Source organism: Salmo salar, chromosome 20 (assembly GCF_965601325.2).
Source record: "Salmo salar chromosome 20, fSalSal1, whole genome shotgun sequence".
Lineage (NCBI taxonomy): Eukaryota > Metazoa > Chordata > Actinopteri > Salmoniformes > Salmonidae > Salmo > Salmo salar.
Window position 1 is genome coordinate 19,011,979 of NC_138310.1, and position 117,690 is coordinate 19,129,668.

Consider the following 117,690-nt stretch of genomic DNA (forward strand, 5'->3'; position numbering starts at 1 on the left):
CGATGTTACCAAGGCCCTGGCCTTCAATGTCTGTTGCTTATCCGGAGCCTGACGACAGCGAACTGAAGAAATCAGCCTTCTGCGGACATGTCTGTCAGTCCTAGTCCTCAGCTCCCAGATATCAGCAAGTTTGATACATGGAAAGACCTCATGAAGGCAACAACTAGATCCCTATACGGCACGGCCAATCCACTCTCCAGTTCACCTAGCGAAGCAGCAGACTACATGGGGAACCTCCCCCTGAAGCAAGCTCAGATGGAATCGTTTCCTGAAGAGGTCAAGGCCAACATGTCAAACCGTTTTTCTAACAGTCATCTGGGTCCCTTGTCTCCTGAGTATGATAAGGATTCAGGACTCCTTAGAGTTGGCGGTAGACTATGAAGAGCAGAGCACCTGGAGATGGATGCTATGCACCCCATCGTCTTGGATCCGCTGACCAAGCTACTCATTCAAGATTTCGACAAGACTCTCCTCCATCCCGGCCCAGAGAGGGTTCTGGCGGAACTGCATCATAGATACTGGATTCTGCGGGGAAGGGAAGCCATCTGGGAGTTTCAGCACACCTGTTTGCAATGCCAAAGATAGCGTGTAAAACCTGAAGTTCCACTTAGTGTGTTGTGAATTTTGTTACGAATGTATTGTAATGTTTTTAAAATTCTATGACTGCCTTAATTTTGGCAAAACACAGGAAGAATAGCTGCTGCCTTGGCTAATGGAGATCCATAATAAATACAAATACAAATGGCAGACCTACCTCCTGCTTGTCTGCGACTGTACAAGCCACCCTTCTACTGTCCCGGAGTGGATTGTTTCGGACCATTCAACATAAAAATCGGACGTCGCAACGAAAACTGATGGGGCATCGTCTACAAATGCATGACCAGCCGCTGCACCTACCTGGACCTCCTGGAGAGCCAGGATGCCAAGGCCTACCTGATGTCTCAAAGACGCTTCATCGCACTTCGAGGCAAGCCTTTTGAGCTTCTATCGGACAATGGTATGAACTTCGTTGAAAGAGACCGAGAACTGCAAGAGGCCTTCAAAGTGATGGCCCCCCTCCTGAAGGAACATCTCCGATGTCGCGGAACCAGATCCCGTCACATCGAGCCTCCTACTCATGGGACGCTATGACGCATCTCTTCCTCAGGTTTTGTATGACTCCAGTAACATCCTAGTGAAACGCCGCTGGAGGTATAGCCAAGTCCTTGCCGATCACTTTTGGTCCCAGTTCGTTCTCTATTACTTGCCAAGTCTACAGGAAAGACAGAAGTGGAGTAAGGATGGAAGGGAACTTACTGTGGATCAAGTGGTTCTCATCATGAACACTCAGCTCCCTCGAGCTCTCTGGTCTGTCGGGAAGGTGACTCAAACTTACCCTGGAGCTGATGGACGTATTTGGACTGCTGCTATCCAGGTCAAGGGTTAGACTTACCTACGACCAGTGGCCCGGCTGGTGCAGCTCCCAGCCATCCTCGATTACAATGCAGAAGAACGTGGTCACCTAGAACAGACTTTCTATCTGGTTACAATGTTGTAGCAGACATTCGGGGCAGCTGTGTAAGAAAGCCTGTCCCTTTAAGAACTCAGTGATGACGTCACAGCTATCACAAGCTGACAGAGTGTTTAGGTCATTACCAAGTGCAGCTCGCCACCTACTGCTGTGAACACAAATCTCCATTTTGGACATCATTTCCTTTCTGACCAATTTATTAATCACTGTGCGTGAATACAAAACTGTAAGTAAGGTATATGTTTGAATGACAAAGTTGTCAATAACGTTAGTTTAAGTATATTTGCATCATTATTTCAGCATTATGTATCTCATTTTTATGCAGCTATCTTGCATTATTAGCTGGTTAGTCTGATGTTGCTAGCTACTTGTATTTTCGTTTCAGTCATTGGATTATTTTAACAGATTAGAGCTATATATCTTCTTTGTTATTGCTAAATGAATGTGCCTTGTCTTAGTATTGATGCCATTGTATTCATGTTTATTATTGTCAGACCACTTCTTGTATGGAAAACTGGACAGTTAATTGGATAATCAAAGCTGAGTGACATGGCACAGAATTGCAAACATTGTTCATCTCAAATCAATATTAAAGAACCCTAAACAAAGGGACTGTCTCTCTCACCTTCTCTCTAACAGGAGTACAATCTCCATAACTTATCCCTACTCAATCAGTGTATAAATTCCAGATGCATCATCCTCTAATTCAAAGTGTGTGTGTGTGTGTGTGTGAACAAACGAAAGCTTTCAGTCCAAGATGGCGTAGCAGTTGGATGTGTGTTTTTGTCTAGTCCTGTCCCATCCCATGTATATATCGTCTTCTCATATATATTTCATATGTATTTTAATCTCACTTTCCATCTACAGACTGAATATACTCTCCTGCAAACCCACCTCACCCAATGTGGTACGGATCTGCTATTTTTATACTTTAGAACAGGAACCCCCATCAGAAGCTAGCCAACTAACTAGCTAGTAGTCAGTAAGCCACTGCTAGCGGTCCTCACCGTTAACTCGGACATCAACCAGCCTCAACCTGGTCAATTCCTGCCAGTCTGGACAGCGCGATATCAACCCAGAGCATATCGGACTGCTTTTTCTCTACCACATGTCCGGATTCCTACCGCAAGCTCTGAACCTTTACACCGGATCATAGCAGCTAGCTACTCCTGGCTAACGTCTCTGTCCCGAAGCAAGCACCAGTTAGCCTGGAGCTAGCGTGGAGCTAGCCAAAGAGGTCCACCAGCCAATTCTTGGGCTACAATACCTCTTTTGCCAATTGGCCTGGACCCTTTACTGCCGACACGGAGCCCCGCCGATCCATCACGACTGGTCTGCCAACGTAACCGTCCGAGGTGGTTTCAACAGGCTCCTCCATTGTGACGTCGCTGGATGCCCATCTGCTAGCCCCGGCCCACTAGCTGTCTGAATCGCCGTGTCTCCAGCTCGCCTAGCATAGCAGCGACTACGGAATTGGCTCCCTGACTCATCTAGTGCTACTCATTGGACCCTATGATCACTCGGCTACACATGCCTCTCCCTAATGTCAATATACCTTGTCTATTGCTGTTTTGGTTAGTGATTATTGTCTTATTTCACTGTAGAGCCACTAGCCCTGCCCAATATGCCTTAGATAGCCCTTTTGTTCCACCCCCCACACATGCGGTGACCTCACCTGGCTTAACTGGTGCCTCTAGAGACAAAACCTCTCTCATCGTCACTCAATGCCTAAGTTTACCTCCACTGTACTCACATCCTACCCTACCTTTGTCTGTACATTATGCCTTGAATCTATTCTTCCGTGCCCAGAAATCTGCTCCTTTTTTACTCTCTGTTCCGAACGCACTAGACAACCAGTTCTTATAGCCTTTAGCTGTACCCTTATCCTACTCCCCCTCTGTTCCTCTGGTGATGTAGAGGTTAACCCAGGCCCTGCAGCCCCCAGCACCACTCTCAACTGTAAAAGCCTTGGTTTCATGCATGTTAACATTAGAAGCCTCCTCCCTAAGTTTGTTTTATTCACTGCTTTAGCACACTCAGGCTTACGAAGGCCACCAAAATCCTGAAATTTCCATCCCTAACTATAACATCTTCCAACAGCATATAACTGCCAAAGAGGGCGGAGTTGCAATCTACTGCAGAGATATCCTGCAGAGTTCTGTCACACTATCCAGGTCTGTGCCCAAACAATTCAAGCTTCTACTTTTAAAAATCCACCTTTCCAGAAACAAGTCTCTCACCGTTGCCGTTTGCTATAGACCCCCTTCAGCCTCCAGCTGTGCTCTGGACACCATATGTGAATTGATTGCCCTAAATTTATCTTCAGAGTTCGTACTGTTAGGTGACCTAAACTGGGACATGCTTAACACCCCGGTCGTCTTACAATCTAAGCTAGATGCCCTCAATCTCACACAAATTATTAAGGAACCTACCAGGTACAACCCTAAAACCGTAACCATTGGTACCCTCTTAGATATCATCCTGACCAACTTGCCCTCTAAATACACATCTGCTGTCTTCAACCAGGATCTCAGCGATCACTGCCTCATTGCCTGAGTATGTAATGGGTCTGCGGTCAAACGACCACCCCTCATCGCTGTCAAACGCTCCCTAAAACACTTCTGCGAGCAGGCCTTTCTAATCGACCTGGCCCGGGTATCCTGGAAGGATATTTACCTCATCCCGTCAGAAGAGGATGCCTGGTTGCTCTTTAAAAGTGCTTTCCTCGCCATCTTAAATAAGCATGCCCCATTCAAAAAATGTAGAACTAAGAACAGATATAGTCCTTGGTTCACTCCAGACCTGACTGCCCTTGACCAGCACAAAAACATCCTGTGGCGTTCTGCATTAGCATCGAATAGCCCCCACGATATGCAACTTTTCAGGGAAGTCAGGAACCAATATACTCAGTCAGTTAGGAAAGCTAAGGCTAGCTTTTTCAAACAGAAATTTGGATCCTTGTAACACTAATTCCAAAAAGTTTTGGGACACTGTAAAGTCTATAGAGAATAAGAGCACCTCCTCCCAGCTGCCCACTGCACTGATGCTAGGAAACATTGTCGCCACCGATAAATCTACAATAATCAATCATTTCAATAAGCATTTTTCTACGGCTGGCCATGCTTTCCACCTGGCTACCCCAAACCCGACCAAATCACCTGGGCTAGACAATCTGGACCCTCTCTTTCTAAAATGATCTGCTGAAATTGTTGCAACCCCTATTACTAGCCTGTTCAACCTCTCTTTCGTATCGTCTGAGATCCCCAAAGGGGGAGACAATCTAGAGCCAAACTGTTATAGACCTATATCCATCCTGCCCTGCCTTTCTAAAATCTTGGAAGCCAAGTTAACAAACAAATAACCGACCGTTTCAAATCCCACCGTACCTTCTCTACTATGCAATCTGGTTTCCAAGCTGGTCATGGGTGCACCTCAGCCACGCTTAAGGTCCTAAACGATATCATAACCACCATCAATAAAAGACAGTACTGTGCAGCCGTCTTCATCGACCTGGCCAAGGCTTTGGACTCTGTCAATCACTGCATTCTTATCAGCATTTGGTTTCTCAAATGACTGCCTTGTCTGGTTCACCAACTACTTCTCAGATAGAGTTCAGTATGTCAAACCAGAGGGACTGCTGTCCAGACCTCTGGCAGTCTCTATGGGGGTTCCACAGGGTTCAATTATCGGGCCGACTCTTTTCTCTGTATATATCAATGATGTCGCTCTTGCTGCTGGTGATTCTCTGATCCACCTCTACTCAGACGACACCATTCTGTATACATCTGGCCCTTCTTTGGACACTGTGTTAACTAACCTCCAAACAAGCTTCAATGCCATACAACACTCCTTTCGTGACCTCCAACTGCTTTTAAAACTAAATGCATGCTCTTCAACTGATTGTTGCCCTCACCCGCCCGCCTGACTAGCATCACTACTCTGGACAGTTCTGACTTAGAATATGTGGACAACTACAAATACCTAGGTGTCTGGTTAGACTTTAAACTCTCCTTCCAGACTCGCATTAAGCATCTCCAATCCAAAATTAAATCTAGAATCGGCTTCCTATTTCGCAACAAAGCCTCTTTCACTCATGCTGCCAAACATACCCTCGTAAAACTGACCATCCTACCGATCCTCGACTTCGGCGATGTCATTTACAAAATAGCCTCCAATACCCTACTCAATAAATTGGATGCAGTCTATCACAGTGCCATCCATTTTGTCACCAAAGCTCCATATACTACCCACCACTGCGACCTGTACGCTCTCGTTGGCTGGCCCTCACTTCATACTCGTCGCCAAACCCACCTGCTCCAGGTCATCTACAAGACCCTGCTAGGTAAAGTTCCCCCTTATCTCAGCTCGCTGGTCACCATAGCAGCACCCACCTGTAGCACTCGCACCAGCAGGTATATCTCTCTGGTCACCCCCAAAGCCAATTCCTCCTTCGGCCGCCTCTCCTTTCCAGTTCTCTGCTGCCAATGATTGGAATGAACTACAAAAATCTCTAAAACTGGAAACACTTATCTCCCTCACTAGCTTTAAGCACCAACTGTCAGAGCAGCTTACAGATTACTGCACCTGTACATAGCCCATATATAATTTAGCCCAAACAACTACCCCTTCCCCTACTGTATTTATTTATTTATTTTTGCTCCTTTGCACCCCATTATTTATATTTCTACTTTGCACTTTCTTCCACTGCAAATCTACCATTCCAGTGTTTTACTTGTTATATTGTATTTACTTCGCCACCATGGCCTTTTTTTCCCTTATCTATTGTAAAGTGGTTGTTCCACTGGATATCATAAGGTGAATGCACCAATTTGTAAGTCGCTCTGGATAAGAGCGTCTGCTAAATGATGTAAATGTAAATGTACCTCCCTTATCTCACCTCATTTGCTCACTTTGTATATAGACTTATTTTTCTGCTATATTATTGACTGTATGTTTGTTTTACTCCATGTGTAAATCTGTGTTGTTGTATGTGTCAAACTGCTTGCTTTATCTTGGCCAGGTCGCAATTGTAAATGAGAACTTGTTCTCAACTTGCCTACCTGGTTAAACGAGGTGAAATTAATAAAATAAATAAAATCTTGGCCATGTCGCAGTTGTAAATGAGAACTTGTTCCCAACTGGCCTACCTGGTTAAATAAAGGTGAAATAAAAATAAATAAAAAACTGAAAATAAAAAATATATTTTCTGCAATAGCAGTAGCCTACCTTCCCTTTGTAGCAGGGTAGGGTTGAGAAGGAAAATGCTATACAGCAAGTAAATAACTATATATTTAAAAGAGAAGAAACTGTTAGCTGTGATCATGTAAAAATGATTATGTAAATACATACAAAATGTTACAAAGATGTTTATGTTTTTTTCAACAAAATCCCGCCTTTTTTTAGTGAGTGGGTGGATTCGATTATGCTGAGCTGCGGGGCAGCGGTTTATGGCCCGCGCCTTGAACGGGAAAAAACGGTGAGGGAGAAGCGGCTTTCTCAAAAAGAACAGTAATCTGCGCCGCTCGGTCATGTTGTCAACAAGGCAGTTTGTTGCATCGTCCAGACACATACATGTATTTTACATTAAATATGTTTGCATTTTCAAACTAGTTTTCATTGGGAAGGTAGATAAAGCCTTATCAAAAGCAATCACTTTTGCATGTGAAAACAGAATCCTATTATTTACGTCACTTTTGTTTTGAGCCGACCTCGCCTGGGCTTTGAACTCGATGCCTGGTTCCAAAACGAATGCAATCAATTTTCACCCGGTGTAAAACACATCTGCTCGGGTCAGATTAATCGAATCCCCTTAGTATATGCCAGCCCTGTGTGCGACCTCGCCTATCAGAAAGCAACACTAGAATCGAGCAAGTAGATTCGTCCTCGAGAGGCGGAGCCGGGTTGGTTCCATTTGCTGAGGCGCGTTCGTAGTGAAAGGGAGCGCGTGAGTGGGCTTGCCTTGAGCTTCGTGGTGTCTGACTTACTCGCTTTTTATTGTGTAGAGGAGGTCTGCACACGTTGTAACGGTACACCGAAATCGTAGGTAGAAATAATCATCTCCTGTTCGGAGAGAACAGAAAAAAACGAATTCAGTGTTCTTTTCCGAAGTCTGTTATTCACAGCCTTCGAAAAACATGTCGGCATCGGCGGCAAAAGTGAGTAAAAAGGAGCTGAACTCAAACTATGACGGCGCGGACGAGACCTCCGGTAAGGAATGGCGGCCTCCAGTTAACCGCCATTTTCACTTTCTTTATTAGTTCTATTGAAATGTACAACTTGAATGCAAATGAGTTAACAGCCAGTAATGTGTTGTCCTTGTGCTTTTCCATATGAATATGCCCGGTTCTGGGTGCAGTCTGTATTGTCTGCCGTGAGTGCGTAGTTCTAGGTTCTACTACGTTAGACCGGTGATGGAGGCCATGTTAGCTAACTACGTTAGCAACATTTGATAGCTAGCTAATTGTTTAATCAATGAATGTCCTGTTCAGTATTTTAATTTGCAAGTCTAGTCCTTGGTACTGTAAAAGCAATTGTACAGCCATTTTTCTAATAGACAGTGCATTTTTGATTGAGAAGTCATGTTTTCTATGTTGAATGAAACCACCGTGGCCTTGTTACTTTGTTGTTGTGCATATCCGCCATGAAGCTAACCAGAGAGTGATATTTGAAACATGGCTAACTAGCTTAACTTATAGTTAGTGAGCCGTCATTTTCGAGAAGTATGCCATTGGAAGCATTATATGCGTTGATTCAACAATGCAGGGTTAGTTATAAACAAATAACTTGTGCATAGTTTCGATGCAATGCAGCTAACGTTAGTTAGCTAGCTGTAAGTCAGTGTTGGGGAAAGGAGGCACAGTGTGCGGACTCCCACATTCAAACCACGCGGCCCTCGCTGTAGCCAGCAGGAAGAACCGCCGTTTACAAGCTGCTCTGAAATCGCTAGTTGCAGAGGTGTTGCTAACACTTACAGTCATGCATGGCAAAAATCATTTGTTGATTAAGATGGATGTTTTCGCCCATTTTGCACCCCTTTATTCAGACTACAAATCGTTACTAGCACACTCCTGCAACGCGTTTCCATCCATGGACCTGAGTGAAGCTTGTGAGTTCAGGGTCAATTTCAAAACAAGAACATTAGCTCGTAACTTTCTTTGTTGGATATAGCTACATCGTTGACTATTGGCTGGTAAATGTGCAGTAACTTGGTCGTTACTATTTAATGTTGATGTATATCACCAATGCACTGGACCGAGTCACTACAATATTTTCTGACATTATTGCATTTCTCATTACAGAAAAAGAGCAACAGGAAGCTATTGAACACATTGATGAAGTTCAAAACGAAATTGACAGGTAAGCCACTCAAGTTAGTGTATATGTATCAGTATTAAACAAATTCGTGTTTAACGGTGTAACAATGTGATTGATATGCAGGGTTTTCTGTCATAAAAACCCTTGGGTGGGCAGCCTAAGAGTTTTTTTTTTTGGGTGCTGATGTCCAAACTGTAATTTTAGTGTATATATTAGAGGTTGGTATGGTTTTTCAACGCAGATACCGATTATTGGAGGACCAAAAAAAGATGATACTGATTTAATCAGCTGAATTGTATATTTTTGTAATAATGACAATTACAACAATACTGAATGAACACTTATTTTAACTTAATATAATACATAAAATCTATTTAGTCTGAAATAAATAATGAAACATGTTCAATTTGGTTTAAATAATGCAAAAATAGTGATGGAGAAGAAAGTAAAAGTGCAATATGTGCCATGTAAAAAAGCTACTGCTGCCATCCACCGCTCAGTCAGACTGCTATATCAAATCACAGACTTAATTATAATATAATAAACACACAGAAATACAAGCTGTAGGTCATTAATATGGTAAAATCCGGAAACTATCATTTCGAAAATAAACCGTTTTATTATTTCAGTGAAATATGGAACCGTTTTGTATTTTATCAAACGGGTGGCAAGTCTAAATATTGCTGTTACATTGCACAACCTTCAATGCTATGTCATAATTTGAAAATTAATTACTTTCTTTTTTAGGAAGAAATTGTCACACATACCCTGACTTTGCTTGCACTGAACGCAAGAGAAGTGACATAATTTCCCTAGTTAATATTGCCTGCTAACATGAATTTCTTAACTTAATATGCAGGTTTTAAAAAAATATACTACTGTGTATTGCTTTTAAGAAAGGCATTGACGTTTATGGTTAGGTACATTTGTGCAAAGATTGTGCTTTTTTTCCGGCAATGTGCTTTTGTTAAATCATCACCTGTTTGGCGAAGTTGAGGCTGTGATTCGATGATACAGGCACCGCATTGATTATATGCAACGCAGGACAAGCTAGTTAACTATACATGGTTGATTATATTACTAGGTTAACTAGTGATTGTGTGAAGAATGAAGAAAGATACGTTTAATGCTAGCTAGCAACTTAACTTGGCTCCTTGCGGCCACAAGGTCCTTTTGATGCTGCACTCACGTAACAGGTGGTCAGCCTGCCACGCAGTCTCCTCTTGGATTGCAATGTAATCGGCCATGATCAGTGTCCAAAAAGGCCCTAATTAATCAGCCATGCCGATTTAAATAAACTCTTTCGGTGTAAACTTAAATCACTGAAAACCAAATATAAAGTTTGTAGAAAAGAGAATAGACCTATAATTCATTTAACACTATTGATTTTGTTATGTTTGAGCAAAAACATTAGCCATGGTAAAATGCATAGAATTGCAGGAAATTATCTTTAAAATGACTTCGCTCAGCTACATGACAGAACATGTACAATTCTGTTTACATTAGCTTTAAAACTACACAATTTTCTCTCAGCTCCATGGTAGTGTGTAGAATTTCAGGAAATTCACATTAAAACGGCAAACATTTCTCGGCTCCATAGAGTAATTTCAGGAAATTTACCTAAAATGCTAAAAATGTATACATCACTTTCGGGAAGAAAAACACCACCTAAGCCCTTTTTGATCCAGGAAAAACCCTGATATGCAACCTCTTCTCCACAGACTGAATGAGCAGGCGAGTGAGGAGATATTGAAGGTAGAACAAAAATACAACAAACTCCGTCAGCCATTCTTTCAGAAGAGGTCAGAACTGATCGCCAAAATCCCCAACTTCTGGGTCACAACATTCGTCAACCATCCGCAAGGTGAGTTTCTTTAGCAGGCTCTCACAGGATTTTACCACTGGAACCTAGAATGCTCAGACTGTTTTAATGTTTCCCCCTACAGTTTCTGCCCTTCTTGGTGAGGAAGATGAGGAGGCACTTCACTATCTGACCAGGGTGGAGGTTACAGAGTTTGAAGATATCAAGTCAGGCTACAGAATAGATTTTGTAAGTGAAGGTTACCATCATATTGCATTCATAGGATATTGCATTAATGGCAGCAATATGTCATTTATTGGCTTAATTAAATTGATTTATTTTGTCTTCCAGTATTTTGATGAAAACCCATACTTTGAAAACAAAGTGCTTTCCAAAGAGTTCCACCTGAATGAGAGTGGAGACCCATCATCAAAGTCAACAGAAATCAAATGGAAATCAGGAAAGGTATTTCACATCACCTCTTTTCACATGCATGAAAATATTGGAGATTCTCTGAAGGTGCAATATGCAGAAATCGCTCTGCTATTTCCTGGTTGTTAAATCATTTCAGTTTGACAAAACAAGCAATGTGTAGAGAATCATTGTACCATCTAAACCGATGTGAAATATATATTCAGTAACCCAACATTGTATTTTCAGCTGGATTATTTTTTTTTTAACTACAAAGTAAGACGTAAAAACTAAACTTAAGAATGGGAAGCATAGAAATGGCTCACAGAACAGATCTACTGCTTTTTAGACTAGCTTTCAATGAGAATGACAGATCAATAACTCACATTTCTATGTGAAATTGGTCTGGTTGCCCAAATAGTTACATATTGCTGCTTTAAAAGCACAGCAATATGCTTGGAACATCAAATCGCAATAATAACGCAGTATTTATTCGCAATAAATTTAGTTTCAAAATACATATCGTATCATGAAGTCCCTGGAAATTCCCAGCCCTAACCTGAATGTTGTACCTCAGTGTTCTTAGATCATTTTGGTTTTCATGCCTGGTTGTTGTGGTCAGGCTATTTTGCTAGACAATTTAAAAAAAATATATATATATATTTTTTTAATACTAACACACAAGCTCAAATTGTATTTGTCACATGCATGTGTTAAGCAGTTATTGCGAGTGTAGTGAAATGCTTGTGCTTCTAGTTCCAACAATGCAGCAATATCTAACAAGTAATATCTAACAATTTCACAACAAATACCTAAGTTGGTTTGTTTACCCCTGTGACGTCTCTGAAGGACCTGACAAAGCGCTCCAGCCAGACGCAGAATAAAGCCGGCAAGAAGAGGCAGCATGAAGAGCCAGAGAGCTTCTTCACCTGGTTCACTGATCACTCAGATGCTGGGGCAGATGAGCTGGGAGAGGTCATCAAGGATGACATCTGGCCAAACCCCCTGCAGTACTACCTGGTAAGTCTCCAACAGTGGTGTAAAATACTTTAAAGTACTACTTACTGTTGTTTTTTGTTGTTGTGGTATCTGTACATTCCTTTACTATTTATAATTTTGACAACTTTTACTTCACTACATTCTTAAAAAAAATTATGTACTTTTTATTCCATACATTTTCCCTGACACCCAATGCTTAGCAGGACAGACATGGTCCAATTTACACACTTATCAAGAGAACCTGCCTGGTCATCCCTACTGCCTCTGATCTGGTGGACTCACTAAACACATGCTTAGTTTGTGTGTGAGGGTTGGACTGTGCCCCTGGCTATCCGTACATTTTAAAAACAACAATCGTGCTGTTTAGTTTGTTTGTTTTTATTTATTTATATATATATATATATATATATATATATATATATATATATATATATATATATATATATATATATATATATATATAATTTGAAAAGGTTCATACTTAAGTATATTTTAGTCATTACATTTACTTTTGATACTTAAGTAGATTTAAAACCAAATACTTTTATGCTTTTACTCAAGTAGTATTTTACTAGGTGACTTTTACTTGAGTCATTTGTTAAGAAGATATCTTTACTTTTACTCAAGTATGACAGTTGGATTCTTTTTCCAACACTGGTCTCCAAGGCCTATAGCACACCCTGTTATCGATGTTCTCTTGACTTTGAATAGGACTTGTTACCAGCTCTTTGACTTTTATGTCCATTTTGCAGCTTTATTATTTCTTCTCTGGATGTCACCCAGGAGATTAAGTCTCCTGTGTAGATGAAGAATTTATAGTTAAAACATTGGTTTATTTGATTGGCAGGTTCCTGACATGGATGATGAGGAGGCAGAAGGTGAAGATGATGATGACGAGGAAGGTCTTGAGGACATTGATGAGGAGGGCGATGAAGATGATGGAGAGGAAGATGAGGATGACGGAGACGATGGGGAGGTATGCCCTATATAATTGCTTAATTTCCTCTTAATTGGCTATATTGAATAGTGAGGTTTGTATTTATGGTGTTGATTTTTCCTTTATTTTGTTTAGGACGAAGAAGGAGAAGATGACTAAACCGAAAAATGACATCTACCAATACCCTTTCCTGTTATCCACCCATATTTGGGAGCAAGATTTTGTATTTTTATTTTGTGCTTCGTTGTCTCATTCTGAAGCCTCACTCCTGTCTGTGCCATGTTAAGTTTCTTTGTCTCATCTAAAAACCAATGGCAAATTCCTGCCTTGAATTGTATGTACCACCCCAATTCCCAAATTCATCTGAAGAAAAATAAAAACGTACAAAAAAATAGAATCAGCATGCCATCTTGAGTAGAATTAAATAGCAATTTATATATATAATTTTCTTGCTGTTAAAGGTTGTGATAAATGAACAAAAGCCATGGTGCAGTGACCTAGCGCTAGCAGACCCCTCTATAGTTTTTATAATTTTGTTCAGTTGGCGAGTAGATCCCTGCAAATAATGTCCCCCCCCCCATGTGGTTAAAAGTTAACAGAAAATACCAGCTTATTCCCATCACTTGTAATGTTTGGGGTCAATGCTGGGGTAGGGTAAAGGGATATCTTGGGGTGCTGGGGAGGGTGGGCATTTTGACACCATTACTATATCTTTTTTTTTTTTATTGTTTTACAGACATCTATGAGATGTGAAATTACATTTTTAATAAACAAAACAAAACTTTAAAAAAAATGCTTGTAAATTTGGGCCCCCCACTGCTTCATGGGAAAACAACCTGTTATCTCATGGAATTTACATCTAATCAACGTTTTATTTTCCGCTGGGGGGGAAATAATCATCTGTTTTAAACTTAAAGGTGTACAAGTTGTTTTGTTACAATAAAACTTAATGTGTACACAAATGTGTGTGACTCTTCTAACCAACCATTGTAGTAAGTTGTTGCGATTTATCTAGAGCCAGCAAACTACATGGATGTTAAATGTCTGGCGGTTATGGCTAAAGTAGTGTACTTGTGATACTGGACTAGTATATTAGTGTTACTGATAGTTTATTTTATATTTCAGAAGTGTATACAATGACAAGAAATACTACATGCTGTGTTGGCGCCACTTTTTAATATGAAATGCAAAGTTTATTGGTAGAGCCAGGTATCTGTTTAACTTTGAATGCAGGAGTTGTCAACCTCAATGTTTGGAGTCATAGGAAGTGTTGATGGTACAATCATTTAGCAATCGGTTAGTTATCAAAGCCCCAAATGTCTGCTCCGATTCCTCAAATTGCTTTTGGTTCGACTTTGGCACTTACAAAACAAACAGCGTAAGGTAGAAATGTGTATGACATTGGTGCCTTCAATTTAGAAAACCCCCACTTGGTTGCCAGACACGTTTGATGGATGAGACTAGACGCACCACAATCAAAATCATATGCCGAAATCCATTTGAACTCCCAACCCACCAAGGTGCGTGTGACCACTGTCCAGTATACCAGGTGAAATGTCTCCGCCGAAAGTCATGTCTGTTAGCCCTGCGGGGGTTCGAAACGCTCGACGGGCACTCTTAGTTTCCCTATAACGGTATCATGTGAGGGCGCAAGTCGACAGCGGATAAAGTTGTCATCTTTCTCAAAAGCCATTTCTTGTCCGCTGGACCTGCAGAACAAGTTTATTTTTTATTAACCCTTTAAGTAGAACAAGTCACCGAATCCCTCGGCAACACAGGCTTCGACGAGCATTATCACACACAAATACAGTGAAACAAGTGTTTGCAGCCGAAGTTCCGACGGTTTTCTCTGCCCGCCAACGTATGCAATGATACTAGTTACTCTTTCATGTGTGCAGTCATGCAGATCAGGAACGAGCGAGTTCGGACGAAACAGTTAATAAAATAAATGGTGCTTGCTTAGGACGTTTACAACCAATTCATATAATATTCGAAATGTATCCCTCAAATTTGGTTCGTTTGAGCACCCCATGGCCTGGAAAACTACGTCATGTTTACAAGGATGGTCGAATGAGTTATCGCATGTCGCCGTCTACAGGCAGGAGATATTTTGCGGTAATTTTACGTGTTGCAGAGGATTTCCCGTTGGTAATGGAAACGCGAATTAGAACGTGGGTCCCAACGAATGATCTCCAATCACCAGACCGATATCTTTAGAGATGACCGGATCCGATCCCGTCGGTAGAGATTTAGCAGGTAAACAAATCACTCACTTTTGCCAAACCAGTTTTTTTATTCATAATCCGGTTATGAATAAAGAACATCTGTTGAGCTTCAGTTTGCTGGACATGCATGGAGTGATCATGAACATGCTCCCGGGTAATGTTCTTATCGTGGTATGATTATCTCAGGTTGTCTTGTGTGACTTTCTAGCAGCTAGTTGGCCTACTAGTGCAAATTATGCTCTATCGTGTGCTCCAATTCTAGATTAAATTATTGGTTGAAAACGCGTGATTCTTCACCACCATTGGCATTGCATGTTCACGTGCTCGAGACCACACCTGTACATGTACACCTGAAGATGTGTCAGAAGAGCTGCGTTGAAAAGACCCCACAGGTTAGTAAACGTTTAGTCAATAGAGTTATAAACACTGATTCAACCTTTGAAATGAAGTGGGCCTATAACAGTTAAGCCATGACTGCCAATCAAAGAGGTACACATCAAAGGCGATATTGGGCACCTGTGTGCCATGGTCCCCTGGGCGCTGGACCCAGGAAGAACCTTCACTCGGGATGACACAAGTGGGAGGTCCTGCAAGTAATTGATTTGCTCCTCACAGATACATTTTCACCCAGTGCAATGGACATTTATAAACATACATTATTGCTCACTATTCCCAAATGTATATCACGCATGATATCATTAGATATACTACCAATATTGATTTTCATGTTTCTCAGGGGCCTTCATACTGTCTGGAGCAGTTGGCTGACCTGTCTCACGAGGATGAACAAGAGCAGAGGATGCATGGCCAGTGTAACAAATATGGAAAAAAGATTGATAGACTCATGATGGATGTTTGATCTCTGAAGAATGAGGTATGCCAGTTGATAATGTATAGTGTGTACAATTCAATGTTTGCCCCTTACCCAACAAACCCTAGAAGAGGCTATCCCACTATCACAACTCACAGAGCAAAGATCTCACTGGCAATCAGCAATATCCAGTGCCTTCTTGTTTGTTGCATAAATGTGTCCTGTAAACAGAGAAACTATGGGTGTGTGTGTTTCTGTCTGCGATTGATGATCAGATTTGGCTGCGGAAGAAGAAGCGTCTGCTGACACACCAGTCTGAGTATCTGAGTGCATGCCAGCATGTCATCGACGAGCAGGAGGAGGATCTGCTGGATTCCACCAAAGACCTGGACCTTGGAAAACGAGAGAACGTCTCCCTCCAACACTCCCAAAGGAAGAGGTGGGAGACTGGCCACAACAGGTGTGGAGTAATATCATGACATGAGCACATTTAGTCATCATGCAAACGTTTACAAACATTCACAAGACAATGTAAAAATGTGTGAGGCAGTTTAGGACTAGCTTGGTCTTAATCTTTCCATTTCGTGCAGGGCTGAGTCGGGGACTCTACATGGGGAAAGAGACATGCTACTGAGGAAGCTGGTAGAAACAGAGATTGATGGGGTGGCAGTGGCCACACAGTTGACAGCCCTGAATGAGGCTATGGGTGCCGTGAAAAAGGTGAGCTGCACTCTCCGAGAATTCTTCAGGGAGTGCCATGAACAAGAGGTACTCTCCCCAATACATGGACTTGCTTAGATTGACAAGGACAGTGTCTTTGCAGGAAAATGGGAAATGACAATAAGAATTGTGGTCTTATATTTTGATTGGAAGAACAAAAATGTTTTAATATTGCAGATAGATTGTAGGTTCTATCATTTTAATTGTTTGCATAATTTCCAACCCCTTATTTTAAATGTTTTCCCTTTATACTATCCCCCCCTTCTCTACCATCCCTACCCTAATTGGAGTAAACTAACTGACAACAATACTTTTACTGCTACTTACAGCTATTTCGGTCACATCTACGGTATATGTAGTTAAATCATTAAATATTCAGAATTTCCTCTCTCTTCATGCAGCCAATCCACCATTCATTCAGATCTTAACTCCAACCCACCGATGTCCACAGATTAACCCATCTTTCCCAGTATAATGCCATTTTGCTATTTCCTATTGCAATACATCCCTCCATTTTACTATGATGTCTTACTGGGGTTCCTGAATCTTCCTATTTGTAAAAATGTATACCGATATTGCCCTAAAAATAAATGTTTTACCTAAGAGTATAATGATATTTTCCATTGACTGATCGTGGTTTTTCAGATCCCATAACAATGCAGTTTGCAGGTCAATCTGAACTCTGATATTATGACATAACAACCATTCCTGGACCTGACTCAAAAAGCGAGCCACCGATGGACAGTACCAGAAAATATGTTCTATTGCTTCTGTTTCCTCGTGGCAGAGTCTGCACAAGATTGACTGTTCAATGCCCCATATATTGAGCATTCTTAAAACATTTTTTTGTTGTATTAATTGATAGACAGAATCATTGAGGACATCAAAGCAGAGGCAAGGCACACTGGAGAGACCGGCAGGCAAAGAAGCAGAAAAAGTGGTGTGTATCCATCACTGAATTTTCCTTTCACTCTGTGTGGTGCATATCCATTGTCATAGATGACATTTCAAATGTTGTTTCTGCTTTTCTGGCGTTTAGCATCTTGCTGCAAAACTCAACAACAAAGGAGATATAGCAGGAGGAGATACAGGCCCTGCTGGAGCAGCAGGAGGAGATACAGGCCTGCTGGACCAGCTGGAGGAGCTGAAGCAGCAGAGTGAAGAGGACAAAGAGAGTCTGAAGCAGGCAGACCAGACATAGTGGCAGAGAGCAGAGCACAGCGAGGATTCAAGACAGCTCTCTGCAAAGCTGCTGGAGAAGGTCTGACACTCACAGGTCCTCAGGCTGCTCTCACGGGTTAACATGTGGTGTTTGGATGGCAACAAGGTGGTTGGGTGTGATCCTGTGAATTATATTAAATGCGAGGAACACATGTAGATACATTACCAAGCGATCCAAGTGTCACACTATTAACAAGCGGTCCAAGTGTCACACTGCCCTATGTATTTGTGTGCCATCATTCAGGAGGCTAAGGTGGCAGAGGCCCTTTTTTCACCTGAGAGCTGGTGTACCCACCACTCCAAAGAGGTGACTGCAAAGAGGCAGCTTGAAGTGGAAATCACTGTTCTCAAGAAGTGAGTAATTGTGACTACCATGAGGCATTCAAGACATGTTTCATATGAATGATTCATAGTGGTTTGTCTTTGGCAAATGACCTTGTAAAAAAAAGTTGTGCAAAACCTTGAAATAAGTGTATTTTGCAGGCATTTCTTCCTTTCTGATTACTGCATTATGTGCTTTGTTGTCTGTCTGTGCAGCCAGGTGACTGAGATGACTGCACAGATCCACACTGTGGTGGAGAAAGGCCGTGCTGAGACGGGTGGGCTACTGATCCGGCTGCACCGCTTCACCTCTGACAACTCCGTCAACAAACTAGAGAACCAGACACTGAAGGTAAACATGTTTCTCTTCACTTTCAGTCATCAAGTGTAATAAACTATAGAATATCAAACCTTGATAAGGACTGAAGATGACAAAACATTCTGTAACTTTGAATGTCAGTTTATTTGTGGATCTTCTTTTTGAGACCACCCTGTCTGCTGCAGAGGAGAACACAGACACAGTCCCAGTCTGAAGCACAGCAGCTGACGAGTTCAGTCAAGAAGCTACAGAGCCAGGTGGAAAACTATAAGAGCAAGGTACAGTTGATCAGGCTATCGGAGTGTCGGCTGTACTTCAATCAAGGTGTTATAATCCAGCTATAATGCTGCATGCTATCCAGTCTTTAGCATAGATTTTGAATTGATTTTATTTTAGCGTTTTTTTATTTTTATGTTCTAAGTGTCAACTTGATAATTTTGGTTGGGCTTCTTAAACTTTTAGGTGGATCAGAGCCTACAGCAGGCTTTATTCAAAGAGGTTCAGCCAGGCCAAGGCTCTGGACCTGGAGAGCCAGCTGGGACTCAGTAGGACAGAGCTCAGTCAGTTACGCAGAAGCAAAGAGGATGTGAGTGAGACATTTTAACCCAAAGTCCTGGTTTTCTAGAGAGTTATCTATATGTGTTAAACATTATACATCCAATATCTAGTAAAATATTTGTTACAACTTTGCAAACAATTGCAATGGACAGGAATACTATTTATACAAACTATAAAATCTGAACACCATAATAAGGAATGATACAACAACTATGATAACTTTGTCAAACTGAACTGATATGGAATTCTTTCTTTCCGGAATCAGTTGAGGAACCTGAAGGAGAGACTGGAACAATCTGACTCCACAAACTGCAGCCTGCAGAATTATGTTCAGTTTCTCAAAGCTTCATATAGTAATGTGTTTGGTGACTCTGTGCTATCAAGCTCTCGACACACACTCACCAATCGGATTGAATATTCTTAGAATTATATTGTATGAGTTCTATTTTTTATATTCAGTTGAAATGTACTGTACTGTACTGTTTAACAAAACAATAACAAAAGCTTAAAATGAGAATGGACAGTCTGGTGTGTTTCACAAACAAACTCAGAAAATGAAGGAATAAATCTAGATAGTTATCCAGCTTTTACCCCCAGTATTTAGATGAACGTTGTTCACAATATGTTACGATTTTACCCATTATGAAGGCAAAGTAGCTTTGAGGATAAACAGCCTTGACTCGGAACCATAGATATATCAGAGCCGGAAATGGACCACGTCGGAGTTTGACTTTCAGTGGCACTTATACCGCAATCAGCAGCTAGCCTAATAATCACCTGTCTCTTAAAGTGTTTTTCGTGTGTTTATTTACACGCCAAAATGCCTGCTGAAAGTTTACGATGGGATACGTTGGAGGCCTTGAAAAACTCACAAAAGGGAAGACTGAAATACAACCCAGACTGGCTCGAAAAGGGGGAGGTAATGAACGTCAACGTTAGCATGCTAGCTAACGGCTTCACATATATAATGTTAGCTCAAAGGTTCCGTTATTTCGCATGTTCTGCATTCGCTAACTGTCAAAAACAAAGTTACAGCATCACCAATATAATTATTAGCCTGCTACCTAGCTGGACCATGGTATATCTACGATTTCAGTATTCTAGCCAACATTGGACACGTTTTAAATAAGCATTTCATTGGATTAGATATGTGATATAGCCTAACGTTACTGGTATGATCCTTTCTCGTCCCCTGCAGGATATTTTGTCAGGTTGTAATGAAGCTCCTAGCTTGTCCCCACTCTCTGGGCTCATCTTGAAGAGGCTTAACATGAGCCCTCGAGCGCTTCAGAAGACCTGCTCTTTGGGCTCTGCTTCTCGTGACCCAGGCCTGTCTGAGGAAGCCCCAGTCTCCTCAACCAGCCCCTTCCCTTCAGCCAATACTCAGCCCACTCCCCTCTCTTCTCCACTACTGGTCCCCAGGTTGAAGAAAGACACAGAGCAGGCAAGTCTCTTTCCTGCTCTATTTATAACATTTTGTAACTCCCTCTGCACACAATTTATTTTTTTACATTCGTATGAACTCACCACATTTGTCTTCATATCGATCCACAGCAGATTGTTGGTGATGAGGACAGTGCCCCAGATGCCAGCGACGATCTCAGTCCAGCCACCAACCCCATTCCTCCCCCCACCATCTCCCTTCTGTCTCCCAGGGCAACTCAAATGGAAGGATGTATACGCATTTGTGAGGAGAAACATCGTGCCAAAGCTAAGGTTGCAATAGCTTTTTTTTTCTTCTTTTTTCTTAGTTAACTTGTTCATGCATCAACATGGCATAATAATATATTGAATGCATTAACAGCAATTACCGTAACCAAACAAACATTGTAGATTAGAATGGTAAATGTGATACTGGTGTGCCATCCCCGCGGCCTCCACAATGTATTAGTCCACTCAGACAGGCGTGCATCAGACAGGTGTCTCGTGTACCATAACAACAAAATATATACAGTACCAGTCAAAAGTTTGGACACACCTACTCCTTCCAGGGTTTTTCTTTATTTTTACAATTTTCTACATTGTGGAATAATAGTGAAGACATCAAAACTATGAAATAGCACATATGGAATCATGTAGTATCCAAAAAATTGTTAAACAAATCAAAATAGATTTTAGATCATTCTAAGTAGCCACCATTTGCCTTGATGACAGCTTTACACACTCTTGGCATTCTCTCAACTAGCTTCATGAGGTAGTCACCTGGAATGCATTTCAATTAACAGGTGTGCCTTCTTAAAATTTAATTTGTGGATTTTCTTTCCTTAATGCGTTTGAGCCAATCAGTTGTGTTGTGACAAGGTAGGGGTGGTATACAGAAGATAGCCCTATTTTGTAAAAGACCAAGTCCATATTATGGCAAGAACGGCTCAAATAAGAAAAGAGAAATGACAGTCCATCATTACTTTAAGACATGAAGGTCAGTCAATACGGAACATTTCAAGAACTTTGAAAGTTTCTTCAAATGCAGTCGCAAAAACCATTAAGCACTATGATGAAACTGGCTGTCATGAGGACCGCCACAAGAAGGAAAGACCCAGAGTTAACTCTGCTGCAGAGGATACGTTCATTACAGTTACCAGCCTCAGAAATTGCAGCCCAAATAAGTGCTTCACAGAGTTCAAGTAACAGACACTTCTCAAGATCAATTGTTCAGAGGAGACTGCTTGAATCAGGCCTTCATGGTCAAATTGCTGCAAAGAAACCACTACTAAAGGGAACCAATAAGAAGAAGAGACTTGCTTGGGCCAAGAAACACGAGCAATATCCTTTGGTCTGATGAGTCCAAATTTGAGAATTCTGGTTCCAACCGCTGTGTCTTTGTGAGACGCAGAGTAGGTGAAGGGATAATCTCCGCATGTGTGGTTCCCATTGTGAAGCATGGAGGAGGAGGTGTGGGAGTGCTTTTCTGGTGACACTGTCAGTGATTTTATTTAGAATTCAAGGCACACATAACCAGCATGGTTACCACAGTATTCTGCAGCGATACGCCATCCCATCTGGTTTGCGCTTAGTGGGACTGTCATTTATTTTTCAACAGGACAATGACCCAAAACGCACCTTCAGGCCGTGTAAGGGCTATTTGACCAAGAAGAAGACTGATGGAGTGCTGTATCGGATGACCTGTCCTGCACAATCACCCAAACTCAACACAATTGAGATGGTTTGGGATGAGTTGGAACGCAGAGTGAAGGAAAGGCAGTCAGCAAGTGCTCAGCATATGTGGAAACTACTTCAAGACTGTTGAAGAAGCATTCCAGGTGAAGCTGGTTGAGAGAATGCCAAGAGTGTGCAAAGCTGTCATCAAGGCAAAGGGTGGCTACTTTGAAGAGTTCCCACATGTTTAACACTTTTTGGGGGTTACTACATGATACCATATGTGTTATTTCATAGTTTTGATGTCTTGACTATTATTATACAATGTAGAAAATAGTACAAATAAAGAAAAACCCTTGAATGAGGTGTGTCCAATCTTTTGACTGGTACTGTATATGTGAGAACCATGGCATTATGTTAAGCTAGCATTTCATACCTAATCTAGACCCTTGAATGTCTTGGTGCAGATGGAGCTGAGTCTGAGGCAGGAGCTGCAGGAGAAGCTGGTGGCCTCAGTTGCGAGCCGTGAGTCGGAGCAGCTCAAACGCTTTGAGGAGTTGATGGAGCTGAAGCAGAGACAGGAGTACCAGAGTATGAGGGACATGATGGACAGAGAGTACGCCCTGCTTGTTTTTATCTCCAAAGCATAATTGTCTCCTTTTCACCCACCAATATGCTGCTGTCCCTGTGACAGAATTGAAAATGTGTTAAATGTCAAGAATCTTCATTTGCTGCTTGTCTTTCTCTTGTTTAAAAGAACACAAGAAAGTATTGGGCGCCAAGAAAAGTTGAAAGAAGAGCACAAAAACAGAATAAAGGTATTGAAAGTTTAACCACTGGAACTTCAGAAAGCAAAATGCAAAACAGTCATATTCCGATACAGGTTGAAAAACCTCCTCCGCCCCTCACAGATCCTGAACCTGCGCCTGCGGGAAGCGGAGCAACAGCGTTTGCGGGAGGTGGAATTTGAGAGGCAGAGACAGGTGGAGGGTAGGGAGAGACTGCGTGCTCTCAACGCCATCCAGGAAGAGATACTTCAACTCAATCAGCTGCTGGAGCCAGCCGCACCCACCCAGTCGGGCCCCTCCCCTGATCTCACATCCTATAGCACCCGTGCCAACCAGCTATGCTCCCAGGTGTCAGAGGTGGTGCGCATGACAGCGGAGGTCAGTGTGATTCTCTTTATCCCTCATCTATGGTTGTATGTGTCTTTGTTGAAGTAGACCCATGCTATGGGGGAGCGGGGAATAACATCTATTGTTTTCATCCTGTTTATGTCCTTGCTCTGGTCAATATGGGTAAGTGGTTGTGATTGTGATTGTGTAGGGGGAGTTCCCCAGTGTGGAGGACATGACGGTGGCGGAGCGGGCACTGCATGAGATGAGGTCACTGATCCGGGTGATGCAGGAGGCGGCTGCCCAGGCCCAGGAGAAGAGGAAGAAGGAGCAGGAGGAGGAAGAGGAGCGCAGGAAGATGGCAATGCTGCAGGCCCAGCAGGAAGAGCAGAAGAAGAGTGCAGCTCTGTCAGCCAAAGAGAAGGCACGGAAAAAGGGTAAGGAGAGGGGGGATAAATGGATGGATAAAAGGAATGTCTTTGTTTGGTTACGTAGGGTATGTACGAATGAGTGAAAGGTTAGGTAGTGAACAAGGGGTTTAAAAAGCACTCTTCTTTCCAAAGGCCTGCAGACTAAAGCTGAGCAGAGCACTCTGAAGTGGTACCAAGAGCTGCAGGACTCCGCTAACCAGTGTGCACAGTCTTTTGAAGGCTTGAACAACACTAAGGATATCCAGGTTGGTTGAAACTGTGCATGGGTGAGGAATGAACTGTGCCATTATAGGAAAATGCAGTTCCCACATTATGATACACCTTCACATTAAAAACTCAATTTCAAACGATTGGCAACATTACCTTTTTGTTCCTATCACCTTTTACATTTGTTTTTCAGACAAAGAAACTAAGAATGGAGCTCCAGAAGGCAGCCACAATCCCTGTCAGCCAGATCTCCAGTATCTCAGGTGCGTCTGGGTAATGGAGAGGGCTCAGAGGCTTATAATGACACTCTATCTATGGTAAAGTGAAAGAAGGTGAACATTGCTATAATAATTGTGAGATTGAAATTGTCTGCGCCATGTTTGTCAATACCCAGGTTCCAAGCTCAGGGAAATATTTGACAAGATTGACAAGCTGTTGTCTGGGAGATCAGTGGTATCCGGAGGGAAGTCTGTCTCCACCTCCCAGCATCCCAACGGCCTGGACTTTGTCAGCTACAAACTGGCAGAGAAGTTTGTGGTGAGTTCACATGACCTTAGCTTGAACTGCTGGAGACACAGGACTATTGGTCTGTATGGTCTCTTTACAATTCTATACGTCTTCCATACATTGCTGAATTTCTCTGTTACGTTTTATACTCCCATAGTCATACAAATAAAAGACTAGTGTCTTGTTTTCATAGAGCTCTTAAATGCTTCCTAGTCAATGTGTTTCTCTAGAAACAAGGAGAAGAGGAGGTGGCGTCCCACCACGAGGCAGCCTTCCCCATCGCTGTGGTGGCCTCCGGGGTGTGGGAGCTTCATCCCAAAGTCGGAGACCTCATCCTCGCCCACCTTCATAAGAAATGCCCCTACGCCGTGCCCCACTACCCACCTATGAAGGATGGCACGTCTGTAGAGGAATATCAGAAGTCAGTGAGGCATCACACTGTTTTGCAATGCATCTGGAACAAACTGTAATGAAACAGAAATTGATGTAATTACATGACTTTGGGTTGAAAACACCTATGCTGCATTTCAAGTGAGTTGCTTACACGATCTAAGCAAATGAGGTTAGTTGCTCTGGCTGAAGTGTTGTTCTGTGTCCCACCAGAATCTTAGGCTACCGTGTGGAAGATGGAGGAGTGGAGGCTCAGGACAGCTTTTTGAAGAGGATGTCAGGAATGATCCGCCTCTATGCTGCTATCATTCAGCTCAGATGGCCTTATGGCTCCAAGCAGGGGGTATCGACAATCCTACATTGTTTACATAACGAATACTAATATCACTAACTATGTCAAAACACTTCACTGACCCCCCCCCAATTGTATACTGTTATTAGGCTGACCTTTATTATCATTATGTGTCCACCCCTCCAGCCTGACCCACATGGGCTGAACAACGGCTGGCGCTGGCTGGCTCAGATGCTGAACATGGAGCCCCTGGCAGACGTCACGGCAACACTCCTTTTTGACTTCCTAGAGGTGATGAGTCATGTCTCTGACACCTGTCTCCAAAGACGGTCTCTGGACTAGACATTTTATGCAGGTCACTGACGTCCCGTTCTCGGTCTTCCCTTAGGTCTGTGGCAACGCCCTGATGAAGCAGTATCAGGTTCAGTTTTGGAAGCTCATTCTGCTCATCCAAGAGGAATACTTGCCACGGTACAATCACCACTCTCAGCAGTTCAGTTTTACATCAGAACAAAATAGTCTGCTGTAACTTTGTGGTACACACTACCTTGGCCGCTCTTTCAATGCTAAGACTTCATGTTGTCATTTGTCCTCTCTTAGGATTGAAGCCGTCACCAGCCAAGGCCAGGCGGGCTCAGTCACGAGGCTCAAGCAGTTCCTGGAGGTAAGTGCTGCAAGGCCAAGCTGCACGGCCCAGTATAGCACAGTATTATAGGCACCGTTGTTTAACTGACACTGATGCACTGTCTTTAAAACCTACTGAACTCTTAAAATTGGTCAAATGATCCTGTGTTTTCTTTTTTTGTCTCCCTATCAGAGTTCATTAAGAAGCAGGCAGATCCCTCCCCCTAAAGGCCAGCTGAGCTCCCACTTCTGGAGATCCTGAGTGTGGGACGGAAGGATGGGAAAGAAGGTTTTGAACATGATGCATCAGTTGGATTCAAGGCTGCATCACCTCAGTCTACAACTCATAGAATGCACTAGGTAGAGAAGCTCTGTCTTGATGTGGAAGTTGTTTGCAATGATGCACTATATCCTGATCAATTTGCTTAATAGTATGTATACTTAGTATAGTTGGCTAAAACCAAATTATAACTGGCTTGTATCGTGACTGCAACATGAACCATTTTATCCAATCTTCGTGCTAATTCTACTGCATAGTCATATCCGTTCTTTTTCTCCTTACTCTTGTTGAGAACATTATACTATTAAGGTAGTTATGTAGCGTCTTGCTGTACAGTTCAAGGCTTTTTTTCCCTGATTCAATGCGACTATTTTGCTTTACCAAATTCATATGGTATTACTTATTTTAAACTGAGGGATTTCTTTCCCTTTTTTGTTCTATTTGTATTTTTTTTTTTTGTTGACTGCTTTTAGATCTGAGTACTCAATCATGGCATCCTCTATTCAAGTCATATTGCCAGTGGTCATAATGGAATCCACCAACATGTTTATTTTGTACATTGACATCTAATTCGTTTTTAGTGTGAGGATTTGAGGTTTGCATTTACCACTGTTGGTGCTGAGCTTGTACCAAACCGTTACAAGGCTGCATTCACAGGCAGCCCAATATTGGTATTTTGACCAATCACAGATCTTTTTCGTCAAAAGACCAATTAGTGAAAAAAAATCATAATTGGGCTGCCTGTCTAAATGCAGTCTTAGAGTGAAATGAATAATACAGGTGTAAAATAACAATGTACAGTGTTACTTATTTTTAACCTTTTTTACAGTCAATACAGAACATTTCAAGAACTTACATAACAATTTCAACCAGTTTGTCCAATGGTCGCTCCCAAATTATTATACCCATTTCACTTTGCACACGAACGCTCAGATAATTCAATCTGGCTGGAACCCTCGAACAACCATCTGAGGTAGAATACGCAGTTAACAGGTTAAAGAAAATCCTGAAACAGGTAGCCATAATAAGATTGAGTATACTTTCCATCAAAGCATTAAGTGTATTTCCTACTTTCAGAACTTATGAAAGATCAAACCTAGAGTGAAAAGCATGAGTCATCAGATGTAATGAACAGTCATGTTAGCTTGTTAAATTTAAACCTTTGAATAAATGGAAAACAAGACAGGGGCAGAAAAAAATGGAACCCAAAATGCAAAGACTGGAGGTAATGTTTTGCACTCAGACGCAATGTAAATTTAAAACTGCCAATTTGGTTTTACCCATGTCATACACATTGTTCAAGTCTGCAGCTTTGACACTGGGGGACACCAGGTAGACAGAAACCCACAGTAACCAAGTATCTAAACAGCTAATTGCTGGCAGTTTATTAAAGCAAATCAACAGGTGCATTTTCACAGACATATCAAGGTTGAAAGTAGATTTCTGTGAATTGCAGCAGGTGGAAAAGGTCCTTAGGACAGAATGTTATTGCATTTTTCCACCTATCATGCTGTCTTTAACGCAATCCCTTTTCCCATCTCATGACATCTACAGATTTAGTCTGAGGGCTGGAAGTGCTATTGAATTCAAGTCTCCTAGCGCTGGTCAATGTTTTGAGCAGGATCAGTTGTGGTCCTCATGGCTTTCTGTATGCGTCTATACCAGCTCTTCACCTTAGTGTTCCCCATCATGTTGTTCCAGGCCTCAAGACCCTCCATCACTCTCAGGATCCCATACACTGCCTGCAGAGAGGAGAGTCAAGGACAATCAGCAAAACACACTTTGGCTATTGTAAACAAATAGTCTCATCAGGAAATCTGCATCTGAGACAAAGTAGACAATACAAGTTCTAGAAGTCTAAGATAATACTTCACATGACAGATGTGATGCTCTTACCAGGTCAGCCAGATTGGGCTGGTCTCCACCCATGAACAACTTCCTGCCAATGGCCTCCACCCACTCATTGACTGCCTTGTACAGATCCTGTCTCACATCATCCTGCAAGTTGTGTCTGCAGGATAGAGGCATTCAATTTAAACAGAGCTCATCACTAAGCATTATTGGCTAGTTATATATCAGACAATCACACAAAAAATGGTTTTGTCACCCACCTACTTTTCAGTCGTTTTGAGATGACAAACATGGCAGCTGCTCCAACATACTTTGCAAAGAAGCCCTCATAAGTGCCAAACTTGCCCTCACGGACAATATAGTCAAAGGAGGCCAGGGCCTCTCCAGTGGTCCGGTACACGTTGGGCGAGAGCAGGTGAACCAGCCAATCATCTGCCCACGTACGCCATTTGATCTCCTCTCTGAAGAAGATGGACAGTGAAGAGAAAGGGACATTTAACCCCAGATGATGCTTGACAATCTATCAAGAGTAGTGATGCACAGTATGTCTTTAGAGAGGTTTGGACAGATACATTAATTTTCATTAGTAACCCATGCACTGAGAATTGTCATTATGGGCAGCAGTAATTTGTCATCCAATGTGTTCACCTACTTTCTGGAGTCTTTCTCTGGGTACATCGTCTGACCTTCAGCTTCATTCACCATTACACAGTACTTGTTGTTGAACTCTGTCACCTCCTTCCCCTTCTCATTGACGGCTTTCATCTCTGGGTAACAGCGCAGAATCTCTGAGATGGTTTTATCTCTGGAGGAAGAGAGAGAATTCAGAATGCTTAGCTATCATGATCAAGAAGGACCACTTTATGTAAAAAACCAACTAGAACACTTCTCGGGAGGTAGCTACTTACTCACCAACTGTGTCTTCAAAGCGCTGATTATTACTGAGGAATCGTTCAGTTGCTGATAGGTCAAGAGCACAGAAGGAGAGCGATCACATGACAAGTTCTCCATCATCCCATACACACCTGTAACTAATACCAAGCCTAGCCAGCAGATCCGACCCACTTGCTTACAGGTGCACTATGGTCGGACAGGCTTCCTGTGTAGATTAAGACACTGTAGAGCCGGTGCGAGATATGTACTCCGAATTGTCCCATTATCCCCACGGTTACACAGAAGACTGAGCAACTGCTAAAAAAATAGCAGTCATTCAATCTTCTCTTTGTAACAGTTAGGATAATGGGACTATTCAGAGAACGCACTTCTTATCCCTGGAATGAGGTACGTTTTCCGAGCCATATATATATATATACAGGAAGCCTGTCTGACCCCAGTGCAGCTGTAAATAAGCGGGTCGGATCTGTTAGCTAATACCAAGCCATGCAGTGACTCTGTCCCCCCCTTACCACATCATTGTTCACCATTAGGATTGGCATTTTTCTGTAAGTCGACCACTTGATTTCCTTCCTCATGACGGGGTTGACCTCCACAATCTCATATGGAAGCCGATGGTAGTCCAGAAAAGCTCTCACTTTACTGCAGAACGGGCAGGTCTTGTACTGGTGCAGGGTTTACTTCAGGCCACCATCAGAATAAGCTTGTGGAAGTCATACAAGTCAGAAAAATTTTATTAACTGCAAATATATTTTAAAAGGCAACATTTGGTTGAACTCGGATCTAACATTGGGCAAACTACATGACAAAAGCACACCAGCCAGTAGTCCCGAATGTGGCGATGCGTTTCATCGTGTACATGTCTGATTTATTAGTCAAACCACAGACAGGTTGTCAGCTGACACAATCCACCTGACATGCTTTGCTTCAGGTAGACTATATGGACATCAATGAAAATAGATTTCATAGCTAATATTATTGCCTATTACCTTGGCTTCTTCTTCTTCAGCAAGGTGGTGTTGGACAGACAACTGTATTGTTTTATACAAGCCAAGTCCCCCTCCAAGCAGGAACGCACACCCCAGGACACGGCCACCGCGCAGAGGGGTGAAGGGCAGTCTGGATCGGAATCCTGAACCGCCCGTTCCGTATGCCCTGCTTGATCTATGCAGAGAGACCGTTGGAACCAGAGGGGCAATATTCCCAACAAGACATACTGGACACTCCAAAATGTGCCAGCTGATCTTACCGACAGTTCTCGCACAAGAAGCTGCCATCTTGAGTTTACATAAATTCCCACAATGCAGTGCGTAGGGACTTGTTCAAGAACATAGTATCAATTTGCGATTTGGTGGGGTGTTCAAGAGCATCAATGTTTTAGTTTAAGGTCGGGCATACTGTAAAAAAAAATTTCTGCGTCTGGCTGCTACCTAAGAGCCGGACAGAAGGCAGTAAATAGATATTTGACATAGGTAGGCCAGTTGTTCTTTTTGCCAGTCTCAGTACACAGCTGTAAATCATTTCCTCAAAAAGTTTATTTTGAGCATAAGTGGACAGAATAAGTTACTGCGTGATGCTGCTATGTACACCAAAGCAAAAGGATAGGATCAGGCATTATATGACCCGTAATTTGTATTTTTTGTTTATTTATTTAAAACTTCATTTGTATGACTATTTGGGGGGGGGGGGGGGGGGTTAAATTAACATTTGGAAATAAAGAAATCGCATGAAATTGTTCAAATCAGACCAATGCGCATTGCATGCAGGAGGGCATAATGAAGATAGAGGATGAAGCTAGAAATTAAATGCACGAATGCTGCAATTTACTGTGGAGTTTAGACTAATAGCTGAATAGACTAGTACAGTAACGGTTGTCCTACTACAGTACATGTCATCTCAAGGTGGTGCTGGACTCACTGGACATTTCCACAAGGATAAACATACACGCTGATTTGATGCACGAGCATCACTGTGGATAATATCGTTATCAAAATGCTGGATGCTGGTGCAGAAGAAAATAGAATATATCCTGAACATGCACGAGAAGAGATTTTAAGGTCATGAATCTGAGAGGATGATAATGCTGGAAAAACAGGTACGCTACAGTTACAGTCACCTGGGAAACATTTAGTATGTGACATGCACCTGTCCTGTCACTCTGTTGTAGTGTGACATAGACCCACAGAATAAATAATACACCATCATATTATTATATTATATTTTTAACTTTGGTAGATTATTTTAACCTGAAACCTCACTGGATAAATCCCTGACCTAAATGCATGTGAATAGTAATTTGTCAGCATGCCCATAACCCCCAATATGTTTATGACTTTCTTGGATGTGTGGATAATTCTCCCAATGGTCTGCTACACTGCAGCTGAAACATCATCCCCTCATTACCATTGAATGAGCAAACATCATTATCACATCCATCATTGGAACTGCATCTGTTAGTCAGTATCCTTGGATATGGTTTGAATGTGATACACACACACTCTCATTTCTTCTCTCTCGCTCACATACACATACACGTAAATCCATGCACGTGTGCATACACAAACACTCACACACACACATACACTCATGCATGCACATACAAGCAAATTTTTCTGCTTAAAGGATGAAGGGCATGGCGCGGAATATTTAAGTCTCTGTATGTTGTTTCTGGACAGGCTTGTGTATTGATAAGAATGAACAATAAACACAATGATATTCTTGTCAAGGAAGTGAAGCTTTCTAGGAAATATGCTTTTTGGATCAGGCCCACTGGCCTTCAGCATCAGAGGGAGGGGGACCTCCCATTGTTAAACTCCAAAGTCAGCTCTTGGGCTATAAACAAAGCAAAGAAAGCCTACCCCCAAAAACAACAAACTCACTCTAACAGCTGTTGAAATGGACTTGTTCTATATCTTTTCCCCCCTGCCATTTAATCATCAGAATAAGTTGCAATGTGAGATAACTTACAATATGATGCTTTTGTATGTAACCTTACCTTGCAGGTTGTCATTGTTCCAATGGTATAAAGCAGAGGGGGCTGGTGGGAGGAGCTCTGGGAGGACAGGCTCATTGTAATGGCTGGAATGGAATCTTTGGAATGGTACCAGACACACCAAACACATGTCTGACTCTGTTCAGTTGATTCCATTCCAGCCATTGCAATGAGCCCATCCTACTATAGCTGCTCCCAACAGCCTTCTCTGGTATACAGTCTATACCATTACTACTGTAGGAGCCATTTCGGCCTACTTTTGTGGTTGTTGTCCATTTGTGTATTCCACATCATTTGTACACTAGAGGGCACTGTGTGTTGGGTCATCGGTCACAGGTCACATATACACTGCTCAAAAAAATAAAGGGAACACTAAAATAACACATCCTAGATCTGAATGAATGAAATAATCTTATTAAATACTTTTTTTTTTACATAGTTGAATGTGCTGACAACAAAATCACACAAAAATAATCAATGGAAAATACAATTTATCAACCCATGGAGGTCTGGATTTGGAGTCACACTCAAAATTAAAGTGGAAAACCACACTACAGGCTGATCCAACTTTGATGTAATGTCCTTAAAACAAGTCAAAATGAGGCTCAGTAGTGTGTGTGGCCTCCACGTGCCTGTAGGACCTCCCTACAACACCTGGGCATGCTCCTGATGAGGTGGCGGATGGTCTCCTGAGAGGTCTCCTCCCAGACCTGGACTAAAGCATCCGCCAACTCCTGGACAGTCTGTGGTGCAACGTGGCGTTGGTGGATGGAGCGAGACATGATGTCCCAGATGTGCTCAATTGGACGGGCGGGCCAGTCCATAGCATCAATGCCTTCCTCTTGCAGGAACTGCTGACACACTCCAGCCACATGAGGTCTAGCATTGTCTTGCATTAGGAGGAACCCAGGGCCAACCGCACCAGCATATGGTCTCACAAGGGGTCTGAGGATCTCATCTCGGTACCTAATGGCAGTCAGGCTACCTCTGGCGAGCACATGGGGGGCTTTGCGGCCCCCCAAAGAAATGCCACCCCACACCATGACTGACCCATCGCCAAACCGGTCATGCTGGAGGATGTTGCAGGCAGCAGAACGTTCTCCACAGCGTCTCCAGACTCTGTCACGTCTGTCACATGTGCTCAGTGTGAACCTGCTTTCATCTGTGAAGAGCACAGGGCGCCAGTGGTGAATTTGCCAATCTTGGTGTTCTCTGGCAAATGCCAAACGTCCTGCACGGTGTTGGGCTGTAAGCACAACCCCCACCTGTGGATGTCGGGCCCTCATACCACCCTCATGGAGTCTGTTTCTGACCGTCTGAGCAGACACATGCACATTTGTGGCCTGCTGGAGGTCATTTTGCAGGGCTCTGGCAGTGCTCCTCCTGCTCCTCCTTGCACAAAGGCAGAGGTAGCGGTCCTGCTGCTGGATTGTTGCCCTCCTACGGCCTCCTCCACGTCTCCTGATGTACTGGCCTGTCTCCTGGTAGCACCTCCATGCTCTGGACACTACGCTGACAGACACAGCAAACCTTCTTGCCACAGCTCGCATTGATGTGCCATCCTGGATGAGCTGCACTACCTGAGCCACTTGTGTGGGTTGTAGACTCCGTCTCATGCTACCACTAGAGTGAAAGCACCGCCAGCATTCAAAAGTGACCAAAACATTAGCCAGGAAGCATAGGAACTGAGAAGTGGTCTGTGGTCACCACCTGCAGAACCACTCCTTTATTGGGGGTGTCTTGCTAATTGCCTATAATTTCCACCTGTTGTCTATTCCATTTGCACAACAGCATGTGAAATCTATTGTCAATCAGTGTTGCTTCCTAAGTGGACAGTTTGATTTCACAGAAGTGTCATTGACTTGGAGTTACATTGTGTTGTTTAAGTGTTCCCTTTATTTTTTTGAGTAGTCTATATTGGCGCACAGGTATGGAGAGCATACAGTTCTCACCGTTGACACTATGGAACTAAGATTAGCCTACGTACCTGTAATACAACCTGGTCTCCGGGCAATTTGGCTGCAGAAACCAGGCGGGGTAATAACATCTGCCTGTATGGAATTATTGCTATTTTATCTTTGCTGCTAAATGGGAAAAAGACCCAACCAAAGAGCGACGTCTGGAAAGCAGTTATTTTTGCACGCGTCTATGAACATTTGTAAATCCCAGTGTATTCCACCTGTGCTAGTGGCTATCAGGAAGGTTAGCTACTACAACTACAGTTTGGGTCCTGTTAGTAACTATCCCAGGCTAACTAGGTGCCGACATGGAAGTTCCATGAAACTATTTGGTGATCACCAAAGACCTTTTGTGTTCACAACATGCTGAAATTGGAGAAGAAAGAGGATATTATTAATAACAAATAGATGATGTCCAGTGGCCTAGACTATTATGCTCTTAAAGTTTTCATAAAAAAACAGACGTTTAAGGCTTAGTTATAGCGAAACACATTCATTCTGATCTTCATTTTGACAGTTCATTGCAAAAGTTATATATTTTGGTCTTTTAGTAGTAAATCGAGCTCTTTTTGAAATCGTGATTTAGAGAAGGTGCCTCTATGTCATCTCAAGGGAGGGGTTTGGTATGAAATACACTCCCTTAGAGATGCTAGATGTGCTGGGGGGTACCACCGCAATGCTTACTTTAAAAGCAGGCGACAGCGTGCCTTATTTGGCAATGGTCTTGGTAAGTGGAGTGTGCCAATATGCACTACATGGCCAAAATGATATGGACACCTGCTCATCAAACATCTCATTCCAAAATCATGGGCATTAATATGGAGTTGGTCCCCCCCCCCTTTGCTGCTATAACAGCCTCCACTATTCTAGGAAGGCTTTCCACTAGATGTTGGAACATGCTACGAGGACTTGCTTCCATTCAGCCACAAGAGCATTAGTGAGGTCGGACACTGATGTTTAGCGATTAGGCCTTGCTCGCAGTCGGTGTTCCAATTCATACCAAAGGTGTTCGATGGGGTTGAGGTCAGGACTCTGTGCAGGCCAGTCAAGTTCTTCCACACTGATATCAACAAACCATTTCTGTATGGACCTTGCTTTGTGCACGGGGGCGTTGTCATGCTAAAACGGGAAAGGGCCTTCCCAAACTGTTGCCACAAAGTTGGAAGCACAGAATCGTTTAGAATGTTGTTGTATGCTGCAACGTTAAGATTTCCATTCACTGGAAAGAGAGCCTAGACTGAACCATGAAAAACAGCTCCAGACCATGATTCCTCCTACACCAAACGTTATAGTTGGCACTATGCATTCAGGCAGGGAGCATTCTCCTGACATCCGTCAAACCCAGATTTGTCTGTCGGACTGCCAGATGGTGAAGTGAAATTAATCACTCCAACTCCAGAGAACGCGTTTCCACTGCTCCAGAGTCCAATGGTGGCAAGCTTTACACCACGCCAGTCGACGCTTGGCATTGCGCTTGGTGATCTTAGGCTTGTGTGCGGCTGCTCAGCCATGGAAACCCATTTCATGAAGCACCCGACCAACAGTTATTGTGCTGACTTTGCTTCCTGAGGCAGTTTGTAGCTGGGTAGTGATTGTTGCAACCGAGGACAGAAGATTTTTAAGCGCTGCGGGCTTCAGCAATCGGCGGTCTCGTTCTCTGATCTAGTGTGGCCTACAACTTTGTGGCTGAGCTGTTGTTGCTCCTAGATGTTTCCACTTCACAATAACATCACTTACAGTTGACCAGGGCAGCTCTACTAGGGCAGAAATTTGACGAACTGACTAGTTGGAAAGGTGGCATCCTATGGTGGTGCCACGTTGAAAGTCACTGAGTTCTTCAGTAATGGGCCTGTCAGCAACGGTTGTGGCTGAAATAACTAATTAAAAACTGGATGTAATAAATGTATCACTAGCCACTTTAAACAATGCCATTTTATATAATGTTTACATACCCTATATCACTCATCTCAAATTTATATACTGTACTCTATACCATCTACTGGATCTTGCCTATGCCGTTAAGCCATCGCTCATCCATATATTCTTATGTACATATTCTTATTCATTCCTTTACACTTGTGTATATAAGGTAGTTGTGAAATTGTTAGATTACTTGTTAGATATTACTGCATGGTGGGAACTAGAATCACAAGCATTTCGCTACATTCGCATTAACATCTGCTAACCATGTGTATATGACAAATAACATTTGATTTGATTTAACTGAATCCACTAATTTGAAGGGGTGTCCATATACTTTTGTATATATAGTGTATGTTTGGATACATACATTATATATATGCATATATGGGCATGTACAATGCATTCGGAAAGTATTCAGACACCATTCCCTGTTTCAGAATTGTGTTACGTTACAGCCTTATTCTAAAATTGCTGAATTTTTTTCCCCTCATCAATCTACGCACAATAAACCCATAATGACAAAGCAAAAACAGATTTTTATAAATGTTTGCAAATTTGTAAAAAAAACCAAAAAACAGAAATACCTTATTTACGTAAGTATTAAGACCCTTTGCTATGAGACTCGAAATGTATCTCAGGTGCATCCTGTTTCCATTGATAATTCTTCAAATGTTTCTACAAGTTGTGAATTAGAGGGTGATGCCTCTGGAAGTTATACACTGATTGAGTAGGTGAAGACTAGAGAGACGGTTAGAGAGACAGGTCCTCAGTTTAGGGTTCTTTAATGTTGACTGGAGATTAACGATGTTTGCAATTCTGTGCCATGCCAATCAGCTGTGATTATCCAATTAACTGTTTATCCATACAAGACGTGGTCTTACATACAGTTTTGGTGTTCATGCACTGTGATGAATAAATTGGTCAGAAAGGAAATAATGTCCAAAACTGAGATTTGTGTTCACAGCAGTAGGTGGCGAGCTGCACTTGGTAATGAACTAAACACTCTGCCAGTTTGTGATAGCTGTGATGTCATCACTGAGTTCTTAAAGGGACAGGCTTTCTTACACAGCTGCCCCGAATGTCTGCTACGACATTCTAACCAGATGGAAAGTCTGTTCTAGGTGACAGGTTCTTCTGCATCGTCATCAAGGATGGCTGGGAGCTGCACCAGCCGGGCCACTGGTCGTAGGTAAGTCCGACCCTTGACCTGGATAGCAGCAGTCCTAATACGTCCATCAGCTCCTGGGTAAGTGTGACTCACCTTCCCGACAGGTCAGAGAGCTCGAGGGAGCTGAGGGTCCACGATGAGAACCACTTGATCCACAGTTAGTTCTCTTCCATCCTTCCTCCACTTCTATCTTTCCTGTAGACTTGGCAAGTAATAGCAAATGAACTGGGACCAAAGGAAATTGGCAAGAACTTGGCTATGCCTTCAGCAGTGTTTCCCTAGGATGTTACTGGAGTCATACAAAATCTGAGGAAGAGATGCATTGTAGCGTCCCATGAGTAGGAGGCTCATGTGACGGGATCTGGGTCCGTGACATCGGAGGAGAGGTACCCAAGGGGTTTTGCGTTCAAGATTCCGTCCACTACAGGAAAGCACAGTGCGGATCACGGTTTCAGTGTTGGTCTGTTCCTTGAGTATGACCTTGAGAGCAATCTTCACTGACATCACCTCTCTTTCCCACGTTCCAACAAAGTGAGGGCTTGGCGGGTTTACCTGGAATGTTATCCTCTGTTCGGCCAACTGTTCCTTCAGGTGGGGGGCCATCACTTTGAAGGCCTGTCGCAGTTGTCGGTCTTCTCCAACGAAGTTCGTACCATTGTCCGAAAGAAGCTCGAAAGGCTTGCCTCAACATGCAATGAAGCGTCTTAGAGACATCAGGAAGGTATCGGCATCCAGGCTCTCCAGGAGGTCCAGGTGGGTGCAGCGGCTGCTCAATGCATTTGTAGACGATGCCCCATCTCTTTTCGTTGCGACGTCCGATTTTTATGTTGAATGGTCCGAAACAATCCACTCCGGTAGAGTAAAAGGGTGGTTTGTACAGTTGCAGATGAGCAGAAGGTAAGTCCGCCATCTTTGGAACTTCAGGTTAGGCGCTCAATCTTTGCCATTGCAAACAGGTGTGGGGAAACTTCCAGATGGCTTCCCTTCCCCGCAGAATCCAGTATCTATGACTCTGTTCTGCCAGAACCCTCTCTGGGCCGGGATGGAGGAGAGTCTCGTCGAAATTTTGAATGAGTAGCTTGGTCAGTGGATGATTTGGATCCAAGACGATGGGGTGCATAGCATCCATCTCCAGGTGCTCTGCTCTTCGCAGTCTACAGCCAACTCTAAGGAGTCCCGAATCCTTATCATACTCAGGAGACAAGAGACACAGACGACTGTTAGAAGGTATAGACCGGTTTGACATGATGGCCAGGACCGAGTGATGTGATCCGCTGGGTGGTTTGCGGTATCCACATACCTCCAGTTGGCTACATCCGTAAGGTTCTGAATCTCTGTAACTCGAGTTCCTACAAAGACCTTGTATCTACAAGATTCTGACTTGAGCCAGTGAAGGACTGTGGTGGAATTGGACCAGAGGATGACTTGTCCGATGGGCAGGGTGAGTTCTGCTTGGAGGACACTGGCCAGCTGAGCTCCAGTGAGTGCAGAACTCAACTCCAAGCGTGGCATCAACAGCTGCTTCTTTGGCGCAACGCAAGGCCTGGCCAGAACGAAGTAAATGTTTACCTGAAGTCCACATGTAGGCAACAGAGCCATATGCTCTCTCTGACATATCACCGAATATGTGCAGGTCTCTGGTCGACTGTCAGCATATGTTGGTGCGTAAGTTCTGGGGAGTTCCATCTGGACAAGGTCAGGAATGTCTTGGTCCCAGACAAGCCATCTGTCCAGCAGCCTCTGAGGCTGAATGGAGTCGTCCCAACATATCCCTTCTTTCCACAGGTCCTGGACGAGTACATTGGCTTGGGTTGTGAAAGGCGTGATGTAGCCTAGTATGGTTGTATTGAAGGGTGAGCATGCTGTAGATATTCCTCATTGTAGGTTTGGAGTGCTCCACAGTGCTGTGCTTGTATCCCAAGGAGTCTCTGAGGCAGTTCCAACATAGCCACAGGGTTGGTTCCTGGAGATCCGTGCTACTTTGGGAAAGCCACAGTTTGCTGCTTCCCGATCTGGCCTCGGGTGGTATGTGCTTGATGACAGTTGGTACATTGCTAGTCCACTGTCGTATCTCAAAGCCTCCAGTATGGAGCAACTGCCACAGTCCATTAACAAGGTTTCTTGCTTCATCGGCAGAGGGGATGCTTTGAAGGCAGTTGTCCACGTAAAACTTCACAAGCTCTTCGTTGGCTCTTCTGTTGTCCTGAACGTGTTGCTGCAGAGTGTAGATGGCACAACAGGGACTACAAGTCATGCTGAATGGCAAGACCTGCTTTTCATAGATGCTCGGTTCTTCAGTTCTATGTATGTTCTGCCAGATGAAGAGTAGCACCGGTTTGTCAACTGGTAAGAGGCGGATCTGAGGAAACATGCCTTTGATGTCACCACTTACAGCTACGGCATGTTGACAGAATCTGAGGAGGCCACCGAGCAGGGATGGTCCCAATGTTGGTCCAGGGAACAGGTCATTGAGCGACTGTCCTTTATGCTGGAACGAACAGTTAAACACAATCCTATCCTTTCCATTGTGATGCACAATATGGTGGGGTATAAACCAGGACTCAGTAGATTGTTCGGCTACCTCGGGTGGCACCAGTGACATGTAACCTGCTGTCTGCAGCTTCTTGATCTTTTGGCAGTACACCTCTGTGTGTTTTGTATCTTTGGCAAGTCTTCACTCCATGCTAGGGAGGCTTGGCAGTACAGCTTCCTTTGGAGCATGGAAAGTCGCATCATTGACTCGATGAAGCAAGGGTGTAGCATAGCACTGAACACCATCAACTTCTATTTACATTTACATTTACGTAATTTAGCAGACGCTCTTATCCAGAGCAACTTACAAATTGGTGCATTCACCTTATGATATCCAGTGGAACAACCACTTTACAATAGTACATCTATATCTTTTGGGTGGGGGGGGGGGGGGGGTTAGAAGGATTACTTAATCCTATCCCAGGTATTCCTTAAAGAGGTGGGGTTTCAGGTGTCTCCGGAAGGTGGTGATTGACTCCGCTGCCCTGGCGTCGTGAGGGAGCTTGTTCCACCATTGGGGTGCCAGAGCAGCGAACAGTTTTGACTGGGCTGAGCGGGAACTGTGCTTCCGCAGAGGTAGGGAGACGAGCAGGCCAGAGGTGGATGAACGCAATGCCCTTCTTTGGGTGTAGGGACTGATCAGAGCCTGAAGGTACGAAGGTGCCGTTCCCCTCACAGCTCCGTAGGCAAGTACCATGGTCTTGTAGCAGATGCGAGCTTCAACTGGAAGCCAGTGGAGTGTGCGGAGGAGTGGGGTGACGTGAGAGAACTTGGGAAGGTTGAACACCAGACGGGCTGCGGCGTTCTGGATGAGTTGTAGGGGTTTAATGGCACAGGCAAGGAGCCCCGCCAACAGCGAGTTGCAGTAATCCAGACGGGAGATGACAAGTGCCTGGATTAGGACCTGCGCCGCTTCCAGTGTGAGGCAGGGTCGTACTCTGCGACTGTTGTAGAGCATGAACCTACAGGATCGGGTCACCGCCTTGATGTTAGCGGAGAACGACAGGGTTTTGTCCAGGGTCACGCCAAGGCTCTTAGCACTCTGGGAGGAGGACACAATGGAGTTGTCAACCGTGATGGCGAGATCATGGAACGGACAGTCCTTCCCCGGGAGGAAGAGCAGCTCCGTCTTGTCGAGGTTCAGCTTGAGGTGGTGATCCGTCATCCACACTGATATGTCTGCCAGACATGCAGAGATGCGATTCGCCACCTGGTTATCAGAAGGGGGAAAGGAGAAGATTAATTGTGTGTCATCTGCATAGCAATGATAGGAGAGACCATGTGAGGATATGACAGAGCCAAGTGACTTGGTGTATAGCGAGAATAGGAGAGGGCCTAGAACTGAGCCCTGGGGGACACCAGTGGTGAGAGCACGTGGTGCGGAGACGGATTCTCACCACGCCAGCTGGTAGGAGCGACCTGTCAGGTAGGACGCAATCCAAGAGTGAGCCGCGCCGGAGATGCCCAACTCTGAGAGGGTGGAGAGGAGGATCTGATGGTTCACAGTAACAAAGGCAGCAGATAGGTCTAGAAGGATGAGAGCAGAGGAGAGAGAGTTGGCTTTAGCAGTGCGGAGAGCCTCCGTGACACAAAGAAGAGCAGTCTCAGTTGAATGACCAGTCTTGAAACCTGACACATTTGGATGAAGAAGGTCATTCTGTGAGAGATAGCAAGAGAGCTGGCCAAGGATGGCACGCTCAAGAGTTTTGGAGAGAAAAGAAAGAAGGGATACTGGTCTGTAGTTGTTGACATCGGAGGGATCGAGTGTTGGTTTTTTGAGAAGGGGTGCAACTCTCACTCTCTTGAAGACGGAAGGGACTTAGCCAGCGGTCAAGGATGAGTTGATGAGCGAGGTGAGGTAAGAGAGAAGGTCTCCGGAGATGGTCTGGAGAAGAGAGGAGGGGAGGGGATAGGGTCAAGCGGGCACGTTATTGGGCGGCCGGCCGTCACAAGTCGCAAGATTTCATCTGGAGAGAGAGGGGAGAAAGAGGTCAAAGCATAGGGTAGGGCAATGTGAGCAGGACCAGCGGTGTCGTTTGACTTAACAAACGAGGATCGGATGTCGTCAACCTTCTTTTCAAAATGGTTGACAAAGTCATCCGCAGAGAGGGAGGAGGGGGGAGGGGGAGGAGGATTCAGGAGGGAGGAGAAGGTGGCAAAGAGCTTCCTAGGGTTAGAGGCAGATGCTTGGAATTTGGTGTGGTAGAAAGTGGCTTTAGCAGCAGAAACAGAGGAAGAAAATGTGGAGAGGAGTGAGTGAAAAGATGCCAGGTCCGCAGGGAGGCTAGTTTTCCTCCATTTCCGCTCGGCTGCCCGGAGCCCTGTTCTGTGAGCTCGCAATGAGTCGTCAAGCCACGGAGCAGGAGGGGAGGACCGAGCCGGCCGGGAGGATAGGGGACATAGAAAGTCAAAGGATGCAGAAAGGGAGGAGAGGAGGGTTGAGGAGGCAGAATCAGGAGATTGGTTGGAGAAGGTTTGAGCAGAGGGAAGAGATGATAGGATGGAAGAGGAGAGAGTAGCAGGAGAGAGAGAGCGAAGGTTGCGGCGGCGCAATACCATCTGAGTAGGGGCAGAGTGAGTAGTGTTGGAGGAGAGCGAGAGGGAAAAGGATACAAGGTAGTGGTCGGAGACTTGGAGGGGAGTTGCAGTGAGATTAGTAGAAGAACAGCATCTAGTAAAGATGAGGTCAAGCGTATTGCCTGCCTTGTGAGTAGGGGGGGACGGTGAGAGGGTGAGGTCAAAAGAGGAGAGGAGTGGAAAGGAGGCAGAGAGAAATGAGTCAAAGGTAGACGTAGGGAGGTTAAAGTCACCCAGAATTGTGAGGGGTGAGCCATCCTCAGGAAAGGAACTTATCAAGGCGTCAAGCTCATTGATGAACTCTCCAAGGGAACCTGGAGGGCGATAAATGATAAGGATGTTAAGCTTGAATGGGCTAGTGACTGTGACAGCATGGAATTCAAAGGAGGAGATAGACAGATGGGTCAGGGGAGAAAGAGAGAATGTCCACTTGGGAGAGATGAGGATTCCAGTGCCACCACCCCGCTGACCAGATGCTCTCGGGGTATGCGAGAACATGTGGTCAGACGAGGAGAGAGCAGTAGGAGTAGCAGTGTTTTCTGTGGTAATCCATGTTTCCGTCAGCGCCAAGAAGTCGAGGGACTGGAGGGTAGCATAGGCTGAGATGAACTCTGCCTTGTTTGCCGCAGACCGGCAGTTCCAGAGGCTGCCGGAGATCTGGAACTCCATGTGGGTCGTGCGCGCTGGGACCACCAGGTTAGAGTGGCAGCTGCCATGCGGTGTGAAGCGTTTATGTGGCCTGTGCAGAGAAGAGAGAACAGGGATAGACAGACACATGGTTGACCGGCTACAGGAGAGGCTACGCTAATGCAAAGGAGATTGGAATGAAAATTAACTAAACAACTGGGGAAGCGAGAGAGCAGGTCCTCCCTCACTAACCATTCACTGAAACACTCAAATATAACTTTTCCAACTTCCACTTTAAAAATTATAATTGATGTAAACTACAGTGGTTCAATGTTTCCAGGAATAGGCTCAAACTTAGTTTATTCAGCTAGATAACTTGGTACAGTATTCTTCCGTGAAACCCACCCAGTGCACCGTGTCCTATGACGCCATAGCTAACTAGCATGCTAGCATCCAATAACACACAGTTAGCACCAATACTTGGTTGCAACAAACTACCAATGGATCATTCGTGTCCGTGTCTAGTTCCTTTCATAACGCAGAAGTAATTAAACGTTGACTAGCTAACACAAAGTCAGTCCTGCTAGCTACACAAGTGGACTACACAACTCGAAAGTTCAGAAAGTTAAGCTTACGTTGCAAAAATCTTATTGACTAAAAATGATACAGTACTGCTAGCTGGTAGAGTTGGCTAGCTAGCAGTGGCTGCGTTTACCTTTATCTTTGATATATAGACAACTATGTAGCTAGCTAACATTACACTAATCAAATCATTCCGTTGTAATGTATTTAGTTTCTACAGTACTGCTAGTTGGTAAAGTTGGCTAGCTAGCAGTGGCTGTGGTGTTGTGGTGTTGACGCCGTTTGGAAAATGGCACGAACGAATACAGCTGGCTAGCTAACCTTGTTAGTTTCTCAAAGTTAGTTTCTCAAAGCTACACCTACACCTTTAGCTACACCTTTATCCTTGATGCAAAGACAACTATGTAGCTAGCTAGCTAACATTACACTAATGAAATCGTTCCGTTGTAATGTAATGTAATGAAATATAATATTACCCGCGGAGTGAAGTACAGCACAACTACTCGCTCCAGCATCCGGCCCTATTCTAGAGGTGGACGTCTGGAGAAGGGTCATGGCTTGCTGGTCTTGTTTCGAACAAGTTGCCAGCTTCTCACTCACATAGGGAAGGGTATTGATCTGCCAAAGTCACTCCACGTTTCTGAAGAGCTCGGCAGAAGGCGAGACGGTAGCAGTGAACAGGCACTGTTCAGCTGGTGCTGTGTGGACAAAGCTAGTAGGGCCTTGCAGGGACCAGCCGAGTTCGGTGTGGACGGCAATGGCTTCACCAGGTGGGCCTGTACACACTGGCTGTATGGGTATCAGGAGGTGAGGCATGTCTGAACCTTTCAGCAGCAGAGGTTGAGCTTGGTCCACCGGTGGCAAAGGCAGCTTACAGTGGTGGTCATATCGCTTTTGGAAAGCTGCTACTGGGCAGGAGTGTTCGGAAAGGCCTAGGTTGTCTGTGGTGAATGCCTGACATATCTGATAGTACTCGAAAGGTTTGAGCAAGGGAGGACAGGTCAAAGGTCACTGAGGCACCTTGCAGTTGCAAAACGTCTTGTCGAACTGTCCTGAGGGTCTCAGGCTCAGAATTGAGGTTTCGTTTTTGAACATCCTGTGGCAGGACGATGCTACGCTAGGCGCCATCGTCGAGCACGGCGTATGTCTCCAGGGCTCGGTCTCCATTGTGAAGTAAGACCTTCAAGACCTTCAGCGTAATTTTAGCCGATCAGTTCGGTCTGTCCAGGTACACCTTGGTCGTAGGGACACGCCTTTCTGGTTTTCCTGTATGGTATCATGAAGGATTGTTAGGTGAAGCTCTTTACATGTCTTGCAAGGTCGTCTGAGGGTGCAAGCATCAGCTTTGTGGGATCATCCGCACTTCCAACACCTTTTTCCATCCTTTATCCACTTGACGATCTGTCCTGTGTTCAGCTTCTTGAACTTCATATGAGTTGAGAAAGTGTTCTTTATTGTCACAGTTGGGACAGTATGGCTTGGGGTTGAGCAGGATCCTTGGGGTTGGGATCTTCACTTGCATTGAAAAGGATTGAACCAGATTTCTTCTTCTGTCTCGTTAAGGCATGTTGGTCTTTCTTGAATGGCTTAGGCATATCACATTGATAGAGGGCTTTAGCTCTGCTTGATATGTGCTTAGTCTGGGACTTCTTCTATAACCAGACTGCCAAGTCATGCAAGGTGAACGTCTGATCTGTGCCAGTCCTGAGGATGCTGCGATTGAAGCAGTACTCAACGAATTCATCCCGGTAGCTCTGTGGCATCTTTCTCAAGAGCCGGTCGATATGGGATACACATCTGAGGTCAAAGCCGTTCTGCCACTCAAGGGTCCTGAGCATGCCTACCAGTGAGTGGATAGAAAGGCAAAGTTGTCAAAGGCTTCTGCATCTCCAAACCTGATGGCTGGGGAGTTTAGGATGGTGGCTAGCTCATACTGGACGAGTGGTGGGGCTGACCATACTTGTCCTGCGGGGCTTGTAAGGCAGCAGTCGTGCATGTAGACCTTAGCGAGCTGGACTTGCATTCTGTAGTTTCAGGTGGGCCAGGAGCACTTGATACTAATACCGCTCATTTAGGTGCCTGTGACTGCTCATCAGATCATCTAGGGCCATCTTGAGGAGGGCAAAGTCACTCTCTCTATCGCTCTGAAAGTAGGACAATGACGGCTTCGGCATGTCATGTGATGAGACAATCAGCCGATCCGTGCCAGGTGGCGGAGCAGGCTCCGGGTAGGGTGCCATCTATCCTGGGGCAGGATATGGTGCTGGATTTGGATAGGGCGCACCTAAACCTGGATGGAAGCCTGGTACTGCTGGAACTGGATAAGCTTTGTCCCGCAGATAAGTAGGGTTCACCTGGAAGAAGGTATGGTGTAAATCCTGGTGCAGGATGTGGCGCAGTGGAAGCTGGTCCAGGGTATGGAGCAGGTGCTGCAGGTGCTGTTCCTGGGTGCGGAACCACGGGAGCTGGAGCTGGGTTCAGAGCCACGGGAGCTGGGTGCAGAGCCACAGGAGCTGGAGCTGGGTGCCGAACTACAGGAGCTGAAGCTGGGTGCGGAACCGCGGGAGTTGGAGCAGGGTGTGGAACCGCGGGAGCTGGAGCAGGGTGCAGAACCGCGGGAGCTGGAGAAGGGTGCGGAGCCGCGGGAGCTTGAGCAGGGTGCGGAGCCGCGGGAGCTGGAGAAGGTTGGGTAACTGCGGGAGCTGGAGCAGGTTGCGTAACTGCGGGAGCTGGAGCAGGGTGTGGAACTGCGGGAGCAGGGTGCCGAACTGCGGGAGTAGGGTGTGGAACCACGAAAGCTGCAGCAAGGTGCGGAACCACGGGAGCTGGAGAAGGGTGCGGAACCACGGTAGCTGGAACAGGGTGCGGAACCATGGGAGCTGGAGCAGAGGGGGGGAGGCATGGGAGCTGGAGCGGGGGGGAACTCGGGAGCTGGAGCAGGGTGCTTAACCTTGGAATATGGGGTGGAACTCCATGAGCTGGAGCTGCGTGCGGAACCACGGGAGCTGCTGATGAGTGCCTCGGGTAGGCAGGGAGAAGATGGCGTGAATCTTCATAGGCTCTGCCTCTTTCTCCTAGGTTGGCGTGTTGTGGCTGTGTCCGTGGGATAGATGTAAAGCTGTCACATGATTCATCAGACGGTGCTAGTGAGGGGCTCCTCTGCTCTGAATTAGTCATCTGGGTTCTGGCTACATCAACACCTTAATCTCTTTCTTTTAATTTTTTAACTAGGTAGGCCAATTGAGAAAAGTTCTCATTTACAACTGCGACCTGGCCAAGATAAAGTAAAGCAGTGCGACAAAAACAACAACACAGAGTTACACATTAACAACCCATAAACAAACCTTTAGTGTTTTAAGAAAGGATGTGACAAGCTTGGCTAGCTCTAGCTCAGTGGTTCCCAATCTTTTTATAGTACGCAACCTCCAGCTGCGTACCCCCTCTAGCACCAGGGTCAGCGCACTCTCAAATGTTGTTTTTTGCCATCATTGTAAGCCTGCCACACACAAACTATACGATACATTTATTTTTTGTCACAACCCGGCTCGTGGGAAGTGACAAAGGGCTCTTATAGGACCAGGGCACAAATAATAATACACTGCTCAAAAAAATAAAGGGAACACTTAAATAACACAATGTAAATCCAAGTCAATCACACTTCTGTGAAATCAAACTGTCCACTTAGGAAGCTACACTGATTGACAATAAATTTCACATGCTGTTGTGCAAATGGAATAGACAACAGGTGGAAATTATAGGCAATTAGCAAGACACCCCCAATAAAGGAGTGGTTGTGCAGGTGGTGACCACAGACCACTTCTCAGTTCCTATGCTTCCTGGCTGATGTTTTGGTCACTTTTGAATGCTGGCGGTGCTTTCACTCTAGTGGTAGCATGAGACGGAGTCTACAACCCACACAAGTGGCTCAGGTAGTGCAGCTCATCCAGGATGGCACATCAATGCGAGCTGTGGCAAGAAGGTTTGCTGTGTCTGTCAGCGTAGTGTCCAGAGCATGGAGGCGCTACCAGGAGACAGGCCAGTACATCAGGAGATGTGGAGGAGGGCATAGGAGGGCAACAACCCAGCAGCAGGACTGCTACCTCTGCCGTTGTGCAAGGAGGAGCAGGAGGAGCACTGCCAGAGCCCTGCAAAATGACCTCCAGCAGGCCACAAATGTGCATGTGTCTGCTCAAACGGTCAGAAACAGACTCCATGATGGTGGTATGAGGGCCCGACGTCCACAGGTGGGGGTTGTGCTTACAGCCAAACACCGTGCAGGACGTTTGGCATTTGCCAGAGATCACCAAGGTTGGCAAATTCGCCACTGGCACCCTGTGCTCTTCACAGATGAAAGCAGGTTCACACTGAGCACGTGACAGACGTGACAGAGTCTGGAGACGCCGTGGAGAACGTTCTGCTGCCTGCAACATCCTCCAGCATGACCGGTTTGGCGGTGGGTCAGTCATGGTGTGGGGTGGCATTTCTTTGGGGGGCCGCACAGCACTCCATGTGCTCGCCAGAGGTAGCCTGACTGCCATTAGGTACCGAGATGAGATCCTCAGACCCCTTGTGAGACCATATGCTGGTGCGGTTGGCCCTGGGTTCTTCCTAATGCAAGACAATGCTAGACCTCATGTGGCTGGAGTGTGTCAGCAGTTCCTGCAAGAGGAAGGCATTGATGCTATGGACTGGCCCGCCCGTTCCCCAGACCTGAATCCAATTGAACACATCTGGGACATCATGTCTCGCTCCATCCACCAACGCCACATTGCACCACAGACTGTCCAGGAGTTGGCGGATGCTTTAGTCCAGGTCTGGGAGGAGATCCCTCAGGAGACCATCCGCCACCTCATCAGGAGCATGCCCAGGCGTTGTAGGGAGGTCATACAGGCACGTGGAGGCCACACACACTACTGAGCCTCATTTTGACTTGTTTTAAGGACATTATATCAAAGTTGGATCAGCCTGTAGTGTGTTTTTCCACTTTCATTTTGAGTGTGACTCCAATTCCAGACCTCCATGGGTTGATAAATTGGATTTCCATTGATTATTTTTGTGTGATTTTGTTGTCAGCACATTCAACTATGTAAAGAAAAAAGTATTTAATAAGATTATTTCTTTCATTCAGATCTAGGATGTGTTGTTTAAGTGTTCCCTTTATTTTTTGGAGCAGTATATAATAATAATCAATAATTTAGCTCTTTATTTAGCCATCTTACATATAAAACCTTATTTGTTTATCAGAAATTGTGAATAACTCACCACAGGTTAATGAGAAGGGTGTGCTTGAAAGGATGCACATAACTCTGATATGTTGGGTTGTATTGGAGAGAGTCTCAGTATTAAATCATTTTCCACACAGTCTGTGCCTGTATTAGTTTTCATGCTAGTGAGTGCCGAGAATCCACTCTCACAAACAGTTGAAGTCGGAAGTTTACATACACCTTAGCCAAATACATTTAAACTCAGTTTTTCACAATTCCTGACAATTTAATCCTAGTAAAAATTCCCTGTCTTAGGTCAGTTAGGATCACCACTTTATTTTAAGAATGTGAAATGTCAGAATAATAGTACAGAGAGTGATTTATTTCAGCTTTTATTTCTTTCCTCACATTCCCAGTGGGTCAGAAGTTTACATATGCTCAGTTAGTATTTGGTAGCATTGCCTTTAAATTGTTTAAATTGGGTCAAACGTTTTGGGTAGCCTTCCACAAGCTTGTCGTCAATAAGTTGGGTGAATTTTGGCCCATTCCTCCTGACAAGAGCTTGTGTAACTGAGTCAGGTTTGTAGACCTCCTTGCTCGCACACGCTTTTTCAGTTCTGCCTACAAATGTTCTATAGGATTGAGGTCAGGGCTTTGTGATGGCCACTCCAATACCTTGACTTTGTTGTCCTTAAGCCATTTTGCCACAACTTTGGAAGTATGCTTGGGGTCATTGTCCATTTGGAAGACCCATTTGCGAACAAGCTTTAACTTCCTGACTGATGTCTCGAGATGTTGCTTCAATATATCCACATAATTTTCCTTCCACATGATGCCATCTATTTTGTGAAGTGCACCTGTCCCTCCTGCAGGAAAGCAGCCCCACAACATGATGCTGCCACCCCCGTGCTTCACAGTTGGGATGTTGTTCTTCGGCTTGCAAGCCTCCCCCTTTTTCCTCCTAACATAACCATGGTCATTATGGCCAAACAGTTCTATTTTTGATTCATCAGACCAGAGGACATTTCTCCAAAAAGTACGATCTTTGTCCCCATGTGCAGTTGCAAACCGTAGTATGACATTTTTATGGCGGTTTTGGAGCGGCCTTTCAGTTTATGTCAATATAGGACTCGTTTTACTGTGGATATAGATACTTTTGTACCTGTTTCCTCCAGCATCTTCACATGGTCCTTTGCTGTTGTTCTGGGATTGATTTGTACTTTTCGCACCAAAGTACGTTCACCTCTAGGAGAAAACGCATCTCGTTCCTGAGCAGTATGACGGCTGCGTGGTCCCATGGTGTTTATACTTGCGTACTATTGTTTGTACAGATGGACCTGGTACTTTCAGGCATTTGGAAATTGCTCCCAAGGATGAACCAGACTTGTGGAGGTCTACGAATTTGTTTCCTGAGGTCTTGACTGATTTCTTTAGATTTTCCCATGATGTCAAGCAAAGAGGCACAGAGTTTGAAGGTAGGCCTTGAAATACATCCACAGGTACACCTCCAATTGACTCGAATGATGTCAGTTAGCCTATCAGAAGCTTCTAAACCCATGACATAATTTTCGGGAATTTTCCAAGCTGTTTAAAGGCACAGTCAACTTAGTGTATGTAAACTTCTGACCCACTGGAATTACAGTGAATACAGTGAATTATAAGTGAAATAATCTCTAAACAATTGTTGGAAAAATTACTTGTGTCATGCACAAAATAGATGTCCTAACCGACTTTCCAAAACTATAGTTTGTTAACAAGAAATTTGTGGAGTGGTTATTAAAAAACAAGTGACTCCAACCTAAGTGTATGTAAACTTCCGACTTCAACTGTTGGTACATGGTTGCAAAGGGCATCAGTGTCTTAACAGCTCGATTTTCCAAGGCAGGTTACTCTGGGCACAGCCCTATCCAGAAATCTGGCAGCGGCTTCTGATTAAATTCAATTTTCACAGAACCGCTTGTTGCAATTTTCTTGTTCAGATATCGGTAAGTGGACTGGAGGCAGGGCATGAAAGGGATAATGAATCCAATTGTTTGTGTCGTCCGTTTCGGGAAAGTACCTACATAATTGCGCACCCAGCTCACTCAGGTGCTTCACTATATCACATTTGACATTGTCCGTAAGCTTGAGTTCATTTGCACACAAACAATCATACAATGACGGAAAGACCTGTGTGTTGTCCTTGTTAATGCAGACAGAGAAGAGCTCCAACTTCTTAATCATAGCCTCAATTTTGTCCCTCACATTGAATATAGTTGAAGAGAGTCCCTGTAATCCTAGATTCAGATCATTCAGGCAAGAAAAAACATCACCCAGATAGGCCAGTTGTGTGAGAAACTCATCATCGTGCAAGCGGTCAGACAAGTGAAAATGATGGCCAGTAAAGAAAACTTTAAGCTTGTCTCTCAATTAAAAAAAACGTGTCAATACTTTGCCCCTTGATAACCAGCACACTTCTATATGTTGTAAAAGCGTTACATGGTCACTGCCCATATCATTGCATGAAGCAGAACATACACAAGAGTTCAGGGGCCTTGCTTTAACAAAGTTAACCATTTTCATTGTAGTGTCCAAAACGTCTTTCAAGCTGTCAGGTATTCCCTTGGCAGCAAGAGCCTCTCGGTGGATGCTGCAATGTACCCAAGTGGCATCGGGAGCAACTACTTGCATGCACTTTACCACTCCACTATGTCTCTCTGTCATGGCTTTTGCGCCATCAGTACAGATACAGTGGGGGAAAAAGTATTTGATCCCCTGCTGATTTTGTATGTTTGCCCACTTACAAAGAAAGGATCAGTCTATAATTTTAATGGTAGGTTTATTTGAACAGTGAGAGACAGCATAACAACAAAAATATCCAGAAAAATGCATGTCAGAAATGTTATAAATTGATTTGCATTTTAATGAGGGAAGTAAGTATTTGACCCCTCTGCAAAACATGACTTAGTACTTGGTGGCAAAACCCCTGTTGGCAATCACAGAGGTCAGACGTTTCTTGTAGTTGGCCTCCAGGTTTGCAAACATCTCAGGAGGGATTTTGTCCCACTCCTCTTTGCAGATCTTCTCCAAGTCATTAAGGTTTCGAGGCTGACGTTTGGCAACTCGAACCTTCAGCTCCCTCCACAGATTGTCTATGGGATTAAGGTCTGGAGACCTTCTTTGTAAGTTGGCAAACGTACAAAATCAGCAGGGGATCAAATACTTTTTTCCCCCACTGTACCAACACATCTTGACCACCAAAGTCCATTTGATGTCACAAAGCTGCCCAGTACTTAAAAAATATCCTGTCCTGTTGTCCTGGTTTCCAGTGGTTTGCAGAAGAGGATGTCTTCCCTAATTGACCCCCCACCATAAACGTAACGGACATATACCAGTAGCTGTGCCAGGCCCACCACATCTGTTGACACATCCAGCTGCAGCACGTATGCAAGGCAGTAATTGTTTCAAAACATCTCCTACCACTGATGCGTCGTGAAACAGTGTTGTTTGATGAAGACCTTGTCTGTGTAGTTTTTCAGTCCTTTTCCCCCAGTATTGTCCCAGCCATATCCGTGGCAGCAGGAAGAATTAAGTCCTCCGCAATAGTATGGGACTTGTCTGTCCTAGCCACTCGGCAGCTCACCATATAAGACGCTTCTAGCCCCTTCTTATTAATGGTATCTGTTGCTTTTATACATGTCTTACTACTCGAAAGTCGTCTTAATTCTTGCTCAAAAAACTTGTGTCTTATTTTTCAAATTGGCATGTTTCGTTTCTAAATGTCTGCGCAAGAGTGAAGGTTTCCCGCAAGTGAGTAACGATTAATGTGATTGGATGTTAATTCTTTGACTAGGCTACCTGTATTTGACATTGTGTTGTTATTTCGCTGAACACTAGATGGTTTAATTTTAATTTTGGCCGTGAAACGAGGCTACTGAGTTGAGAAAAAAACATCCCCCAATTGTGTAGCCCCGTTGGAAAATCTAAATGGACTGTTTGAACATGGAAATCACATTTTTATTTGGCATACCCCCGACGGCATTGCATGTACCCCTGGCTCACCTTGTTCACCTTTCCTGCATGATTTGGCTTCTGAGTGTGCTGTGCATCACCCTGTCCTGCCTTTGTAACATACAGGTCCACTTCCTGTAGACAAAGAGAGTCTGGCTTCCTGTCCTGGCTGTGGCTCTGAGGCATAGCCTCAGAAAGTAGGGGTACTGAGGGTACTGCAGTACCCCTTGATAAATAACAATAAAATATATGTATCCACCAAATTAGTGCACTAGGCCTTTACTACTCCTGAATGAGCAGAGAAAAAATACTTGTCAGCAGAGCGAGGAGAAAAATACCCTCCCTGATGACAAACATTTTCAGGTTCCATGACTTGAATGGAATTTGTGCCACAAATGCTAAAACATTATAATTTGGAAACAGCCACTGCCAGGGAAACTAAACCAAAGCTTGGATTGCTGTCCTACCTTGTCCATAGACTGATTACAGGGTGAGGAAACCATTGTGTATTTTTTTATTTGTGTGAACTATCCCTTTAAGCACATGGCATAATGAGTAGGATTCTGTGTTTCACACGCAAAAGTGATTGCTTTTGATAAAAATGCTTTATCTGCCTTCCCAATAAAAACTAGTTTGAAAATTCAAACACACTTGAGTATACAAATCATTAAGAACACTTTCCATGACATGGACTGACCAGGTTAATCCAGGTGAAAGCTATGATCCCTTATTGATGTCACTTGTTAAATCCACTTCAATTAGTGTAGATGAAGGGTAGGAGACAGGTTTAATAAGTATTTTTAAGCCTTGAGACAATTGAGACATGGATTGTGTATGTGTGCCATTCAGAGGATGAATGGGCAAGACAAAACATTTAAGTACCTTTGAATGGGGTATGGTAGTAGATGCCAGGGGCACCGGTTTGTGTCAAGAACTGCAATGCTGTTGGGTATTTCATGCACAACCTTTTCCTGTGTGTGTCAAGAATGGTCCACCACCCAAAGGACATCCAGCCAACTTGACACAGCTGTGGGAAGCATAGGAGTCAACATGGGCCAGCATCCCTGTGGAACGCTTTCGACACCTTGTAGAGTCCATGCCCCAACGAATAGAGGCTGTTCTGAGGGCAAAAGGGGGGAGAGGGTGCGCCTCAATGTTAGGAAGGTGTTCCTAATGTTTGGTATACTGTATCCAATGTATATTTTATGGAAAAGAGATGTATCTTTCTGGATGATGCACAATGCTGCCTTGATGACAACATGACCGAGTGGCGTGGGTTACTGTTCCATTTGAGAAGGGTGCTCCTCCCTCACCGCTTTTGCCCGCTCATGTCACGGTTCATAGGCCGGAGCACCGCAGTTAATAGAACTCCCTCACTGAGGCAAGACTTGCATGAATTCAGCCATGGCATTGGCCACACGATTTTGCTCCATGAGGGGAAAGCTTTGCCTTACAGTTTCCATGACAACTGCTCTTCTACAGTAGGCAGGCAATGTGGGTCTCTGCATCTGAAAACAGTTTTCAGTGTCTCAAACCTTATTCTATTGAACATAGCACACATACTCTTTTCACTGCCCAGCTATCTGTCTACCTATAGCCAATGTTAAATTGCACCACAATACAATCTGTGAATTACGATTTAGTTTACATTTCAAATCTGTCTCTTGGGTCGTTCCACCTCAAAAAGATAGAGGATTTCGTCACCCACCATCTCAGATTGTTCTGAAATCGTTTCTGTTGTTAGAAACAGATAAGATAAGCATTCCTGCAACATCATTTTGTTGAAAGACAATTTGAACAATTTGAGTTAATTGATTGCACCCAAATTTGCCATTTCAATTAATAGGATTCATATAATATTTAATAAATATAGTACTCAACAACCGATTTAGACTAAACCTCTTCTTCAGCAAAAAAAAAATGTATGAAATTGTATGAAATGTATGCATTCACTACTGTAAGTCGCTCTGGATAAGAGCGTCTGCTAAATGACTAAAATGTAAAATGTAAAAATGTTCTTAACAAGGATTAAGACGTGATGACACCAAGCCGACCCCAATGGCTAGTATAAAGTACCAGATCTCTATGTCTGACAAGTAGTATGAAGCTGCGGATAGGAGTATTGTTACCTCATACAATGTAATCTATTCAGTGAATTTGATTATGGTTATTTTCCCCTGTTCAGAGAAATGCATCATTGAAGTTGTTAGGTTTATGTACCGTCATACAACTTGATATTACCAGGTTCTGACCACTAGAGGGTGCTGTTTCTGCTATTAGTGGAAAAGTGTCAAGAATCCCCCCTTCCTCAATGTTAATTCAAGATTGAACCTTCAAATGATTTATAAATGTAGAGTGAAGAGTTAAAGTCAGAACAATGTATTTGCCCAAATACATATCAAAGAAAAATCATCAACAGAGCCGAGGACTACTCATATCTCATTTTATTATTTCACTTTCTTTTCCTTTAGTGCATCTTCTATTGCAGTGATGTATCTACATCCCAAATTATGTTGGCGACCAGTTGCAGGGGTTGTTGCATTAATGGTGCAGATGATGCTTGGTTTTGATACATAACGTGTCCTTTATGTTTGGCCAAGAAAATGACCTTGCTGGATAACTTGGATGCATGAATTTCAACTTTACGTCCATGCTTTCATCATCCACAGCTCCTGAGATTCCAATCCAGTACTCATCATAGCAGCAAACTATAACACAAGAACTCTGCCAGGAACCCACAGCTTCCATCACTTTGTTCCACTCTCCAAAAGCCTCATAGGTGCAAAGAGAGTTTCCAGTGACACATATTATGCCATTAAGTTTGATATGGTCCTTGGGAAATCTATAGATGAGCATATAGTGGTGAATGTGTGAGAATCTTATTTTCTGATCGGACTGATACTGTATAATGGCTGTTGGGGTGGGCTTGGTGTGGGGGGGTCTGTAGGTGGCTCTTGACCATTTATTTGGATTCCTCATGTCTTACTCATTGGTAGGATGAAGTTTTGTACAACTCGGATGTTAGGTACTATATTTATTGAATATTATGTGAATCCTACAAATTAATAGGGCCAATTTGGGTGCAGTCAATTACTTAAGATCAAATTATATTTCAGCAAAATAATGCTTCCGGAATGCTTATGTTATCTGTTTCTAACTGCAGAAACCATTTCAGAACAATCTGAGATGGTGGGTGTCATGGCTTGCTGAAATGACATGGAACGACCCACTTCTCACTTCTCTGAATGAGCATTGTACACTACATGTTGATGCTTTTGAAATGTATATTTCACAACTGTGAATCCCCCTGGTGAATGATGAAACAGGACGTTAGTCATATTCCAGAATTGTACATTGTACACAAAAGTACCAAGTGTGTTTGTGCGGTCTTCAGGGGAGGAACAACCTTTTTTCCCCAATCTTGTGAGAAACTACTTTAGCCTTTAGCCATTTGAGGTAAAAGCCATGTGACCTACATATCAAGCCTAAGATTCATTTTAGCTCTGCTGTTAGTTTGAACCCCTAGGGAGCCACTAGAGATGGTAGTTGGGGCATCAACAGATGCAGTACTTCATGAAGGAAGATGCATGGACTGTGTACACATTGTACCTCTAATGTATGTAGCCAAACATACACTTCTAATGTTGCCTTGACAGCAGCCCACATAGCGACATCCTTTCGCCCCAGAGCAATTTCTCTTTTTTTCCCTGGATGTGTTGTTTATTTAGCACCTCTGGTTACACATAACGCTGTAGCTTGGCTTCCAGTGTTAACATTCATTCCACTGCAGCACAGTCAGAGAGGAGAGAGGCAGAGGGAAATGAGCACACCTGCTGCATTTCACATTCGTTTTTTTCTCTGCCTTCTGCATACAGTACTTATTATGCAGGCTGTGGTCAGTGTGAAAGGGTGTGTGAACAACATTACAATGCTACTGAGGAATGTTGGATACGCAGCTGAATGCTGAGAGGTTCTACCTACATCTGCAGGATGAAATAGATGAAAGCAGAAAGGGCAGCAGCTCGTAGCACAGACATTCCCTTGTGAGAAACACTCTGGGAGAATCGCATTTTCTCACTCCTCGCGTCCTCTCTTCTCGCCTCCTTCTCAAAACCTATTGGATGAGAAAGCCAAAGGTCCCTCCCCTCTGACCTTCTCCTCCAATAGGTTTTGAGAAGGAGATGAGGAGAGAATAGAGACGACGCGAGGCGTATACAATTTAGATTCTCCCAACATAGCGCTGAAAGGAGAGGGAGAGGGAGAGGGAGGGAGGGAGGGAGGCTAGAAGTAGCAGGTGAGGGAGCCGAGGGGGTTTCTCTCCCTCTCAGACAGGTTCCTTCAAGTCTTCAGTAGAGGCAGCGGCAGCAGCAGTGGAAGTTGTGGTGGTATTTCTGTTAACAGCAGCCCGGAGTTCCTGTTTGTTTGTGTGTGTGTGTGTGTGTGATTGATGCAGAGTGAGCGTTAAAGCGAGTGGGAGTGTAGTGATCTGTTGCTCCGGGAGCATCGGTCGTCTGTGCTCTGTCTCTGTGCTCTGTCTCTGTGAGTGCTTTAGCAGCATGGAGACCAAGTCCCTCTTCAGCCTTCACAAAGCCTTGGCTCAGCCAGTCAAGATGTGTATGTTTGACTTCCCTGTTAACATACTGGATGATCTGGTAAGAAAGAGCTCATATGTTGTTATTTGATTCAGTCGCAGTCTTTTTGGCTGTGTGTGTGTGTATGTGAGAGAAAGAGTTTATGGGTGAGAGAGAGGGTGGTGATTCACTGCTACAGTATGCTACCACCAGGCTGATGGTTCAGCTGTTCAGTGTGTCTGGCACACATCCAAGAGCAGAGTTAGGCAACCATTCCCCTGTGGTGTGCGTTTACCTCGATATTATTTCTCTTGTGCATGTTTGGTCATGCCCACTATTGAATGTGGATGTGTTTTTATTATTTATTACATAGTTATAAATATGGTATTACTTGCTACTTGGTGGTTCATTCTTTTTGTTGGTGTTGGAAATGATTTGGTTTTGTGTTGTTGTTAGTCTCTGAGTTTGGAAATAGACTGTGTGACATTGGCCTCTAGTTCCTTCTCACTGTGACAAGTCCATCTCTGTGTGTTTCATTGTGTCAGCTGTCTTCCTCTAGCCGTGCTCTTCTTACTCAAACCCTCTTACACTTGATTATAGAGGAAGTTGCTTTTGTTGTTCCCTATGGTAGCCGCTGGTCTATGATTTATTTCCAATTACATGTTGAACAAATAAATTGGAAATCAGAATCTTTGCACTAGAGGTATTTGGTAAAACGTTGTGTTCCTGCTGGCATTCTTGACCCAAACCCTATCAGAAAGACCCTGCTTTTCCCTGCTATTAGATAGGGGGTCTCCTTAAGGTATTGTTAAGCTGCCTCAGAGGGGTTGCTTTTCAAATGGTCCTCATTTAGCTGCAGTGCAGTTGTCAAAAAGTTTTTAAATGCTAAGACCTACGAGCTAGGAGTGTCTCAGAATGGGCCTGCAGCTCCTTGAAATAATGGTATGCAATAAATCCATCCGTTCATAAGAGCAGACTCTTTCTGTCAGGTAGTTAGGAGGGCTGTGGTTCTCAGGAGTTATTTCACTCTGTTTGAATGGGACGTTTCGTAGCCCTTTCCTGCAGTCAAATGGCAGAGTGGCTTCATGGGTGGAATGTTAGGAATATTTTCAATTAATAAACGTTATTTTTAAAAAACACACAGAAAATCCGGTGTTTCTATGTCCGTTTTGTTATTTCAGTCTTCTGTGATGTATATAAAGTGTAATATTGGGATGCAAACTCAAAATGGAATACATTTCAACTCTATATCTGACATGGTACAGGTGTCTTCTTTTCTTTTAAGCCCATAACTAAACTTAACAAAAAGAAGAAGAACTATATTATGAAGCCAAGCTCAATGACATAAAGAATGATGGAAAAAAAACTTTGCAGTACTTTAAATGAAATTATAAGCAGAAAGACCAATTCAACTCCATCTTTCATTGAATCAGATGGCTTATTCATCACAAAACCATTTAATGTTGCCAATTATTGTAATGATTACTTAATTGGCAAAGTGGGCAAATTTAGGCAGGAAATGCCAAAAACGAACAGTGAGCCATCGTATTCATGCATAAAAAACAAATAATGAAAGAAAAACATTGCAAGTTTGCATTTTGGAAAGTTAGTGTGGAAGAGGTGGGGAAATTATTGACAAACTTAGATGGAAAGCTACTGAGGATGGTAGCTGACTCTATAGCCACTCCTATCTGTCATGTCTTTATCTGAGCCTAGAGGAAAGTCTTTGTCCTCAGGCCTGGAGGGAAGCCAAAGTAATTCCGCTACCCAAGAGTGGTAAAGCGGCCTTTACTGGTTCTAACAGCAGACCTATAAACTTTCTGCCAGCAATGCTATTTCTCTGTAAACAAATTAACAACAGACTTTTAGCATGCTTATAGAGAAGGGCACTCAACATGTATTGCACTGACACAAATGACTGATGATTGTTTGAAAGAAACTGATAATAATAAGATTGTGGGAGCTGTACTGTTAGATTTCAGTGCATAACCTGTTGTTGAAAAAACGTATGTGTTATGGCTTTTCAGCCTCTGCCATATTGTGGATTCAGAGCTATCTATCTAATATAACTGAAAGGGTTTTCTTTAATGGAAGCTTCCCTAATGTCAAACATGTAAAGTGTGGTGTACCGCAGGGCAGCTCGCTAGGCCCTCTACTCTTTTCTATTTTTAACAATGACCTGCCACTGGCATTAAATAAAACATGTGTCCATGTATGCTAATGGTTAACAAAGAATTGCAGTCTGTTTTGGAATGGGTGGCCAGTAATAAACTGGTCGTGAACATCTCTTAAACTAAGAGCATTGTATTTGGTACAAATCATTCCCTAAGTTCTAGACCTAAGCTGAATCTGGTAATTAATGGTGTGGCTATTGAACAAGTTGAGGAGACTAAATTACTTGGCGTTACCTTAGATTATAAACTGTCATGGTCAAAACATATAGATTCAATGGTTGTAAAGATGAGGAGAGGTCTGTCTGTAATAAAGAGATTCTCTGCTTTTTTGACACCACACTCCAAAAAGCATGTCCTGCAGGCTCTAGTTTTGTCTTATCTTGATTATTGTCCAGTCTTGTGGCCGAGTGCTGTAAGGAAAGACCTAATTAAGCTGCAGGTGGCCCAGAACAGAGCACGTCTTGCTCTTTATTGTAATCAGAGGGCTGATATAAATACTATGCATGCCAGTCTCTCTTGGTTAAAAGTTTATTTTTATAAGAAACATTGTGTTGAAAATCCCAAATTGTTTGCATAGTCAATTACACACAGCTCTGACACACACACTTACTCCACCAGACATGCCACCAGGGGTCTTTTCACAGTCCCCAAATCCAGAACAAATTCCAGAAAGCATAAAGTATTATATAGAGCCCTTATTTCATGGAACTCCGTTCCATCTCATATTGATCAAATAAACAGCAAACCTGGTTTCAATAAACAGATAAAGCAACACCTCACGGCACAACGCCTCTCCCCTATTTGACCTAGATAGTTTGTGTGTATTGATATGTAGGCTACGTGTGCCTTTTGTAAAAAAAAAATATATATATATATATATATATATACAGTGGGGAGAACAAGCATTTGATACACTGCCGATTTTGCAGGTTTTCCTACTTACAAAGCATGTAGAGGTCTGTAATTTTTATCATAGGTACACTTCAACTGTGAGAGACGGAATCTAAAACAAAAATCCAGAAAATCACATTGTATGATTTTTAAGTAATTAATTTGCATTCAATTGCATGACATAAGTATTTGATACATCAGAAAAGCAAAACTTAATATTTGGTACAGAAACCTTTGTTTGCAATTACAGAGATCATACGTTTCCTGTAGTTCTTGAACAGGTTTGCACACACTGCAGCAGGATTTTGGCCCACTCCATCTGATATAGGCCACTGCCGTAAAAGGTTTTAAGGAGCCAACTCTCTGTCTGTCAGTGGGATTTTCCTTGGTGACTTTTTTGTTCAGGTTGTTCAGCTTCTAGATCACATAACGCCCCATAAAACTAGGCTCTTATGTAACCTTTATAAGAGATTGACGACAACGCCTGTATCTTATGGTGAACTCATTCACGTGTTTGTCTTGTTGTTGTAGTCCACCATAAGGAAGCTGTACTAGTGTTGGCACTGCTTTTGGTTTGACAGCCTATGCTCACCATGTTTGCTTTCGGTTTACATTTGTCAGTCCATTAGCTGACTAACTGATGAAAATATAGAATTGCCATAATCTATTTTGTTAGGCCTTATATACATTTTGCCTCACAATTTCAGCTGAATAGGAATAGCCCTGGGAATTTCAGGGTAACATGATGCCAGTGATTTCATTTTTATTTTCTGTTCAGAGAAATACAGTGCCTTCAGAAAGTATTCATACCACATTACTTATTCCACATTTTGTTGTTACAATCTGAATAAAAAAATGTATTAAATATATTTTTTCTCACACCCCTTTACACACACCCTAATGACAAAGTGAAACGTTTTTAGAAATGTTGCAAATTTTACGGCCTCCCGAGTGGCGCGGTGGTCTAAGGCACTGCATCACAGTTGCTAGCTGTGCCACTAGAGATCCTGGTTAGAGTCTAGGCCCTGTCGCAGCCGGCTGTGACCGGGAGATCCAGGGGACGGCACACAATTGGCCCAGCGTTGTCCAGGTTAGGGGATGGTTCGGCTGGCAGGGATGTCCTTGTCCCATTGTGCTCTAGCAACTCCTGTGGCGGGTCGGGCGCATGCACGCTGACATGGTCGCCAGGTGTACACTGTTTCCTCCGACACATTGGTGTGGCTGGCTTCTGGGTTAAGCGGGCAGTGTGTCAAGAAGCAGTGTGGCTTGGTTGGGTTGTGTTTCGGAGGACGCATGGCTCTCGACCTTCGCCTCCTGAGTCTGTACGGGAGTTACAGCGATGGGAGAAGACTGTAACTACTATTTGGATACCACGAAAAAAGGGGTAAAAGTAAAAAATAAATGTTTGCTAATTTATTGAAAATTAAATACATAAATATCTCACTTACATCATTTAGCAGGCGCTCTTATCCAGAGCGACTTACAGTAGTGAATGCATACATTTCATACATTTTTTTCTCCGTACCGGTCCCCCGTGGGAATCGAACCCACAACCCTGGCGTTGCAAACACCATGCTCTACCAACTGAGCCACACGGGACTACGTGAGTATTTACACCCCTGAGTCAATACATGATAGAATCACCTTTGACAGCGATTACAGCTTTGAGTCTTTCTGGGTACGTCTCTAAGAGATTTGCACACCTGGATTACACAATATTTGCCTATTTATTTTATTTAAGCTTTGTGAAATTGGTTGTTGATCATTGCTTGACAACCATTTTCAAGTCTTGCCATAGATTCTCAAGCAGATTGAAGTCAAACCTGTAACTCGCCCACCCTGGAACATTCACTGTCCCCTGGTAAGCAACACCAGTGTAGATTTTGCTTTGTGTTTTAGGTTATTATCCATCTGATATGTGAATTCATCTCCAGGTTTCTGGTGGAAAGCAGACTGAACCTGGTTTTCCTCTAGGATTTTCCCTGTGCTTGGCAAAATGTTTTATCCTGAAAAGCTCCCCAGTCCTTAATAATTACAAGCATACCCATAACATAATGCAGCCACCACTATGCTTGAAAATATGGAGAGTGGTACTCAGTAATGTGTTGTATTGGATTTGTCCCAAACATAACACTGTATTCAGGACAAAAAGTTCATTTCTTTGGCACATTTTTTGCAGTATTTTCTTGTTGCAAACAGGATGCATGTTTTGGAATCTTTTTATTCTGTACAGGCTTCTTTCTTTTCACTCTGTCAATTAGGTTAGTTTTGTGGAGTAACTACAATGTTGTTGATCCATCCTCAGTTTTCTCCTATCACAGCCATTAAACTCTGTAACTGTTTTAAAGTCACAATTGGCCTCATGGTAAAATCCCTGAGCGGTTTCCTTCCTCTCCGGCAACTTTTTTTTTACCAATCTACCCATAGGTGCCCTTCTTTGCGAGGCATTGGAAAACCTCTCTGGTCTTTATATGTGTGGGGTACAGAGATGAGGTAGTCATTCAAAAATCATGTTAAACACTATTATTGCACACAGAGTGAGTCCATGCAACCTATTATGTGACTTGTTAAGCAATTTCTTTCTCCTGAACTTTTTTAGGCTTGCCATAACAAAAGGGTTGAATACTTATTGACTCAAGACATTTCAGATATACATTTTTTATTCATTTGTAAAAATTCCGAAAAACATAATTCCACTTTCACATTATGAGGTAGTGTGTGTAGGCCAGTGACAACAAATCTCAATGTAATTACTTTTAAATTCAGGCTGTAACACAACAAAATATGGAAGAAGTCAAGGGGTGTGAATAGTTTCTGAAGGCACTGTAAAGTACCGTTTATAGTTGTAATTTGCAATTGAACAATGGGACAGTTTCTTCACTCTTACAAGCTATGAACAGGCTTTTTGGAATCCCTATCATCTTTTAGTAGAAGTTAATATTTTATTGTTCAGTTTCTTGCGTGTTGACACAACTGTTTAAGTAAACATCCACTGGAGTGGGCCTGAGGTGGTCACCCAATCTGTGACTGGGGAGGGGAGAAAAGGGACAGCCCTAAGCCGTGCTTTTGGTTCTCTGTCCCGGTCCAGTTTTATTCTCCAGTCTTATTCTCTGGTTCTGAGGGAAGCAGTGATGTGGTGGGCTCAGTGGACCTGTGGGCTGCTGAGGGGTGGAGACTACTGTTGGACTCAGTCTATGTGCCAGGCTGCCTTCATTACTGTGAGACACAGAGAGGTAGACCGAAAGGTAGGTATCAACTCTGATACACTCAATATTATGCAGGAAAAAGTTTCTTTGATAAATTACTTTTTTTTTATGAGCCCGAGCATGTGCGTGTGTGCATACAGTATGTGTGTGTTCCTCACATTTAGCAGTGGCATATTATCCAATAGCTTGGCTTTGTTGTTTCTGTTCTAAGTATGATATGATCATACTTCTGTATTTTGTAGTTATAGGTTAGTAGTAATAGTACAGTTAGTACATGAGCACTTGCTGAGAGTAAACCATGTTGGGGTATCTGCCATATTAGAACAACACTGTTTATTGATTCAAGCAGGAAGCCTGACAAATGGAAGAGGGTGGACTGTGGTTCAATCATAGAAGGGCAAAAGGTAGCCAGCTTGTTGCACCTCCAGGCTGACAACTCTCCCTCTCCCTACCCCATCCCTTTCACTCTCTCTCTCTCCTCTCTCTGTCTGTATCTCCTCGTCCCATACAGCTGTTCAGGGAGAGATTTGTGAATCTGAATCATAGCAGCACCAGTAATCTCTATCTTGTGCTGCTGAATGATGGGACATGGGAGAAAATGTGGGCTCAGGAATGTATTGGAGAAAACACCCCCTGTTGTTAAAGCAGATGTTTTCACAGTCACACCTGTTTTTCTTTTATTTCTCACACTTAGAATAGTGCATGTTGTTGAATATTGTATTTTGCAATGTGTTATAGTGACGTTTGGTTCTAGAGGTTCCAAGTGTGTTCCAATTCTGACCAGCAGAGGGAAGTGTCACTCAAGAGAAATACCATCAAAATTGTCTGTCCAGTCAATGTTGGAGATGACATGAGCACTCATCCACAGAACATACAATTATACCCCTAATGATACCATTCCTTTGACCTGCAAACTTATCATCTTTTTTAGATAACCAGCTGTTTTCAAAAAAGGAGAAAAGTATTGAATGTTACTTGTAGTTGTTGCCTCACCTCAAGATAATTGCTTCGGAGTCATTGCACAATTGTAAAAAATACCCCAGCACTCCCTGGGGGTTACATAACATCTAAAGGATTCACTTGCCTTCAAAATGCTTCACTGACTATGGTCCATCCATTAGATTTATTGTAAGGTTTTGGTGGCCTATACGCTCTAGTTGTTTTCTATCCTTTTATATTTCTACTGAGGTACAATACCTCTGTTGTTGCGCGTAATAGATACATGCAGTGAATACATTTTAACCGGACGAATGTATCAATATACAATACCTTCTCTGGAGACGGTTTCCACAACGACATAATAGTAACAACGATTCCCCGAGGGAAGGGTACCGTAAGAAAGGTGGAGCTATGAAGCACTTTCCGTAACTGAGTCATGCATTACCAAGTACAGTAGGTCGAGGCGCTTGCCTTTAGTACAGTAGCATACTCCGTCTATGTAAGTCCATTTTTACTGTGTGGGTGGGTCCATGGTAAAAAATAATGTTATTGTAGCCTATCATACGAGAGAACTATGGATGTACGACCAAGATAGGTTGTCACAGCAGCTATTGACTGCCATAATCGTATCCTTTATCAATGGTCCACTTTATGGGGATGTACTCTGATGCGCAAAACATCAAATCAGGATACCTCGATGAGATGTTTGATGCTGGAACATGGAAGGTGCGAAATATTTGGGATGGGGTAAAGCTGGAGGTTGGCGAGAACGAAAGCCCGGTGGTCCTTCACAGTTTTACTCATTTGGACCCTGACCTACCACTATTTGAGGTAAGCCAGTGAGCTGTGCGTAAAGAACTCTACATCAATACCGAATCAGTAATTCTAGGCTCACGGCCTATAGCTCGTGTCCCTAAACTGAACATTTGGGATGTGGTAGTATCCTATTGATTTTGAGTCTTATCAAAATGTATAAAATGTAGGCCTACTGAAGTTCATAGTGATGTTTCAGAGTTTTTATATGGTTGTTATCATGACATAAGTCCTGAGTGTCCTGTACTACCCACATTTCATTGGAAGATCCAAAAGAGTGGGATATGTTCCTTCTAACTTAGGCTACTATGTGCTGATGCTCAATACTGGCCTTATAGGCAGATGGGGAACGTGTAAAGAAGTACATATACTTCAGCACATATTATACTATGGGTCTGTACTTTTAACAGTTGTTTTCACTGAGAAGTTGCCGCAAATAAAGCATTGGGGATGACTAATCAAATTGGTTGGCCTTACATAATGCCTCCTTCGATCAGAGGAGATCAGATGAGGACAGGAGCGTAATTGATACAGTGACTTTGAATGTTTTTAGTTGTTACAGCAGATCAAGAATTGGCAGGCAAAACATCTGTAATTCTGGGAAAGTGCGTATACAAACCGTGTGTGTGTACTTACTGTATGTTACCAGTAACACCGCCGTCTGGCATGCATGTTTCTAAATACGTTCAATATCCTTCTGAAGAATAAATGCTGCTTTAAGAGTTTCAACAAGCTTGTGAAACGAAAGGCTGGAATTCAAACGCTCCATTATTATTAAAGACAGTATGTTTCCTTCATTTGTCACAAGTTTAGAGGGCAATTCAGTCTCCACTCCTACATGCACTAACTCTCTCTCTCCTATAATCTAATCCTCTCCAGTAACACAATTACCTAATGCTTAATCCCCCTCTTTCATTGGCCTGGGAGCTGCCTCTACAATCACAGCCATTCTTCTCCTTCAGCTGAGAAGGAATGGTGAATGTACAGTATTGGAATTCAATGGTTCAGTTGTGTATAAGAAAACTCAGTCCATTGAAATGATTTTGACACTTCAGCCAATGGCCGTTGATTGCTTTAGGGCCCCTATAGCCCCTGTAACCCCTATGCGGTTATATGTCCTTGAGCTGAAATGATGGTGTAGTGAGAGTCTGTAAATAACTCGGTCTATCTCAGGAGTGCTGTGTCACAGGCTTGGCATAAGATTGATACTGTTATGGTTACTCTGTCATCTGAAATATTACATTATGGATAGTGGTACAACCAAGGGTAGAGAGGAGGAGCCACTTTGTCTTGTGGATGACGTCCTCACCCTGTATATGTGTGTCCTTCCTTTGGCCCTTGTCCATTAGCCATGATTCATAGTCATCTAGCCAATATACTGTTATGATGATAAAGTACTGCACTTTATAGCTAATTGTTTATTTCGGTTTTGAGTTTATTAGGTCAATCAAAGAGATTAAATTGGTGATACTGGCACAGATTCTCCTTGGTAAAAGATGGCAGTGTCACGGCTGTCGAAAGGATCGGACCAAAGTGCAGCGTGGTTGTAGTTCCACATTTTATTAAATCCGTGAAACTTTGCAAAACATAAATAACTGAATTTACAAAACAACAAACCGTGACGCAGAGAGAAACAAACACTACTCAAAATATAATCACCCACAAAACCCAGGAAGAAAAACCCCTACTTAAATATGATCTCCAATCAGCGGTAACGAGGACCAGGTGCCTCCAATTGGAGATCAACCCCAAAGAAAACAACATAGAAATAGAAAAACTAGAACTTAAACATAGAAATAGAAAACATAGAAAAACACAAAACACCCCCTGTCACGCCCTGACCTACTCTACCATAGAAAATCACATCTTGCTATGGTCAGGACGTGACTGGCGGACCGTAATTGAAAAGTGTTATTGTTTATAATGCAATAATTAAAATATTAGGGCTTAAGAATTTAAAGACTATTTTCACATATGTGGTAATGAACAAATTGGACATATCATTCGTCAAACAAATAAGTCAATAGCAAATCATACTCTCCCTCCAAATAGTTAATTACATACTTTGTTGTTGTTTTGTGTGTGTTTATGTATGTGTGTGTGTTTGTGGAAATGCTCTACAAATGTCCTTTTGTTAAGGAGACCATTGTTTGTTGGATCTTATCCTGAAGACTGCAGACTGCAAGCGGAAGTTTGACTGAGTACTGTAATGAGAAACTGTAGGTGGATTTGTAGCTCATTTGAATGGAGACAGAAAGGGAGAGAAAGGGAAAGGGAGAGGAAGAGGGACAGCGAGTGAAAGAGAGGGAGAGTGGCACTGAGGTTCATGAAGGTTGAATGAAAGAAACAGACAGTGTCTGGAATGTTTAGGCCTGCATCCTGGAAAATAACTTTATTCCAAGTTTTTGAGACTTAATATCAAGTAAGTAGTTGTCTTTGACTTACTTCCAAACATGAATTCTTACTAATGTCCCAAACCATTGGCTACCAGTGTTATAGCAAGGATGTAGGCCTTGTTCTGTCTGACTATTCCAAATATAATTTTTGTGGATACAGCTCCTGATATGAATTCAAATAGAACAAAGAACATTCTGAACATTCAACTCTCTTGTGCTCACAGGCCCTCTCTTAAAGAACAGCACTCAAAAGAAAATGAGTAAGACAAGCAGATAATGCACACTCGCATGCTACCCTTGCATACTAAGTTTTGTGTAAATCATAAATTGATGTCTACGGGACATTTTCTGCAAAGTTTGTGTAATTCGGGTGTATATTTGTGTTTATAGTTGAGATTTTGCTCTAGAAAAAAAGTGATCCTAAACTGTACATGATCTCATTGGCTTTAAACAGTCATTGTGTGTTAGCGGAAGCTGCTGCCTGTGCTAGAGGGTCACTGTTGGACTGCACTATTGTTTGTGTTGTGTACTTGTTTACTTTATTTCGGAGTAGATCTCTTTCTGGTGTGGACTTTCTATGTGTCAGTTCCCTGAACACCTGGAGGAGAGGATGATTATGAAACCAGCTGTGGATTTGCCAACAATTTCCCAATAGCCAACACTATCAACAAACTACTGAAATACAATTATAAAAAGTAGATTGTTATAGCGATGCTATGTGCATTAGCTGTGATTGTGCCATGTGACAATGTGTATTCAGGCACATGTATAGAACGGATTATCTGCAACTGTTGGCTGAAGGATGGAGGTCTCTGTTGGCACTAGCTCAGAGTCCAAAGATCAATGCTTTGTTTATGTGGTCATTGTGGCAATAGCCTCGCTACATGCTATTGGTAAGGTTTCTAACTGACTGAAGCTAACACATCCAGATAGATTATTTTTAGAGATGGGATGCATAATACATACTGTAGGTGAGACCGTGAGTATGACCACTCATTGTCGACTTGCATTGACAGAGGAAGTTCCCCATAGAAGTTTTCATTCTGACACAGTCTTGCATAAAAAGTGAGCTTGCAAAACAGAACCCATTCAAATGTTGCAGTTGTGGTTACAGTGAGGTTCCTGGCCTGTCAATTAAAGGCTAGTTTTCATTCTTTCGTTTTTGATGGACTTTCCAGTTAGAATTCGCTTTCCGATAAACTGATGACTTGTTTGAAAGGAGACTCATCCCCACGTGAGTCTTGTTTCCTTTCTTCCCTATTAGAGATTTCCTGCCATTGTCTAGTATCTAGTCATCATCACACCCTTGTGACAGCAGCACCTGTTTGCCATAATGAGGACGTTTACTTCTTAGAATGCATGGTGCCACTATTAGTGTGTGCTCAAGTACAACACTTGATCAAATCAACTCAAGATCCAACACTTAATACAAAATCAACTCAAGTAGGCCTATCAACACTTGATAAAAATCTGCACTAATACAATTATCATATGAATGAGTACTCACAGAATAATGAAAACCTGTCAACGAAATGGTTGGTGACAAAGGTCTTCGCAGTTTATTTGAATCCGATGGTGAACAGATGTAGGACCTCAATTTGATCACCTTGTTGCAGGATAACTTTACGGCATTGCAGGACATTTAAAAGGTGTAATGCATTTGAGATTTAAAATGGCTTCTGAAGTTTGTAATTTCCACTTTGAAATGTCAGCCTTGATTTTTCCCTTACAAAAATGTATCAGCCCCTACAAAAATGTCCATTCATTATAATCCACATAATAATGAACATTTCCTGTTGCTGCAGGATTATTTTCATGCTGTAGCAAACTGGCTCGGATGAAGATCCTACATCTATATATTGTATGTTTGTGATGGTGGCTCTTTTTGTGTTAGAACAACAGAAAGTGGAATTGAGACCAAAGGCACACTACTAGGGCTACCCATGACACCTCTGTTGCTGACTAAGCTATGAGTCAGGCAGAGAGGGAATATGACTGGTTAAGGCTAAATGGGGGAAGCTGTTTTCACTTATATGTCTGTTTCCTGGCCCTACTTATGCCCTGTTCCTGTGGCTCTTTGGGAGTTTCCTCTGGTTTCCATGGTAACCTGGTCTCTGGAGAGTCCCCTGACTTTTCTGCAGTTGTAAATAGGTCCTGTGTGGCACAGCCATACCACAGGCAGCCACAGTTCATCACTGTATACACATACACAGACTACACAAATAGAGTTTTCCATACAAGCCTAATCTTATCGAAACCCTTTAATCTACATTTACATTAGGATTAAGGTTTCTTTCTTCTTTTCATTCTTTCATTATTCAAGACCTGGTGAATCTGAATAGCACTGATTTGAGGCCTTGCTCCATGAACCTAGAAAGGTTGACATTATGTTAAGAGCAGGGCTGTGTTCCATTGGGTTTAGATTGATAGGCCAGCAGCATTTCTGTATGGCTCAGATGATCACTACTGTAAGTCGCTCTGGATAAGAGCGTCTGCTAAATGACTAAAATGTAAATGTAAATGTAAATAAGGGCTACTCTCACTGTCAAGTCCAGTGCTGGTGTGCTCAGCCTCTGCCATACAAGGGAAAGGGGGGTACCTAGTCAGTTGTATAACTGAATGCCTTCAACTGAAATGTGTCTTCTGCATTTAACCCAACCCCTCTGAATCAGAGAGGTGTGGAGGGCTGCCATAATCGACATCCACGTCTTCTGCGCCCGGGGAACAGTGGGTTAAGTGCCTTGCTCAGGGGCAGAGCGACAGATTTTTACCTTGTCATCTCGGTGATTCGATCCAGCAAACTTGCGGTTACTGGCCCAACGCTCTAACCACTAGGAAACAAACATGTAAAAAATTATTTGTAACAACATACAGTAAACACTTCTGTTCAAAAATAGGTTGCATCATTGATAATATGAATATAGCACCTGAACTGGAAATGCAGCTGCTCCACTCCATGGAAACCGGGCAAAACGGAGCAGCTGTGTGATTGAAGGTGAGAGAGTACAGAGTAGGCTACGACTAACAGCAGATGTCTGAGGGAGAAGCTGCTGTATACCTAGCTACTGGAAGGTTCTGATGAATAACGTGTGACAGATACACGAGTAAGGGAATGACTGATGTCTGTGGCATGCTAGATTACTGTACATACCAGTCCACCACAGAGGTCGGAAGCCAAAAAGGGATTAAACCGATGTTGCTTGGCTATCTGGGTCAAGTGCCTGGGATGCTCACTGTAAAGTCCTGTAATGTACATGTATTCTGCTACATGTACTGGTTATGTCAGACTGTGTGCGTATAAATGACCATCGTTGTTTACATCATTCTGTGTTGGAGAGCTGGAGAAAAAAACGAATGGTGACAACAATCAACAACAGTGAACTGTTTTATGGCCTCTTTCATTGGGCTTCTACACCTGCATTGCTTGCTGTTTGGGGTTTTAGGCTGGGTTCCTGTACAGCACTTTGTGACATCAGCTGACGTAAGAAGAGCTTTATAAATACATTTGATTGTTAGTTCCTTGTTTGTAAAGCATGGGCTGTGTATCTATAGCAACCTCTGTTTGCTGAACAGTATTGTTATTTATGCATATACCCCAGTGGAGGCTGCTGGAATGGCTGGAATGGAGTTAATGGAATGGTATCAAACACGTCAAACATGAGGTTTCTATGTGGTTGATGCCATTCCATTGACTCCATTCCAACCATTATTATGAGCCGTCCTCCCCTCAGCAGCCTCCACTGATAGACACATATGTGCACACTAAGTGTGTGTATGAGTGTGAGTGAGAGAGAGAGAGAGAGAGAGAGAGAGAGGGAGAGAGAAAGAGCAAAGGCTCGATCTCAAACGTTGCTTGTGTATTTCCAACATTTTGCTGTCTTGTTTTTCCTGTAGAGCTCGACACAGGAGATCGGAGAGGAGGTGGAGGAGGGGGCAGTCTTCACCATCACCCTGAGGAAAGTGCAGCTGCACCAGTCGGCCAGTAAAGGGCAGCGATGGCTGGGGGTGGAGACAGACTCTGCTCTCAGCCTTTATGAGACATGTAAAGTACGCACCATTAAGGCTGGTACGCTGGAGAGGCTGGTGGAATACATGGTGTCTGCGTTCAGGGGCAAGGACTCCACCTACGTCACCATCTTCCTCTGCACCTACCGCTCCTTCGCCACCACCCAGCAGGTGCTGGGCCTCCTACTCAACAGGTACAGAGACTGTCGGCTATGAAGCTGAAACCACACGTGCATGTGTACACACAAACACACACAAACTAACACAGTGTACGTGTCAGTTCCCTCTGTAGAACGTTGACAGATGTGTCCTTCATGTCTTAGGTATGCCAAGCTTCAGAACCAGCCTGGTATAGCCGTACACAGACACACTCAGGAGGACCACACAGAGATCAGACAGTAAGTGTCTGGGGAGACCAGCGTGTTCAAACAGTTTGATCTTTCAGATTTCTAATGTACCACAGGTGCTCTTCCCTCTCTGTCATCTGCACGTCTCCTCATTCCTCTTCCCATCCGGGTTGTGTCTTGCAGCAATGTGTCGTCCATCCTGGGGGCGTGGCTGGACCAGTACTCAGAGGACTTCTGGAGTCCTCCACAGTATAGCTGTCTACACCACCTGATGTCCTACCTGCACCAACACTTCCCTGGCTCCGACCTGGAGCGCCGCGCACTCAACCTGCTGGCCCTCTTCCACCGCAGGCATCGGTGTGAGCCGGACCTTGACGGTGAGAGCCAGGATAGGGTTAAACTGGTCTGTGTCTCAGAGATATCAGGGATGATGGGGATGCTGATGTTTATTAAGGGCCTGTGGTGAACTGGTAATATAGACGGTCATTTAGGCAGTCTGATTATTAGCTCAGCTGTGTTTTCTTTACAGTGGAGCACGTTGGCTGTCCGTTCGCCACGCAGGAAGAGAGTGTCTTTGAGGACGAGCTTCCTGCCCTGAACTTACTGTCCTTTGACCCCATCATGGTTGCTGAGCAGTTCACACTCATGGATGCGGTGAGACATTCTCCTCTTAATTTGAACTTGCTGCTCGAGTTCAAGTTACTTCAATTTCAACTTCTTTGTGCTCACCCTTACTTACCCTTACCTTCTCTCTCCCCCCCCCCTGACATCACCCTGTAGGATCTGTTCAAGAAGGTGGTCCCCTACCACTGCCTGGGGGGCATCTGGTCCCAGCGGGATAAGAAGGGGAAGGAGCACCTGGCCCCCACCATTCGGGCCACAGTGGCCCAGTTCAACAGTGTCACCAACTGTGTCATCACCACCTGCCTCAGCAACACCTGTCTGAAGCCCACCCAGCGGGCCAGACTGGTGGAGCGCTGGATAGAGGTGGCCAGGGTAAGGCATTAGACCCACTCTCTGGCTCAATCACTCAACAGTTCGTTTCATGTGTAGGTCATTGGTCATGTCTGTTTTTCTCACACCATGGGTTCCTTCTGTTGTGTTTAGGAATGTCGGATCCTCAAGAACTTCTCATCTCTGCGAGCTATCCTCTCTGCCCTGCAGTGTAACTCTCTCCACCGACTCAAGAGGACCTGGGATGAGGTGTCCAGGTGAGACAGGGGGTCAGCGACAGAGGGATAACAGTTGGGTTGGAGGGTGTACTATTAGATTATAAATTGAACCAGGGGGTTTTCATGGTCAAGTTCCCCAACCACCAAAGAAAACATCATTAGTGACGTGGGTTTATGGTTGGGTTGATGGTAGAAGTTAAAATGTAATTTTGAGTTATTTTGCAGTGGTGGTTTAGGTTTGTCTTTGCCACTGAGATATTAGGTTCATCTTTTGACCTATTTGACTTATTCTGCCAACAGAGAGAATTTCCGCACCTTCCGTGAGCTGTCAGAAATCTTCTCGGATGACAACAACTACTCTCTAAGCCGAGAGCTGCTGGTCAAGGTGGGTCAAAGATCATAGGGACAAACGTGGATGTAGAAACGATTGTGTCCATAAATGACCCAAATGTTACTCAGCACCTAGTAGATCTTTTAGGATATGGACTGCATAAACAGGATGTGGTTGTGTCAAAAGTGGGTTTTGACAACTAAGTAGTTGACAGGAAATATGGCTGGCTGACCCATTACTGCTTTATCGGCCCTCATCTCTATCTCTACAGCTGGGTCTCCATAGCAACCTGAAAATAAATAGACAAACTATCTAACACCTTGTCTCCTCTCAGTTGCTAGCTAATTTATCATTCATCATGAGTTGTACAACACAGTATAGAATCTTACCTTGTAGTGTTCTCTCTAAAGTGTATCAGATCCACCAGTGCAAGTATCAGTGTGTTTGTGTTTCGAGAGGACTTGATATGCCTAACCGCATGCCTGCAGAAGAACAGCGTGTCAACAGTAGTCATTCATATTTTACCCTTTCAACATGAGGCTCAGTGCTTCTACCAGGACTAGAGGCAGATCAGACTCTCTTTGATGAAGATCACAGAGGATTAGATAGCAGACAACATATTCAGTTATATCTGAATCCTCCGTGAGAAACATATTTAGTCTGCTCACCTGAATACATTCCTACACAAAGAAATAGGAAGTGCCCTCGTCATTGTTATGCCTGTTTAGCATAAGTTACTCTTTAACTGCCGGCATATTGATGTCATACGAAGAAATTATGATTGGAAAAAGCAGAGGGTTTCTCCAACAGGTATTTCTATCCACATTCCTAGGCTATTAGGCATGTATATGAATTGGCACTAACATTGAAGCCTGGGGTGCTTGTTGACGTACTTGTACATTGGCTGGGAATTGACAGAGGAAACCTGTGCTTGCTCAGAGGGAATCCCCGCTGACGTCATAGGCAGTTGGCAAGTAGAGATAAGAGCCCCACCCTAATGATGCATGAGCCTGTAAGGGATATCCCAAGGCGTTGTCCTGCTTACCTCTGGTCCCACTTACCACTACTGCTCTATCTATCTGGGCCAGCCCAACCAGGCCTGTGTAGGATTGCAAGCTCTCATTACCTGGGGTGAAGAGTCACTCTGGTTTGCACCATTCACAGAAACGTGAGAGCTAACTCGACAGTGCCCATACTGCACCCTCTCATACATAAGTGAATTAGTTAAGCCCCTGTAATCATGGCCATTACCAGTTGTGTTTCCCATTTGGTTTTTGCACTGTTCTAGGCAGTTTTGTAAAACCAGATTCTCCTCCCTCTCTCTCTGCAGGAGGGCACCTCCAAATTTGCCACCCTGGAGATGAACCCTAAACGAGCACAGAGGAGACACCAGCAGCAGAGAGACTTGGTGAGTCTAGATGGGTTTTTTTTAACATGAAATACCAAAATCAACCACTTTATGCTGTTATTGTGTTCATAGCGCCATCTAGTGGTTAGATGAGTGTTATTGCTCCTGTGGTCACTGTTCTCTGATAACTCCTCTCTCTGACTGTCTCTGTCCCAGGGGGTGATGCAGGGGACCATTCCTTACCTGGGCACCTTCCTCACTGACCTGGTCATGATGGACACGGCTATGAAAGACTTCACAGAGGTGAGAGTCTATATCTACCTCTGGATCCTGTAACCTCTTCAGTCCACTTGTTAAGTCTCTGTTTATAGCAACATGAATAGTGGCCACGTCTAATTGTTCTTTGTTCTCTATTCCAGAGTGGACTTATTAACTTTGAGAAGCGACGAAAGGTAAATTAAATTCATATGTACCTATGATAAATAGGTGTTGGTAAACAGGGAGACGCCCTGGTATTATGGTTGTGACCCACCAGAGATGACTGGCAGAGACTCACCCCCCCCCCCCCCCCTCTCTCTCTCTTTCTCTCTCTTTGCAGGAGTTTGAGGTGATAGCTCAGATTAAGCTTCTGCAGTTGGCGTCCAACAACTACAGTTTCACCCAGGACAGTCTCTTCAGGGATTGGTTCTCAGAAGTGGAGAGACTCAGTGAGACAGAGAGGTGAGGAGAGGCCTAAGGATTTTTATGAAATGTAAAATGCAAAGAATCAAGTCTATATGGGCATACAGTGTCATTTCCATTCCTTTTCTCCATAGCTACACTTTGTCCTGTGAGATTGAACCGCTGTCAGAGTCTGCCAGCAACACTCTCAGAGCCAAGAAGAACGGGGGCATCATGAAACGCTGGAGCGAGTAAGTCCCATATAGTATAGACAACTTTTCACACTATCCCTAAATGTATTATACACTAAACAAAAATATGAGCGTAACATGTAAAGTGTTGGTTCCATGTTTCATGAGCTGAAATAAAAGATCACAGAAATGTGCCATACATGGTAGTGAGCATTTGTCCTTTGCCAAGATAATCCATCCACCTGACAGGTGTGACATATCAAGAAGCTGAGGAAACAGCATGATCAGTACACAGGTTCTCCTTGTGCTGTACACAACAAAAAGGCCGCTCTACAATGTGCAGTTTTGTCACACAACACAATACAATTGGAATGCTGAATGCAGGAATGTCCACCAGAGCTGTTGCCAGATAATTTAATGTTAATTTCTCTACCATAAGCCGCCTCCAACATCGTTTTAGAGAATTTTGCAGTACGTTCAACTGGCCTCACAATGTCCCAGTTCTTCCATGACCTGCACACTCACCAGACATGTCACCCATTGAGCATGTTTGAGATGCTCTGGATCAACGTGTATGACAGCGTGTTCCAGTTCCCGCCAATATCCAGCAACTTCACACAGCCATTGAAGAGGAGTGGGACAATCAACAGCCTAATCAAATCTATGCGAAAGAGATGTCACACTGCATGAGGCAAATAAATGGTGGTCACACAAGATACTGACTGGTTTTCTGATCCACGCCCCTACCTTTTTTTAAGGCATCTGTGACTAACAAATCCTTTATTCCCAGCTGTGAAATCCAGAGATTAGGGCCTAATGAATTTATTTCAATTGACTGATTTGTATGAACTGTAACTCAGTAAAAATCTTTGAAATTGTTGCATGTTGCGTTTATATTTTTGTTCAGTGTGGTTGAAAATTAGTAATGACATTTTTAGCGTACATCCTTACCCGGTGTTTTCCATTGTGTACAGTCTGATGTTTTTAGAGGTCCGGTTCTTATTCGTCTCTTGTGTTTTCCTCCATCTCCAGTCGCCAGTTAACTGAGGCCAGCTGCAGCAGTGCAGGAAGCTCCCACTCCAAGTCGTTTGACCAGTCCCACTTCAGACCGTACCAGGGAAGGGGACTTGATAGTGGGGACACCCTCAGCGTCACCTCAGCCGGCTCCAGCGGCTCTGACCTGGAGGATGTCAACGCCAGCTTCCTGTCCGACTCACCGGACGCCCAAGAGAGAAAGGTGAGGAGGCGGGGCATGGTCACATGGGGGGAGAAGAACACTCCCACCAGATGCAGAGGCATTTCATCATGCCGCACACATCCATCTTGATTTTTTTTCTGAGATACTGAAATTACAGCGTCACTGCAGCAATTTCAGTCCTGACATCGTCATGTCTTTGAATTGATCTTCTATAATGATTAAGGGCCATATGAATTGACACTGCCCATGTACTTACTTACCGGTCAGACTTTTGGCTAACTGTGGCTGTGATTCCCTCTATAGACCTCTACATCCTCAGTAAAACATTCCGTCTCTGCTTTGGGGAAAGAGTGGCAGACTCCTGATCCCAACTTCACGGTACTTCCACTCAGCAGCCTTTTCTTTCTAACCCTCTCACTTTAACACGAGGGGGGTTTCTTCTTTCTAACCCTCTCACTTTAACACGAGGGGGGGTTCTTCTTTCTAACCCTCTCACTTTAACACAAGGGGGGTTCTTCTTTCTAACCCTCTCACTAACACGAGGGGGGGTTCTTCTTTCTAACCCTCTCACTTTAACACAAGGGGGGTTCTTCTTTCTAACCCTCTCACTTTAACACTAGTGGGGGTTCTTCTTTCTAACCCTCTCACTTTAACACTAGTGGGGGTTCTTCTTTCTAACCCTCTCACTTTAACACGAGGGGGTTTCTTCTTTCTAACCCTCTCACTTTAACACTAGGGGGGGTTTCTTCTTTCTAACCCTCTCACTCTAACACGAGGGGGTTTCTTCTTTCTAACCCTCTCACTCTAACACGAGGGGGTTTCTTCTTTCTAACCCTCTCACTCTAACACGAGGGGGTTTCTTCTTTCTAACCCTCTCACTTTAACACTAGGGGGGTTCTTCTTTCTAACCCTCTCACTTTAACACTAGGGGGGTTCTTCTTTCTAACCCACTCACTTTAACACTAGGGGGGGGTTCTTCTTTCTAACCCTCTCACTTTAACACTGGGGGGGTTCTTCTTTCTAACCCTCTCACTTTAACACTAGGGGGGGTTTCTTCTTTCTGACCCTCTCACTTTAACACTAGGGGGGTTTCTTCTTTCTAACCCTCTCACTTTAACACTAGGGGGGGTTCTTCTTTCTAACCCTCTCACTTTAACACTAGGGGGGGGGTTTCTTCTTTCTAACCCTCTCACTTTAACACTAGGGGGGGTTTCTTCTTTCTAACCCTCTCACTTTAACACTAGGGGGGTTTCTTCTTTCGAACCCTCTCACTTTAACACTAGGGGGGGTTCTTCTTTCTAACCCTCTCACTTTAACACTAGGGGGGGTTCTTCTTTCTAACTCTCTCACTTTAACACTGGGGGGGGTTCTTCTTTCTAACCCTCTCACTTTAACACTAGGGGGGGTTTCTTCTTTCTAACTCTCACTTTAACACGGGGGGGTTCTTCTTTCTAACCCTCTCACTTTAACACTAGGGGGGGTTTCTTCTTTCTAACCCTCTCACTTTAACACTAGGGGGTTTCTTCTTTCTAACCCTCTCACTCTAACACGAGGGGTTTCTTCTTTCTAACCCTCTCACTTTAACACTAGGGGGGGTTTCTTCTTTCTAACCCTCTCACTTTAACATGAGGGGGTTTCTTCTTTCTAACCCTCTCACTCTAACACGAGGGGGTTTCTTCTTTCTAACCCTCTCACTCTAACACGAGGGGGGTTTCTTCTTTCTAACCTCCTCACTTTAACATGAGGGGGTTTCTTCTTTCTAACCCTCTCACTCTAACACGAGGGGGGTTTCTTCTTTCTAACCTCCTCACTTTAACACGAGGGGGTTTCTTCTTTCTAACCCTCTCATTCTAACACGAGGGGGGTTTCTTCTTTCTAACCCTCTCACTTTAACACTAGGGGGGGGTTTCTTCTTTCTAACCCTCTCACTTTAACACGAGGGGGTTTCTTCTTTCTAACCTCCTCACTTTAACACGAGGGGGTTTCTTCTTTCTAACCTCCTCACTTTAACACGAGGGGTTTCTTCTTTCTAACCCTCTCACTCTAACACGAGGGGGTTTCTTCTTTCTAACCCTCTCACTCTAACACGAGGGGGTTTCTTCTTTCTAACCCTCTCACTCTAACACGAGGGGGTTTCTTCTTTCTAACCTCCTCACTTTAACACTAGGGGGGGTTTCTTCTTTCTAACCCTCTCACTTTAACACTGGGGGAGTTTCTTCTTTCTAACCTCCTCACTTTAACACGAGGGGGTTTCTTCTTTCTAACCTCCTCACTTTAACACTAGGGGGGGTTTCTTCTTTCTAACCTCCTCACTTTAACACTAGGGGGGGTTTCTTCTTTCTAACCCTCTCACTCTAACACGAGGGGGGTTTCTTCTTTCTAACCCACTCACTTTAACACGAGGGGGTTTCTTCTTTCTAACCTCCTCACTTTAACACGAGGGGGTTTCTTCTTTCTAACCCTCTCACTCTAACACGAGGGGGTTTCTTCTTTCTAACCCTCTCACTCTAACACGAGGGGGTTTCTTCTTTCTAACCCTCTCACTCTAACACGAGGGGGTTTCTTCTTTCTAACCCTCTCACTTTAACACGAGGGGGTTTCTTCTTTCTAAACTCCTCACTTTAACACGAGGGGGTTTCTTCTTTCTAACCCTCTCACTCTAACACGAGGGGGTTTCTTCTTTCTAACCCTCTCACTCTAACACAAGGGGGTTTCTTCTTTCTAACCTCCTCACTTTAACACGAGGGGGTTTCTTCTTTCTAACCCTCTCACTCTAACACGAGGGGGGTTTCTTCTTTCTAACCCTCTCACTCTAACACGAGGGGGTTTCTTCTTTCTAACCCTCTCACTCTAACATGAGGGGGTTTCTTCTTTCTAACCCTCTCACTTTAACACGAGGGAGTTTCTTCTTTCTAACCCTCTCACTCTAACACGAGGGGGTTTCTTCTTTCTAACCCTCTCACTCTAACACGAGGGGGTTTCTTCTTTCTAACCCTCTCACTTTAACACGAGGGGGTTTCTTCTTTCTAACCCTCTCACTCTAACACGAGGGGGTTTCTTCTTTCTAACCCTCTCACTCTAACACAAGGGGGTTTCTTCTTTCTAACCCTCTCACTGTAACACGAGGGGGTTTCTTCTTTCTAACCCTCTCACTCTAACACGAGGGGGTTTCTTCTTTCTAACCTCCTCACTTTAACACTAGGGGGGGTTTCTTCTTTCTAACCTCCTCACTTTAACACTAGGGGGGGTTTCTTCTTTCTAACCCTCTCACTCTAACACGAGGGGGGTTTCTTCTTTCTAACCCTCTCACTTTAACACGAGGGTGTTTCTTCTTTCTAACCTCCTCACTTTAACACGAGGGGGTTTCTTCTTTCTAACCCTCTCACTCTAACACGAGGGGGTTTCTTCTTTCTAACCCTCTCACTCTAACACGAGGGGGTTTCTTCTTTCTAACCCTCTCACTCTAACACGAGGGGGTTTCTTCTTTCTAACCCTCTCACTTTAACACGAGGGGGTTTCTTCTTTCTAAACTCCTCACTTTAACACGAGGGGGTTTCTTCTTTCTAACCCTCTCACTCTAACACGAGGGGGTTTCTTCTTTCTAACCCTCTCACTCTAACACGAGGGGGTTTCTTCTTTCTAACCCTCTCACTCTAACACGAGGGGGTTTCTTCTTTCTAACCCTCTCACTTTAACACGAGGGGGTTTCTTCTTTCTAAACTCCTCACTTTAACACGAGGGGGTTTCTTCTTTCTAACCCTCTCACTCTAACACGAGGGGGTTTCTTCTTTCTAACCCTCTCACTCTAACACAAGGGGGTTTCTTCTTTCTAACCTCCTCACTTTAACACGAGGGGGTTTCTTCTTTCTAACCCTCTCACTCTAACACGAGGGGGTTTCTTCTTTCTAACCCTCTCACTTTAACACTAGGGGGGTTCTTCTTTCTAACCCTCTCACTTTAACACTAGGGGGGTTCTTCTTTCTAACCCACTCACTTTAACACTAGGGGGGGGTTCTTCTTTCTAACCCTCTCACTTTAACACTGGGGGGGTTCTTCTTTCTAACCCTCTCACTTTAACACTAGGGGGGGTTTCTTCTTTCTGACCCTCTCACTTTAACACTAGGGGGGTTTCTTCTTTCTAACCCTCTCACTTTAACACTAGGGGGGGTTCTTCTTTCTAACCCTCTCACTTTAACACTAGGGGGGGGGTTTCTTCTTTCTAACCCTCTCACTTTAACACTAGGGGGGGTTTCTTCTTTCTAACCCTCTCACTTTAACACTAGGGGGGTTTCTTCTTTCGAACCCTCTCACTTTAACACTAGGGGGGGTTTCTTCTTTCTAACCCTCTCACTTTAACACTAGGGGGGGTTTCTTCTTTCTAACCCTCTCACTTTAACACTAGGGGGGTTTCTTCTTTCGAACCCTCTCACTTTAACACTAGGGGGGGTTCTTCTTTCTAACCCTCTCACTTTAACACTAGGGGGGGTTCTTCTTTCTAACTCTCTCACTTTAACACTGGGGGGGGTTCTTCTTTCTAACCCTCTCACTTTAACACTAGGGGGGGTTTCTTCTTTCTAACTCTCACTTTAACACGGGGGGGTTCTTCTTTCTAACCCTCTCACTTTAACACTAGGGGGGGTTTCTTCTTTCTAACCCTCTCACTTTAACACTAGGGGGTTTCTTCTTTCTAACCCTCTCACTCTAACACGAGGGGTTTCTTCTTTCTAACCCTCTCACTTTAACACTAGGGGGGGTTTCTTCTTTCTAACCCTCTCACTTTAACATGAGGGGGTTTCTTCTTTCTAGGGGGTTTCTTCTTTCTAACCCTCTCACTCTAACACGAGGGGGTTTCTTCTTTCTAACCCTCTCACTTTAACACGAGGGGGTTTCTTCTTTCTAAACTCCTCACTTTAACACGAGGGGGTTTCTTCTTTCTAACCCTCTCACTCTAACACGAGGGGGTTTCTTCTTTCTAACCCTCTCACTCTAACACAAGGGGGTTTCTTCTTTCTAACCTCCTCACTTTAACACGAGGGGGTTTCTTCTTTCTAACCCTCTCACTCTAACACGAGGGGGGTTTCTTCTTTCTAACCCTCTCACTCTAACACGAGGGGGTTTCTTCTTTCTAACCCTCTCACTCTAACATGAGGGGGTTTCTTCTTTCTAACCCTCTCACTTTAACACGAGGGAGTTTCTTCTTTCTAACCCTCTCACTCTAACACGAGGGGGTTTCTTCTTTCTAACCCTCTCACTCTAACACGAGGGGGTTTCTTCTTTCTAACCCTCTCACTTTAACACGAGGGGGTTTCTTCTTTCTAACCCTCTCACTCTAACACGAGGGGGTTTCTTCTTTCTAACCCTCTCACTCTAACACAAGGGGGTTTCTTCTTTCTAACCCTCTCACTGTAACACGAGGGGGTTTCTTCTTTCTAACCCTCTCACTCTAACACGAGGGGGTTTCTTCTTTCTAACCTCCTCACTTTAACACTAGGGGGGGTTTCTTCTTTCTAACCTCCTCACTTTAACACTAGGGGGGGTTTCTTCTTTCTAACCCTCTCACTCTAACACGAGGGGGGTTTCTTCTTTCTAACCCTCTCACTTTAACACGAGGGTGTTTCTTCTTTCTAACCTCCTCACTTTAACACGAGGGGGTTTCTTCTTTCTAACCCTCTCACTCTAACACGAGGGGGTTTCTTCTTTCTAACCCTCTCACTCTAACACGAGGGGGTTTCTTCTTTCTAACCCTCTCACTCTAACACGAGGGGGTTTCTTCTTTCTAACCCTCTCACTTTAACACGAGGGGGTTTCTTCTTTCTAAACTCCTCACTTTAACACGAGGGGGTTTCTTCTTTCTAACCCTCTCACTCTAACACGAGGGGGTTTCTTCTTTCTAACCCTCTCACTCTAACACGAGGGGGTTTCTTCTTTCTAACCCTCTCACTCTAACACGAGGGGGTTTCTTCTTTCTAACCCTCTCACTTTAACACGAGGGGGTTTCTTCTTTCTAAACTCCTCACTTTAACACGAGGGGGTTTCTTCTTTCTAACCCTCTCACTCTAACACGAGGGGGTTTCTTCTTTCTAACCCTCTCACTCTAACACAAGGGGGTTTCTTCTTTCTAACCTCCTCACTTTAACACGAGGGGGTTTCTTCTTTCTAACCCTCTCACTCTAACACGAGGGGGGTTTCTTCTTTCTAACCCTCTCACTCTATCACGAGGGGGTTTCTTCTTTCTAACCCTCTCACTCTAACATGAGGGGGTTTCTTCTTTCTAACCCTCTCACTTTAACACGAGGGAGTTTCTTCTTTCTAACCCTCTCACTCTAACACGAGGGGGTTTCTTCTTTCTAACCCTCTCACTCTAACACGAGGGGGTTTCTTCTTTCTAACCCTCTCACTTTAACACGAGGGGGTTTCTTCTTTCTAACCCTCTCACTCTAACACGAGGGGGTTTCTTCTTTCTAACCCTCTCACTCTAACACAAGGGGGTTTCTTCTTTCTAACCCTCTCACTGTAACACGAGGGGGTTTCTTCTTTCTAACCCTCTCACTCTAACACGAGGGGGTTTCTTCTTTCTAACCCTCTCACTTTAACACTAGGGGGGGAGTTTCTTCTTTCTAACCTCCTCACTTTAACACGAGGGGGTTTCTTCTTTCTAACCTCCTCACTTTAACACTAGGGGGGGTTTCTTCTTTCTAACCTCCTCACTTTAACACTAGGGGGGGTTTCTTCTTTCTAACCCTCTCACTCTAACACGAGGGGGGTTTCTTCTTTCTAACCCTCTCACTTTAACACGAGGGGGTTTCTTCTTTCTAACCTCCTCACTTTAACACGAGGGGGTTTCTTCTTTCTAACCCTCTCACTCTAACACGAGGGGGTTTCTTCTTTCTAACCCTCTCACTCTAACACGAGGGGGTTTCTTCTTTCTAACCCTCTCACTCTAACACGGGGGGGTTTCTTCTTTCTAACCCTCTCACTTTAACACGAGGGGGTTTCTTCTTTCTAAACTCCTCACTTTAACACGAGGGGGTTTCTTCTTTCTAACCCTCTCACTCTAACACGAGGGGGTTTCTTCTTTCTAACCCTCTCACTCTAACACAAGGGGGTTTCTTCTTTCTAACCTCCTCACTTTAACACGAGGGGGTTTCTTCTTTCTAACCCTCTCACTCTAACACGAGGGGGGTTTCTTCTTTCTAACCCTCTCACTCTAACACGAGGGGGTTTCTTTTTTCTAACCCTCTCACTCTAACATGAGGGGGTTTCTTCTTTCTGACCCTCTCACTCTAACACGAGGGGGTTTCTTCTTTCTAACCCTCTCACTTTAACACGAGGGAGTTTCTTCTTTCTAACCCTCTCACTCTAACACGAGGGGGTTTCTTCTTTCTAACCCTCTCACTCTAACACGAGGGGGTTTCTTCTTTCTAACCCTCTCACTTTAACACGAGGGGGTTTCTTCTTTCTAAACTCCTCACTTTAACACGAGGGGGTTTCTTCTTTCTAACCCTCTCACTCTAACACGAGGGGGTTTCTTCTTTCTAACCCTCTCACTCTAACACAAGGGGGTTTCTTCTTTCTAACCCTCTCACTGTAACACGAGGGGGTTTCTTCTTTCTAACCCTCTCACTCTAACACGAGGGGGTTTCTTCTTTCTAACCCTCTCACTTTAACACTAGGGGGGGGGGTTTCTTCTTTCTAACCCTCTCACTTTAACACGAGGGGGTTTCTTCTTTCTAACCCTCTCACTCTAACACGAGGGGGTTTCTTCTTTCTAACCTCCTCACTTTAACACGAGGGGGTTTCTTCTTTCTACCCCCCTCACTCTAACACGAGGGGTTTCTTCTTTCTAACCCTCTCACTCTAACACGAGGGGTTTCTTCTTTCTAACCCTCTCACTCTAACATGAGGGGTTTCTTCTTTCTAACCCTCTCACTTTAACACGAGGGGTTTCTTCTTTCTAACCCTCTCACTCTAACACGAGGGGGTTTCTTCTTTCTAACCCTTTCACTCTAACACGAGGGGTTTCTTCTTTCTAACCCTCTCACTCTAACACGAGGGGTTTCTTCTTTCTAACCCTCTCACTCTAACACGAGGGGGTTTCTTCTTTCTAACCTCCTCACTCTAACACGAGGGGGGGTTTCTTCTTTCTAACCTCCTCACTCTAACACGAGGGGGGGTTTCGTCTTTCTAACCCTCTCACTTTAACATGAGGGGGTTTCTTCTTTCTAACCCTCTCACTCTAACACGAGGGGGGGTTTCGTCTTTCTAACCCTCTCACTTTAACATGAGGGGGTTCTTCTTTCTAACCCTCTCACTTTAACATGAGGGGGTTTCTTCTTTCTAACCCTCTCACTCTAACACGAGGGGGGGTTTCTTCTTTCTAACTCTCTCACTTTAACACGAGGGGGTTTCTTCTTTCTAACCTCCTCACTACCGTCTCATCACAGACATTACTTCTCAGCTTCTCATCCTCGTTATCTTTATACTTACGACTCATACCTTCACATTTCACATTTTATTTGTTTATTGCAGCATGCCACTCTGCAACAGAAGCTTGTTCTGTGGACTGTAAATGGTTGTAATCAATCTCTTTATCTCTTTCTCTAGTTTTGGGAGTCCACCTCCCTGTCGTCTCTAGACACCTCAGGGATGGGTTCCGGTTCGGGCTCCAGCAGCGCTTCGTCCTCCTCTGTGTCCTCCTCCACTCCTCTCCCAGGCGCCTCCCACTCCCACAAGCGCTCAGTCTCAGCCGTATCCTGCTACTCCACCCTTTCCCTGCCCCGCTACAACCAGCAAGTGGATGACTGCTGCATCATCAGAGTCAGCCTGGAGGTGGACAACGGCAACATGTACAAGAGCATCCTGGTAAGACAAAGGAGGAGGAGCAGGAGAGAGTTATTTTAGATTGGTAGATTCATTTCTTGTGAAATGTTTTCCTTGTGGAAAACGTTAATTGTTAGCAGAGGGCGGCTGATTCAATTAACAATGTGTGAGCCAGAGAAGAGATTTCAGGCAAATCAGTTTTATATGTCAACTAAAAATGTGTTCTTTATCTCCTGGTGCAGGTGACCAGTCAAGACAAGACGCCAGCAGTCATCAGGAAAGCCATGGTGAAACACAACCTGGAGCAAGAGAAAGCTGAGGACTATGAGCTGATGCAGAAAATCTCTGAAGAAAAAGGTAATATGATAATTTACCAAAAATATGTTAAAGGCCCAAAAACTTGATTTCGTGTTTTTTATATTTCCACAGTATGAGGTTGGAATAATACTGTGAAATTATGAAAATGATAATAATGCCCATTTAGTGTAAGAGCTGTTTGGAGTTTTGGCCTGCCTGGTGACATCACCAGGGGGTAAATTAGTTAATGGACCAATAAAAAAGAGTTCCAAGCTGCTCTGCCAATAACAGCTGGTTTACTGTTTTCCCCTCCCCACTCAGACCAAGCAGTTACAAGCATTTCGCTACACCCTGCAATAACATCTGCTAAACACTTGTATGTGACCAATAAAATTTGATTTGATCCCTCCCAGACAGTCCTAGCAAAATTCTTCCTTGAGAAATGTCTCTTTGCTAATAAGCTATTTTTGTTTCTCTTTGACCATTTTAATTGAAAACAATCACAGTAAGGTACTTAATTGCTATCCCTTCTTAAGAAAAAAAAACAAGTTCATAAAATAGTTCGTAAGTGCAATTCCCCAACAATATTTTTAGATTTAATGATTTTCTTACGAACTTCTCAAATATCTTCTTACAAATCTTAAGATGTTTGTTGCTAGGCAATCGTTTTAGCTTGCGATCTAGCAAGCAATGGCAATTATGTTAGCATATTTCTTACTGAGATTACCGTTCTAAAACGTGTTCTTGGGTTTAAAATAATCAATACTGAAACTTTCAGATGAATTTTGTGAGTGAATGTTAAAGCAATGTTTAATTGCTTTTATGAGTTTAGCTATCTTTCCAATAACTTTATTTTCAATAATCGAAATTCTTAACTTTTTACTGAAGGAGAAACATAAGAAATAGCGCAAGAAAGTTTCCAATAACCTTTTTGAGGAATTGCAACTTTGCTTAACTTTCTTCTTAAATCTATAGTTAAGGAAAAAATGGCAGTCCCGAAGAACCCGACTCAACCTGCTGAGCTACCGTTCAGGTTACACTTAATTAAAATATCCTAACTACATTGTAAGTATGATGTCCAGTAGAGGTCGGTGTTTGAAAGCAGCTTGGAATCGAAGAAAGCATTGGAACAACAGCGAAATCAGTGGGATCTCGCTTTTTGCAACACCGGTTTGAAAAAACACGTAAGCTTCGGATGTCGTTGATCACGTGATGATGTTACTTTGAAAATCGTGCCACAGATAGAACAATGAGACAGATATTTCACTGGATGTATAAATGTGAAGCATCCGCTTGGCGTTTCCACTCACTACCAAATATGGTACCAAATATGGTAGTGAGAGGAAGCCCAGTGGCCGGCAGTGGGAGAAGATGGAACGAGATGGATTTTGGCCGACATTCTGCAAATTTTCTCATCGATGAAACATTTCATCTCAATGCAATTTTCAGTTCCCAAAACAAAAATATGTAACGAACAGAGTGGACTAAGTTTTGTAGACTTTACCCTTTGCCAAAGTTTTTAAAAATGGCGTTGTTTAGGAGTGCAAAGGCGAATTTAGTTATTGCACACGCGCACTTCAAAGTAGGCATTACCTAACGGAAACATGCAAATGATATTGAGATAAAAATGGCTGCATTGGACCTTATAATACTTTTCATTATCATTCAAACAGATTGTCATTAATAGTATATCAATTTGTTCTTACAACTGACACTTATCTCCATCAATCTTGTATAGTGTCCTAATTTATTAATTACTTACCTGGAAAACAAATGTTTTTACTAACAAAATATGCACCTCTCCTCTCACCCTATAGAGCTGCGGATCCCAGACAATGCCAACGTTTTCTATGCCATGAACTCTACCGCCAACTATAACTTCGTGCTGAAGAAACGTACCTCATCCAAGACAGGCCGGGCCAAGAGTGTAGCCAGCTCTACGCTGCCCCGCATGAAACAGAAGGGCCTGAAAATTGCCAAAGGGATCTTCTGAGGGCGAGTGTCCCAGCTCTCTGTCACTTTTCTGGATTAAGGCCCTCTAAATCCAGCTACACTAAAGTATCTGAGAACTACACTAGAGACGGAGCCTAGTGGATAACAAGCACTGTCTGCATGCATCATAAGCAGGCAGCAAAGCAGGAGAAGCAATTACCGGTATCAACACAATTGTGTCCAGACCAGGACTCTCCAGACAAGCCTGAAGAGAATGATGTCTTCTTGGCTCAGGCCTTGATTATTGGGAGCTTAACAATGTGCTGTCCCTAACCCTTTGTGCCTGAGTTTGTGTCAATGGTGTTTACAGATATTTGGAATATCTGGTCATGTTAAATACTCTCTTTGACTCTGTGATGATAAGAGGGGTGTTAGTAAATATAGTAAAACAGGAGCACAAGGAACATACAGAAAACTAAAGTGGCCTGGTGTGCTATCCCAGTGTGATTAGATAGAGAGGTGCTCCTTTGTACGTTTGAAGAGTTTACTGCAGATGCTGCCATATTGAATATAGGTTAAAGTCTGTGCCCATTTCAGAGCAAACAAGTTGTGACTAGTGTACACTCTATTAAGAGCAGCCAAGAGACACATCTTGTTATATTCAATTCTAACCACTACAAGGAAGAAGGATGTAGCAATGGGGCTCAATATGCTCAAAATAAACATTAGAAAGATTACAGAGAGGTAGGTGTAAAATAAGAGAAAAACGTGATAGAGATACGGTATTATGGTATTTAAAAAAATACCCAACTTCACAGCATAATATCAGTATTACTTTGCAATGGACCTTTATGTTTGACGATGTTCCCATTACAGTTAGGCTATTGCTTTAGTTGTTTTTGCCACCCTTTCCTTTGCTATGGGGCTGCTGCTAAATGTACATTTTCTAAAGGTCAATAATTCAGGCATGACTTTGGGACTTTCATACGACTGCATGGTATTGAGTATCACTGAGTGATTCAGGGGCTCAGAGGACAGCATTTCATACCACCCTGTCCCTACTGGACTATCTCTGTATGGAAAACATCCCAGTACTGACAGTGGGATAGTGGTATCATGTATAATCTGTAACTGCCTGATGATTCCCCAATCATGCAAGAGGAGTTAACAATCCTCGCCTCAAAAGAAAGCAGTGCATCAAACCCCAAACAAGCTTTTTCTTACTTACAAGCAGACAGAGTGAGAGTAATGACACCAACTCTGAAATGATTACAAGCATGCCAGTGGTCTTTTTGTCATGGAATAGACGACCAAAAAGTAGTTTGTCATTTCACTGACATTACATGCCTTTATTGCTCAGTGCTGTATGCTGGTCCCAAACCCTTCAGTTGCTTTTTAAATGTGTGTCCTTTCCTTGATGACCATGATAGGACCATAGAGATGAGTAATATGGTGGAAACTCACCCGTGATGTTGAGTTCTTTTTGGGGGGACATACATAGCATAATGATTGGTTATCTCTTCTGGGCGGTGTCACTGAGGGTATTCAATTAATGCCCCGGACTTTCCCGGGTGAACTGGGTTAGCTTTAATTGCATTAGTTTTGTAACCGGGTTGCCTCCTAGCAGTGAGCCATGTACCCCGTTTTGGCCGATGGCGAAGTTTGCTCTAAACAAAAGTGACGTCGGTTAAGCACATGGTTTAATGACTAGGATTCTGTGTTTTCACATGCAGAAGTGATTGCTTTTGATTGAAAAAAAAAGGCTTTATCTGCCTTCCCTATGAAAACTAATTAGAAGATTCAAACATATTTTATGGAAAAAGAGATGTATGTTTCTGAACGATGCATGATGCTGCCTTGTTGACAACATGACCGAGCGGCACAAATTACAATTCGATTTGAGAAGGGTACTCCTCCCTCACAGCTTTGGCCCATTCACGTCATGGGCCATAGCCCGGTGCACTTAATCGAACTTCCTCACTGTGATTTGCTCCCTTACACTGTGATTGGGTCTTTGCCGATTACTCCGATTGGCTCTCTTCTATGGAGAGCACTGTGAACACGAATTCTCTCTCTGTCTCACTCTCCATTATGACACAATTAAATGTGGAAAACTCAACCCTGACGGAGAATAGATAGAGGTCCATGTGGTGGTAGAACATATTTCAGGCCGTGGAGAAAGATGGCAGCTGGTTTACCCCTCCCTATATGTACCAAAGAGACGAGTAGAGTGGGTGAGGGAGGACGAGGAGTCTGTTACTCTCAAAATACAATATTTGTTTCATTTCTCTATCACTTGCTTTTTCTTGGGGAGAAATTTCTGAGTGTTATGTTCTGAACACTACAACAACATTCTAAGAACCTCAGATACACTGTTCAAGCCAAGGTGGCAGTGTGGTTATTACTGGTTACCCTTGGAGAAACTGGACCACTTTCCTGAATAGTAACAGTAACTAATTTGACTCTTGACATTTGAAATGGTTCAGTATATTTTATGCTTTACATAACTGTGTGTTTACTACCACTTGATTGATCACTGATTGTTTTGTGGTGTTATTCATCATTTACTGGAGCCTGCTTTGCTTTACCTGGAATGACTGGTCCTACTCTGCATATTACTTTGGCAGCATCTGTTGCCATTATCATAGAGTTAAAAACCTTTATATGTATTTGCAGTGTCTTGCCTCATGAAAATATTAAGATGTCCTATGGAATTGTCGTTGTTTATGTATTTGTTGACCTGGCATTATTTATTGGTTTGTACAGAGATTTTGCTATGCATTGTACATTATTTCCTCTTACGTAATTATAGATTCATATATATACTCATGTATATACAAATAAACACTTATGTTTACAAAAGTAAATACTCACTAATTTCACTCCTTGGCAGATGTGATAGTAATGCTCACCCCTGGTATAAACAGATCAACAGTTTGATACCCTCATACAGCCTACACAATAAATCACAGCAATTGAAGAATATTCACAGGAAAGCATCTATGATGAACGTAGGTTGCAGTATATTATCCCTGGGATGTCCCTACTCCATTGAAGTTGAATTTGCAATGGTTCAGTTAAGGGTTAGGGGTTAAGGGTAGGGACGTCCCAAGGATCCGCATCCAGGGGGGACCCTGGGAGAGCGCTTGTTTGAAATTGAAAAGTGTCGCGGTAGCTTTTGATAAAGAATAACATCAAGACGAAGCAGCTGCATTATTAGTGGGATGCACTGTTGAGGGTTACATCCCGAGGGGTTCGTGCTGATTGGACGGAGATTGTGACAGCCAGTTAAATGGCGTCCCTTGAGAAAGCAAGAACAAGATGTACAGTGGGGGAAAAAGTATTTGATCCCCTGCTGATTTTGTACGTTTGCCCACTTACAAAGAAATGATCAGTCTATAATTTTAATGGTAGGTTTATTTGAACAGTGAGAGACAGAATAACAACAAAAAAATCCTGAAAAACACATGTCAAAAATGTTATAAAATGATTTGCATTTTAATGAGGGAAATAAGTATTTGACCCCTCTGCAAAACATGACTTAGTACTTGGTGGCAAAACCCTTGTTGGTAATCACAGAGGTCAGACGTTTCTTGTAGTTGGCCACCAGGTTTGCACACATCTCAGGAGGGATTTTGTCCCACTCCTCTTTGCAGATCTGCTCCAAGTCATTAAGGTTTCGAGGCTGACGTTTGACAACTCGAACCTTCAGCTCCCTCCACAGATTTTCTATGGGATTAAGGTTTGGAGACTGGCTAGGCCACTCCAGGACCTTAAATGTGCTTCTTCTTGAGCCACTCCTTTGTTGCCTTGGCCGTGTGTTTGTCATGCTGGAATACCCATCCACAACCCATTTTCAATGCCCTGGCTGAGGGAAGGAGGTTCTCACCCAAGATTTGACGGGACATGGCCCCGTCCATCGTCCCTTTGATGCGGTGAAGTTGTCATGTCCCCTTAGCAGAAAAACACCCCCAAAGCATAATGTTTCCACCTCCATGTTTGACGTTGGAGATGGTGTTCTTGGGGTCATGGGCAGCATTCCTCCTCCTCCAAACACGGCGAGTTGAGTTGATGTCAAAGAGCTCCATTTTGGTCTCATCTGACCACAACACTTTCACCAGTTGTCCTCTGAGTCATTCAGATGTTCATTGGCAAACTTCAAATGGGCATGTATATGTATTCTTGAGCAGGGGGACCTTGCGTGCGCTGCAGGATTTCAGTCCCTCGCGGCGTAGTGTGTTACCAATTGTTTTCTTGGTGACTATGGTCCCAACTGCCTTAAGATCATTGACAAGATCCTCCCGTGTAGTTCTGGGCTGATTCCTCACCGTTCTCATGATTATTGAACCTCCACGAGGTGAGATCTTGCATGGAGCCCCAGGCCGATAGATATTGACAGTTCTTTTGTGTTTCTTCCATTTGCGAATAATCGCACCAAATGTTATCACCTTCTCACCAAGCTGCTTGGCGATGGTCTTGTAGCCCATTCCAGCCTTGTGTAGGTCTACAATCTTGTCCCTGACATCCTTGGAGAGCTCTTTGGTCTTGGCCATGGTGGAGAGTTTGGAATCTGATTGATTGATTGCTTCTGTGGACAGGTGTCTTTTATACAGGTAACAAACTGAGATTAGGAGCCCTCCCTTTAAGAGTGTGCTCCTAATCTCAGCTCGTTACCTGTATAAAAGACACCTGGGAGCCAGAAATCTTTCTGATTGAGATGGGGTCAAATACTTATTTCCCTCATTAAAATGCAAATCAATTTATAACATCTTTGACATGCATTTTTCTCTATATTTTTTTTGTTATTCTGTCTCTCACTGTTCAAATAAACCTACCATTAAAATTATGGACTGATCATTTCTTTGTCAGTGGGCAAACATACAAAATCAGCAGGGGATCAAATACTTTTTTCCCCCACTGTATATCTCGTAGTTTTCTAGAACAAAAGGATTTTAACATGACAACGTTCTTGTCATCTTCTGCCCAAACACCTTTTCTTCTCAGTCCTAGTTCAAGTCCTCATGTGATACATGCTGTTGTTTCTCAGAGAAGCTCATGACTCCTGAGATGTTTGCTGAGATCCTGTGTGACGACCTGGACCCCGTGGCCTTAATCTCTGTCATTGCCTCCGCCATCCGCCAGCAGATAGTCCTATCCCACAGACAGCATCCTGGACGAACAGACTGTCCAGATGGTCATCGTCAAGGTAAAACCAAGATTGTCACTTTACCTTACTGTGTGTGCAACGATGAGCTGAGACCAGAGTTAGGAAACGGAGACTCTTATAATTAAAGGCGCAATTTGTTGAAGTAGCTCCACCATTTCCTGTTTTCTAAAATGTTCACTTGATTTTAGTTTGTCACAGCAAGCAACGTGTAGAGCCCTCAAACACAACTCTGGACCTCGAAGCCAGTTCCACTGCATTTTTTGATTGCTCCCCTCGAATCAGGGACTGCTTTAGACCTGGTACACCAGGTGTGTGCAATTAATTATTAGGTAGAACAGAAAACCATCAGGCTCTGGACCTCGTAGTGTAAGAGTTGAGTACCCCTGGTGTAGAGAATTATTGTATCACCTAAACTGCTGTGAAATATATTTTCTTTTGGAACCTGATGTACAAAACCGAAAGTAAAAAGAAGCTCAAACAAAACGCACGGAGGGGGATATCACAGAAATATCACATATAGAAAGGATCTATTGTGTATCAGACTTGCTTTCAATGAGAATGACAGAGCTATAACTCGCATTTCTATCTGAAATCATATAACGGATGTTAAACTGATCGTTAGCTTGAAACATGATTCTTATCTTCACCATAAGATGAACATTCATGTTGGAAACATCTCGCTGGTGGACCAGATTGAGTGGGATATGTCAGAGAGGAAGAACTCCCCAGAGAAGTTTGCACTGAAACTGCTCGAAGCTTGGCCTAGGGGGAGAGTTTGTCACCACCATCGCTTACAGCATCTGAGGACAACTTAGTTGGCACCAGAGGACATACGCTTTCGGGGTAAGATATACAGATTGATGCTAAGACACACTTGTACCGTACACCCACTCAAATATATGCATAGCAAATACTCAAAGCTGAGCTGGTAACAGAGGATTGATCTATCTCCAATTGTTTTTGTATTTGGGTGAAATGTAATAGACAGTCTTGACTCTGTAGAGTCTGTTTGTAAGAATTAGGTGAAAAGTAACTGCCCAAACAATATCAATTACCTCCGTCTCTGTTGGGCTCCTATACTGAAATACCCCTTGCAGCAACATGCTATTTTTCTCTCTGGCTGTGTCTCATGGTTGTGTAAGTAATTTGTTGCGGCTCTTTGTCAGTGGGTGTTACCGCACTGAACTACTGTCCTAAAAATATACCTCATGATCTATCTTACCCAAAGTCTCTTTTAAACAACAGTTTGAAAGTATTGTAAATGAAAATGTCCACTCATTCAATCAAATTAGTTTGATTTAATGTAATTTTATTAATGTCAGTTACTGATATTCTCTCTGTATATTTGCACTACAGGCGCATGAGACGACTGGCAAACACAGCACCAGCGTGGTAGGTGATGCAAGCGAGAGGTCCTGCTCCTTCAACAAGGCAGACAGTAGGCCATTCGATGAAGTGTGTTGGGACATGCTATGCTAACAGCATTTACACAGGTATTCCTTCAGCCTGTTTACAAGAGCAGATCCTCGTCTTCACCGCTCATCTTAGCTTTCTAGTCTGCGACCTCACCCCCCAATGTGTTTGAGCAAAGCTCCAACACAAACAGCCCCTACAATGTGCTCCCTCCCTCCCCTACAGTGTTTCAGAAAGTATTCACACCCCTTGACTTTTTCCACATTTTGTTGTGTTACAGCCTGAATTTAAAATGGATTAAATATAGTTTTTGTTTGTGTCACCGGCCTACACACAATACCCCATAATGTCAAAGTGGAATTATGTTTTTACAATTATTTGAAAAATGTAAATCTGAAATGTCTTGATTCAATAAGTATACAGTTGAAGTCGGAAGATAATATACACCTTAGCCAAATACATTTAAACTCAGTTTTTTCCAATTCCAGTTAGGATCACCACTTAATTGTAAGAATGTGAAATGTCAGAATAATAGTAGAGAGAATGATTTATTTCAGCTTTTATTTATTTCATCACATTCACAGTGGGTCAGAAGTTTACATACACTCAATTAGTATTTGGTAGCATTGCCTTTAAATTGTTTAACTTGGGTCAAACGTTACGGGTGGCCTTCCACAAGCTTTCCACAATAAGTTGGGTGAATTTTGGCCCATTCCTCCTGACAGAACTGGTGTAAATGAGTCAGGTTTGTATTCCTCCTTGCTCGTACATGTTTTTTCAGTTCTGCTCACAAATGTTCTATAGAATTGAGGTCAGGGCTTTGTGATGGCCACTCCAAGACCTTGACTTTGTTGTCCTTAAGCCATTTTGCCACAACTTTGGAAGTATGCTTGGGGTCATTGTCCATTTGGAAGACCCATTTGTGACCAAGCTTTAACTTCCTGACTGATGTCTCGAGATATTGCTTCAATATAACCACATAATTGTCCTGCCTCATGATGCCATCTATTTTGTGAAGTGCACCAGTCCCTCCTGCAGCAAAGCACCCCTACAACATAATGCTGCCACCCCAGTGCCTCACAGTTGGGATGGTGTTCTTCGGTTTGCAAGTGTCCCCCTTTTTCCTCCAAACATAACGATGGTCATTATGGCCAAACAATTCTATTTTTGTTTCATCAGACCAGAGGACATTTCTCCAAAAAGTATGATCTTTGTCCCCATGTGCAGTTGCAAACCGTAGTCTGGCTTTTTTATGGTGGTTTTGGAGCAGTGGTTTCTTTCTTGCTGAGCGGCCTTTCAGGTTATGTTGATATAGGACTCATTTTACTGTGGATATAGATACTTTTGTACCCGTTTCCTTCAGAATCTTCACAAGGTCCTTTGCTGTTGTTCTGGGACTGATTTGCACTTTTCGCACCAAAGTATGTTCATCTCTAGGAGACAGAACGCATCTCCTTCCTAAGCGGTATGACAGCTGCGTGGTCCCATGGTGTTAATACTTGCGTACTATTGTTTGTACAGATGAACATCATACCTTCAGGCATTTGGAAATTGCTCCCAAGAATGAACCTGACTTGTGGAGGTCTACAATTTTTTTTCTGAGGTCTTGGCTGATTTCTTTTGATTTTCCAATGATGTCAAGCAGAGGCACTGAGTTTGAAGGTAGGCCTTGAAATACATCCACAGGTACACCTCCAATTGACTCAAATGATGTCAATTAGCCTATCAGAAGCTTCTAAAGCCATGACATCATTTTCTGGAATAACTCAAGCTGTTTAAAGGCACAGTCAACTTAGTGTATGTAAATTGACTTCTGACCCACTGGAATTGTGATACAGTGAATTATAAGTTAAATAATCTGTCTGTAAACAATTGTTGGGAAAATTGCTTGTGTCATGCACAAACTAAATGTCCTAACCGACTTTCTAAAACTTTCAAAGATGATGGTACAAAAGAACGGTTGTTTTTTTCTTTGTATTATCTTTTACCAGATCTATTGTGTTATATACTCCTACATTCCTTTCACATTTCCACAAACTTCAAAGTGTTTCATTTCAAATGGTACCAAGAATATGCATATCCTTGCTTCAGGGCCTGAGCTACAGGCAGTTAGATTTGAGTATGTCATTTCAAAGTGTTGGTTAATGTGATATACCATATTCATATCACACCAAGGGAAAAAAGGCCCAGCCAATCAGAATGAGTTTTTGCCCACAAAAGTTCTTTATTACAGACAGAAATACTCCTCAGCACCCAGCATCCACCACCTCCCCCTCCCTCAGACAATCCCGCAGGTGAAGAAGCCAGATATGGAGGTCCTGGGCTTGCGTGGTTACACGTGGTCTGCAGTTGCAAGGCCGGTTGGACGTACTGCCAAAATCTCTAAAACAACATTGCAGTCAGCATACCAATTGCACGCTCTCTCAAAACTTGAGACATCTGTGTCATTGCACATTTTAGAGGGTACCTGTATAATGATCATGCTGTTTAATCAGCTTTTTGGTATGCCACAACTTTCAGGTGGATGGATTATCTTGGCAAAGCAAAAATGCTCACTAACAGGGATGTAAACAAATTTGTGCACAACATTTTTGAGAAATAAGCTTTTTGTGCGTATGGAACATTTCTGGGATCTTTAAGTTCAACTCATGAAACATGGGACACTTTACATGTTGCATTAATATTTTTGTTAAGTATATATTGATCCATCTATCTATTTATCTATCTGATTCATAAAAACGGACAATGTACTCAAGCTGAAATATTTTATTTGTACCAAAACACAGTACAGAATTCATATATTTGTATTTACATAGTAAATGTGACATTTGAGTAGAAAAACATGTTAATATGTAATTGGAACCGATATAATGGCTCTTTTAATTAAAGGTCAATTATATCCTGAAATACTTCTGAGCTCTATAGTCAACACTTGAAGTGTTAGAAGAGACAGACTAAAAACAAGTTATCCGCCAGGCTGCAGCTATTGGCTGTCAAACACAAAATATCAGAAATACATACAGTACTGGTCAAAAGTTTTAGAACACCTACTCATTCAAGGGTTTTTCTTTATTTTTACTCTTTTGTACGTGGTAGAATAATAGTGAAGACATCAAAACTATGAAATAACATATATGGAATCATGTAGTAACCAAAAAAGTGTTAAACAAATCAAAATATATATAACTCCTTCAAGAATGTTGGAAAATAATTCCAAGGGAGGGCTGGTTGAGAGAATGCCAAGAGTGTGCAAAGTTGTCATCAAGGCAAAGGGTGGCTATTTGAAGAATCTCAAATATAAAATATATTTTGATTTGTTTAACACTTTTTTGGTTACTACATGATACCATATATGTTATTTCATAGTTTTGATGTCTTCACTATTATTCCACATGTGTAGAAAATAGTCAAAATAAAGAAAAACCCTTGAATGAGTAGGTGTTCTAAAACTTTAGACCGGTAGTGTATTTTACAGTAAAGTAGATATATCAGTGTCCTGCACTGACAAACTGCAGTAAACCAAAAAGTAACTTATCCTCATGGCTTAGATTCACATAATGCAGCACCAAGTTCCCTCCATCCCTTTGCACTGACTGAGAGCACCATGGATGGAACATTATTGAATTAAGTATAGTAATCTTAGAGAGAAATTAAATGTGACGCGATAATGTACTTGATGTCATACGTATAAGACTGCGAGTAAGTGTTCATAACATTTGAGAACAAAAAGTGTCCCTGATTGTCAGTGATTAACAGATTTAGCACCTTAATTGCAGTGCCTTAGACATATTTCCCTTTAAGAATAAAGCAAACATGTTTATGCTGCAACATCTCTGGAGTAAATTCTACATCATAATATAGTTAACAAGAACCTCCTGCAATTGGTTGGTACTGGACTGTAGATGGTACTGTACTGTCAGCCCATGGTCTTGAACAACACAACTTCTGACCATAGAACCGAACCCAGTAACAAATAAATACAAGTACATAGCTGCACATGAAGGTCAAACTCTGAGGAAACATTTGAATTTGTGTTTCCCTGAGAAGAAAAAAGGATCTAGTCCATTCAAAGTGTTAAGATCATGATTAAACAAAAACATATTTGAGGAAGAACACAATTTTTTTTGGAACTCACTTAAGTAAAGAAATGAAGTCTTTCTCTAAATAGTTTGTTTCTTCAACATTTGGAAGAAGATGAAGAAGCCTCTGTAGATGCAATGGTCTTGTTCCCAAAAATGCACAACATTACAATGTTGTATTTGAAAAGACCATAAGTACGAGAGCATAGTTGGACTAAACTTGGACTTGGGTTTGATCTTGAGACAGCAGCATCACTTAATACTGATTATTCATGCATTTAGGCAACCAAAGAAGTCCATTCCAATATAGCGAGGATACCCCTGTAGTAAATTCATCTCCACAGGATCAAACTTCCAGTACTGCCTCCCTCGGATAAGGTGGGCATAGCCTGTCAATAAAAACAAAAATCTATTAGCTCCTTACTCTCGTGGGAATTGGCCTACAAGGACTGGGCTATATTGAAATGTTTCTTACAGAAAACATATGCATAACCATGGTAGCAAATAAAAGGGAACAGTTTGGAGATTATGGAAAAATGATTAGACTAAAGGTGTGGACACAACAGTTCACTTGACACAAGACTGAATCCAAACATTACCCTGATTTTGATTGATTTTCTGTGCATTTTACATTTACTGTACTATTTGCTGCATTTATTGATAAAGAAATCTGAAAATATTCTGGATACATTCAGTAACATGCTAAGAATATTCCTGAAAATGTGGGGTAGGTGAAATATTAGACAAAAAAATGACAAGGGTTTGAGTGAGAGGACTAATTGGCGTCTCCAAGTGGCTGCACACCTCTCCAAAATGTGTACAGTTCCCAAGTCATTTCAATGTACTTTTAAGACTCAAAGAAGAGTCTTCAACTTATTTTCTCTCTCCTAGCTGTGCCGTTGAGGAACTAGAGCAAACACACTTGTATTTGTTTTGTTTGAATCACAGCCCTGCAGCCCCGCCTTTCCATAATTACCGTTGTTGTCAATATTCCAAAATTCTAAATCTAGTTACGAGAATGTAAGTTCAGAATTCCAACTGTATATTACATGAGTTTTATGATATGGAAATGTAAAGTGCACATTTGGACTCACTGGTGTTTGGCTTGCTTGTATGACATCAAAGTGGTATTTATTATAATCCTCAACGTCTCATCTTTCAAAATACACAGAGCACTCGTAATTTACAGCATTTCTCAGACAACAAACATTTAGCTAAAGTTAGCGGGAGGGATGGGGGAAACTTCTTGTCGCGCGGTGCTCAAGTTCAGAGCGGCTGTCAGTCAAAACCCATACAGCTCTGTGAAGCAGAGACCCTGGGCTCTGACATCATGTATAGCATGTTACAGTACAGGCACTGCGTTCCAATTAAGGTGCTTATCATTGGCCGAATCTGCTATTTTCAACCCGTATACGGGTTCGAGTGAAAAGGACTACTCAATACAATCCAATAATTATTCCACCATGGAACATTTCAATGTAGGAATCACCTCAAAATTGAAAGCTGATTGGGTGATTCATTCATAAGATATATTACCGTATTGGTCCTTGAAGGCTGCGTCAACATCACTGGGGATGCCGCTCCAGTCCTGCATGTTGCGAGGGTAGACAGAGTGGACGCGGTTCTCCTTGGGGCTGAACCTCCAGTAGCTGCCTGATTTGAAGAAGTAGGTGTTGTAACTGCTGTCCTGGCCCCAGAGCAGGGCTGCCTGGATGTGGGAGACTGACAGGCCGAGCCTCCGCACAGGTTCTGGCCCTGTGATCTGTCTCTCTGCATCAAACACCCAGTAGCTTTGACCTTTGAGAGAGAGAGAGAACTTCATACAGTAGATGCCCCTGCTGTGGCCCTGCAAGGATCTGGGCTAAGTTTTCATAGTTTCCATAACTATTGGCTATTCAACACTCTTGTCACTTTTGACATGCCCTACTTAAGGTTGCTGAATTTGGTCTTGGAAGAACACTTTTCTGGGTAACCGTAAAGGGCATAACGCTATAATGCAGTCATTTTACTGCTTGTCTGCCTACATGTATATTTACCTGTCTGTATTCAACTTGGGGCTTATCGATACTCATAAGACATGACTAACCACAGCACAGACAGCCAACATCTCTGTCACACACCTTGAAAGAACCAGATACTCCCTGATTGGTCTTCAAAGGCAGCATCAATGCTCTCTGGAATCCCCCTCCAATGGCGGGACGCCAGCGCGGGGTAGCCCGCCTCCAGCCGCCCCTCCCGAAAGCGCCACACATAGCTTGATTTAAAGAAGAACAGCTCCCCGCGGATCATAGACACAGCATCAAAGTCTGTCTGGCAGACGTCAGGCTAGAGACAGAAAGAGGATCAATAGTGCATCTCCATACTGTCATATTATGTGTATTCTTGTGTGGCTAGTATCTTAGTTGTATTTTATGTCTTATATTATTGTTATTTGCCTGTGTAGCACCTCAAAACATGAATGGCAAGATGTAACACTCACAATACTACTAATGATCTCATTGGTCTCTTTGGTGATTTGTGGTGATAGTGGAGGTGGGGGCGGGATATGTGGACGATGGCCGTACAGGTATTGGATCCCCAGCTTGTCATCCTCGCTCAGCTCCAGGGGATAGGAGAAGCTGTAATAAGAGGACATCACTGCACCCGGTTCCCGGGAGTGCTGCAGGCCCAGAACATGCCCAAACTCATGAGCAGCCACTTGGAGGAGGTCTGTGCCTGCAGTGGAATCAGGGAGAGGGTCACACCTACGGGGATACACAGTACAACCACAGAGCTGACAACTACTTCCTGACTGTACTAATTTTACATAGAGCTCTATGTAAATCAACTCTTCATACTGCTTGCATGTTCCCTGCCAAGCAAACACTCACCCATGTAGTTGCCAAGTGTCCATGCTTCATCATAGTCAAAATGGATGTCGCCCTCCCTGTGGGTCTTGGGGAAAAAGGCATGGGCTAGAATGCCCCCAGGCCCGTCAAAGGGTAGGTTATCTCCATGCCAGTACCTACAGTAGAGATCCATATCAGGAAAGTGACTTAGTAACTCAGTAACTTGAAATCGGACATTTGAATACACATACTGTACTACTGTACTGACATTTGAATACACTTACTGTACTACTGTACTGACATTTGAATACACATACTGTACTACTGTACTGACATTTGAATACACTTACTGTACCACATGCGTACCTGGTGAAGTCAATGACAATGTCAGCCTTTCCACTCCTGACCTCAGTGAAGGTGAGGGGTGTGACCTCACTCCACACTCTCAGTGCTTCCTGCAGGACACGCCGCACCTTGTCCTCACTCATCTGCCAGGGGAAGCGAACCACTCTGAGGAAGGAAGAGATATAGATATAAACATCAGAGACTGTAAACTCCACACACCATCATCTGTGGTCTGTAGAAACACACCATAGACCACCAGCCTTGTTACATATATATAACCTCCCTCTCATCAGTCAATCATGGATAAATAAAAATAAATACAAAATAAAAAAACTGCCCCGTCACAGACATCGACGTCTTGCTCCCAGACAAATGAAATAACTTTGCTCGCTTTGAGGATAATACAGTGCCACTGACACAGCCCACTACCAAAGCCCGTGGACTCTCCTTCCCCGTGGCCAACGTGAGTAAAACATTTAAACGTGTTAACCCTCGCAAGGCTGCCGGCCCAGACGGCATCCCTAGCCGCGTCCTCAGAGCATGCGCCGACCAGCTGGCTGGTGTGTTTACGGACATATTCAATCAATCCCTATCCCAGGCTGTTGTCCCCACGTGCTTCAAGATGGCCACCATTGTTCCTGTTCCCAAGAAAGCTAAGGTAACTGAACTAAATGACTTTTGCACCGTTGCACTCACCTCCGTCATCATGAAGTGCTTTCAGAGACTAGTCAAGGATCATATCACCTCCAACCTACCTGATACCCTAGACCCTCTCCAATTTGCTTACCGCCCCAATAGGTCCACTGATGATGCAATCGCCATCACACCTCACACTGCCCTATCCCATCTGGACAAGAGGAATACCTATGTAAGAATGCTATTCATTGATTGCAGCTCAGCATTTAACACCATAGTACTCTCCAAACTCGTCATTAAGCTCGAGACCCTGGGTCTCGACCCCGCCCTGTGCAACTGGGTCCTGGACTTTCTGACGGGCCGCCCCCAGGTGGTAAAGGCAGGAAACAACATCTCTACCCCACTGATCCTCAACACTGGGGCCCCACAAGGGTGCGTTCTCAGCCCTCTCTTGTACTCCCTGTTCACACAGTCATCAGTCATCAAGTTTACAGACGACACTACAGTGGTAGGCCTGAATACCAACAACGACGAGACGGTCTACAGGGAGGAGTTGAGGGCCCTCGGAGTGTGGTGTCAGGAAAATAACCTCCCACTCAACATCAACAAAACAAAGGAAATATTTGTGGACTTCAGGAAACAGCAGAGGGAGCACCCCCCATACTGTACCTTTATAACCAGTTGTACTGGCAACTATCCACCAAAACATGTCATATATAAAATTATATTTCCTTGGTTGGGTCCAAGTCCATCTCTAATCCTTCTAACCCCCCCCCTTAAAAGATTTAGATGCACTATTGTAAAGTGGTTGTTCCACTGGATATTATAAGGTGAATGCACCAATTTGTAAGTCGCTCTGGATAAGAGCGTCTGCTAAATGACTAAAATGTAAAATGTAAATAGATACAAGCCGTTCAACAGTGTGGTTATACTATGATAATAATAATATCTCCTTACTTGTAGGCGAGGTCAGTTTTCTCCAAGCGCCCCCCGAACAGGACAAAGCGTTTCTGCCTGTGTTTCCCCCTGTAGAGGACATCTTTCAGCATGGGGTAGTCAGGGACGCCACAGCGGGGGCGGTTAGACACCTCAGTGCTGTTAGTTACCAGGGCTGCTCTTATAGGGTCTCCTCTGGTCAAGGCTGTGTCTTTGAGTGTGTTCTGAGGATGGGTGACTCTTCCTCTCTTCTTCAGATTGTGGAGATCAGACCTCTGGAGCCATCCCTTTGAAAAAGCAAGAACATGAGCAACATTTATTAGAAAAATCATTTAAAAATCAGTAGAGAACACCAGATTTGATAGAAATATGTATCCAAATGCATTACTTTTTATTATAATCCATACATACATTGACATTGGGGCGGCAGGTAGCCTAGCGGTTAGAGCGTTGGACTAGTAATCGAAAGGTTGCAAGATTGAATCCCCGAGCTGACAAGGTAAAAATCTGTCATTCTGCCCCTGAACAAGGCAGTTAACCCACTGTTCCTAGGCCGTCTTTGAAAATAAGAATTTGTTCATAACTGACTTGCCTAGTTAAATAAATGTAAAATAAAAAATAAAAACATTGCCTAAACATGATTGCCTGTAAATATTTCTGAAGGTGGGAGTATGAGAGGTCAAAAATAACTGAAAATCTTGTGGGCTTGGAGCTTACTGTACTGTCAGTTATCATTACACATAGGAACTAGTACAGTAAATATCCCCCTGCAGAACCCAGAGGAAATGGCTCTGCTCATTAACTCATACCTCGAGCGTAAATTACAGAAAGGAGAAATTCTGTCAGTGGCACAGCGTCTCCATGGCTTTTTGAAGTTGTACAATTGCAGGCCTTTTACAGCTCCTGCAGCATTGCAATTCAGGGGCCATTGTGGTGTATTCATGATCAAAAAAAGGTTTATGGTACATTTCCTCTGACACTGCTACTGTAAAACACATTCAATTTCCTAATACACTAAGAACATGAGAAGGTAGTGTACTGCAGTGTCTTCTAAATGAACGATAGATACCAGATAATCATTCTGTCATTGGGTTAAGATACCATGTTGCTGAAGTGGCCACCCTCCCTCTAGTAGCTAACTTCTGCTCTGTGAGGCAATAGTGTTGTGGGGTGACTGATAGCTGCAAAAATGTGTTGTGCATTTTTGTGGTAAAAATGTGGCACCGGTGTAGATTGATGTGCCCTGAAAACATTTAGATATGGAGCCACCACAGATTTGGCCACTGTGGGCGTGGAAGCATTTTTTTTAAATGGGCACCAACAGTAAAACGTTTTTGGAATTCAGAAGGACTGTTTTAAGATAAAGGCTCCACATTTGGCACAGAGGTAAATTTATGAACACTGAATACATTTAGCTATGGATCCACCCCAGATTTGACCCCTGGAGGGCATGGCAGCCATTTTACAAAATGTCTACTGTTGGTAATACAATGTTAGAGTTTTGGAGGCCTTTATTTTAGATAAACACACCAAGTTTGACACAGAGGTATATTCATGTACCCTGAAACAATTTAGAAATGAAGCCCGCACAGATTTGGCCTCTGGGGGTCATGGCAGTCAACTTATGAAATGGCCGCAGATGGTAATACAATTTACATTTCAGAAGGCCTATTTTGAGATTTACACACCAAATTTGGCACAGAGGTAGATTGAGGTATGCTGAAAATATTAAGATATGGAGCCACAATTATTTTACTAAAAGGCTGCAGACTGTGCCACTATTTTACAAACCTTTAATCTACAAAAAGTTATCGCCTACACCAAGTCATATTTCTGGGCTATACTTCTTGCTCTGGATATCCTCAAAACCAAAATGTTTCACAGTAACACACAGTATATTACAAAGAGTACAGAAGGAAACACAGCAGTCATGTAGGTCAAATTTTTTTAATTAGTGTAGCGGAGATGAGGTAGAATGCGTGAGGTACTGAATTCGGATTAAAATCACCCTAGGCCAAGCACAGAATATTTATTTTGGTTCTGACGTTTGGTTCTGGAGGTGGAGACTGGGGTTCACATCCTACCAGGTACATAAGCATGTAAACAAATGTCTACTAAAGCTACTTTGCAATGCCCATATCAGAAGCAAATTCAGATAGCTGCCTTGGCCCCCTTGGGCCAAATCTGTTGTGGCTCCACATATATATCTTGTCAGGGTACATAAATCTACCTCTGTGCCGTATTTGGTGCGTTTACAAAAGAAACTGTTTAGAATTGTGACATTGTATTACCGACAGTGGCCATTTTGTAAGATGGCCGCCACGGCCCACAGGGGCCAAATCTGTGGTGGCTCCATATCTTAATCTTTTCAGGCTACACAAATCTACCTCTGTGTCAAATGTGGTGTGCTTGCCTCAATATAGTCCTTCTGAATATTAAAATAGTATTACCCTATGCGGCCATTTAGAAAAATGGCTGCCACGTCCCCCATGGGCCAAATCTGGGGGGACTTCATATCTAAATATTTTCAGGGTCTATAAATCTACCTATGTGCCAAATTTGGTGCTTTTATCACAAAATGTGCTTAGCTGCCCCACTACAACGGGAACAATGCCCAGCAGGATTTGTGGAATGTGCTCCAGACCTCAAAACGAGAGGACCTTACCCTGAGTTATGTGCCCCTAAACAAGGGGAGGAACACTATGCAGAACTCTCAGTCTTTCACCTGCATTTCACTTTGTAGAGTTTGCAAACTGGAATTCAACTTAATATATGGATGTTAGGGTTGCTCTCTAATCTAGTTTGGTGATAAGACATATATACACCCAACAGCATGAGAAAGGAAGTGTGGGCTATCTACAGTACATTGTAAATCATGGCTAACAGGCAGTAGAAGTGTGCACTCAACATGTTTCAAAGAGAGAAATGAGAAGAGAAATGAGTGTTGTTGACAAGTTATCCCCCCTCATCAATCAAATGAACCAGTCTAGCCCCTGAGATGAGAGAAAGCACAGCTCCTCCCCTCAGATTCCCAACAGGGTAAAGGTAAAAGTTCACTTCCATGGTGTCACGGGTTGAACCGGAAACTTTGACTGTCCTCAATTTGCATGCCTTTGTTTACATTTACAGCATGTATTGTATATGGTGTTCTGTGTGTATACCCATTGTGCGTACAGGCTGGACACATATGTAATTATGTACATATGTAGTGTATACCCAGTACACAGTGGTGTTGTGTTTTCACTGCTTTGGCTGCCACTCAGTCAGTCCATCATCTTCTGTTCTGATGACTATGCAAATAGCCCATTTTTTAACTAGTACACCCCGAAAGTGGCCATCTAGGTGATTCAGGCTGTTTTATCATTGTGTGTGTGTGAACCAACATGTTTTGGGAGGGGGATTCATTACATGTATGGACACATCTGGCTTCTGGTAACAGTGATGAAAAGATCTCTGAGCCATTGGGGTGGAGGGGATCTGGCAGAGTGATATTCAAAGAGCACAACTCAACATGTCTGTACAAGGCGCCTCTGAAAAGTTTCTCCATCTATACTAAAGCCCTGACATTATAACATGTGGACATTCTGTCAGATCTCACTATGTCTTGTAAGAACTTAGAAGGAGGATACTAAAACCCGTTCCTATTAGAACAATACTAGAGGGTATTTTCTGCAAACTGAGCAACTTGGTAAGCATTCTGGAGTCAATCTAGTTATGAAGAGAGAAACTGGTCTTCTTGAGTGAATGTTTACATGAGAAATCAGATGTGGTCTGGATTTGGAGAGTGCATATATACAACTGAGTAAATAGTCAAACTATTTCACTGTAACAGGAAAGAGGATTAAACTCATGAGGTGAGAGATAGATGCACCACTATCAATAAATTCATTGGTATCTGCCTCCTTATCCCCCTTAATCGAATACATCAGCCACAATCAGTAGCACCAGGCAATGGAAGATATATTACAAATTCCCTGGGTACTTACTGTGCTCTCTTATCTTTCCTGGCAAACAAACTTCCTCGTGCGGAGCTGAGAATCAAGGGGATGATGCCACTCTCACCTTGCATGAACTGATCGTATTAATTTTCTCAGGTTTTATGGTCCTCAGGAACCCTCCTCTGTTTTGCAGATGCTTTACAGAAACCAATCACCTTTCAAGAGGGAAGGCTTTTCAAAGCGTTCTAACTTTTCATTCCATCGGAGCCTTCCAGTGATGTGGAGCTGCTGTAGCCTAATTCAACAGGTGGATGCTATGGGAACTGAGGCTAATAATCTCTCTGGTCTCACGGTGTCTAGCAGTCAGTTTGGCCAGAGGACAGAACTAACGGAGCAAAACAAGAAGAAAAACCAAGGGACATGGGTTTTATTCACAAAGAGATATCTAAACAGTGAGCACATCGTGTTCCCTTCCCTCCATTTTCCCTGAGAGAGCAAACAGGCACTGTGTTTCCTGACCCAGATGCCACATACAGAGAAACTTGTCTGTGCTTGTATAATCACCCACTCTTTTGTCAACAATGGGAAACAAATTGACAAGACTACAGATTTCAGTTCAGTTACCAACTAGACATCAACTTAATTTTATTGAAATGATGTGGAAACAACATTGATTCAAACAGTGTGTGCCCAGTGGGATAACATTGAATTACTATTTGTATGTGTTGCCATCGCAGGTGCAAGTCATTTCAGTAAAAGGAAGAGAGTAGAAACTAAACGAACAACTTTTCCTCCATTCCATTGAGGAGACGTTTACCATACTTCGTCCTTTATACAGTAGGTTTACAGTAGGCTACCTCAAACATTCTCAAATTGATGAGTTCACATTTTCTTTCAGTTTTCATCTTAAAGTACCTGCTAATCTCTGTAATTGAGGCAGTCGGCTAATATTGCAAGTTATCAGCAATATCTCTTTATCCTCTCATTCATGGGGTTGTTGACAAAATGTATTTATAGCCCAGTTATTATAATTTCCTGCCTTGCAGAGACAAGAACTCAATTACCTTCTCTATTGATCACATGCCCACACCCTGCAGGACTTTCAGTTGTGCCATGGTAGCCAAGGTTGAAAATAAAAGCCTTCTTGATGTCAGTGTCAATGTTGTGGCAGCGGCTTTGTGAAGTTTCTAAATGAAACATTTCTTAAACTTAGTCCCATCCTGGGATGGTTATGTATTCGACTGAGATCTTTTTGTTTAGGATTAATGATGCCGTGTTTAAATCTTATGTTGTGATTTACTCCTGTCATGTATTGGTCATCATTGAAAGATATGACACTTTGTCCACTGGGCTGGCGCATCATCTTAACACTAAGTATTGACATAGAACCCTTCTAATAATATTGAACATAACATCTACAAGATTATTTGTTTGCCAGATTGGTTTTAAGCATTTAGCAGGTTGGTATCTGTCAACCAGGGCTCAGCACAATCATAACTGCAAGCAAAGTGTAGTGTGGGTATAGCAAACTGACCATTCTAAAAAAAAAAAATAACAGATTTTCTCCCACTGCAGTGAAAATCTGAACTGGAAAACTGGGAATGACAACTAAGCAAACTTTTCTGCACTCTCATGTGTGCATGATTTGAAATAGCAGGTGAATTTGAAATGCACGGATAATGGTTGGAAATGACTTGCAATACCGATGAAACTTCCAGTAATTACTATCAAGTTAATTTTGTCTGTTGAGAGATATTATCAAACAAAGAAAATATCTAAAACTCAAGTACACTGCACTCACCGGCGCCGCTTGGTACCTGTTTCCTTCTGGCACTGGCGAACAATGCATGCTTCTGAGGCACTGCAGCGTAAAGACGCAGGATAGAAGGATAGAAGTCAGCATCATCATCATCATCATCATCTGTTGGACCTGTGGACGCAGAGTGCACCAGCAGTAATCTTCTCTGCTCTCTCTAATGCCAAAGAGTGACTGCGCAGCGTCTTGGGGACTCTTATATAGGTTCTGATTCTTTGTTCTCTTTCTTCAAATACACATTTTATAGCCTCGAGTGATAATACCACCCGCTACCACGTGACATTTAACCCATTTTGTGCTGCGCTAACATGGATTCAAAACATATGATCTACCTGCAATAACCAGAATAGGAAACTAATGCGTTTTGTCTTTTGGAAACACAACTTATGTGAAACTCAAATGTAATTTATTCTTCATCAATAAATATTTTTTAAATGCTATTGAAGTTTGTTGTTTATATTTGGTTCGAAATTCGTTGGCCAAGGTTTAGCTATTCGCGCAGGCAACTCATAATGACACATATAGGCTGCACACATTTCGTTTGCAGCAAGCTGTGTAATTGTTTCCATATAACATATAACCATTTGTGTTTTTGATGTAAAAATAATGCGTCACAACAACCCTCTTTACCCAAACCTTGTCCTAGGTCTGGTGCCCATCTCCAAGTAGGCACCAGTCCCACCAGCCACAAAAAAGGCATTCCCTGAAACTCCATTTAAGTTAATTTCAGTAATTGTGGGCATTAAATAACAGGATTGAGGAATTGAACATTGCCAGTCTATTTAATTACTGACAGACGTTACGTTAGGTACAGGGAAAAGGCCATAATAAATCCCGTTTGCCTGAAAGAGAATCACAAACCACAAACCACAGAAAGATATTATAGAGGTGTATGTGTGTGTGTGTGTATGTATGTGTGAATGATTTAGAAATTGTATGTGTGAATGATTTAGAAATGTAGATGTCATAACCAGCCATAAAATAATTCCCATGGTAGGTTTTCAGGGTTTTTACACTCTTATGTAGGTGTCATAACCAGCCATAAAATAACGCAATATATGACAGTGTTATGACTACATTATAACAGGTTGTGACAAGTTACGTCTGCTGTTATGACATATTATGGCATGGTTATGACTGTGCCATAACGTGTTATGACGCTGGGTGTCAAGTAAAGTGTTCCCGAAATTACTGACTAGCTAAAGCTTTTCAAGGACTGAAAGGCTTGAGTGGACACCCGACAAGAACATGACCTTCTAGGGAATATTTTTCCAAGAATCCAGTGCTGTGCCCACCATAACAGCGGGAAGTAGTTTGGGTGTGGATGCTGCGATTCTTTTTTGCCGATGTGTGGGGGGTGCAAAAAATTGTCCAGAGCTGAAGATATATATCCTTCCCTAATACAGGACTAGTAAAGGCCCACTGCACTACGTTTTTGAAATATCTTTCAACTCCATGTATTTAAGTGTTTACCAGCATTTGTAACTTGAGTGTGATAATTATCTGCACAAAACAATTAATCTGATAAAACTTGTAGCATATAAAAATACTTGCTTGATATATGCTTTCCAGTTTCTTGAAATACTTTGGAAGTTATTTATATGTGAAAACTGAAAGGGTCTATTCATTCCTTCTCAGTAGATGCTCTTACCCAGAGGAATTTACAGTAGTGAGTGCATATATTTTCATACTATCTCGTATTGGTCTCCATTGGGAATTGATCCCACAACCCTAGCATTGTAAGTGTCATGCTCTACCAACTAAGCCACATCATATCATCACAAACTATTGGATGTCTCAGTTTACTCAATTACAGCCTATGTACAATACAGTACATTTCCATTAAGTGCTTTGTATTTTGCACAAAAAGTGGTTGTATTCCATGTTATTTGATCAAGAAAAATATTTTCCTTGATGTGGATGTTTTGTGTCTTTGCCCGTAACTTTGCACATTTAGATGTAAATGTTTGACGACAGGGTTTTGTTCTTACTGGATACCATTAGAATGACAATAGCAGAGAAAGTGACAGGGCAACAATTCTTACAATTCCAACTATTGAATTCAGCAAGATACTGTTCTTAATTATACAACTACCTTTTTTTTGCCAAAGTGGAGATGCTGGAAAAAAAAAATGTTTTGTCCGCCCTACAGCCGTCTATATTTGTTTTATTATTAGGATTTTTCAAATGGTGCAACAGCACCCTCAGCACCCTTACTTCCTGTGGCTTTGGTGTCCACCCTACTTCTTGCTTACAGTTTATAACCCTGTCACTACAAGGTAACTCTCACGAACCAGGGCCAGAGTGGCTGACCTCAGCGTCCCTCTCACCCACCTCATCTCTCCTACCTTATTTGGCACCCTATTGGTCAGACAGATATATGATGAGGTGAATACCTTTGTGCAGGTGAAGTAATCTTAAAGACTAGTGCAAACATGATGCTCCATTACAGCACATAAAATACCCTTAGTTGTTGTAGTGTTTTGCCCTTGAACCCTAAAACATAACTGTTTCCAATCTATTATGAATTCAAGCTACTCTATGTCTGCTTATCAGTTGCACAGATTATATAATGTTGAAGATTATATAATGTTGAATGGGACTGATTTCCTTTGTTGTATGCTAATGATTTTGACTCTGCACATTTGTCTCCGAACTGTGTGCAGCAATGCTCTCTAGTGAGATCATTCTCTGGGTGGGGGGGAAATGGCTATTAAAGCTTGACTGCATTAGGCCTCAGTCTTTCTCAAATGGCAGACCCCAGTGTGATGTCTTCGGGACCTTGTATTCCCTTTCTCAACAAAGGGTTTCTGTTTCCTCTCACCTGTGAGCAACACTGGGACAATCACATTGCTCTTTACAGAGAGGGACAGCTATAAATCCTATAAGGTGTTTGATATATAATCCTTGGCATGTCAGTTCTGTTTTAAACTCCAGTCTGTGTGAGTAACACTCATTCCACTTTGGTTCATCTAAAAATGCTGATCTAGTCTTACAATATGAACATATTCACATTGATTATTATGTATGTGTAATTATTTTTAATTTTTTTACATTGACACGCAGGTTATTGGTAAGGACTATATATATATATATATATATATATATATATATATATATATATATATATATATATATATATATTGTCACGCCTGCTCCCGCTCTCCCTCTCTGGCGCTTGAGGGTGCCAGGCTGCCCTTCATTACGCACACCTGTCACCATCATTACGCACATGAGCGCTCACTGGACTCAGCTGGACTCCTTCACTTTGTTGAATGCCCCATCTATATCTGTCCGCTGGTGTCCCGTGTCAGCATTAATGTTGTTATGTTTTCATGTCCAGACGTTGTCCTGTCCTGTTGTTAATTAAATGTTCACTCCCTGTACTTGCTTCTCGTCTACCATCGTCGATCCTTATATATATATATATATATACTGTGTATATATCTCTCCCTGAAAATAACCTGTCAGGAATTGTCAATTCCAACAACCAATGTGTATATTCCAGCAACCAACCCCGAGAAACCAATTTTCACATGTTCAGTTATGTTATGGTTTGGTGTCAGTACCCTTTGTTAAAACAAAGACCATGTGTCATCTTAAACGCAAACCAGACCATGGACTATATGGGCCTGATTCAGATTCAGGAGATTAAACCTTTCCTGTGCACTTCTCAGTAGTTGGTATTCAGACTTAATTTATGAAGGGCCCTCGGAGTGTGGTGTCAGGAAAATAACCTTACACTCAATTTCAACAAAACAAAGGAGATGATCATGGACTTCAGGAAACAGCAGAGGGAGCAGCCCCCTATTTACATCGACGGGACAGTAGTGGAGAGGGTGGAGAGTTTTAAGTTCCTCGGGGTACACATCACGGACAAACTGAAATGGTCCACCCACACAGACAGTGTGGTGAAGAAGGCGCAGCAGCAGCAGCGCCTCTTCAACCTCAGGAGGCTGAAGAAATGCGGCTTGTCACCAAAAACACTCACAAACTTTTACAGATGCACAATCGAGAGCATCCTGTCGGGCTGTATCACCGCCTGGTACGGCAGCTGCTCCGCCCATAACCGCAAGGCTCTCCAGAGGGTAGTGAGGTCTGCACAACGCATCACCGGGTGCAAACTACCTGCCCTCCAGGACACCTACACCACCCAATGTCACAGGAAGGCCAAAAAGATCATCAAGGACAACAACCACCCGAGCCACTGCCTGTTCACCCCGCTATCATCCAGAAGGCGAGGTCAGTACAGGTGCATCAAAGCGGGGACCGAGAGACTGAAAAACAGCTTCTATCTCAAGGCTATCAGACTGTTAAACAGCCATCCCTAACATTGAGTGGCTGCTGCCAACATACTGACTCAACTCCACCCACTTTAATAATGGAAAAATTGATGTAATCAATTTATCACAAGCCACTTTATATTATATCATGTTTACTTACCCTACATTACTCATCTCTTATGTATATACTGTACGCTATAAAATCTACTGCATCTTGCCATCTGATGTAATTAAATGTATCACTAGCCACTTTAAACAATGCCACTTTAAATAATGTTCTCATACCCTACATTGCTCATCTCATATGTATATACTGTACGCTATACCATCTACTGCATCTTGCCATCTTTATGTAATGTATCACTAGCCACTTTAAACAATATCACTTCATATAATGTTTTCATACCCTGCATTGCTCATCTCATATGTATATACTGTACTCTATACCATCTACTGCATCTTGCCTATGCCGTTCAGCCATCACTCATTTATATATTTTTATGTACATATTCGTATTCATTCCTTTACACTTGTGTGTATAAGGTAGTTGTTGTGAAATTGTTAGGTTATATTACTTGTTAGATATTACTGCATGGTCGGAACTAGAAGCACAAGCACTTCGCTACACTTGCATTAACACCTGCTAACCATGTGTATGTGACAAATACATTTGATTTGATTTGAACTGGCTTTGCAGACGTGGTTCCCTTGTGCACTCCAAATAAATGTAATTAAACCGCTGGAAACCCTCCCACTTGCTTTCCAACAGATTTTCTCACTGAACTTTCAGTCAATAGGGTTTTCAATACATCGTAAGCCATCCCTTTAATAGCCTGTTATGGCTAGGGGTTCCACTAGCGGAACGTTTTGACAACATCCGGTGAAATTGCAGAGCGCGAAATAAAATAAAATATATTAGAAATATTCAACTTCCATTCATTCACAAGTGCAATACACCAAATTAAAGCTTAAGTTCTTGTTAATCTAGCCACCGTGTCAGATTTCAAAAAGGCTTTACGGCGAAAGCAAACCATGCGATTATCTGAGGACAGCACCCCACCAAACAAACACATGACAATCATATTTCAACCCGCCAGGCGCGACACAAAACTCAGAAATAACGATATAATTAATGCCTTACCTTTGAAGAGCTTCTTCTGTTGGCACTCCAATATGTCCCATAAATATCACAAATGGTCCTTTTGTTCGATTAATTCCGTCGTTATATCTCCGAAATGTCCATATATTTGGTGCATTTGATTCAGAAAAACACCAGTGCCAACTCGCCCAACATGACAACAAAATATCTAATAAGTTACCTGTAAACTTTGTCCAAACATTTCAAACAACTTTCCTAATCCAACTTTAGATATTTTAAAACGTAAATAATCAATAAAATTTAAGACAGGAAATACTGTGCTCAATACCGGACGAAAACAAAGTGAAGCACGTTCCAGGTCGCACGCACCAAAAGCACCTGGAGTGACACATGAAAATAACAGGGCTACTTCTTAATTTCTCAAAGGAAAAACATCAACCAATTTCTAAAGACTGTTGACATCTAGTGGAAGCCATATGAACTGCAACCAGATGCCTCAGAAATCTAGATTCACAAAGAAAACTAATTGAAAACACAGCCACGTCCCCAAAAAAATCCTGGGTGGTTTGTCCTCGGGGTTTCACCTGCCAAATAAGTTCTGTTATACTCACAGACATACTTTTAACAGTTTTAGAAACTTTGCAGTGTTTTCTATCCAGATCTACCAATTATATGCATATCCTAGCTTCTGGGCCTGAGTAGCAGGCAGTTTATTTTGGGCACGCTTTTCATCCGGACGTGAAAATACCGCTGCCTAGCCCGACGAGGTTTTAAATACAGTGTACCTTTTAGTTTGAATTTTTTCGACAGACTAAATAGAACATATTGGGGTTCAGAATATTAGGGATCAATGAAAGAAAGCCATCTAAATATATGTATATTTGTCTCCGTTTCAGCACCAATCGGTAGATTTAAAAATAGTCTTAAATGTAGATTATTCTTGTAGATTATTTAGGGTTAGGAAAGTATTTATGAATCATAAAAAACTGGTTTGGAGAGCCTTTGTGCACGAAAGAAAGAAAACAGTGGTTTGATTCATTCTGAAAATTGCCACATTCAGTTCTTTAACTCATGGTAATGTTGGAAGACTAGTATACATAGAATTATAATAGGGAGAATAGTGTACAATAGTAGGCTGTACCCTCGTCTATTGCCTGCACTAACCATGGAACTGTGTGATGACACGGGCCAAGTATTGCGCCATGCGTCAAGTTCAAGCTGTTAAGAATTGGTCTGCACTCTGCTCCATAACGATTTAAATGTATTTTTTAAAATATATTATCAACTGTTACTAATGATCCTCAGCAACAACCACATGGCTGTGACAGCGTTTACAGAGGAAGCAAATGAAGGTAAATTAAAGAATGTAATTAAACGGAATGATAATGTAGGCTATACCAACTGAAGGGAACTAACAGTAAATTGACAGTTGAATATGTGTTGTTATTAGACATATGAGAGTCCCTGCCAGTTAAAAGGCAGTATAATTTAAATACTGCATAATGGCACAGCATTTCATAAACTTTATTGTGGGAAAGTTGATATGTTGATATGCTTCAGTTTGCTGTTAAACGACTGGTTTCACATTCATCTCCAGCAATTATAAGGTCAAATATATCTAAAACAAGTGTAATTTACACTGAGTGTATAAAACATTATGGATACCTTCCTAATATTAAGTTGCACCCCCCCCCCCCCCCTCCTTTTGCCCTCAGAACAGCCTCAATTCGTCAGGGCATGGACTCTACAAGATGTCGAAAGCATTCCACAGGGATGCTGGCCCATGTTGACTCCAATGCTTTCCACAGTTGTGTCAAGTTGGCTGGATGTCCTTTGGGTGGTGGACCATTCTTGATACACATAGGAAGCTGTTGAACGTGAAAAACCCAGCAGCGTTGCAGTTCTTGACACAAACCGGTGCGCCTGGCACTGACTACCATACCCCGTTTCAAAGGCACTGAAATACAGAAAGGTGTAGAAAAAGGGAATTACGTTCCATCAAACTGTCCTTAACTCGGGTCAGAATTGGGCCATATTTGTATCCAATCTCCAAGAGCCTGGTCTCATAGGCTGGGTATAGCAGGGTTGTGAAAATTGGCCCTAGGGAGAAACATTATCCTTCTTTCTCTCCCCATGAGTGACCTGGCTTGACCTCCTGTGAGACTTACAACAACAAAGAAATAAGGTGGGAGTTTGGTTGGGTCCCTTACTGAGACTGAAGGAAGATCAAACCATGATGTAGTATGGTAGTGATTTTATTTGTAATGATGTCATGTACAGCTTTCGTGATCAGTTAATTGTTTCTTCAAAGCTATTTTTGTTCATAAGTCAGTTTCGTCCTGTTTTCCAAGCAAGATACACGCCGATGCTCTAATCATTACATAATAATGATACATTGGGCAAAGGTGTGCATGTAGAGTGAAAAGGAACAAAAACATCTGAAACATGGGCAATAGGTCTATGGCAGGTGTTGCAGAGACCCCTTCTACACAAGAATGACAATATTCCAATAAAATAAAATCAAATTTTATTGGTCACATACACATGGTTAGCAGATGTGTAGCGAAATGCTTGTGCTTCTAGTTCCGACAGTGCAGTAATATCTAACTGTAATGAACACGATGGGACAGAGTGCTGGTTTCAAGCGCAGGACGCAGCAGGTGTTTATTTGTAAAGGACCACAGGAGGAGGCAGGTAGCTGGGTCCAGGGGCAGGCAGAAGGTCATACACAGGGGTCCAACAAGGCAACCGTACAGGCAGGGAAAAGGCTAGTAACATCGTCCGGGAGATCAGGCAATAGGTTGATAACAGGAAATCCGATAGGCTAAAGTACAGGCAGGGAATAGGCCAAAGGTGTCGTTAGTGAGGCAGACAAAAACTATCATACATGGGAGGAGTAAATTATGGGGAAAAACAGAGCTCCGGATAGAAGTGTGTCACAAAACAAACAATACCTCACAATGATGGGGTGCAAAGAACTGAACTAAATACTGTGTGATAATGACATACATGTGTGTGAACATGTGATTAGAATTCAGGTGATTGGGATCTGGAGAGTGAGCTGCGTTCAGGGGATCTATGTGTGTGAGAGTGTGAGCTGGAAAGTGGGCTAGAAAGTGAGCTGCGTTCAGGGGATCTATGGGTGTGAGAGTGTGAGCTGGAAAGTGGGCTAGAAAGTGAGCTGCGTTCAGGGGATCTATGTGTGTGAGAGTGTGAGCTGGAAAGTGGGCTAGAAAGTGAGCTGCGTTCAGGGGATCTATGTGTGTGAGAGTGTGAGCTGGAAAGTGGGGTAGAAAGTGAGCTGTGTTCAGGGGATCTATGTGTGTGAGTGTGTGAGCTGGAAAGTGGGCTAGAAAGTGAGCTGCGTTCAGGGGATCTATGTGTTTGAGAGTGTGAGCTGGAAAGTGGGCTGGAAAGTGAGCTGCGTTCAGGGGATCTATGTGTTTGAGAGTGTGAGCTGGAAAGTGGCCTG

The 117,690-nt window shown here is 43.1% G+C and overlaps 4 protein-coding genes and 1 pseudogene across 10 annotated transcripts; 3 read left to right on the forward strand and 2 right to left on the reverse strand.

Moving 5' to 3' along the window:
* Positions 1-7,405: 7,405 nt before the first annotated feature.
* seta (SET nuclear proto-oncogene a) lies at positions 7,406-13,934 on the forward strand. Its single transcript, XM_014160440.3, has 8 exons — positions 7,406-7,717; positions 8,809-8,866; positions 10,546-10,688; positions 10,771-10,874; positions 10,977-11,090; positions 11,886-12,056; positions 12,883-13,011; positions 13,108-13,934. Exons 1-8 carry the CDS (start codon positions 7,645-7,647, stop codon positions 13,129-13,131), a joined length of 816 nt encoding a protein of 271 aa, XP_014015915.1. The 5' UTR covers positions 7,406-7,644; the 3' UTR covers positions 13,132-13,934.
* Positions 13,935-19,848: 5,914 nt separating this feature from the next.
* On the forward strand, positions 19,849-28,671 carry gle1 (GLE1 RNA export mediator). 3 transcript variants are annotated; one of them, XR_001322759.3, is made up of 17 exons: positions 19,849-20,066; positions 20,346-20,591; positions 20,702-20,863; positions 22,711-22,859; positions 23,001-23,061; positions 23,155-23,409; positions 23,570-23,795; positions 23,922-24,034; positions 24,190-24,259; positions 24,391-24,533; positions 24,734-24,924; positions 25,107-25,236; positions 25,372-25,476; positions 25,574-25,656; positions 25,786-25,849; positions 26,003-26,169; positions 27,791-28,671. XR_001322759.3 is itself a non-coding variant. In XM_014160075.3 (16 exons), the coding sequence occupies exons 1-16, from the start codon at positions 19,968-19,970 to the stop codon at positions 26,069-26,071; spliced, it is 2,163 nt and encodes a 720-aa protein (XP_014015550.1). In that variant the 5' UTR covers positions 19,849-19,967; the 3' UTR covers positions 26,072-26,883.
* On the reverse strand, positions 27,448-30,128 carry LOC106579969 (prostaglandin E synthase 2-like; annotated as a pseudogene). Its single transcript, XR_014381819.1, has 7 exons — positions 29,823-30,128; positions 29,347-29,534; positions 28,845-28,900; positions 28,593-28,745; positions 28,201-28,401; positions 27,986-28,100; positions 27,448-27,831 (listed from the first exon to the last, which is right to left on the reverse strand). The product of XR_014381819.1 is annotated as a prostaglandin E synthase 2-like (transcript).
* Positions 30,129-56,653: 26,525 nt separating this feature from the next.
* On the forward strand, positions 56,654-90,545 carry LOC106579966 (ral guanine nucleotide dissociation stimulator). Of its 4 annotated transcripts, none has more exons than XM_045703040.2 (18): positions 56,654-57,039; positions 71,272-71,576; positions 71,706-71,780; positions 71,913-72,106; positions 72,259-72,383; positions 72,510-72,725; positions 72,837-72,940; positions 73,202-73,286; positions 74,563-74,640; positions 74,797-74,883; positions 75,000-75,032; positions 75,179-75,300; positions 75,396-75,491; positions 76,464-76,668; positions 76,933-77,007; positions 85,234-85,491; positions 85,692-85,806; positions 87,564-90,545. In XM_045703040.2, exons 1-18 carry the CDS (start codon positions 56,944-56,946, stop codon positions 87,737-87,739), a joined length of 2,445 nt encoding a protein of 814 aa, XP_045558996.1. In that variant the 5' UTR covers positions 56,654-56,943; the 3' UTR covers positions 87,740-90,545. The 4 variants fall into 4 exon arrangements, with proteins under 4 accessions (XP_045558996.1, XP_045558995.1, XP_014015907.1 ...); XM_045703039.2 differs by lacking the exon at positions 56,654-57,039 and adding an exon at positions 62,768-63,268; XM_014160431.3 differs by lacking the exon at positions 56,654-57,039 and adding an exon at positions 64,510-64,999.
* Positions 90,546-97,009: 6,464 nt separating this feature from the next.
* Positions 97,010-109,102, reverse strand: mmp11a (matrix metallopeptidase 11a). The gene is made up of 8 exons (XM_014160433.3): positions 108,822-109,102; positions 103,104-103,369; positions 101,532-101,675; positions 101,208-101,341; positions 100,817-101,052; positions 100,458-100,662; positions 99,874-100,134; positions 97,010-98,726 (listed from the first exon to the last, which is right to left on the reverse strand). The coding sequence occupies exons 1-8, from the start codon at positions 108,939-108,941 to the stop codon at positions 98,608-98,610; spliced, it is 1,485 nt and encodes a 494-aa protein (XP_014015908.1). The 5' UTR covers positions 108,942-109,102; the 3' UTR covers positions 97,010-98,607.
* Positions 109,103-117,690: the final 8,588 nt, after the last annotated feature.

Excerpts from the sequence above, each read along its gene's own strand:
- gle1 (XM_014160075.3), top strand. The coding sequence starts at position 19,968 with ATGCCTGCTGAAAGTTTACGATGGGATACGTTGGAGGCCTTGAAAAAC. Across the intron at positions 23,796-23,921 it reads AGAGAAGGCACGGAAAAAGG|GCCTGCAGACTAAAGCTGAG; the intron begins GTAAGGAGAGGG and ends TTCTTTCCAAAG. Across the intron at positions 24,925-25,106 it reads TCTGTAGAGGAATATCAGAA|AATCTTAGGCTACCGTGTGG; the intron begins GTCAGTGAGGCA and ends GTGTCCCACCAG.
- LOC106579966 (XM_014160431.3), top strand. The coding sequence starts at position 64,808 with ATGGTCCACTTTATGGGGATGTACTCTGATGCGCAAAACATCAAATCA. Across the intron at positions 71,781-71,912 it reads GACCACACAGAGATCAGACA|CAATGTGTCGTCCATCCTGG; the intron begins GTAAGTGTCTGG and ends TGTGTCTTGCAG. Across the intron at positions 85,807-87,563 it reads GAAAATCTCTGAAGAAAAAG|AGCTGCGGATCCCAGACAAT; the intron begins GTAATATGATAA and ends CTCACCCTATAG.
- seta (XM_014160440.3), top strand. The coding sequence starts at position 7,645 with ATGTCGGCATCGGCGGCAAAAGTGAGTAAAAAGGAGCTGAACTCAAAC. Across the intron at positions 10,875-10,976 it reads CAGGCTACAGAATAGATTTT|TATTTTGATGAAAACCCATA; the intron begins GTAAGTGAAGGT and ends TTTGTCTTCCAG. Across the intron at positions 12,057-12,882 it reads ACCCCCTGCAGTACTACCTG|GTTCCTGACATGGATGATGA; the intron begins GTAAGTCTCCAA and ends TTTGATTGGCAG.
- mmp11a (XM_014160433.3), bottom strand. The coding sequence starts at position 108,941 with ATGATGATGATGATGATGATGCTGACTTCTATCCTTCTATCCTGCGTC. Across the intron at positions 101,342-101,531 it reads ATTGTCATTGACTTCACCAG|GTACTGGCATGGAGATAACC; the intron begins GTACGCATGTGG and ends TCTCTACTGTAG. Across the intron at positions 100,663-100,816 it reads ATGAGATCATTAGTAGTATT|CCTGACGTCTGCCAGACAGA; the intron begins GTGAGTGTTACA and ends TTCTGTCTCTAG.